The 144,179-nt window shown below is 47.3% G+C and overlaps 2 protein-coding genes across 4 annotated transcripts; both read right to left on the reverse strand.

Annotated features, from left to right (window-relative positions):
* Nucleotides 1–350: 350 nt before the first annotated feature.
* LOC144179554 (cytochrome P450 3A24-like) lies at nucleotides 351–72,761 on the reverse strand. 3 transcript variants are annotated; one of them, XM_077707944.1, is made up of 15 exons: nucleotides 72,485–72,761; nucleotides 70,230–70,316; nucleotides 54,638–54,734; nucleotides 53,600–53,652; nucleotides 42,582–42,678; nucleotides 36,700–36,816; nucleotides 33,253–33,341; nucleotides 30,620–30,765; nucleotides 24,674–24,786; nucleotides 16,086–16,227; nucleotides 15,578–15,738; nucleotides 13,863–13,954; nucleotides 13,198–13,341; nucleotides 5,575–5,737; nucleotides 351–513 (listed from the first exon to the last, which is right to left on the reverse strand). In XM_077707944.1, the coding sequence occupies exons 1-15, from the start codon at nucleotides 72,550–72,552 to the stop codon at nucleotides 424–426; spliced, it is 1,659 nt and encodes a 552-aa protein (XP_077564070.1). In that variant the 5' UTR covers nucleotides 72,553–72,761; the 3' UTR covers nucleotides 351–423. The 3 variants fall into 3 exon arrangements, with proteins under 3 accessions (XP_077564070.1, XP_077564071.1, XP_077564072.1); XM_077707945.1 differs by having other exon boundaries at nucleotides 70,230–70,277; nucleotides 72,485–72,760; XM_077707946.1 differs by lacking the exon at nucleotides 70,230–70,316 and having other exon boundaries at nucleotides 72,485–72,758.
* Nucleotides 72,762–104,365: 31,604 nt separating this feature from the next.
* LOC144180138 (testicular acid phosphatase homolog) lies at nucleotides 104,366–105,256 on the reverse strand. Its single transcript, XM_077708530.1, has one exon. It carries the CDS (start codon nucleotides 105,254–105,256, stop codon nucleotides 104,366–104,368), a length of 891 nt encoding a protein of 296 aa, XP_077564656.1.
* Nucleotides 105,257–144,179: the final 38,923 nt, after the last annotated feature.

Genomic DNA, 144,179 nt, shown 5'->3' on the forward strand with positions numbered 1-144,179 from the left:
AGAAATTTATAAGTATATTTAGTGCGAGAAATTATTTAGACGACTCGTACCAGGTTCAAAATACTCGCATAAGGCACTTTTTGCATCCCGCGGAGTAACACCAGGCTTCGGTGATCAGGCGCAGGGTCCCCGAGTATATACGGCGGGACCGTGACACGGCTGTAATACGGCGGCGGGGAGTCGGTCAGGATGATAGCGATGGACATTTTATGACGTGTGTAGGAATTCGCCACTTGAATACGCCGGGACTCGGTGCCTCCCTTTTCCGGATACCTACGCTGAAATTCAGTTATCAGCAGAGACATTCTAGAAATATTCAGTGCATTTATAACATACGACTAAGCCAAATGTTACAAGCCTTTCGCATTTTTATTTCCTTTAACGAAAACAATATTGTTACATTATTCCTGTTCTTGAGTCATTTCAGGACGAGTGGTCTTCCCGCTTGCGTATCCCGATGGTAATGTCTTCAACGCTCAACACACCAAACCCTTTGGCGATCTTCAACGGAACCTGTTGATGAATTAAGAGTAGACACATGTATTTCCAAAGGAGTACCGCTGTTCACGACTGGGAAGGGGAATGGAGGGGTCGTTAGACACAACACCGGAAGTTTCCCGCAACTTATTTTGCTCAAAGAAAAAAATATAGAGCAGTTCTCACTATCTACGGTGTTAATGGCAGGAGCGCTTGATAGTTTTAGAAAACATTATTGATATTTTGTCAAGTTGCGCAGGCGTAGCGTCGCAGAAATGTGCCTCGGGCTGAAGGTAAATTAGAGCACTTGGTGGCTGCAAACGACGGCACATTTTTGCATCAGTCCTGAATTAGAAATAGAAAAAACAATCTCCAGTGGCTGTCTGTGCATACCTCGTTTCTTTACATAACGTCACATTCTCACTGGTATTGCACATGGTATTGCACATTGTTGCTTGCACATGCATACGGTAGATGCGGCAGGCAGTTGAGACTAATAATTCGAGTAATGGCGCGTACTGTAAACATTTACTTTAATTGGAACTATATTAAAAAAGCGCCTTCACCCCCGAAGCAGTAACATAAATTGAGTTATACTTCCTAGTAGTTGCGTGAAACTTTCGTGAGCGGAAGGTACTCATAACTCAACAGCGATTCGTTTATACATAGAGCTGATGCGACACCGCCGGGGAGCGCCGGAACAGATGTAGGTCGCTGAGCTCGCGTTGCACAATAGTTCGCTCCGGATGGTGTGTGCGCCGGTTTCGATAACTTTATATGGAGCAACGGATGAGCAACAAAATCTGGGCTGGCATGTGGTTGGGACACATGTATTCTGTGCGGGAACGTTAGTTTCACTTCTGAAACAATCTCGAATTTCGTTAACAGGTGGCCAAGCTCGCTGTGAAAGGAAGGTTCTTACGCCATTCACTTTTTTCCTTGCCCACACTTGAATATGCCGACGCGTGCCTTGTCAACCAGTACGAACCACTTTTGGATAGGAATGGGACTTGTTAATACCGCACGTAATACCAGTCACGTCATTAACTTGCAGACAGCATTCGATTACACACCAGCCCAAAGTCACGCTGTAATCGCTTGTGTGTGCTCATTTTTCTCAGCATTAAATATATTTCCATCGAAAGCCTCTAAGTTTAATTTTCTTATACTCAAGTTCATTTACAGATATATCATTAAGCTTCTTTATCGTTAAAAGGAAATGAAGTTCTTCCAGGCGCAAAAGCTTTGCAAGGTAGAATAGAATATAACTGAACCTTTCCCGAGAAAATCGTCGAGCAGATGAACTGTCACATAAGTCTTCCCGTTTAGAAAGGCAGCAAGCAAATAAGCGGCTCGGCTAGCCACCTCATCAGGACGATCACGAACAGGTTTCGCACAAGGAACATACGGTGCGGCTGGGCTGGCTGCCGGGACACGCGGGTGACTTCCGCCAACGCGTGGGCGAGGGTCGGAAAAGTATCCGCTGCCACCTATGGCATCGACCCGGTTGACGCAGCGCCACTTCCAAGGAAGAAAGCAAGGCCGATTTTCGCGGCGCAACACCGCACTTGCCAATACCACTGCCAGGAGGACATCCCAGGGACGCCAAAACCCAGGCACGTAAGAGCCGCGGCTGCTCTACTGAGCACGTGCTCGAAAAGTGGCGGGAGCGTAAGCGCAAAGTGCTCGCAGAGTGCCTAATAATAATAAGAATACTTTATTAGCATACATATATTCTGGGAGACCCAAGCCTGCAAGGGCCGCAGGAGGCAGTGTCCCATACCAATAGCCCTGCGGGCCCAGCCTGGGTCCCAATGTCCATAGCTATTCACCACAGACTACACCAGTGCTGCACTACGCAGTCCGTTGGGCAGCCCTCATTATAGTCCTGGGGTCGTCGTCGTCGGGCGGGAATGTTCCAGTGTAGTCAGATGGGAGCTGGCGCCATAGAGCTGCTGCACGGGGCAGCCAAGATGAGCCATGGAGTTGCGTGCGCGTAAGGAGCGGCTGAAGACGGCCTTGAGCGGTGGTTGCCCACCGCTCGAGACCACTGGGCGAACCAGCCGAGAACCCCACATAGCCCACCATCGCGACGCGTTCCTCATGTCACTCACTGACGAGGTCCACAACGCACCACATCATGTGTGAGTGCTAGAGCCTCGCAACGGAGAGAAGAGCCCATCTCCCGCCGAACATCTAGGCCCTCCAGGAGTGGGCATCGCCTCGTCTGTGCCGGGCTCTCCAAAAAGATACTGCGATGTCCCTGTGCACTTTTGCAAGTGACACGGCGATGCCCAAAACAATGTAGACGCCCTCACTTCGTTTACCTGTTGCTCTAGAACTTACTGAACCTTTAGTCTACCTTTCTAACGGAAGAATAATAATACAAGTGTTTCTTTTGTACTTGTCCATCTCACATCCGCACAATCGACCCCATTCTGGTAGCTGAGTAGTCAGCTTATAGACATCCAGGAGGAATGGTAGGGGCCCTGAAGACGCAGCCCACTTGCTTTTCCCTTGCTTGCTGACTTCCGTGCTTGCTTGATTGCGTTGGTCTATCGGTAGGACGGTTCATTTTCGCCCTTCATGCTCTCTATTACCTTCTGGTGTTTTTATCGGCAGCTGGAGACGACATCACTTTATTTTGTGATTTTTTTCGAATTCTGTTGAAGGCACCTGTACTGCTTTATGTAAAAATCTATTAAGGCCAGCCTACGTATTAGCAAGCATTGTCCCTTCATTCTGCATTAAGTTATCAGAAGAATCCCGTGAGAAATGTTCATAGTGCAACTTGACTTACCCTCAATACAACTGGATGGCACAAGTGTGCCAGACAAGTCAATATGAACAAAAAACGCTCTCGACATACAGGCGTCAAAGCAGTAGTGAAGCACAGCTTGCGAAACATTTTCTTAGTGCTGTTGTCTTTGGTTGCATTCGCGTTATAAGGTGTTTTGGTATTAAGAACGCAAACTTACGCAGTATTCATGTCACGCACTATATAAAGAGCGAACGTTTACGCCTCAGGATAAAAGAAAGCCCCAAGCCGGCAGAAACAGTCTTCTTTCCGCGCTGTCACTTCAACGTTTTGTAGCGTGAGGTACACTGACCGAGGTTGAGCAGTTTCGCGAGGCTCCTGGAAAGCTGTGCTCCGCATTCGCGAGGAACAGTGACGTCACATGGCGCACAGAACATTGCTCTCTGCCCGGCGTCTCTCACACAACGTACGCGCCCAGCGTCTTCGCCGACCTCCGTTCCGCACGTGGCGGCCCGGTCCACTTGATAATCATGCAAAGGGTGGCCAGGTGCGGAACCCATGGCTCCGGCGTCGTAGCAACACCGGCGTACGCCTGTAGAACCAGCTTAGCCTTAGGTCGATTGGTGACACTTGATAAATATACATGTGTCACATAATGCGTATACCGTGTGTGTTTCATTGAAGCAGCAGTAAGCATGATAATCAAGCTAATCCTAGACAACAAGGAAAGCTAAGAATAACCAGATGAACCTTAGCTCACGCGACGTATATCGTGGCATAGCCGAGCTAAGTCACTGCTAATTTTTTTTCGAATCTGCTACTTGTGCTTCAAGACGTGTCTCGCCGTATTTTCTTACCATGACAGCGGTTTTAGCTTCAAAGAACTGAACAAAACGCATACATTGTATTGTTTGGCCTTAATCTAAAGTAAGGAGCGAATAATTCACTGTTATTCGTGCTTCCTGGCGGAATAAGCTCCAGCATCGGTGGATAACAGGGCTTCAGTCATCACCATCTCCTACGCCCACCTGGACAACACGTGCATACTGTTTACTATTGCGCCCAGTACTGCACAAAATGCCTCTGTTGGGCAGTAACGTTTGCGCAGCAGTCAAACTAAAAAAGCATGCGTTTTTTCAAGTACGTGCACAGTCTGTACAAAAACACAAGCGGCGACAAAAAAAGAAGCATGTTGAGTACTTTAATGGTACGAGCACGCTTTAACTTAAGTGGGTTCCCGGACCCATTTTGGCCTTGCAGTCATTTTTCTGCTATTTATAACGGTTTATTCGTGCCCATATTATAGTAGCAGAAATCGATGTCACTTTAGGGTAACTGATAATGCATATTTCATCTTTATCTTCCCGGGAAGAAGAAGCTGGGGCAGAAAAAATCGCGGGAGGACGCGCTGCCACTTTCCTTGCGCGCTGTATGCACCTTCCATGCTATGCCTCTAGTGCGTTGTACCACGTTCGTAATGCTGCCAGTTCCGGTATATAACGCTGCCGGATACCACGGGAGCCTGTACGAGATAGGTTCAGGCTCCCTGGGACACAAACAGCATTTCCTCACCAGACAATGATTTAGCTACCCTGGTTGAGTACATTTGCTAAAAATCTCCCAATGCTTGCACAAACACACTATCGGACTTCAGGCACTCGATAGGCGTGGCTGCAGATCTTTGGGAGAGGCTTTCGTCCTGCGATGGGCATAACCGAGCTTAAAGTAGAAATAAAGATAAAGTTACGATAGAGATAGAGATAAAGATAATGTATATTTAAACTGTAAACCCACAGATAGAACAACATACTAGATCTTCCTTGGCTTGAAAAAAGATCTATCCCATTCTCTGTTTCAATTTGCTCTGCACGAAAAGGAAACTCACTTAGTTTTGTGAGATCTAGTTTAAAGAAAAGACGATGTGTTTATCTTTTTCCCATTCGTCCGACCTCTTGGTACCGTCTACGTAGACGACGTTGGCACTCCGGCTGTGGCACGCCGGCGTCGCCAAGTTTTGCCTACGCATTCCTCGTGAGCTCGAAAATTCTGTAGTGCCACTCACTCGTGGTCTTTCTGCGTGAACCCCCGAGAATTCGCACTGACTGAATGTGGCGTCAGATCTCTGCGAAAAACATTCACCCCACCGCATTCGGTTTTCTTGTTTTGCATGTTTAAGCTTAGCATGAACTAGCTTAGTATGAATAGCCAGGTAGGCTTAGTATGAACTAGCCACGACAAATATGTCGTTATAAAACACCATTCTATTTGTCTTACCGCTGCTGTGGCGTGATTTAACTAAACTAAACAGGCATACGAAACCTCAAGTATAGTATGCATACCTGTGTTTTTTCTGTGCGTATAAAACGGACGCTCCGCACTGAGTGGAACAGGCACAGCTTGACTGCCTGCAAAGCAAGGCGCATTCCGATACAGTTCCTCGGCCCGGCTCCGAAAGGAAGGTAGGTGTACGGCCGTATGGAGCCCATGTTGCTCTCGCTGAACCTGCGCACAGTTCAATCAATCAATCAATCAATCAATCAATCAATCAATCAATCAATCAATCAATCAATCAATCAATCAATCAATCAATCAATCAATCAAGAGCTTTATTATCACCAGACAGGAAAAAGGTTTACAGACTATTTGGACCGATAGCCAGGAGGCTAGTTTGCGGTCCAATACAAAAATACACATACAAATGAGTCGCAGGTATCCACCAAGGATCGAAGATAAAGAAAATGAACAAAATAGGCAAAGAATAAATGAAACACAAACAGTATAAACATGCACTATAATCACAATCGCATCATTAAACTACATTCTGTTTATCCAAGTAAAACATCTTGCAAGACAATTTGAAGTTCCTCACAGTTTTCACTTGAATAGGTACATCGTTCCACACTTTGGCACCGTAGAATTCAATAGGCCTTTCGCCATAAACGTTATGACACATTGGCAAGTTGAAGTTGGAGTTGGATGCTTGCCTAGTGCTCCGAACAAGGATAGAAAAACGTGCTAAGGGTACAGGAAAGTTATGGTTTATAATTGTGTTTACTAAAAGAGATATTTTGTATTCCCGAATAGTTGAAAAAGAAAGTACACGAAATTCCTTAAAAATTGTATTGACAGGCGAATGCCTTAAGAATGAGTCACGCGAGAGACAAAATACGTCCACCCAATGACTTCGCCTTCTAGAATCTATGCTCGAAGGAGCTACCCCGTGCAGTCAACGATGCTACAATTTGCCACTAGGACGCGTAAGACAACGATGAAATCAGCCCCTTCTATACGACTGCGTATGTCGTTGTGCGGTGCCAGCAGTTTGATACCCACGCGGCGGAGGTGGTTGTGTCCACGGCGCAAGAGGCACCAGGGTGAGACGGGTGCAGTTACCATGTCGATGGCGCCGCGGTAGCCGTCCGTTCTCCGTTATCCTTGAAGGAACGTGACAGGTGGGCAGGGGCCAATAGCGGAGTGCGGGAGACCATTAGATATGCGCACGCTGATTCGGTAGTGATGAACCGCGGTGTTCCGATTGTAACCAGTCACATGTACGTCGGTGCGTTATCACATCTTTCACATGACGGAAGCATGCTTGTCCCGCCGTAATGAGTGAAGCATTCATAAGAAATACCATTCCTGATAATACCGTGAAAACACTAAATCATTCAATGCAGCATTTTCGCCAAATTGTTTTCAGTGGAAGCCTACTAACAACGGCCCGTCGTATTGTGCAACATGGCCATATTTAGATGGTAGTTACATTCGTAATATCAGGGACATGTTGTGTTAGAACATGTAACTGCCATCGCACAGTGAATAAACAGGTATAGGGTGCGATGAGCAGGGAGATGAGGAGGGAAGCGTAGCCCCACTTCAGCAGAAGCTAGCGATGCGGTACCTCGACAACGAATCAGCCGTTCGATCGTCGACGAGACGTCAGGACATGGCGACCGTGGGCCTCTTCGATTTACATCCTCGGAGTCACCGCGGATAGTCAGCGGGTGGTCCGAGAATACCCCACTCCATAGAAATGCATGTGAAAAAAAATGTCGGACTGCTCCTCGGGCAGTCCGTGGAGAGCCCAAGTGTGATGATACCAGGAAAAGTTGACGACGAACAAGTGGAAAACAAGGTCAATCACCCGCCCGTGGGTATGTGCTAAAAGGGCACAGCGTGCCAGAAGTGCGTGAAAGAAGAGGAATACGTTCGAGACGGAACGCAAGACCGGCTGGAGTTCGGGTGCCCTAAAGTAAGGTGACATTCACCCGAGCGCGACGACCATGCAGGAGTGCTGGGACGTCGCCAGCTCAGCCGACACCACGGGGCCCGCGCCGTAGGGCCGGACGCCCGTCCATCTCCAGGCGCTCGAGCTTTGCGCCGGGTAGCCTGGTCATCGTTCCCTCCTGCGGGGGCCGCCACGCCGTCGGGCGGACCACCTGCTGCTCCCACATACCGAGGTACCCGTGCCTTGCGCCGGAGAGCCTTGGCTCGCGCCAAGTCATCGGGGCCACTACAGTTCATGGTGGATCTACCGTTCCTGCCAGGCAAGGCAGCGGCGCCCAAAAGACCCGAACGCTACGCCACGGCCACTGGACACTCCAGAAGGTGAAACCGTCGGGCAAGTTTACGTTCTTACAATGGATGCGCCGTACGACGCACCTGAAGAACTGTGAGCTAGTTCTTTTTGTTCCTAATAGTGACATTTAGCGGACGCTAGAACTACTGTTCTTAGTATCAGGACCATTCCATTTAGCTTTCCTTTTTGTAGAGTGTGTTTAGTGTCGCTCCCTTTGCTGCGTTCTCCGCGTATTCAGTTTGTTGAGCCTTATCATAAACGTGTCTAGTTTCTTTCGGGACCCATGTTGCCTCTCGTCATTTGCTTGTCAAGTGTGTATCGTCTCGTTGTTCATTAACACCGAACCCTGACATCGTCACACCAAGACTGTAAATCGAAGAGCCCCACTGCTCTTGGCGATACCTCCGCGCCGCGGCCAACGCAGTCTGACATCAGCGCTGACATGCGGGCATGTTGCTTGAAAATATCAGCACGCGTAGAGTCACCATTAGTACACGTTGATGTTGGGAAAAGCGCGAATAATTCTTGGACAAGGAACAAGACAGCACGGAGCATTCCGTCCTGTCTTCTTCCTTGTATAAGTATTGTTTCACCGTGAAGTGAAGGTCTACCTTCGCTACGCGGAGAAACAATAAGGTATGGGGATAAAACTACGAAATCCAGACGCACATGGGTCCCCGACAAATTCACTTCTGCGGCGGTATAAGTATGGCAAATTTCCTGAAAGTAGGTGGCACTGGTGGTGGTGGTATTGTTGGATCAGGCAGTGCTAGCTTGACAAGAATTGCTAGCAATCGCTCCGGCCGAGCTCCACCTATTATTGGGGTCACTTCACCGGGAGTCCGCCTTTTTAGTCTCTTGAGGGAAGCTAAGAAGGAGCGACCGCTCCCCGCGCCCTATGTCTCCTTGTGGTCCAGAGTGGTGTTGGAGGATGCCAACTTTCGAATCACTGAGCATTGCAGTCCGTTCTTCAGCATGCTCTGGGCAGCACATTACGTAGAGGGGCACAGCCTCTAGCACTGTATATGACGAACAGAGAGCCGATCGCACGGAGCCGATCGCACGGAGCCGATCGCACGGTATTTGCCAGCTTCTCCATATCTTGCACCCCACACTTTCCATATGGCCTTCAGTGGAACTTTCTTATAGTATGGGGAAACGCGTTCATTTTTCACTACAATTTATTTTTAAAAATTTTCGTCCGGCGTGTATTGTAGAAAACCGGGAAAGAGCCCGCTTATAATCAGTGACGAAAAAGCTAATGGCCTTGCAATGAACTTCCTGCTCCCACGCTGTTGCAGCAGACACTTTCGTTTATTACGTTTGTACGAAATAGCGCATTTATTACGCGAAAGACATCGCATAACCACCAGAGTAGTTCTAAAGGACAAACAGCCTTGCTTCGGTTTCGCTTCCTAACCACATCGGCTACTTTTTGTTGCAGCTAGAGACAAATTCCCGCACTTCCACGTGTTAAATTTCTTTCGGGGGTGTAAATAAAGCCGCATTTTTCACTAAAGTACGCATCACAAGCCCGGTGTAGCCTCTCTGCGGGAAAACGCAGGACAAACTAGACGCAAGATTGTAGCCACAAATCGGTAATTAGATAAGAATTCAGCGAACTGCACAGTTCAGTTTCTAGTCCAAGGAATTTAGTATATAATTTTACAATAATATGAACTGGGGCATCGGAAGCACATATGCGGCACGTTGGCGACATTAAACGCATCGAAGCCAAACAATATACCTCGTACGACACTCTGCTGCATTATTCCTCATAAAAATATTTATTCCTTTAATGGAACAATTAGATGCACAGGTTGCCAAAAAATGAAACTATCGGCACGGCTCCTTCCAGCCCGGCGCCTGCTGTCGACATGGCTGACTGCGCATGTGGGTCCTTCACTATAGTAGAGAATGCGTACCACTTTTCTAGATTTCCACCGTAGCTTTTCGTTTCTATAGAAAGTAGCACCAGGCGGTGCCCTACGCGGCAGCTAGGACGAGCGCCGTGAGGATTCTGAGCAGCTTACGGCCTGCGCTGGAGCCTAGTAATTGTCCAGTTCAGCTCTGACATGGGCATGTTCATTCGATGCACCACCATTCTTAGCGAGTGCCTCACCACGCCCTGCATCTCCACAAAAATACAGGAACGTCGCAGGTTGATTGACTGTAGGGTTTAACGCACCGACGCAACGCAGGCGATGAGGCGCGCCGTAGTGGAGGGCTCCGGAATAATTTTGACCAACCGAGGATCTTTAACGTGTGCCGAAATCTCGTACACAAGGGCGTTTTGGCTTTTCGCTTCCATCAGAAAAGCGGCCGCCGCGGCCGGGAATCGAACCCGCGTCCTCGTGCTCAGCAGCACAACGCCATTGCCACTGAGCTAACGCGGCGGGTAGGAGCGGCGCAGGTAACGCATTTATTTCTTATATTAGTGTAAATACAGATAGTTGGAAGGGAAAACTAGAAGCTCGAAAAAGGGGAAAAAGTTGTAAAACGAAAAGAAATATTGCACCCCCCCCCCCCACACACACACACATTTTAAAGTTTGACCGCGGAGGTCAATGTACCGCAGCGCCACCCTCCTTCCCCTGGCGCACATCCGACGACGGGCCGCCGCCAATTAGGGCACCTGTACGCAAGGTGCGCCCGGGAGCAGGCTGGGCGGCGCATGGACAAACCCCTTTGGCGGGGTTCGAGTGCAGATTTCGCCGCACTGCGTGCACCCGTCGCGACACCGATTGGGGAAATCGTTATCCTCCTGGCAATTTGGCCGCCGCGGAAACGCTGTACGGGAACAAAAGGGCACGGCGTGCTTTCACCACCTTGCGTGGGTGACTCTCGATGCATGCCTTGCCGTTTATTGTTGTCTTTAACCTTTCCCCTTCCCTCACCGAGGGTATTTATGTGGAGCCCGGCGAGAGGAAGGGGGTATTTTGCTCTTTGAACTTGCATGCAGGCTGTGGGGATAGTCCCGCCTGCGCCGGCTAGACCGCGGAAAGCTTCTAAGTCCCACCGCGGGCTCCGCTTTGCTCCCATGTATATGTCCTGTAAATATTCTTGTCCATAAACTGTACATAGTTTGGATATCAGCGTCTGCCTCGTCCCTCACGGCGATACGAGACACAGCGTCGCATTCCTGGATACGGAGACCTGGAATTTACTCCCCCTTCCTCCACGCGTCCGAGCTAGCCCGCAAGCCACGCTAGCGCTTGCACGCCACGCTTCGCAACACCCAGCGCCTTGCGCGCGCGAGATAAATCCGACGGGGTGGAGCAAATCGAAAGGGTAAAAGTGAGTGTGAAACTGCCAAGGCCAAGCGAAAGGAACGATTGTAGAAGACGGAGATGAAAATAAGAGAAAACGGCATTCCCGCACATGGTGGAGACACCCTTTGCACTGTCCCGTGCCGTTGCCATTGGGTCAAAGTGCTCAACACATAGATAGCTGTTTCGTTTCCCTCAAGATCCAGCAACGCGAAATAGATAGCGGATTATAGCGGATTCAAACTTCGAGAGCAAAAAACTCCCGCCTCCCCTCGCGGGAACCCCTGTGTAGATGCGACGCATAGGGGGTTCACGTTGCAGCATTGGACAGCGGAGGAACGGCGCTGGAACGATGGAGCGGAGCGGCGCAGGCACCGCGTTTTATAGCGCGCATAACGGTGAGGGGACGCGCCGGCACCAATGCGTCTGCCGCGTCTATGACGCAACACAATCCAACACAATCCACTTTAATCCAATCCAAATCGAAATCCAAGACAACCCAATCGAATCCAATCCCATTCTAGTTCAGTCTACCCCTCGCGAGAGAGTGTCTGCTATCGGACAGGAGAGGGGGTGAGCGGTGGAGAGCGCAGCTGGCGCGGCGAGGACAACGCCGGATGCAGGGACAAGGCGGGTAAATGAGATGCGTTGCATCTAAAAACAGTATTGCGGCGAAAATAATAGCGTGGTCTTGCTGCGGCAGCCAGCGATTGACCTAAAATCGCGGTATCAACGTATACGTGTCTCCACCGTTGCGGCGGACGCTTGTGAATAAATTGACACACTGTACCAAAGACAGGAGCGGAGTGACAACGCGTCTTTGAAAGACAGTGATAAGCAAAGAGCAGAGATATAGGGAGAGAGAGAGAGTCTTGAAAGGAAGAAACTTGGATGGAGCGGCCGGGGAAGCGGGTCACCGCCGTGGGGTTCCGTCGTATGTGTTTTCACGTTCGTCGGTGGCTCGATGGGAGCTTTAGGTTCACGGACCGCCTGCCACCTGAACTTCGACTTGTCGCGCTTGGCGCGTTGGCGTACTGCTGCTGCGTGGGGGCGTCGAAGGTTAACTCCTGCTCAAGAGTAGCCGCATGCGTGCTTGCGTCTGCTCAGCAAGTGGTCTGGCCTCCCTACGGACTTTAACACATCAAGCAGCGTCAAACGGGGGTTCAGAGTAAAGAAAGGTCGGGACGAGGCGGCGGTGTAAAATATTGGAAAGACGCCGGTTTATCCGGTTGAGGGTCCGTCGTATGAAGCTGACCGCGTGCATTCGACCGTCATATCATCGGCATTGTTTGCATGGGGAGTTTGCCGGGAGCGCGGTGATTCGTCGTAAGAAGCGGGTCGTCTTAAGTCTGGGTGCCGTATCAGCAGGGTTCAGTTGTACTTGAATCATGTATACCCACCTGCAAACATTAAGTCCCCCATGAAACTTTATCGCCGACTTGCTCCAGCGCCAATCTGCTGCAGAGGCAACAAAATGGAAACATATGTATGTATTCTTACGCGAAATTATACCAGAGATGCGCACGTGCTTCCGCAAATGCTGCAGGCTCTCGACCACTCCAAAGAATCCCCCCGTCCCCTTACCGCGCCACCGTGTTCCTTGAATGTCCCACAGCAACGAGGGGCTGACGCCGAAATCGAGAAAATTGATTGCCTTGTGAAGGGCCCGCATGCCCACTCGGCTATCTCGACAGCAGGCTTGACGCCGGGAGGGGTCGCGCCGATAGTTTTCGCGTACCTGTCGCTTGGGTCGCTTTATTTTACGACCGTCTGTACTTCACGACAAATATGTGCTCTATATTTGCTACTCTTAAACATAGAGGGCACATTTTAGACGAATCAGTCTCTCGTGAAACGCGGCGCGGGCGAGGCACTTGGGTGATGAACCATTTCGTGAATCCTCATTTACCTGTATGCTGAAAGTGACTTGAGTAAGCAACAACCGTTTAAATTATCTATGGTACAGTTGCTTTCGTATATTTGCCTGCTCATCTGCTAAGAAGCTCTGACTAACCCGATTCTTGTGTCGAAGAAGCGATGAGATCAAATAACCCAGTTTCTTTCCTTTAGTCTGTTCACGGTGTTTAATCTCACCTTAACAAAATAAATGTTACCTTTCCGGTTTGAAGGTCTCTGGCTCAGGGAAAAATTCCGGGTCCCGGTGCATGGCGTACACAGGGACGATGACAACGCAGCCCTTGGGAACCTTGATTCCTCTTTGGTCAAGTACGTAATCTTCAACCGCCGATCGCTCAACCCTGTTGAACAACACAGCACGCAGCAAGCAGTCAGGCCAACAAGAACGTACCATTTTACAAAAAGCGGTGGACCCAAGAGGAAGCGATGTAGACAATTGTCACTTGAAAGTCGGCGCGTTAAACTCCAAATCATTCAATAAATCAATAAATGAATCACTAAGTATTGCTTATTTTAATCATTCACTAATTAATTGCTCATTAATAATTACCCGATAATTATTTGTTCCCTAATTATTGAATGATTGATTGACTGATTGACTGACTGATCAATCAGTCAATCAGTCAAACTGGGCTATGAGGCGCGTTGTAGTGCCAAGCCTCTGGATTAATTTCGACCACCTGGGGCTCTTCAGGATGCGCCGTAATCTCGACACACGGACGTTTTCTCTTTCTGCCTCCATCAGAAAAACGGCCGTGCACTGCGGTCGGGATCGAACCCACGTCCTTGGGCTTAGCAGCATGACGCCTTAGCCACTGAGTTACCGCGAAGGCTACATGCGCACTGCGAGCGCAAGACGTACCTCGTTCCCGGAGGGTAGAGCCGCAGAGTTTCCGAGACGACGCAGTGTAGGTACTTCAGCTTAGAGATGACGTCGAGGCTGGGCTCTGGGCCCTGCACATTGTAAAGTTCCATTGACGATGATAGTCATTTTTGGGGTGCGTGAGCACAACAATTTTGCTCTGTGAGTCTCTCTTCCACTCGAATCAGCCAGAAACTCAGGTCAGTCTGTTCACTAGTATGTTTCCTACCCACTGAGAAGACGTGTAAAGCACACACAAAAAAATTGTTTGTTTCTTTTCTACATGTCTATGATGGAATACCACCTTACCCAGAAGTTCGCCTTAATGACCCACTGAGAATTGTGGCCGAGTGAGCGAAAGAGAAGTGTAGTGGTGGAGAAAAGAAGGGGAAGTTGAATGCAGAGAGGGTGAGAGATAGAGGAGAGATGCAGAAAATGGAAAATCGAGGTCAGCAGGAAGGAGATGGGATGGGCGCACTTCCAAGATAATGGCGAAGAACATTGGAGTGGGGAATCATGAGAAAATTGGAGATAGGAAGGAGAGAGTACAGGAACTGTAGTAGAAGGGAAAAAAGAGTAGGATACAGGGAAAAGGCAACGGGAACGGTAACAGAAGATGAACGAGGTACCATGAAAGAAGGTGAGGTCGGGAGAGGGAATGAGGGTGGTAAAAACAGGTTAGTATGAAGTGGATGAGAAGGGAATCAAGTGGGGGGGAGAGAAAGGGAGGGGAAAATTATAGATGATGGAACTAAATATATTAGATGGGGATATGAAAATTGCGGAATAAGAAATTGAATGAGGATGAGAAAAGCTATAACGGAAGGGGTGAAGGCTAGGAGAGAATCGTGGTTTGGAAATGGGGAAGTGGCCATGGACAGTTTTGTATCATGTGGCGCGGGAGTAGATATGGGTGCGGGCAGAAGAGGAGAACGGGCGATGGTGAAGGCGATTGGAGGAGGGAGAAGGGGGTGGAAAAGGAGCAGAAGACAACGCAAGGTTGGTGGGGGGAAGAAAACCGAACAGGTTGAGGGCTACAGGAATAGTAGTTGAAAGAAATGAGGAGGAGGAAAGGTGGAAGATGTTGGGTGTCAGAAAGGTCAGATGAAAATTTGCGGAGAGAAAAAGTAGGTGCGAGGTAGAGTAGAAGAAAATAGGGTGGGTCAGAAAGGAAGAGGCCGAACGTGAGGGGAAAAGGGTTATTGGGCAGAAAAGGAATAGTAGTGTAGGACTAGAAGGACTGGAAAGAAGTGTAAAAAGGAGGGCGGGAAAGTTGAATTGCATCGCTGGCAGGAAATGCAGTAGAAGAGACGACAGAGGGAGGGCAAATGGACGTCGGGGAACAACGTGAATAGTAGGAAGGTAAACAAGAGGGCGTTACCTCGAAGACATGGCTTAAACGATGCTGTATTTCTGGGAAGGTATCCGCGTTAGGAAAGTGCGGTGTGAAAAGGAAATCAGCGCGGTTTCTGAGCAAAACAATTTTAGTATTTTTGCGGATTCATAGTGTTATAAAATTGATTTCGAAGAGCTCAATGATTTCATTGTTTTACTTCTAATAAACTGCATTACCCTATTTCCTCCACCTCATCTCTCTCCCTCTTCACTGCTATCACGCATAAATAAATCTCGAATGGTGTTGAAAGCTTTTGTTCATTCGATTTTAACTTCTTTCCCCGAGCGTCCGTAGTTGTAGGAATGGAGAATTTCCTTACATGAGCGGCGACGCATTCGTCAACCTCTTTCCGGAGCGTGTCCTGCACGTCGGGATTCACAGCGAGCTCGTAGGCTGCGAAGGACACCGTCGACGAAGTGGTGTCTTGACCGGCCAGAAAGAACAGCACGCACTGCGCCAGGGCCTCGTCTTCGGTCAGTCCTGCGCACGCCGGCAGTACGACACCGAGTACGTAATGAAAAGCACTGCAGCTATTCTTATACAGGAGTGTTTAGGCCCTGTGTACCTCGACTCAAGCCCGTTACTGGTTATTCTATTCTTTTGCGTTACTTACCCACTGGGAATCAGAGAGTAAGCCACGGTAGGTAGAAGAAAAGAGTGGAAAAGAAGTGCAAAAGTTCGGCGAAGCGAGTGGACACACTGACAATGGTGGAGGCCGCTAGCAACTCCCATTTTTTCCATTCTTTTCCTCCAAATGCACGTCACAGGCCCAGGTATTGTAGGATTAATAAAAGTTTCTTTTATTACTGCTCTACTTCACCTCTTACCTCTAGTACAGGGCGTCGCATCCGGCTTTTCCACAGAACCAATGTCAAAGAGCTCACTCTCCATTTCGTTGGAAACTTCTGTGCTTGGCACGATGCCACCCTTCTGCGCTTCCATCATCAGCTGAAGGAAGTCCTCTTGGCGCTGGAGGGGAAAAAGGCGATACAACCGAATTTACACAATCATCCGCACGCACTTCCTCCACCAAACCGTCTGCACAATTCCTAGTTCTTTTTTTTTTTGCCGCAAATGGCTGCACTTTTTGGCGCCTAGAAGAAGATTTCTAGCTAAAATAACAACACTTCGGTGTCCTCACCTAAGTGCGATGTCGTTCATCGTGCTCGCAAGGTGAACAATGTGATCCCAACAAGAAAAAGTAGTGACTATGCCGACAATTTATAAACGATAGTCATAAGGCTCATTCAGCTTCCTTGTCCGCAGGATCAAACGAAAGGTACGCTAAAGATCTGGAATTCACCACCGCTTCTACTTCAGAAAGGATGGTAGTGAGCTGTCCAAAGCCGCCAATATCCCACTTTGTTCCCGTCGGCTGCCGCGGGTGGTTGTGCTTCTCGACGGGAAAAGGAAAGGAAATTCACTTTTGATATTTTGAGCTCGGCAGGGAGCTCACCTGAATACAACCCAGTGCAGGGGAAGGAAAGTAGAGGGGGAGTGAGTGATACGATAAAGTAGAAAGAGAGAGAGAGAGAGAAAGGTATACTCATAGCTGGACCACTCATAGCTGGGTCTGAGGGTATTTTATACGGGTTCCTGTGTTCCATTTCCTATTGCTCATAATAGTACGTATGCACGTAAGCACGCACGCTTGTATGTATGTATGTATGTATGCATGTATGTGTGTAGGTATGTATGTATGTATGTATGTACGCACGCTTGTATGTATGTATGTATGTATGTATGTATGTATGTATGTATGTATGTGACGGGACCGTAAGAAGCGTCGTCGTAGCGGACGTCGGTGCCCTTCTAACTCACGCGTACGGCCTCAAAGGTTCGTGCGCACAGAGAGCGCTCCGTCAACGTCCCCCAAATAAAATTAAAGCCTTTCCACTCAATGTGAAAGCTGTCGGAAATGCAGAGCAGTGATTCGCCAGAATGGGCTGTACCGCCATTATCCGCTTACTGCTACCACCACATGCAATTCAAACTTCCCGCCTTCGCAGTGTTCTCGCGCCCCCTGCCTGAAACTGCGCCAGCGGGAGTTCTGTTCTTTTTGTGCTTTTCTGCCCGCACGTGCCGGTGTTGCACTGCCACATTTTGCGTTTATCGTGAAAAACAACCCAACGGGCGTCCTTAACTAAAGGAACGCGGGCGCTGCCGGTTAATTACGTATAGTTTTCCTCGGAGGTACCTATAGTTTTCTTTGCGCGAAACAATGGGAGGATGTATGACAAGCTCCAGCGTTTCGCCAGTTTAGAACGCTTATGACATAATAAACCTCTTGGCTTTCGAAGCCTCTGGGGTACGCCGCGAACAACAGCGTTACTTGGATTGCATTGGATTGGCTACACTAGCTGAGGTTGATCAGTTTCGCGTAGCTCCTGGAGGGCCGTGCTGCGCAAGCGCGAGGATTGGATTGGATTGCATTGCATTGCATTGGCTTGCATTGCATTGCATTGGCTGGCATTGCATTGCATTGGCTTGGCTTGGCTTGGATTGAATTTGGATTGGATTTGGATTGGATTGGATGATAAACAGCAGTGAGCATGGTAATCAGCTAATCCTGGACAACCAAGAAAGCTAAGGATAACCAGCTGAACCTTACTTAGCTCACGCTACGTATATCCTAGCATAGCCGCTTGGCTTTCGAAGCCTCTGGGGTACGCCTCGGCGAAGGGACCGTGACAGGCTACACCGTAACGCCGTGGCGATATGCTTGGTTCCAGTGAGCGAGCTAGGATGACAAGGACAGCGCCTAAAGTTCTCTGCACTTAAATGGGAGCGAACCCGTTTAGTTAACCTGGGTCGGGCTCCCACTGTAGGAGTGAATCGAGCTCCTCAGTTTAACACGTGTTTCAAGCTGCGCGTGAAAGACGCATACACTGTGTCATATACCACAAGATTCTCAAACGCGTAATGCTGCATTCAGGGGTATTTTCGGCACCTCTTGCTTCTTTTTACATCAGGTTAGCTTCAATCTTAGGTGAACATGAACGCTAATGACGCCTGACACAATGCCGGTGCACGACCGGCTTTATAGATAGCGACACGCCCATGTGCGTTGATTTCGCGTGCCGAATTTGTTATTGCTTTTTTTTGGTTCTTTCCGACGCCACCGCACCGGCTGGCGCTGCGTTTCATTCCCATTTTTCCGCTGTGTACGCGATTGCTCGGCCTGCCATCGTTATTTTGTCTTTCTGTTGGTCTGTTGTGGTCAGTCTTTGCCGATTCACACTGGGGGAAGAGCACACCTTCTGTGGGCTCCACTGTGTGCTCAAATAAGACTTTTTTAACGCGAAATTGTCACTTGTCTAGGCTGATGAAACCACGCAAGCGGCCGGCGTGACCTGAACGCGCACCCACCCGAATGTGGTCTGCAAAAAAGTGTCCACAGCTGCTAACTCTTTGGTAACGTGTTCTATGGCGGTCCACGCGCTTGATAGCGCACGTACACCCGAAAGAATTAAATGCACCAAAAATTACTCAGAACATTTTATTCTATAGCAGGGAACAGAAAAAATAAGCAGGAAGAAGCACCTTGCGCGTACTGTTTCATATAGTGCATCAATGGAAAAAGGAAAAACGAACACTCAGCGCGCGGCCAATTCCCATTGCCTTACAACGCATAGCACAGGTATAGCAAGAAAAAAATTACGCCCATCTTCCCGCGAGGAAACCCTGATGTGATGCGACGCATCGGAGGGGTTCAATTGGCGTTACCATTGGGTTGATTCTCTAAATCGCGTGAAACGTGTTGTGAACGCGTATGATGCATTTCCATCACATGCGGGTGTTCTTATACGAACACCCGCATGTGTTCGTATGAGCGTTTGGACTGACGCTGGTATTGAATTGCGTCAGTCCACTCGTTGAAGGAACTGTCGCTTCCATCACGTCTTAATCGGAAGATCTCCTTCTTCAAGTCAAGCACGGATGTATTGTCAAGCAAAGTCAAGTCAAGGGCGAGAGCGAGCGATTGACTGATCGGGCGCCGTGCGCTCCCCCGCTTATATTCCCGCTTTTGAAAGGAGAGGAGCCGGGGGGAGAGTCGCGCGCATGCGCACGCTTGCGCGCCAGAGCAGACGCGAACGTAGGCGAAGCGCGCGCACACCAGCTGTTATGATAATGAGACGGAGCGAGAGCGCTGCGCACAGCTGTCGGATAGAAGAACGGAGGAGAGTTGCACATGCGCAGCGAGCGTGCGGACGCTGCGACAACGGAGGGACATACTCGATAGCAAGAGATGCGTCGCATCTAAAAAACAGCGTACGCCAGAAATTTCTCCCGCAGTCTTGGTCGGCCTTCAGCGTACGTGGAGGCCGTATAGCAGCAGCAGTAAAAGTGATTCCTGAAAACGTAGCTGCAGGTTATAGTCGACTTAGGCAGCAGGCTCGGCAACAAACCTAGCCACAAAAAACGCGTTCGCGAAAGAATATGCGGAAAAATCTTGCAATATTTTCACCGTAATTTCAGATATCCTAGGCGATTGCATTTGTTGCGTGCAGCTGAGCAAGCCCGGCAGGCGCGCGGTAGAGGCAATTAGTTTCCACCAGGCACCGCCACTCGATCTCCCCGGAGGGAGGGGAGAAGGCGTGTTACCAAGCGGCCGCGCACCAGGTCCCATAGCTTCGGTGCGGAGACAGTGGCTCCAAAAGATATCCCGAAGATAACTGTGGTTTTCACAGCAAGCATCGACGGACGTGGTTGCCATACCCAAGTTTGCCATTTGTTGGGCTTGTAAGGGGCCCCGACGGAGCTCCTATAATCGGGAAGCCCCATCGAGTTACGGGGAAAACGCCGCAGTCGCTGAAAAAGTTGCCGTGGATTACTGCTCCCTTCGCTGGAGCAACGTTACGTTTTCCCGCAAGAATGACTGCGCTTCTACGCACAGAACGGCCCTGTTGGCATATTTATACAACTTCGAGTCTTCCCTGTAGATTTTTGAACGTGCTTAGACGTGTTCCCCATCGAAGCTCCTTTTCACCCGCACCGAACTTCTACGGACCCTATCCAGCCTCACTCGCAACACCGCCCCGGGCCACGACCGCATCACCTATAAACTCCTTCGCAATTTGGACGAACAACACATTGACGCCCTCCTTGAATATTACGATCACCAATGGGCCAATGGCACGCTACCCCCCCAATGGCGCCATGCTGACATCAGCTTACACCCCAAGCCAAACAAGCCCGTTAACCTGGACAACCTACACCCAATCTCTCTAACGTCATGCACCGGCAAACTACTAGAGCACCTTGTCACACGCCGCCTAACTGCCCACCTCAACGATACAGAACGACTCCCGCACACCATGTTTGGCTTTCGGGCGCATCTATCAGCACAAGATATTCACCTACAACTGAAAGAGGATATCATCGATAAGCTCAGCAAGACGCACCCAAGCACCATATTGACATTGGACATTAAAGGAGCGTTCGACAACGTGTCCCACAGCTCAATCCTCGATCAACTACAAACTACAGGCTGCGGCCAGTCCACCTATAACTACGTCCGCGCGTTCCTAACCGATCGTACGGCCACAATAAGCATCCGCCCCCATCGGTCCGATCGCTTTAGCACACCCGCCCAAGGAACACCACAAGGGTCAGTCATCTCGCTCCTGCTATTTAATATTGCTATGGCTGGACTCCCACCACTGCTCTCGAACATCCCAGATATCTCCCACGCACTCTATGCTGACGATATTACAATCTGGACCAACAGAGGCTCGCCAGCCCTCCAACAAGACAATCTGCAGCAAGCTACCGACACGGTCACTTCATATCTCCGCACATGTGGTCTTCACTGCGCACCAGCCAAGTCGGCCCTCCTAATACTCCGAAGTAGAACGTGGGGCCGCCTCCTACAACCAACACCAGACCCCGAAATATCAATCGATGGCGAACCAGTCCCTAAGGTACCCACACTACGCATCCTCGGACTGCAATATCACCATGATAGATCGGGGGGCAGCATTCCTCCCACGCCAGTAGAAAACGGTGGCTCAACTCACGCACCTTATGCAACGGGTATGCTCTCGCCGCCACGGCCTCAAAGAGGCAGACACGTGTCGCATACTTCAAGCCATGCTCACAAGTCGCATTACTTACGGAGCACCTTATCTGGCATTGAAACGAACGACAAGAATCAGCAAAGATTGACATCCTCATACGCAAAGCATACAAGTCAGCGCTGGGCCTACCGGCCTACACACCCACAGATCTCCTCCAGATTGGGCTCCACAATACCCTGTCGTTACTGATTGAAGCCCACACTACCAGCCAGCTTCAACGACTTCAAATCACTGCTACTGGACGACACCTCCTGAAACGCCTGGGCCACCCTACAGCTCCAACCCTCGAAACCTTCTGCAGCCTTTCTACACCAGCCCGAGATGCCATTCATGTTCTTCCACTACCCAAACATATGCACCCCGTCTACAACGTAGGTCGCCGCCAACATCGCGCACGCCTACTCCTCAAAAAGTGCGGCGCCGACCGTGATATCTACTTCACTGACGCAACCCCATACCGTACATACCCGGCCCATGCCACAGCAGTAATCCACTCAAGCAACACCATCACAGCTTCTGCCACAATACCGACCACATCCATCGATACCGCAGAGGAGGCTGCAATCGCTTTGGCCATCACCAATGCACCCTCATCGGTCATCACAGTGCTGACCGACTCCCAGTCCCCTTGCCGCCGCTACGCCACGGGACGCATCCCTCGCATCAGCTCCAACATTCTAGCACGCCGATAATCGCTCCCAACGACCCGTATAGTGTGGATCCCTGGCCACACATTTCTTCCTGGGAACGAGGTGGCACACGCCACCGCCCGCCAACTCACTTACCGGGCATTCCCAGAAGAGACCAACGACGTACCGGCCCACGAAGACCCAACCCTCTACCCCTTGTCCCCAAAGTTCTCCGACATCTTAGCCCACTAACGGAATTCCCGACGACTCTATCCCCCCCACACTCCTCCCTCACAACCGCCGACGCCCGCATATGGCGCCGCCTACAAACACAGACGTACCACAATCACACTCGCCTTCACTATGTCTCCCCCACCCTCTACCCACTCAACTGTCCATACTGCCACTCTCCCAACACCACCACCCACCTAGTTTGGACATGTCCGTCAATCCCCCCCTCCCCACTCCTCTCTCCCCCTCTCCTGAGCATTGGGAGCGCGCGCTGCGCCTCAGCCAGCTCGAAGAACAGGAAGCCCTGATTCTCCGGGCGAAGACTGTAGCCACAGCCCGCGGCCTACCGGATTAGGATGGCCACCCAGTGCTCCACTTTTTAACCCAACTCCCCTCTCCTCTTTTCTTAATAAACGTTTTCAACAACAACAACAACAACGTAAAGCGAAAGTCGACGAAGTTTCCGCATGTCTAAATAAACGAAAAAGCTCGAAAATAAAGAACGCCAGTCGAGCAGGCGCTTCTGGTAGCAGCGTGGTTTAGTCGTGTTTGTTGACGTTTGCATCGCTAACAAACGGTTCTAGACTTAACCGTGAATCCTCGCTGCTGGCCGGTATTATCGGTAGTGATCGGTACAATCGGCATTTATTGGTACGACCGCTACTCTTTATGCGAGAAGTCGCAGGGCCCACTGCGAGCGAAGCGAAGCTGGCGAGTGTGATGTGATGATGCTTAGCGGCTTCTTCCCCTTTGTAACGGGGTGGCGTTGCACAGCGGCCTTAGTCGCAACACCACTGTACAATCACCTCGCCAAAAAATACAAACAAAATAAATAAAAAATAGTGTCAAAATAAAAAGAAAATACTTTTACGAAATTTTTGTGCTAGTCTGACTTCTTTGTTCGCATGTCTTTCCAGATTGTTCTCTGCTCTTTTCCCACCAACATTCTAACCTTCTTTTACTAACCTCTACTGCTGTCCAGTTCACTTTTCCGCTAACCTTAAAGCCAAGGGCCTCCGGAAGCTGGATGGCTCCATCACTGAGGACTGGACGGATACTTTTGCACTCCGTTACAATATGTCGCATGGTTTCTGGCTCATTTCCGCAGCCTGCGCATAGTTCTTCCTGTAACGGCTCGCGGATAAGCGATTTTGTCCGCAAGCAACCCGCTCGGGCTTCAAAAAGCAATGCACTCCCTTTGGTATTATCGAATATTTTTTCCCTTGTAATCTCCTGCTTCCTGATTCTGTAGATATCTAAGGACTTCTTCGCATCCATCCTTTTTTTCCAGGTCGTTGTTTCTGTTTCTTTCACTTAATTTTTTATTGCCTTGGTCGTTTCCCCTGCACTTCCAGGTTTCATATACTTTGTCCTGAGCCTTCTGTTTTTTTTCCTCCATTGTGTGTCCACGCTTTTCATGTAAAGATACCGTAACACTTTGGCCGCCCATCTCTGATCATACAGATTTCTGAGTCGTTCTTCAAAACATATTTTGCTCTGTGCTTCTCTCACTTCGAAGGATGCCCATCCCATATCTCCCTGCACTGTCTCATTTGTTGTTTTGCTGTGTGCTCCTAATGCCAATCGACCTACGGCCCTCTGATTTACTTCTAGCCCTGATTGAATCTCTGATTTGACACACACTACTGCGTTTGAAAAGGTGAGTGCTGGTACCATTACTCCCTTCTAGATTCCTCTCACTACTTCATATCTATTATATCACCACAGTGCTCTGTGCTTCATGATAGAGGCGTTTCTTCTGCCTTTCATTCTTAAATGCTCCTCATGAGTTTTTAGATACGCCTGACCTTCGTTGAACCATATGCCCAGATATTTGTATGACGTTACCCACGGTATTGCTGCTTTTTGAACGAATACTGATTCGTTACGGGCGTTGTCATTAAAAACTAGAACTCCCGACTTTGCTGTGCTAAACTCTAACCCCAGTTTAGTGGCTTCTTCCCCGCAGATATCTGTGTGCTGTTGCAGACACTGTTTGCTATCTGCTAGTAGTACTAAGCCATCTGCATATATCAGTCCCGGGATATGTTGTTCCACTTCCTGCCCTTTGCGGCTATAACATAGATTGAAACCTATTTTACTGCCTTCAAGCTTTCTTTCTAGTCTAGCCATGTACAGCATGAACACCAATGGCGACAAAGGATAACCCTGCTTTAAACCTCTATTTGTGACTACCGGTTCCGTGCACTTTTGGTCCTCCCAGGTAATTTGCACCTCGCTCTCAGTGTGGGGATTGAACTTAGAGCCACCTGACGGAGCGCGCCGTCCCTACACGGCGATTTTTTTTTTTTTTTTGCACGCTGGCTCTCATTGTAGCCTGCTGCGATGGACAGATCGCTATCCATAACGCCGGTCGTGCGCCGGTGTGGCTTAAAAATGCCTCAGGGCACATTGTGCACATCGAAAAAAATAATTAAATATCGTAGCAGAAACACGCTTCATGAAAACACCGACCTGTTGTCCTTGTCTTTCTCCAATAATTTTCTGGCAGACCTTTTTGAAGTAGATGAAGGAGTCATCGTTCAATACTTTCAGCTGCAACGCTCTCACCACACCAGGAAACAACACTGCGAGCAAAAAATAAACAAGCTTTACCCGTTCACTTTGAAAACAACAGAACGTTCGTAAGATCTCAGCCACGTACAAATTCGTAATGCCAAGTATATTGCTGTGCTTTTTCCAAGTCCAAGAATACGGATACTTCTTGTTGCGTCAGAATAAAAGCACGTTTGAGAAAAAGCTCAAATTGAAGTAGTCGGTCGTGCATTTATAGAAACCTACCTGAAAGTAGTAAAGGGTGCTCGGAATGCTATTGTATTCAATGAGGTGAAATATTCTCATATTCGTGTTTGATTTTGCTTAAACTAGTCACAAAAAACTGATCATCCAGCAATCAGCCAATGACTTGCGGGAAATAACGGCAATTCGCGTACCGCCGCTGCAATTGCCTCTCTCTAGGCACTACGGAAGTGTTCCGCCAGCCATATCTTGTTAACTAAATTAACCTGTCTTGTAAGTAAACCTATCTTGCTAAGCAATCCCACATCTTGTTGACTAGTAATTCGACAGTGTCCCTATGAAGGTGTTGGACCATAATGCGAGCTCTGTTACTTTCGGGTGGCGCTGAAGACTAACACGCGCCACGGATCAACTACGAGCATATTGTATTTAGAGGTGTATTATTGGACAGGCTGTTTTATCTAGTATATGCCCTGTTTGCATGGATTACTGTTTCATCGTATCACCCATTGAGTCCGGGCAGTGGGCAGACAGACACACATGAGCGTAATGAGATAAAACGCGCTAACAAGACGAGGACGAAGAGAGAATACACAAGCACAAGCGCGAACTTTCAACAGAATGTATTTTGGAAAGAACCCCTTTTATACACTTGCTCTCACCACAAGGAAGTATCGCGCATGCGCACGTTTACACATCTCGTAAAAAAAACAATCTTTTTCGGACAATGATACAGAAGGCGTGCTTACGCAGTTTGCTTTTAAGCGATCTATCATATCTGCTTCTATGATTTCGCGAGTTATTTTTTCTCTGTTTTTCCTGATTACAACACATTTTTGAAAATCCGCTTCACACCCCCCTTCCCACTCGCACGTGCTGCAGTGGTGCGCCAGCCATCCGCTACTCCCATTCCTCACATTAGCGCAGTGTTTACGAAGCCTATCGTTCAAGCAGCGCCCCGTCTGCCCTATGTGCCGTTTTCCGCATGAAAGGGGTATTTCATAGACAACATTTCCCACGCATTTGACATATTTTGTATCGTGCTTTTTGGCACATTGGAGGGGGGGTTTTCTAAAAGGATTGCTGGCTTTACACAGTTTGGTCAATTTGTCCGGCGCAGAAAACACAACTTTGATATTGGCTCGCCCGCCAATTTTCTTTAGATTGTGGGAGACACCGTGCAAATACGGTATAACGGCGAATTTTGGGCGGCTGTTTGTTGGTGTGATTGGTTCCTCCCGCGTTGCGGCACGTATCTTTTTTAGGAGGGACTCAGCAACCGAAATCTGCACGTGGACTGGATAACCAGACTGCGACAGTCTTTGCGACTGTTGACTAAGGCTTTTAGTCATGGTATGGGCACATGATTTTTTATTGCGTTCGTGAAACACATGCTCGCAATACCTCTTTTCACCAATTTTGTATGCGCTGAATGGTAAGGTAGGAGGGGCTTATTGCTTCGCGGCTGATAAGTCCAACAAGTATGATCCGGGTTAAAAGTTAAATTGATGTCAAGGAACTGGATGGTCTGGTTAACAGGAAGTTCGTGGGTAAATCTAAGCGGTTTAAAATGTTCTTTGACTATGGTTAACACTTCAAGGGCACAAGATTCCAGGACATCAAATTTGCAATCGACAAGGAACAAAAAATCATCAACAAAGCGAAAGACACGAATCACATTCATTTTGTTAAAGAAGCCGGCAACACCATTGTCAAGTTTAGATAAAAACAAGTCGCTAATAATGGGGGCGATGCATGAACCAATGCAAATTCCTTCTCTCTGAAGCCACGGCTTACCATCGTACTCAATGTAAGTGGAACGCAGGTAAAACGATAAAAGCTCTAAAAAACCGCTAACCGAGACCCCAGCAGCATTTTGAAAGGCCACAGAACCGAACTCATCAATGTATTCTTCAATAAAATAAAGCAGTTTATCCTGTGGCAGAGAATAATATAGGTCCTTAATGTCCAGTGAAAAGGCACAAAGTCCTTTAGGGGGTTCTGACTGTAAAAAATCTAAAATCTCTTCAGAATTCCTCACGAGAAACGGATCATTAAATCTCAAAAGGCCCAATTTCTCTTGCAAGAACAGGGCAATCGAGTTCTGCCAGTGCTTCTTTCACGAAATGGTTTTTCTGGTTTGTGAGTTTTGGCACTGAAAAAAGATCGAGGAAATCCCTTTTGGACTTCGATATGCCATCAATTACTTTTACCAAATTGAGCTTTTTGCACAGTTTCTTTGCTTGACACTTCAATCTGGAAATGACAGCATCCTTATGAATACAAAAAACCCCAAATTGAGCTTTTTGCACAGTTTCTTTGCTTGACACTTCAATCTGGAAATGACAGCATCCTTATGAATACAAAAAACCGAAGTCACAGCTGTGTCCGCTTTTGATTTGAACAATTCCTTGGATAAAAAGCGAACCCTCCCTCTTTGTCAGAGGGAACGCTCGCGCAACACGTGAGCGTGTTGCGCGAGCGCATGTGGCTGGTCACAAGAGCTACTGTAGTACGTCGCATGCTATTGTACTTTCGTTAAATGGGACGTTTACTTAGACATTTTAAAATTAATTGGAAGTGATCGCTTTCTTAAGGTTAGTGCGGCCCTTTTAGCGGATGGAATAGTAATTACGCAGCCAGTTGCGTAGCCAATTTTTTTATACAGGCTTTGTGCTGTGCGGTAATGTACTGATTGCGTTGTGGTTCACAGACAAGCGCTGGACAAAAAAAAAAAGAAGTGTTCTATCAAGCGATGTCATATATCGTTGGGCACAGACATGTTTCTTTGCGCGTATTTAGGTTGCCCTATAATAAGGAGATCCAACTGTAGCTGAACAAGAATAGAAACCCGGAACAGAACCGGTGATTTTGCCGCACCTGAACCAGAACTTGAACGGTTACTTTTTTGAGCACGCTAAACCCAAACTGGAACTGAACGGACAGAAGAAGTTACGGTTATCGGTCCACGAGAAAACGGTCACAACATACGTTCTTGAAAATGCATGGCCAATTTTCTTCGAGCCGTCCCTCTTTTAAGTACAATTAACTTCGTAATGACTCACGGACTTGTTCCCTTTCAGATCAGTTACAACACGATTAACGCTCATTTCTTTCTAACAACAAGGAAAAAGGGATGTGCGCCAATATTTCACAGTACAGCAGACCCTCGATAAACGGAACTTCAAGGGACCGAAAAAATTGGTTCTGTTTAACAGGAGTTCCGTTTACTGAGATAGATGTGTGAAAGTGCAAATTTATGTGCGTACACACTGTTTAATACGATTTCATGAAACTGTAAGCACTAGAGGGCGAATGTAGCTGATGGTTTTTCAGAAAGCAAGAAAAGTACAAGAGGTTTAGGCACATCATTCACAAAGTTGATTGGCAATAATGAGTAGTCGTTTACTACTAAATGCATCCATTGTTTTTGTTTGGGTCCTTGCAACTGCATATTCACGGAAGCTAGAAGCCTCAACTTCGCGCGTGCTTACGAGGCACCAAATTCAGAAGGCGGCAACGTGGTAATGAAGCGCGAATAGCACGACGATGGCACGAACGAGGCTACAAGAGCTGAACCCTGTAACCTCGCCGTCTTGAATTTAGACCGAACGACTGGAACAAGAACTGCGATGTTGCATTCGTTGCGCTAACACGGCTGACCACTGCGAGTCCAACGAGGCAAAAAAAAACCACAGGAAGAAAAAAAAAACGAAACAGCCGGAACCGTAGAAAGCCGATTCTCATGCCAATGGGTTTCACAAAAAGTTCCATTTCTGGTTCCGTTTATGCAGTGTCGCGGAAATTGTAGTTCCGATTACCGAGTTTTTTTTTACTTATATGAACACAAAACCAACCAACTCACCGGCAACTGTTCCGTTTAAGCGGCAATTCCGTTTAAGCGATTTTTGTTTATCGAGATTCTACCGTAATAAGACGCGGGCTGTTCGCGCGGGATGAGCAGCTAGGAGAAAAACTCCCGCCAGCCGGCAGTCGGTGTGAACATCGCTTTGCCTTTCCCTCGCTGCGATAAGCTTGGTGCAATAAGGCTGCAATACTGCTGCACTTCTCAACTGCAAGGGCTCACACAGCCCAATCGCACCTACTTCTTGCATTTCATAACAGCCTAAAAGACCACACACTCCCGAAGTGTCGATAATTGGCAAGTGTGACCCACCCGGATGGCTCCGAGATTAGGCCGTTCGCTGCTTAGCAGAGGAACGTAGGTGGTTTGATCTTCTTTCCCGGTGGCCGTTTTTTTCTGATGAAGGCGTAAAACGAAAATGCCTGTTCGGTGAGACTGCGACACAGGAGGAAGATCCCCTTGTGGTATAAATTACTCATTAGCTCTCCAATACAAGGTGTGCCTCGTAGCGAACCGCTTAACGCGTAATGTACGGCATTAAAATACCGTACGGCCCATAGAAAAGAAGAGCGTGTACGCTTTAGGCTATAAACTCATGCTCAGCAAGGTTGTAGAGCCCTCTGTCTGATAGACCAGCAACCCGGACGAAAGCTCTGACGGCTACATTGCTGCTTTCGACGTTCCACCTTTTAAAACGACACCATGGTTGGACACAGCATATATGTATAGGGGCACATATCTGCGGTGCCGCCACTCACCGTCTCCAATATCGCCTAAAGCGCCCCCCTACGTCTATAACACCATTCCCAGTCATGATAATACTGTTAAAGTCAATTCCAGTAGTTGTACCACGCATACCGTTAAAGATTTCCCTAAGCTGTTCTCGTAACTGAGCTTGCAGCCTTCTTGCGGGGCCTTTGATGTGGCAGCTCTTTGTCTGCGATCCTCCAATGCGACGCATTACTACGGGCAGTTTATATAGCCTCCCCCGAACGCACGGACGGGGCATTTAGGTTCGACGAACGTTGGTCCCATAACATTCGTTTTCGCTAGAACGGTCGCACTCACTACAAAGTCCCTCTGCATTCTCAGATCGCTCTGCACTCTAATACCGGTCTGTACTCTGCAGGCGGGCTGCACATTAATCTCGCCCTTCTTTCTAAATGCAGCCATTACTCAACAACACTATACTTTTTGTAGGATTGTGCAGAGTGCTGTGATTTTGTTTTCATAGAACCTAAGTGTTGCGTTTCTGCGGCAACGCCACAGTCGCGCGTTCAATATTCCGCTTAGCTATCACAGAACAGTGGAGGCATAAGAAAACGCGATTTTCGAATTCACTTTCAGCAAAAGTGCTGCAGTAGATCAACTTTTTACATAGGGTTCACTGCACAGAATTTATACGGCCGCTGCTCCCACCTCGATATGTTTCTGGCTTAGTAAACGCCTGGGTGCATTTGAACATTTTTCGCAGCAGCAAAGAAAAAACTCAGGGGTGAACCAGGGTGAACACAAAACAAGTGAGCCTAATCAGAGAAATCATTGCCCGTGTTAGCAAGATGTAGATGTTCGCACTGCTGCGTGTTTTTATTAATAAAATTATGTTGCGATGATAGTGGCTTGGGAATGTACACTCTGACTAATTCATTATGCTAAGTCCTGCGTGCATTCACATTCATATTCCCCGTACGTAATTGTTTTTTTCTGGCCTTTATGTTCAGTGGCCCGGCTTTAAGAACAAGATCCGTGCAGTAAATAAGTGGCTTCTGAGCAAAATGGTATTAAAAGACACGTACCTGCGAAAAGAAGCTTTGGTGTGATAGAAATCGAGAATGCCTTTCGAGCCTCAGTCACAAATTCGTTGGTGGCGTCCGTGTGTGAATCGAGTGTTGTGCCAAAAGCGCATCTCGCGATCACGTCCAGGGAGTAGTGACCGTAAAACCTGAAAATATTCGGCCTCTTCGAACGGCTCATCGTTTATACAAACAAGATGGAGGGAAATCAGGTTGTGTTGTCATGCCCTATCTTGGATATTTTATTTAGTTTTTTTTAATTTATTTCAACATACCGCCAACATTCCTTTTTAGAATTACGACTCGCAGTGTGGGCTGACATACTGGTTTTGGAAGCATAGTTATAAACCATTCGTTGTTTACGGTTCTACAGGAAAAGAGAAGTTGAACATGGTAATTGACAATCACAGCTATCGCTGAGCGGCAAGGTGAAAAAAAAGGAGAAGGCATAAGCCAATTAAGAAGACGAAAGAAGAACGTGAACTAAAATTTCCCTTCAAGTGACAAATGTTACCGTTTAATAAACAATAGCAACACAGCTGGGGGACACTTTCCACGCAACACTACACATGAACAAGTGCGTTTAAAGAGACCACCAAGATAGGAAACAACCTTCTATACTTTAAAAGAAGTGGCCTTTAGTAACTCAAGCATTTTTATTGCCATCCTGAAATGCGTTATCGCCGAGCAAAGCGATAAAGGATATCAAAAACTTGCTCACGCTACAAACGTAAGCACTGGCGTAAGATGAGAAATACCAAAAAACATTGTTATCAGTGGCGTCTATATAAGGGTTCAAGTTGTCCGATCAACCAGAGCAAGACGCAACACTGCAGTCGCACACTGATGCTTCATTTTATTTATTTATTTATTTATTTATTTAGAAATACTGCCAATCCCTAGTCGGGATTTTCGCAGGAAGGACATCGGAAGACACACAATAAAAGCACACAATAAAAACATCCGTAAGTTATACATCGTTTAGGATACGCGTTACATTGATGTTACCAAGTTCTCACGATTTTTAACAACTAAATTCAAACAAGTTCTGACCAAGTTCTAACAACAACGTTTTAACAATAATTGTACTACATCCAAATGATTACAGTGCGAAAGAGTCAAAATAACAAAGCCTAAAAACAATCGATTTTGCAAAGATGACTACAACAGCGCAACGTTAGGGTTCCGAACGAAAATGTGCTTCAACAAGAGCTCAAAAAATATTTAAAGAATTACTGCTGGTAATCATGGCTGCTAAGCCGTTCCATTCCCTTATGGTGGCTGGGAAGAATGAGTGTTTGAAACATTCCGTGCGGAATGCGTATTCTTGCAGTATTTCGGGGTGCTGCTTACGCGTGGGTCGTGATTGTTTAAGTGTAATGTATCTGGACGCATCGATGTTGGTTAGCTTATGGCGTAGCTGGTACATGAATCGTAGGCGTGCTAGCCTTGCTCGTTTTTGCAGCGTTAGCATGCCCGCTTCTTCAAGTATTTCAGTAGGTGAGTCCGTTTGCCTAAACTTGTTATAAATGAATCGGACAGCTTTTCTTTGCACGCCTTCTAGTTTCGAAATATGTTTTTTTGTGTACGGGAACCAAACAACGTTCGCGTATTCAAGAACAGATCTTACGTACGTGTTGTAGGCTAACAGTTTAATTTTAATGGCGGCGGCTTTGCTCAGCGGCCGCCAATCGCACGAGTGATTCTCAATGACGTCATGAGGCTGGCGAGACAGCTGTAGTTCCGCGTGAGTCCCACTGCTTCAGTTGTTTTCCGTAATATGTATATCAGCTGTTGGAAGTTTTTATTGATAATGTTATTGTTATTTAATCAAAGAAGTCATGTGGATGAACCAGACTTCTATTTTATATTGATGGTGCTCTCATGTGGAGAGTTAGAATAGTATATATCAATAGCAAGTTTATTCGGCACGTTTTTGAAACTCCAGCTTTACTTCTGCCTTATTATATACGGCTTACACTAGTTAAATATGGATTGTTAGTTGTTTCAAGGAGCGCTTTTCAACCACTGCCAGCACTTCTGGTAAATTGAAGTTTGCAGCCAAATACTTAACTCTGTTCTATTCTGTTACCGTTTGGGAAGAAGGCATTTGGACAGCGATAAGAGCGATAAATGTGAGTTTTCACTACTTGGGCATGGTTATACCGATTTAGACTTGTTTACACGGGTTAGGCACATTGCAGTGCCAGGTTTATATGACTATAGATTTTGTGATGCACGAATCGTGAACGCGCAATTGGTACTGCTTTCCGTAGGGAATGTTGATACCAACGCTTCTAAGTAGCTGCCCAGTCGGAACTATTTTCATCGAGTTTGCTGTTTTTGATGCTGGAACCGACAACAGGAACAACGTAAAGAACAGGTTTTCTTGTAGCACTTCCGAAAAGTCACTGCACGTGCGTAATAACGGCTTATGGCAATGACATGGGCCTAACAATACAATGAGACATTTATCGACATACGGTTTGAGGCCTATGGGGAGCCCTAAGCCGACGCAACAGGAGGGAAAGTGCGAGCAATAACCAACGAAGCCGATTTTTTTGCCCAATAATTTCCAGTGAAGCCGTAACTGTCACTGGTCTCTCCAAATCTCCAGACCGACGATTGATACTCACTGCTTGATATCAATGTCGGCTTCTTTTTCGGCGGCGAGTTTGAGGTGGTCGCACGTTACTTTCGCACAGTCTTGAATTAGGCCATTCATCTGCGAAAACCAACTTGAGGTTAACTATCTCAAAGACGCCAGAACTCTGTGCTGTTCCCTTGCCTTCGATATCATTGCAGGTAGTTGCTGACAGTGGTGTAGCGCATACTCGTACTACTGGCAACATAACTTTGGGGACAACAAAGTGTACGGCTGGGCTAGCTGGTAGTTTATTTTCAAAATAGCTACACGGCAAACACAAACAAGGACATATAAAGACCACGGGATGAACGCTGACTTCCAATTGAATGTAATAAGAGAAACCTTGCCCATTTTTATACGCACTCTTCATGTTAACACCAGTGAAAAGTTAAAGACAAAACAACAACGAAAAAACACAAAGAACCCCTGATAGCACACCAGCACATCAACATGCGTTCACGCACTCGGCACACTCTACACAGATACTTAATAAATTCCTATACTTATTAGAATCTTATGAAATTCAGTTCGAAGGCAGCGCTAATGCCGTCGTCTTTCTGTGTCCTTTTTCCGTCCACGCTGGAGCTGTTTTTAAAATTTGGGGACAAGGCAGTAAAATTTCCACGGGCATATGCTCCTGTCACACTCCATGATGTGACTGTGTAGATTATGTCACCGTACATATTTAATGAAACAGTGATGTCATATTAGCAGGACTAGTTCTGGAATTAGGATTCTTATCATTCACTCTTCACTTGTCAACGTTATGTGGAAACATAAACGGGAAATATCAGTCATTGTAAAGCTGTCTAGTTAAAATATTCTTTAAATTTTATAAGTAGCCAGCTCCTTTTTAGGTTGGTGCTAAACTCTCCAATCAATCTTTATTTCCTCTCTCTCTGTATGAGTCCCCCAATCTTTTGGCAGGGTGGATAAAATCCAGGGCCACACAGGCGGAGAGTCAGACAGACCAAAATGTTCTCGGTCTAATAGCCCAAAAAACACTATCTTTTAATAAGAACCTTTAACCTGCACAATGCGTGCCGCGTTGCAGGCGTATTTGGTCGGCTTCCAATGGTCGGACCACTCTCTGTGCCCTACGCTCATATAAGCTTACTAGCGGTAGTACCCGGCGGTGCCCGGGTGGGCCATTATATTAAGGACAGAAATGGGTATAACACAAGTTCGTTTATTGGTTAGTCGCCATATTAGGCTACTTCATTGAGAAGTGGTACACACTTGGGAGCGCCTGCCTGCTGTCAGAACATGGGTTCCAACTGGAGGCGCGTCATGGTAATGTGAAACGACTGGCACTCTTGTTTTAATCCAACTATCGCTAACAAATTGCACCAAATGGCGCGCTCGAGCGAGCCAGTCAGTGAGTGGAAAAAGTTTTATTGAGCCGGCGAAGTGGGAGTGGTTTCCAATTTCAGAAAGCCATGTAAAAGGTGGCAGCCTTCGCTCTGGAGGAAGTATTGTCTGGACATCGAAATCGCTGTTAGTCACCAGGTTCTTCCAGAGCTCAAGGTTGGGAAAAGTGGATAGAAGAAGGAGGAGCTTGGTTTGCTTGCACTCTTATATGATATGAGGAAGGGTGCCAGGTTGCAAACACAAATTGAATTCGGCAGGAGATTGCGCTGGGAACACATGATGGAGGCCGGCTGGGTGAGGGGTATTAATTCTTCCTCGTAGGAAGTGCTATCTCAGAAGATAGGAGTGATGCTCATCGGTACAGTTTTATCATAAGTAACATGGGCTGCCTAAGGGAGCGCTGGCTTGCAAGTAGTCCCAACAGATACCGAGGGCTAACCTTTGCGTTTTTTACGGGTACATCTTCTATTTTACATTTATGATGTATGACACCGGCTCATACGGGAGACGCGTAGTTGCCGGAGGTGTCAGCAGATGCCGACCGCTAAGCGAACGCGGGAAACTCAACTGAATTTTACGTCCAAAATGATGCAGATTAAAAAATCTCGCTGGCCTTCTTATCCGCATGTTAGGACAAAATCCTGAAAGTGGTTTTCGGGCAACTACGTGGGCAGCATTTTCAAGAAAAAAATGAATGGGAGATATCAACTGGCTATGTGGTTATTTTACGAATGTGTAAAAACACAGTGTTTTCCCGAAATTCTGCTTGCCTCTAGTGGGAGGTTGTCATTGAAAAATGTTGTAGAACAGTGTTTAGATACGTGAGTAAGTTTCCTACCTAAAAAAAACCAATTCGATATCTCAAATGGCGGGCGGTAAAAAAATAATTATCAGAAAAATTATTTTACCGCTTCTCACTCTCTCCATGGCGGATTTTTAAATTTTTTTAGAAATATGGACCTCCAACACCGTAATCAGTATGTGCCCTTGCAATCTGTAGCCGTTTGAAAGAGGAGTTTGGCTAGACGTGTACATAACCTGTTAGGTCCTTTTGACTCATCAGCCGTTTCATTTGTAAAAAACAATTTCGCCCTTTTAGCGGCGTCGCAGGGCGAAGTCCTTAAAAACGGCTCTGTGCATTTGTATGAGTAACATATGCTAGCAAAAATCAGTTGGATGACTGAATCGGTGAGATTTATTTGAGAACCTTTAGGAACACTATTTTATTTCCGGAATAAAGAAATCATCCCCTAGTGTAGGCTATTTTTAGATATTCTGAAGGGCTACATATATCAGCAAAAAGAGCTTCGATATGTGAATGGGTGACCGAAAAGATCACGAATTCGCGAAACCACAATTTCGCCCTTTTGCTCGGTAAGGAGTGCAATTTCTGAAAAACCCGCCTTAGTGAGCACCTACTCAATGACGCAAATAAACTCCCGAAATTTCAAGTCTCTAGATCTAACAGTTTTGGCTGGGCGTTGATGAGTCAGTCAGTCAGTCAGGCAATCAGTCAGTCAGTTAGTCAGTCAGTCAGTCGGGCACTTCTATATATAGGTATAGATTTCCTCTCGCATACACAAGAGTCAGAAAAGCGAAAGGGGGCTTGCGGTAGGGGCATATTTTCCAGATCGCGTGAGGTCCAAGCCTCGACGCAGCCGGAAGGGTCATTGCCACCCTCGAGAGAGGGTTCAATATCGAGTCGCCCGTCATGAGACGATGCTCCCGGACGATTGCAAGCCCTACGCATTGCCATTAGTGCGACGCTAGTCAGGGTGCGCATGCCTGGGAGAAGACGGCATATGAACCCCAGCTCTTTCGCACAACGCATAAACGTGTGACAGGGCAGCGCGTCGCCTCCGTTCAACGAATAGGCATTAGCGATCACTTACGCATGGTTTTGCGTGCACGTGTCTTGGAGCACGCAAATGTCTACCCATTCATTCTCCCTGAGCCGAACGCTAGTAAGGGGTTGCAGCGAAAAAGAAGGGCACTAGCTTACTTTCGGATGAAAAAGGGGTCACTGGCATTGCCCAGTTACCAAAGAAATTGACGCACAACTTACCTTTTTAAGCTTGCCAGTGGAGAAGGCCGGGCTGGCTGCTGGGCGAATTTTCCTCCAGCGATCGACGTACGCAAAAACCATCATATTGCTCAGAATGGAATCCTTCAATTGACGCAGCTGTAATTTATTAACAAAGTGAGTGACGATTTGGGAGCGCCCACCGCGCAGTAACATGCGAAAGTAGCGTACATAGCTGCTAATAAAGCTTTGTTTAATATGCCACTGCGGGTAAGTGCTGCTCTGTAGGTATGCGACACTGGTAATCTTCACTGTACGCACACACGATTTACAGTGCAAGCACGGATTTGTTGCAGTCGATAATCCCAGTGATTGGGTTTGATCGATCGATCGATCGATGGATCGATCGATCGATCAATGGATGGATCCGATTTATAGACTGATCGATCGGTTGATGGATCGATCACAGGGATGGTCGACTGCAACAAATCCGTTCCTGCACTGTAAATCGATCAACCAACCGATTGATTGATTGATTGATTGATTGATTGATTGATTGATTGATTGATTGATTGATTGATTGATTGATTGATTGATTGATTGATTGATTGATTGATTGATTGATGCCCCAGCATCACTATCACCGTCTGCATGCAATGTGTGCCCTAGCATCATTTATTCCTGCATCAACGCGTTTTCCTATAATGGGGTATAAATGTTTTCTGTATTCACTTACGCTGTGGGTATGCATTGCTTATTACAGAAAAGGCCCAATGCTTGCATGCTTTACTCGACTCAGCAATCATCGTAATGCTACAGCTGCGCACTGAATAGTATCGCTTCCGCTTTTCCTAAAAAGCTAAATCGCGCATTATTCGGCAAATAAACCGTTGGGCATTCTCATAGCGAGGCGACGTTCGTCGGTAACAAGCAGCCAGTTAGGCACGAACTACGAGTCTAAAAATTCTTGAGTTTATTTGAACGTTGAAAGAGTAGGGATAGTATGTACTCCTTCGCACGCCGCGTTTAGACGCTTTAAAGGGACACTAAAGGTTGAATGAAGTCGTATTTTAACGGAAAGGTCACACGTCATTTTGTAGCCCTCTTGGCTTTTGTTTGACGAGCAACGATGTGTTATTTGCTGAGAAGTAAATATAGCTGAAATTTCTCTTTGCCGTTTCCATTTTGTTTTTTCGTGGAATAGCCATAGTGTCACAAAGTAGGAGCGAAGAACCGGGGCGATCTATAGAGAGTAAACGTTTGGCGCTAGGCGCTCTCACGCAGGAACGGTAGCTTTTACGTTTCCAAGCCATGGTGCACCGCGACAACGTTTCACCGGACGAAAAGGCTGGCTTGGACTATGTATGATTTTTCACCAAATGAATGGTCAATGCTATGAAATGCTCGAGCGGTCGGTGTGCACAATTATAGCGGCCTCCCTTACCCCATCGAGCCGGCTGTGAGCGAAGCCTCACGGAAAGCTTTCATTTACATTTATTTCCCGTGCTCAACGAGTTTGCAACTGTTTGTTTTAGGAAAACATGTATAGATGCTTCTCCAATGAGCTCTCGCCGCTCACAACTTCTGTTGCTTCGCAAACCATAGTACCCAAAAGCATACGGGGTGTCGACGCCTGTTTTCATGTTTCTGTAATTTTCTGCCTCATCTTCTAGTTGCGAGAATGATGTATTTAGATTCTCGCCGCCGTAACCGGCGAATACAGGCCTAATCGTTCCCACCCTTTACAGTTCCTTAAGGAACTTCGTTTGAGGCTTAGGAGGAATGTTCGTCCTAAACAAATAGTTTTTGGTGTACCGTAACCACAGCAACATCAGCATTTGGCATTGCACTAACACAACCTTACACATGGACTTGTGCTATGTGGGCCCTAGCTGAACTTGAATTTGGATGGAAGGGCTCAGTACTTTTTTCCGCAAGAACAGAAGATTCCGAATTCCGTTTTTGACATACTGATGGCCGTAATAAAATCCGAAAAGGGACCTAAACGTATTCGCTATTATAACAGGGCAGATTTTGAAACAACCAGAAACTAAATTTTGCTCAACCTTTTTCTTCAGTATTTTGTCTGCCATACAACTGAACCTAACTGTCTATTTTTAATGAAAAAGTTAATGACTTAATAAGCGAATACAGTCGAGTCCACTTATAACGATACCGTTTATAACAATATATCGGATATAACGATGAACAGCTATGGCACTGTCAACTTTTGTATTTTTTCTATGGTAAAATAAACCGCTTATTACAATGCTCCAGTGCCACGATATCGGATATAACGATTGAATCCGGTTATATCGTGCACCAAAAGTGCAACAGTGACGACTCTAATGACGCGGTTGCGCACCCTACTCAGGTATAGTGTCTTCGTAGGAGGCGCAATGCGTGAAACATTCCCTCGGGGACATTTACCTCATCAGCTAGGTGAAGCACCTATAGATGCTATTGGAAAAGATTTTCGCTAGCTTCACTGGCAGAAAACAAAGGTGACCGACTGTGGCTTCTTTTCCACAAATTAGTAGTGGTACCGCCTTGCTGGCATGCGAATAAACTTTTTTGAGCTAAGTTCCGTCTTTTTATTTCGCAACCCGCTTATAACAATTATCGGTTATAACGATGGGATTTCCTTGGCACTTGGATATTGTTATAAGTGGACTAGACCGTACGCCCCTTTGAGAATCATCTCATCCCATTCCTGAGCCCCATGATACACTACGTACGTTAAGCGCCTATCTGACAAGAGGAAACGCCTGTACCGTGCCGCAAAACATTTTTCTTGTGGTGCCAAATGGAATACTTATAAGGCAGCTAGCCTTGTGGATGTGTCAAAGCTAAAAAAAAGCCGAAAAACATTTCTGACAAGACACTTTAAGAAGTTTTTTTAACGATCCAAAAGTTCTGTCGCGTCATTAATCCCAACACTATGATTCAATCAATCTACTCGATGAAGATGGCTCGGTTATTCCTCATAGATTATGTCCAGTGCTTTTAAACACTTTTTTGTGGTAATTTTGTTATTTCTGATCCGAATATTGCGATTCCAAGCACACCAACTTATGAATTCGTGCATATGGATCCAATAAATATCGAAACAAAAGAAATAAAAATAATTGAAGAACTAAACGTCTCCTCGTGCCCTGGTATTAATTTATTTAGCCCCAAATTTTCAAAAGGTACTAAATTGTACTGTTCTCTCATTTCTTCAGCAATTTTCCAGCAGTCGCCTGACAGCTGCACTCTTCCTTAGGGCTGCAAGGTGGTGGCCATTGATCAGTCAGGTAGTAAAAACTAACTTTGCAACTTCCGTCCAATCTCTAACTAGCATTCTTTGCAAAATACTGGAGCATATGTTTTACTCATGGCAAAATTTCTCGAATCTAGCTCCTTTTTTACCAGCGCCCAACATGGCTTCCGTAAACCTTCTCCTGTCAAACCCAACTGTTTTCATTTACTGACAAACTTAACATCACCCTTCTTCGTTGTTCGCTGCCAGCTTGTATTTTAATAGATGTTTCCAAAGCTTTCCGAAACGTATAACGCAAGCTATTACTTCTTAAATTAAGCAAATTAAATCCTTGTCGCGATCTTTTAATGTGCCTTGAGGTGAACGCAGGTGAACGGAGTTTGTCACTGCTAACAATTTCAACTCTTCTTTTAGTACTGTTCACTCCGGCATTCCTCGGGGTTCCATTTTAAATTCGCTTTTGTTCTTCAAGGAGTACTGACACGACATTTTCAGGTGAAGTTTCTCCCGCGGCTATGGGTGCGTACCAGCCCACTAATCATAGAATGGCACATTAGACGGTGGATATCTGCGTAAATAATGATCTACAGCCTCGTTTATTTGTGTCAGTTTCGGTTTCGACTAAAGGAACATCGATGCGGCCGCCATGACAGCAGGGCGCTTATGACGTCGCCTTTCTCGTCGCACCACTGGTAGGGCCCGCGCCCAGACCAACCGTGGGCTCCACCATCTCCACGCGCCGGGCTGCATGACGTCAGTCCAAAAACTGTGACGCGTACACACGGCGGAACAGCGCGCGCCAACCGCAGCCGGCGCGTTGGCCATGTCACGGAGGCCCTCGCGTCGGCCGTTTGGGGCCAGGAGGAGCAGATAGCGTCATGCTGATGCCAATTGCCAGAGGGTATCCGTTCTGAGCTTCCTCGTGCGAGTAAAGACTAAACTTGATTTACAATCTGTTATGCTGAACGGTTACTATTGAAACTTGCTGGATATATCTATATAGAAATTAAGCCTACCAGTACTCCTTTAAATATACATGAACGACCTTGCCGCATGTGTTTATTCTAAAGTTCACTTATTCGCGGACGACTGTGTAATATTTAGAGAGATTAATGATATAAACGACCTTCACATTCTGCAGACTGACATGAACGCAATTTCAAACTGGTTTGACACGTGGCTAATTGACCTTAACAGTACAAAATGTAAAGCAATGCGAATTTCTAGCTCCTTATCTCGTTCTGTTACGTACTATCTTAATGTTTCCCCTCACGAGTAAGTCACTTCTTACCGCTGTCTTGGTGGTCACATTATTTCCTGCTTACCTGGTCACTTCATATTACGCGATTATAAGCAGTGCTATCATAACGTTAGGGTATCTTCACCGTAACGTCTCTTCCGCCCCTATGTCATGAAAACTAGCGTTACATGAAACATTAGTCCGTAGTAAATTAGAATACGCCTCTTCCACATGAGATTCTGGAACTGATAACTTAATTATCTCCTTAGAATTAGTACAGAGTAACTCCGCTCGTTTCATACTGCATAACTACAACCATGCCGCTCGCATAACGTCCAGGAAAAACCCATTGCACGTTCCTTCTTTTGCATCCCGTCGACAATTTGATCGCTTATGCCAATTTCGTAAAATACATAAAAAATGGCAACATCTCCACTCCGTGGATGATGGCGAGGGTGCGGAGTAGGGGGACTCGAAGTGACATACAAGTTGCGCCTCGAGTGACACCCGATTTTCGCCCCGACCGTCATTCGACTTGAGCCGTGAGTTGCACCTTGATTATTCTCTAAATGAAACTGCAACTCACGGCTCAAATCAAATTTCGCTTGATTTGGCTTGATGGTTGTGTTCCCAAGCATGGATGTGGACGGACATTGGGAGGTCCTAAGGCACTCAGCATCGTTACAGGCGAGGGAGTAAGCCGTTTGGCTCTCAGGTACTAACTCACGGTCGTAGCCCAATGGGCTAAGACGACTGACACTAATTCTGTCTGGTCTACCAGATACAGGGCCGAATTCTGCCGGTGCCTGTGTGATTTTTTGCGATTCTAAACGCTATGCGCACGGACGCGGACGGGTATTGTACGGTCCTAAGGTAATCCGCACCTAGTATTCAATGACAGTTCTCATTTGAGCGCCGAATTCATACTTCCACCAATAAGCATTTCTCCACAAGTTCATCACTTTCATACTAAAGTTCGAATTCAGCACTGCCAAACAAGAGCTTGCCTTCAGCCCTTCATCCCAAGCACTTGAAAAGAATGGAACCACTTGCGCGGACACACATCCACCATTGTCGGCCACCAACGTTTTCGTACCGCACTAGCTAATACTGTACACCCAGGAACCTAACAAGCCTGCACTCATCTAATCAATTATTTTATTGTATCCTTGTATCCACTCCCCTCGTTAACGCCTTGGGGCCTGGAAGGTAAATCTGAATGAACTAATAAATAAATAAATAGCCACTATTTTCTCTATCCCCACTTAATGGAATACGTGACAACTTTTCAGCCCACGTATAAAAACCTCGTCTTTCGTTCAAGGCGTGTGTCATACATGTGTTATCCATACATGTGCCACCTCACCTCAAAACATGACGCTAATTCTGGGCCGAGGTATCAGGACGAATAATTTACCTTACCCTTCTGTTAGGAAACGCCGGAAAATCTCTAACCAAGATTTGCTTCACAAGTTCAGGATCTGCCACCACCAGTGTTGGCTTGCCTCCTTCGTATATTCTGCGTTTTCAAGAAAAAGAATCTTGTGTTTATTTTTATTCTACAACCGCGAGCACATGCGTTATTCAGGATAGAAAAAAAACAAGATCAGCATGAACAACTTTGCTAGGACCCAATCCAACCCCATATGCAGCAAAATGCAGAAAATGGTCCAGGCAATCACCCGTAAGTTTAACAATACATGTGTGTGCCAGCTTCACCTAATTTGTTTCCCGTCAATCAAGCGGTCGACGCTCGCAGGTGTATTTTAATGGGATTGCAAAAAGCAACTAAGTCGCGCCAACAAGTTCTCTGCAGATTCTTACCATATCTATGCGGAAATTGTAGATGTCCACTACATTCTAAAGTTCACTAACACAGCCCAATACTAAGCTGTGAGTTGGATGGAGTCGTAAACCAATAACGGTATTAGCGACATATTTCCGTCTTTTAGCGGTGCAACCTTCAGCCCGAAGCACTGGGTTTAAAGGGTCCCTGAAAGAGCTTTTGCCGACACGTGGGTGTTACTTATGAAAATAATTCAATGTTCTAGTAATCACCTCCTTCAAGAATCTTAGAGGGGGAGCCCCTTCAGGGCTGGGTCTGTTGGCGTCTCCTGTCGTCGTAGTAATCGTCGTCTCACGTAGTCATGGTGCTAAAATATGGAAAATGAGGGGGTGTACCTTACGACTTCCTAATGTTACTGACCCTACATGGTGTATGGAAGGCTCGCATCGCGGGTCGGTGCAAGGAGGTTGATGCGAGGCCAGGAAGGGGATATTTTTAGGAGAATGTCCGTTACATAGTTGAGGTGTTGCGAGCAGACACTGAGCCACGACACAATGGGCGGTTGCGCCAAAACAACCTGTAGGCTATATCGAGACCCACCCTTTGTGTCACATCACTGTTTCCTGCTCAATTTCAAGGATGTCTGGCTGGTTAACTGAACATTTCTTGAATAACAGTGGCGCAGTAAGGTTTCAAGACGCCCCCACCATAGCTGACCACCATCAAAAGCGTTGTTTCGGCTGCGACTGCGATTTCGCCCTGAGGAAGTAGTGCTCGCCGCCTTTTGTTTTATGCGTCACGCTAAAAAGTTGGCCGATATTGATTACTTATAAACTAATAAACCTCCCGTATTGTCTCGTTTGCTCTTAACTGAGCTGATATTCTCTACAAGCGTTGCTGGTCGTACACGAATATTGAGTTTGCAACCCCTTGAAATGAATTCTTTCCTACTGCGGACGGCCGAAACGTCGTAAGCCCAAATACGGACCGCACTAGCGCTAGTGTTGAGTTGTACGAATTTCATGGACCTTACAATATTTATTACACTCTAGGAACTAACAGAACAGAACCGCATTCATTGCGGCACGGATGTTGTCTGGGCGGAGTTTCTGCTTCTTTATAGATTCCCAACGACAGTTCGGACGAGCGGTATTGTCGGCGGCTTCAGTCAGTGAGCTAGTCACACCACGAGGACTTTCGATCGGGACGTGTGTTCGCGCCGCCGTCGGCGTGGTGTGATAATGAGGTCTGCCAACTCTGAAGTCGGCGTCGCTGTTCTGTCATCGTCGTCTCGGCCTAGCCAACACGGCTTAACGGGAAGCGTGGTAATCGAGTAAAAAAGATAAAAATGGACGAACACGATAGCACTAAGCGGTCTGCAGGAAGCGCTAACTAACCAAAGGCGCCACCGGACCCGTCCACGCCAGGCAGAGGACGCTCCTCTTCGCCGGCAGTGCGAGAAATAGCCGTCCAATCGCAAAATTTCTGCTTCGTGACGCACGTGGGAGAATCGATGACGTACATGCCGGAAGACGGTGAAGCCCAAAAACACGCAGGAGGGGGGGAGGGGAGCAGGGGGAACGCGGCAACAAACTTTTCCAACGAAAGTGGGACCTTTCCGCAGCACCTCAAATGTTAAACCTTGCACAGATGACGTTGGCCACCCGATCTAGCGATTCCGGTTAATTTATAGTGGGCTCAAAATCCCTTTCCAGGGCACAAAAATGAAGAGCTTTAACCCCCGTCTAAAAGAGTGGGAACAAGGAAAGGGCGTGGCACGCAATAATGCGCACACAGGATCCAGTGGGGTGCCTCAATTTTGATTATTTATTTGCAGACAGGCCCACAGAGTCAAAAACGCTTACACCGCGGTTAATATCGTCTTCTGCAACCCACACGTTTGGTTTTTAGGAAGGCTATTGCAGGCTTACAAAAACGAAAGATTAGCCTAGCCAAAGCCAGCGCATATGGAGACACGAATTGTCGGATCAGCTGTTCGTGGCTAGGATGAGGTAAATGCGCCGAATGTCTGGCGCTTTACGTTTGCATTTATTTATCTCGATCGTAGATGTGGCGACGACGTTTCTCGCTTCCGACGGCGCGTTTCGACGAGCGGCGTGCGGCACCACCGCTCACCACCCGTTTCAATTTGGCGCCGCGCGGCGTCCTGGAAGCAGACGACGCGCCTCCGTTGCTATAGCGACGGGGCGCATGCGCAGAAAGCAGTGGAAGTGCGATCAAGTGCGAAACATCCCCCTCGCGAGGGGCACGATCAAATGCAGAGCATTTCCGGGGGCGCACGACATTAAAGGAGCCATGAAGACAAAATACAAGTTGGGTTTATTAGAAAGACCGCTTAGTCCCGATGACAATGATACCAATATCATCGCCATCTTCGAACAAATAACGGAGATATGAAAGAAAATGTGTGAAGCAGTCGCGACCCCCTAGGCAATTTCCCGCAACTTTTCTATGACGTCACGGAACCTTGTTTGTGCAATTGGCGGCCGCCTAACTGACCTGTCGCGACCACACAAGACTGGACGTCTGTAAAGGGGCCTCTAGTTCCATTTCACCGCATCACTTGAATGCTAACGTGCAGTTAACGCACTGAAAATTATGATTTATTGTTGGCCCGTGTGACGTCATTCTTGCTTATAACACGTCACTGTGGCGCAAAATTTGAAAGTTTTTAAATACTTCTTGCTTTTTTTTCGTTAAAAAGCGTCTTTTGTGGCTCTAATGGAGCTGAGTGAGATACTGAATCCTAGTTCTTTCAAATTAAACGAAGTTGTATTTTCTCTTCATGGCTCCTTTAAGTAGTTCGCGTTACGTTAATGTTGTTGCACTTGTGGCAACTGCTGACGAGAGAGCGCTTGTCAGCAGTAATTTGAATGAGTCAAGGATATAAGGCGCGTTCGTAGCGTCCCATTCTGTGTCGGCTTTGTTGCGCAGTGGTAGAGCACCATGTACATTGCGTTCCGCCCGCAGGGTCGAGGGATCGAAACCTGGCGCCGGATAGTATTTTCTTTTATATAGTGTAGGGGGAGGGGTGCGGACTACGACTAAGGACGTCACCGCGGGTGACATCGTGAGTTACTGAAATGCTCTGCATTTAATATTCGAGACGGGCGTGTGTGAACACAGGCTTTGCATTTACACTGCTTCATGCCTTTTTATTGAACCCTGTGTCAAGTTTTCTCCAGTACAGCTTCGGGCGGGGAAATTTTCAAGTTGCGCTCGCTTGATCGCTTCCACCTGTACATGGTTGGTTAGCTGCTTCACGATGTCGAGCTGGTCTTGCCCGCTGAGTCACTTGCTTGCTTGGTACTAATAATAACTGCAATAATCAAAAGGGGGCACAAGCACCCTAGCTGTGGGGGGAGAGTAGGGGAAGGCAAGACACCTCAGAAACTCCCAAGGTCATACAAAAGGTCGGTGTTCATATTCAAGTTCCCCTAGTACTGGAGATCCACAGGTCTTCTGGTAGAAGATAGGTAACAATATGAGGCCATGTTGGTACCTCGCTAGGAAAAACATTCAATCTTGCTGGGAAAAACTAGAATAATGTGACGCCCATTGGGACAGCCGAGCTGTTTAAGCCGAGCGTTATCTGTCTATCGCACCAAAAACCCTCACAAAGCGATGATGTCACCTCACGTTGCCTAGCGACACCTGGCGGAGCTGTGCACAGCTTCGCGCTCGCTTCGCTAGCCTAAGCTTGGTTCCGTCGAGCCTCAGAGGTACCTGTCAAGCCGTGACGTCACGGCTCAACACATGGTATGAAGGCTCGTGTGCAGCGGCGGTCTGCCAGACGTACCGTTGGGGGGACTAAAGAAGACTCGCTCTCCTGAGGAGGAAGTCGCTTGCCGGGAATCGCGTCGCTCTTCAAAGCGATAAAACCATCGTCGACGCTGAGCGGACCCGGCGCAGCGAGCGAGAGGCCACAGCCAAGGGGCTGCGCCGAGCCGAAGATCCCAAGTACGGCGAGCGAGAGACCGGGAGAGGAAGCAGACCGTCCGCGAAGCGCCCATGGCTTCAAAGCCGATGAGAACGCGCAACGCCGAGCCCGTAGGTCCATGGGAGGCGCCAATGTGCGGTTTCCGAGAAAGCTTTAATCTCAGAGACAGTTTCTCTCTCTCTCTCTCTCTCGTGTTGGGCCACGCTTGTGTGACCGCCTCTTGTGCGACGCGAACCTCTTTACGCTGAGCTCGGTGCGCAACTTCGTGAAGCGGTCTCTCGGACTTCAAGCTAGAGACTCAGAGTTCGCGAAGCCGGGTGGCGCGAATTCTATCGCGTGCTAACGCGGTCCACTTTGGGAGAGATGTGAACGCCTCCGGACAAAACGATCAGGGCCAGCCAGTCATGGAGAACTTTCAGCGGAAAGTTCGGAAATTCATGTGAGGTGCAACAGCCGGGTCCCCGACGAAGGGAGGGGAACTATCACCTCTGTGGTTTCTCCAACGTTGTACCTCTAGTGGAAGCTGCGTCATTTTTTTACGCATTGCGACCCAGCTGTCGAGTCTGGATGCGGACCTGTAGAGTTCTCATCTTGTTTTTTATTGCGTAAGCAGTAGTTGGGGCATGTGGGGAGATTTTTCCACAATTAGTTCATTCTTGCGCCGCTGCTGCGTCACCAGAGCGAGCGGCAGCAGGGCGGAGAACTACAGAATGGAGATACCTGCCTTCGCAGCCCGCCGACTCGGTGCAACAAGCAACAAGCTGGAAGACTTCCTGTTCCCCATGGGATTGGACGCATTACGACGGGAGATCTTCCAACACCTCCTCAACTTCCTGGTTGTGACAGGACTGGTGCAGCGTTTGTAGCCGTCGAGCCTCGGACGAGACCAACGCGACAAAGACTGTGCCCCACTCTCTTCTTTTTTTCCTCTTTCTCTCTTCCTATCCTTTGAAGCCCCCCTTCCCTTCCCTGGACTGGGTTGTATGAGGGTGGACTCCGCGACTGAGTTCAACAATATCCACAGTTATTTTCTCTTCCTTGCTTTCTTAATAAATCACCACGACCACCGGCACACCTTGCCATGGAAACGGAAAGTGGAAGTGCTGTGCGCCAGCTGCAAATGCCTGGACAGAACGCGTGACACCCGTAACCTGGCGTACACGTTGCAAAATTGAGTCTGTAGCCAGTGTGGGCAAAAAAAGAGCAGGAAGAACTGGCAATGGCGGCGGCGAAATTTCAGTACTAGTGGGCTACGAAAGGAGCTACAAGCAGACAACGACGCTGCGCTGCGAGTGTGCAAAGCGTACCACTGAGATGGTAACAGATGCTTGTGTAGGGGCTAGTTGGTACGGTCCATTTCTCAACAATCAGACTGCTCGCCTAGCTGACGTGTTCACTGTTTTTCTGTCCTTTCAGTCCGTGCCGTCATCCTGCTTGAAGGTATTGTCCTTTCATAATTTGCTCACCGTGCAAACTACCACATTCCTTGCACGGTATTACACCCTGAACTTTTTTACACCGTTTTTGCCCGAAAAGGATGCAAAAATCTGATCCCATGGCGCACACTTCTAAAAAATGTTTTGGTGTAAGCGTGAAAACAGTGTGCTTCTGAACAGCCTAAAGTAAGTGTGTAAGGTTGCTTAACACTTTAAAATAAATCTTTGGGCAGCGCAGCTTCGCCTGACAGTGTGGATCAGCTGAGCGCGCAGCATGACATACAGACACATGCAACATGCATGACTCACACTCGGACCACAGTTGAACTGAGCGAGAAAAACAACGGTATGCATGGGGACAGCAAGTACACAGTCATCTTAGGAGCATATCTCCTCTTGTTGCTTTTATAACCACAGAGGAAAGTCCTCTGATAAAGTCGGTGGGCTTGTCGCAAAAATCAGATATTATCGAGCTCATTTTCGAATTATGCATTTTAATATGAGCACATATAAGTCAGCATTCCTATTTGCAAAAACGTTTTAAGCGCGTGGTGGTTAATATGTTCAAACATTAATGGATTTTTAATAAATACAAAACAAATATCCACTCCATTTAAGCACCCACCAAGAAGGCCGTTGAGTATTTCAACACCCTTTTCCCACATGGGTGAAAAGCTTCAAAATTAGGGTCTTGTAAACTAAGAAAAAGGGTGTGAAAGACCGCTGACAAAAAAAAACGGCGCAAAAGACCACCATGGTTGGGGGTAGTTTATACCCGTTTACACAGGTGGACTTGAACATTTTCTACAAGCGGGGGAGGTTTAGTACCTCACGATGTTAAAGACAATATGAATTGGCATAATTTATTACCAGCGGAGCTTTTTATGTTTAATGTAGGTTTGGTGGCGTTAGCAAAAAGAATACCAAGCAAAAAACTGCGCAGCCTGTAAACGATGCACCACCGCAGATATGGTGGGGGCAATAGCGAAACCGGCTTTCGCCCCTGTTACGAGTTTGAGTACAAGGGGCGCATGTGTATGCGCACGCATTACTGTACGATTTTAAAGGTAATAGTACTTTTGGGTTAATAAAACGCAAAAAAAAATGGCGTAGCTTGCACTAGTGGGGCAAAGCTCGAGAAACAGCGGAGCTGGGCGTCCACCTATCTTGTTTCCCCCTCTGATCTGCTGTCAGTGTGGGGGACACTGGAACAGCCATGTAAAATCCGGCTGAACTTGGCCTCACCACTGAGCACTTAGCCTAGCCTGGCAAGAACAGGCAGAACCTAACAAAACTGAGCAAAGCCTAGCAAAACTTAGCAGCACCGGAAGAAGCTAGGTCGGCCACAAGCTCCGCTGTTTTTTGTTTTTTTTGCAACTGAACACATATTTCAAACCCTTTCAACACCCTACAGAAAGCCAAGGGTGTTGCAGTCAGCCAACACCCTTTTTGCTACACAAAAAGGGTGTAAAGCTACAAATTAGGTTGTTGGAAACTTGTAAAAAAGGGCGTGATGACTTTCCACGCCCTTATTTTATTTATAATATACCTTTTTTAGGCAATAAGGGTGTAAAAAACTTCAATGTGCACGAGCTCCTACATTGTTCTCAATAAATTTAGGAGTGATGTGCTGCCTCTATTCGCGAACAAAAAGCCAGCCCTGGTACTATGATTGCACAGGTATAAAAGGGGTCGTGAAGAGATTTACAAAAAAATAATGGGTTGTGTGGGCACTTAAAAACGTGCAACCTTGATAAACAAACAATGCATACCCATTTCGGTTTCACGGAGGCTTTCCTTTCTCAGCTCGTTAAGTGACGTTTCAGTAAGTCAGTAAGAACCAATCACAGTGCTCCCTCGTCTGCACAACATGTCGGCATAGAGCGGGCTTGCAAAGGGTCAGATAAATGGTGAATTCCAATGGCAGATTCGGAGCGGTCACCGTGCTCCAGCGCGGAACACGCCGACTCTGCGAAGAGCAGGTGCTCGGAATCTGCCTTTGGAACGCAGCCGCTACCGCCGGAGTAAAGTTCCGAAACGTGCCGGGAACAGGAAATCCCCAGCATCCTTTGCGTCGCGCCTTCCCCGATATAGTCTGGTTCCCGCGAGCCCCGCGGGTGTATTCATCTTGCGCTGCGCGGCTGGAGGAGGCAGACAAGGCGACGTTGGTGATGTCACGCGGCAAAAGTAAGCGCCCTAGTGAGTTACGGCCGACTCCGCCAATTTCGGCGGAGCAACTTTTCTTGCTCCACGGAGCGATCTCGGCTGCGACGGCGCTCCCGAACTGCCATTGGAACAGGATTTGGTTGCTCCCGATCTGCCATTGGAACGCGTCGGCTCCAGACAGAGCAGAAAAGTTGCTCCGAAAGTGCTCCGGATCTGCCATTGGAATTCAACAAAAGCTACAACATCGGTGCCATGACGAAACTCGCCCTTCAACAGAACGAGAGAGAGAGAGAGAGAGAAAACTTTATTTTGTACATTCTGGGTTACTGAGGTGTGGTGACCGACAGCTGCATCTTGCCGGTGACCTCGGCCGCTCGTTCCGTTAGATTCTTCTGAACCTGCAGGTCTGAGCTGCCCAGCGCCTCCTCCCAGTGCTCGCCAGTGGGTATTAAGGGAAAAGGGTCTTTGGGGCAATTCCACATAAGATGTGTGATGGTCTCGTGTGCACCACATGCAGGGCAATTGGGTGAGGGGTACACAGTAGGGTAAATTAAATTCAGCCTGGCTCGACATGACAAAGTGTTAGTTTGCATGAGGCGCCAGAGTCGCTCCTCGGCGTTAGTCAGTTCCGGGTGAGCAGGCGGGTATCGACGGCGGGTGAGGCGGTAATGCGCAGTGACATCGTGGAAGCTCAATAGGCTGTCGCGAGCCGACTGGGCTCCATGAAGGGGGACAAGAGTAGGTCCTGCTCGGATGGTAAGCTCTCGAGCTGCTGTGTGGACCGCTTCATTGCCCCCCAGCCCTGTGTGGGCAGGAGTCCAGATCAGCTCCACCTGGGAGGTTGGAGGATTTTGAAGGAGAATTTTGAGCGCCAGGGGAGAAATATTCCCCTTGGCAAAATTTTTGATGGCCGTTTTCGAATCAGAAATTATAATTGCCGGGGTCGGCCGATGTGATATAGCCAGCGCAATAGCCGCCTCTTCCGCCGATGACGCGTACGTATGGTGAGAGAATTGAGGGGGGGTGCCATGGGGTCATATATAGCCGTCACTGCATATGCTTCGTGATGTCTGTAACTAGCAGCGTCTACATATACTGTATTTGGCCTGATGGGGTACTTTTTAGCCAATGCCCATGCACGCTGTTCTCTCCGCTTCTGATTGTGCACTGGGTGCATATTGCGCGGGAGTGGGCGCACACGTAGAAATCCATGAATTTCTTGGGGAATGGGGACACGCGCGTCACTTATTATTGGGGCTTTGATGCCTATCCTGTTCATAATGTGTCGGCCGGTAGGTGTTTCCGACAGGCGAGAGTACTGGCTAAGCAGGTGAGCTTCGATTAGCTCTTCCGCGGTATTATAGACGCCGAGCTGTTCCAGTCGGGCAGTGGAAGTACTTTGAGGTATCTGGAGAGCAGTTTTATAAATTTTCCGAATCAGACGATTGATTTTAGATAATTCACATGGAGAGGGATTAAGATATGGCAAGGAGTAAGTAATGCGGCTAATTACAAAAGCTTGAATTAGCTGTATTCGCTCGGCCTCTTTTAGCCCCTTGTTGCGGACAGTAATGCGGCGTATGAGGCCTATCGTTTGGTTGACCTGAGAAGTTAGTTGTGCTATGTAACGAGTGTTGGCTCGGTTACTCTGTATAGTGAGCCGTAGTATTTTTATGCTCGGTACTGACGGTACGTTTGTGTGGCTCATATGGATTTTTATTGAGGTGTTTGACGGAGATGTTCGTTTCGCTGGAACTGAACGAGAGATGTCTGATCTCTGTTACGACTGATCAACATGGTCGAACTTTCAGTCAAGAACGCGGAGGAGTGGCGCAGGCAGACGTAACCGCGTTTAAAGTAAACTGGGTATTTGTGAACTGTTTACGCTGTTTCGCGCGAGTCTAAACTGTCGTTCTGCAAGCCGATATTCTTGCACACGTTTGCTGACGTCAGTCTCACGTTGCCTGTAATGTGAGTTGCGCTAATATGAAACACTTGACCTGACGAGATAAATGACCGAAAGCTTAAAATGAGAATTTACTACATAAACACGTTTATGAAAGGAACCTCAAGTAGTCGGAACTTAAAACCAACCCGTCATTTACTCATCAAGCGCAAAAAAAAAAAAAAACTAGCGAGAAGCAGCGATACAGCGCTGAGCCGCCGAGTCCCACCATCACGCAGTTCGATTGATTTCCTGCTTCCTCCAATAAACAATGCTGTTGCGCTGTTTCGTAGATTGTATACGCTCCCCTTTGGCTTTCTGCAGAAGCGTCCAACAGTAAGTTGGCGGTTAAAGCTCTGGATTGATTATAATTTATTAAAACACATCAGAGTGCTGGGTTACAAATGCGAAGCGTCTTTTATACAGCAGTTTTTCACCGCTCGGGCTTCTCACGTCGAGAGTGTAGCGGATGAAGTGGCTGACTTCAATGCAGCAGGCCGTAACGTTTGGGTGGCCCAAAACCGGAAGTTCGAATCGCACACGGGCACTTGTTTTTTGCCGGAGCTGTTTTGTGCCATTTCATACAAAAAGGTAATATTCCGAAGCGAATTCAGCAAAACAACGTAAAACTCAGCAGGAAAACTGGCTACAAACTGTAGAAACAGCCAGTAGGTGTGAGTTCTGCTTCAATGGTTGCCAGACAACTGAAGCGGTAGCTACACCGCTCACGTCGATAGAAAACAGTTTTTAGCAACAAATAAAGGAGGCATTATTTTTAAAACATCGGTTTTGCAGCTGTGCAGAACAATATACTTAAAGAACCTTGAACGCATCGAACTATCGAATGTCCATGACGTGACGTCACTGTTAGTGGACCTGCTGACCAATAATGCGGTCATGGTCACTTGCAATCCGCCTCAAAACGAGAATTCAAAGGCGCCTCCTAACTTCCAAAAGCAATTATTTGTCAAAATATTTGGGATTTGAAAATATTTGGGATATTTGGGATTTGCTATTGGAAGCAGACAAAATTCAGAAAAGACAAATTCATTCTCTCTTCACGACCCCTTTAAGCAATTAATGGGTATTTGGGAACTACTATGTTTTACGATAGCCTTAGAGGGACAAAAATATACGCAGACTCACCCAAAGACCCGCCCAAACTTTTGATATCTTTCTTGGTCAGATTGGCATGACGGCTGCAACATCAGGGTACCAAAAAAACAAACGGTCATCTTTTAGTGGGCACAGGACAAAATGATGTATTTTTCTACACGATAAGGGAACGCTACAGCGATGACGGCGCCTAACGAAGATAATAAGCAGCATGTGTGGTTTAATGGAGCATGTTTGCTTTAAACCAGAGATTCGGTCTCTATAGTGAGGTCTAGCAGTGTTAGGTTCCCGACCCTCTGTGTTCTTATTCTGGGTTGTAGCCTTTTCGTATTTTTTTTCTGAAGCACGAATGGCATGAGTAGGACGCATTTAAGTGTCAATAATGTAAACGCGTTCGGTCTAAATCGTGGAGATGGTTATAATATAATTTAATGGCATAAAAAGGCGCCAGGAACGTGCTTGTTCCCTCGGAAAAGTAACTGAGGATCCCGGTGGGCGCTAAGGCAAGCTAAAAGCCACCCTCGTCGGTGTTTGAAGCATTAACGGTAGGGGTGATGTGCAAAATTTGGCTGTTGTATCTGGCCAATATCGTAACGACTTGTTACCGTTAAAGAAACAGCTTTCGATAGCGTTGTTGATCTCTTCACTGGCACGACTGCAGCTGTGCTCCCTAGTCTGAATCGTGCGAAGAGCGAGACAGAAAGCGCAATGTGAGAAATATAATTGGGGCCGATATGATTTTAATACCAGGGTCGTATTGCGTGGTTGTGCCATCGCTAAGTATGCCCGATACTAAGTCCTGATATCTTCGTGTGGCTTCAACACGTCACCGTTCGCAGTGAGAGCGTGATAATGGTGTTATCATGCACATGTAAGTCGCTTTACAATAAAACCAGTCAGAAGTGAGCTCGGTGAGGTGTCCGCCCTCTTCTACGTCCTTGCCTGTACGCGCTAATACTTTTCAATTTTCTAACACACATTCACACAGGATTACGAACTCGTGAAATTTTTCGTGCAGTTTTGTCTTCCAGCAACTGCAAAGAGAAAATTAGTATAAGCGATACTTACCTTTGACAGCAATCGTTTTGCTGGGCCGAATATTAGTGAAAACTTCTCGTGTACAACCTTCTGGTCCCTCCAGTAGTTCCGATTTCTTGCTGCATACCTGGAGAGCAAAATGAGAGCGAATACTTTACATAATGAACATAAAGAAACAATTGCTAACCCCACTGATCTCAATGGCGCCTACTCGCACTCGTTTCACACCGCTTTTAACATGCCTGCCAAGAATGTTAGGCCACATGTTTTATGAAGCACACACTCTGCCGAACGAATATGCCGAACTTGCAAAGACTTCGATACCACTGAATTCAACACAGAGAGGAGCGGAGCCTAGTTTCGCTAACACAAATATCCAGCAAATTATGGAGTAGTTGGCAACCAACCCGAGAGTAAATAAGACGCTGGGGTATAACTACATGTTCGAAAGCTACTATCCACAAATTACGGGAAGGGCATGGGTAAGGGTTATAATTGTGTGGATGCATGCAGTCAGGCTTGCACACCGCGCAACACGATGTAAATCTTGAATCGTGGCCGTTTGGTCAGTAAAAATTTCCAGCTTCACCCCACTACTCGTTGTAGACCATGCCAAATGGCAGTAGGTTCGGCCCCCAGGCTAGGTATAGCATGGAAAGTCTCGTACGTGCACCTTTGGTTTAAAGGGGCCCTGAAAGGCGTTTTGAGCACAATAAATTGACTAGCGCAATCGTTAGATTGGGTCGTCAACATCATCTGTGCCAAGTATTACTCTTTTACGCGCAGCGGAAAGCTCACACTTTTGTTACAAAGTTTGTCGTTTTTTTCTCACCCTTTCCTTCGTGTTTTTGGACGCCGCCATCTTCACATGTCTACATCATCGATTCGCAGATGTTCGTCATGAGCTAGACACCCTGCTATTGGGCGGCTTTTTCACGCACTTCCGGCAACGAGATGAGTCGTCTGCTCAGCGACGGCTCGCCGGCTGCTCTGCCGGCGGAGTGCCGGAGTGCTTGGACATTTTACGACAAACGAAACAAGTGTAAACAAACGCTTAACCGTTTGTATTGAATGCAACACGGCCATAACACGACATGGATATTCTCTTACTTGAGTACGTTCCATAAAGAAAGCGTTGAAACCCCGTGGCACTTCTTTCTTGCAATCGCAGAGAACGCCCTGAGCCGAATGCCCGGGTTTGACGCATACATTTTATTCAACTTCCAAACAATCCAGAGATGTGTTTCGAACGAACACAACGTCACAACATGCGTTGCAAGTCCGAACCGCGACTGACAGACGATGGGTTGCCTCCTCCTGCCCCTCGTAAATTCGGCACTCACCTCGCGCGTGGTTTGCGGGGACGAACAGCAAGTCACTTAACTCTGGCGCACAAGCCGAGATGGCTTTTAGCCACGCACAATGCACATACCCCATGCGAGGTTGAGTCGTACGCCGCTCGAGAAAGGTAATCCAGACCATGGGAAGCACTATCCACCCGCAGAAGCACAACGTCGCATTTCATCGCGAAACAAAGGCGTCCACAACACACACACCATCGCCTCCTGTAATGCCAAACGCATCTCGCACTTCCAAATGGGAGTGAGTAGTATGCCTGCAGTGCCCATATGCCGCGAGGTGGTGCCCCAAGCTGAACCGGGATCACGCAACCGTAACTGACTTCTAGAGCGGTTTGTGCCTTGTTGCCAGGGCAACCGATGTTTGATATTGTCAAAGAAATGGCGCTCGCTCTAGCGCTAGAAAGCTCAGAGGCCGGAGCATGTTTTGCCAACGTTGCCGCTCTCCACCACGCGTCGCCCCAAGCTGAACTGGCGTTTTGTGCACGGGTTCTGTATCAGTTTAAAATGTCTTTTTCACATGCCGCCGGCAGGAATTACCACCGCCACAAAATAAGACCCGGCACCAGCGGGGCCACATCTGATACGGCGCTTTTTGGATAAACAGTGCGCTGTGCATCCAAGGGAGCGAGCGCAGGATCCTCCCCGTGCGGCTGCGAGTTCGCCGCCGATAGCAAAGTTCTGCAGCAACGTACACCGCGAAAGGGCAAGGCCAGGCCGCCGCACACATGGGGCCAGATTTTTCGTTCGCTTGAGCTGAGTGCGGGATTCACGGTGTCAACAAATCTTGCCCGTAGCAGACGGCTGTGTGAGCAGCGCAATAGCGGAAGTACGTCACCGCGGAGGAGCGCAGCATCATGGGAGGGAAGGCTCACGCGCCTTTAACAGCGGAGAGTAAGTTGAAAGGAGGAGGAAACGCGGCGCGACGATAATGCGCGGTTTTTTATTTACGATTTCTCAGCTAATACTCATCGCTTCAACAAAATTCTTGCGGGAGGAGATTGCTAATACATTGCTTTATTTGGTTACATGTACATCAACGCATCGGCGGAAGGTATTTCAGGACCCCTTTAAGGTAGGGTGAGGACACGTGAAGGCCGGGGTTACGAAGAAGTCGTGTGCTTCAGCGACCACGAAGTAGCAGACAACCTGGGGTTGTGTCGCAGGTGCCCAGTAAGTGACGTAAAGGACTTCGTCCGGTGCCTGATGAACGCCAAGTGTTCGAGCATGTAGCCTAGCAACAGACTTGTTGTCCGTCAGCGGGCGGTATAGCCAGGGCGGCCCAACAGCAGAAAAGGCTGCCAGCCTGTCAGGCGGCTGGTCCAAATACGCGGCGAGAGATGCTTCGTCCGGAACTATCCGAAGTTTCATCAGGCGTGCGGAATGAGACTGCTTTGAGACGTGCGGAATGAGACGTGCGTTGAGACTGCCGGAAACGCTATTGCGCGGAACATTGTAGTGCAATTCGCAAGCAGGAAAAAGCGTGAACTTTTCCTCGAGAAAGCCAAAAGTACGCCCATCTTCCCGCGAGCGAACCCTGATGTTATGCGACGCATCGGGGGGTTCAATTGGTCGTTTGCGCTGACGCTGGTATTTGATTGTGTCAGCCCACTCGCTGAAGGGACCGTCGCTTCCATCACGTCTTCATCGGAAGAATCAAGTCAAGCACGGAGTCGTCAAGCAAAGTGACGCGGAGTCGAACGAGAGTGAGCGCTGACTGAACCGCCGCAGCGCGCTACCCGGTTTATATTCACAGCGCCTGAAGGAAAGGAGACAGCGGAGGAGAGTCGCGCGTGCGCGCACTTGCGCACCGGAGCAGACGCGAGCGGAGCGAAGCGCGCGCGCAGCTGTTGTTGTTATGCTAATGCGACGGAGTGAGAGTGTTGCACACAGCTGTCGGAGAGAAGAACGGGGGAGAGTGCAGGTGGTGTGCGTCGCGCATGCGCGCACTTGCGCGCGCCGGAGCAGTTGTTAATGCAGCGTTACGCAGCGAAGCGCGCCCAAACAATCGCGCCAGCTGTGGTATGCTAATGAGCCGGAGTGAGAGTGTTGCACACAGCTGTGGGAGAGAAGAACGTAGGAGGGATGCGGACGGACGGCACGACGACGACGCAGTAAGGACATTCAGAGCAAGAGATGTGTCGCATCTAAAAAGAAAAAGCTAACGTCACAACAACTTGGGAATGAACCGGATCTCCCAATCTTTATAAACGAGCATCTTTGTCCGGCTATGAAGCGATTATTCGGTGCTGCAAATGCAAAGCGAAAGGAAGTGAATTGGAAATAAGGCTGCATCAAAAACGGAAACGTTCTTGTTAGCAAGGATAAATCGCCCACTTCTTCCATCATTCACATGAATGACCTGGATGTTACCGTGTAGGAATGTCCTGTGGATGTTTCGTGCGTTCCTAGCTCTAGTCAGATTATGGGGATTCAATTATCGGAAATACAAGTGTTAGTAAGCACCAGAACACCGATTACGTCACTTTCTTCATTTGAATGTGCGTTGTTTGCCGAATAAAGCAGTAGACATGACAGCCCTACTTGAAACATTTGGCACAACTTTTACCGGGATACTGTTACCAGAGATGTGGTATACTTCAGCATCAGAAGTGTGTTGTTCTCCGAGTGGCTATCAATATTTCTTCCGTAAGAGGCGTGGTAAGAGTGGTGGTGGCGTTATGCTTCTTCTTCAGGATTGCGTCGCCTGTCACATATTCCAAGAACACAGTTTAGTCACACCTCATTATGAATTAGTGACCCGTGCGTTCTAACATGGGCCTAATCTCCGCTATTCGCCGCGAGATCGACATGTAGGTGGCGACAGCGTCGCGCTGCTAGTGTCGATGCTCCGCTGAGCGGCCCGTAAGAATGCACACTGTGGGCGCGCTTTGTGCCTTCTTCCCGCCGTATGTGCGCACGAAAGGAGCAAACAAGAGTGGTATGGTGTAGTTCGGTTACTCAACGTTCAATGTATAGCATGGAAGTGGCAGTCAGTTTTCATTAGTATGCCAAAAAAGCGACGACCCATCGGGAATCGCAGAATGGCCGTAATAGTGACGATGAACTTGTACGCCGCGGTTCGTAGCAAGCTCGATCTTTCCAGTCTATGGTTTTGAGCCTTCAATAAAAGCATAAGCAGAAACAAATCATGAAGCCTCGAGCTCTGAAATTCAGTTTACAACGGCAATCTCAATCGCTTTCACTGGTAGCATGACGCATTCTTGCATTTGTGGGATGTCCTGAAATGGTAACACCACCTACCTGCCCCGACATTCTAAGAGCTTACGATATTTTTGTGCGTTCGAAAGGCAACATAAAATTACTGAATTTTGATCAGCGCAGAGATAAATATAACCGCTCTAACGGGTCTTTTAAATGAAATTTTAGCGACTCTGAAGGAAGTTTAATGAATAACGGTGTCGGATCACTTATTTACGGCTTTCGTAGCAAGTGAACTTGCGAATTGAATTGTCAACGCCCGCATACAAGCAACATCTCATGTTTAGCTAGGTTTTCGCAAAGTGACAAGCAGGTTTACGGTGTGCAAACCAAGCTTCTGAGACCTCACAGTGAGCACAAATTTTCTGTTAGGGCTGCTCTGTTGACCATTTGCGTTCCTTTCAAAATCTAACAGGTGCCTGCAACAGCGAGATGTGTTTGCATTCTTGCGCATAAGGTCGCTTACGAACCCTAAAGATGGCAAATAAACTTGCGCTGTTGCAGGCCCGTGTAGTAAAACATTTCCTTTTTATTTCTCGTTGTGAATCAGCGCAACGGGTTCCCGGTAACTACTTTGTTTTGTAAACTGAACATCGCCTTTGTCTTGGAATTTAATTCTTGAGGATTGGTTAACAAAATTCAAGGATAAAAGTTTTCTGCGCATTTCGTTTCTTCTTTTTTTTCGGGGGGAAGGGGGGGGGGGGGTCTGCCAACGTTGCAAGAGCAGCGAGAAGAGAACGCATGTAACGCGAAAAGCCAAACGTTGGTTATCAGTATTACTTACAATCGAAAGTACGCTAGGCGTCGTGTTCTGTAGCGCTGAAAAAGCAGTACTTCAACACGTATTTTCAAAACTGATTAACCGCCCTTTGGTGCGAGATTGTCCAGGAATTGTGGCTCGCCTTTTTCAAAATTGTATTGAAAACAAGCATTGCGGGAAGAAAAAAAAAACAGCGAGCCATGGCACACACCCCCTCAGCCAAGTGGGCAACAACGTGCATTATATTACGCGATTTTTCCCCTTTCTTCATATTTAGGTCCACCTTAAGAGGTTAGGACGTGAGCATATTAGGCATTTGGTTATGCTGAGTGAGACACATTTCTGGACAAGGTGATTCATGTCGGGATTTGAAAATGTTATATATGAAAATGACACGCGAAATGCCACATGAGAGACGCAACCTCACAACTACTTAATTTTACCGCGAAATCCCCCCGAAATACTCTTTCGCATCCATAGAAACGTATTTTAAATAATACGCACAATTAGCAACTCAGTATAAACAACGACTGTCCAAAAATGGTATTTATTTTAGAAAGGGTAGGGGAAGAACACGATCACTCAGGCGCTTGCGGGTGTAAAATACGTTCCCGGTAATGTATGGGCGATAGCGCGCGGGTCGTGGGCAGTGTAATTGTTTTTGTTTGTTTCTTCTTTCTATAAGGAAACAGCGTAATTTTAGAAGGGTGGTTCAAATGCACGGGTAGGCACAGTATTGTCGCTTCTTACCGGTTTCGCGTACTAAACTTTTATCCTTTAAATAATCACCACGCCACCTTGAAAAAGCACCCTTCGATGTTCCCGAAACGGCAGACGGCTGCACTCAACAATACGAAAAGTGCAATGTGGGGAAGCAATGTTTATAGCACGTTTCACACTCAAGCGGTGACCACTCAAGCGGTAACTGTCATTGCTTATTGTCAAACGGGTACACATATTGGTTGTTTTGTCGTGTGCAGCACGCGTCTTGCGCCGCACACAACGGGAAAAAGCAGACGACCCGAGAGCGCCATCCACACTAGGAGTGGTTCGTCCCGCCGCCGCCAGGGGCCGACTGTGTTTGCGCTCGGGGCGAATTTACGGACCGCCTTCAGGGTAATATGCCAATTCTTCTCTTTTATTGACAATTTTTTTTTGTTATGCGTTGGAGCAAAATGTTGACCTTTACTTAAGTTGTGATACAAACATTAATATGCTTGCAAAAACAAACGCACACAGAGAGTTTCAGTCTACCATAAATGAGCATGTTTTAGGTAATGTAAGAAAAAGCTCTACACGAGTTACAGTAGATAGCGCTTCCTTGCCTGATGTGTTTATTACGAATATCCCGAACGACTTACTTATGGCCGTTGTTGTGTATACTGATATTAGTGATCACCTTGGGATAATAATGCTTACTGAGAAAAAATAATACCCTGAAAAAAATGTCATGGCCACAAATTATGTACACAATATTGCCCGCCAAAAATCTAGAAATTTTCCGTCGTTTGTTTGCTAAACAAAATTGGAATGCGGCTTACGGGTCAACCAGCAGTTACAAGGCATATTCCGATTTTATTGAATTGTTTCACCTGGTATACAATGAGGGTTTTCCCATAAAAATAATTAGTAAACCATGCAAGGCGTGAAAACCGCGCCTCACGTACAAACTACTCGAAAAGATTAAACGTAAAGATGAATTACACGCGAAGTTTGTAAAGTCAAGAGATCCAAGCGTGCTTAAACAATTTAGGTTATATCGTAATAAGCTCACCTCAAGCCTGAGAGCTGCTAGGAATTCGTACTTCACAAATATTTTCTGGAATGTTGATCAACGACGATCTGGAATTGCCTATTGCCTATTGCCAACATTGCCTATTGCCTATTTATCGGCAGCGGATAGCGATCTGAAAGATAAGTCCAGTGGCCAACTAGTTTACAAAATAAACAAGATGAACAAAGGTTCGCGATTCATATCGCTGGCATTTCGTTGTCCGTAGCGCGGCACCCCGTGGTGATGCTTCGTACACACTTCATTCGGTGACGCCGTTCGCAAGCCGCTAGTTTCATGGTCTATAAACGATAAAGCACAAACCAAACAAGCAAAACATTCCGCGCAAGGGTTTGTCAAGACGCGAGGAGCACTTGCGCCATAGCCGGCGCAATCGCCAAATTAGGCCCCAAATATGCCATCGGGACTAAAGGAATGCTACAAAGGCGTCGCTCTGTGGTGCTTTAGTGATCATCTCAGCACCGCTGCAGGGAGCGAGAAAATCAGCGGGCCTGCAAGTAAAACAGGACGTGCATGCGCGCCGCGCTGGTCTCGACAACAGCCGCCGGGACTCCAGAGTGCGCATCGGTGGCGTTTGCCACGCGCTCACGTGGTCTGCAATATTAAGTCCCCGCCTGTACATGCTATCAGCAACTTTTATTTCAGAAGCTTTAGCACGCGACAGACACATTTTCCTCCGGGAAATCAGCTTGCACATGATGCAACTTCTTATCCGGCCTTCGAGTGTAAAGCGAAGGGCCCCAGAACAGGCGTTGTTGCGCTCAGGTTCTTTGTCCCGGATAAGGTAACTGGGAAACAAAAACAACGATAAGGGACACGTCTGATTTTGTTTTGGGCATCCGTACCTTTCAGCCTATCAGCCAAAGGCTCCAGACGGCACACACAGTTTCTTACAATATACACTCTAGAGGAATCTGGCGCCAGCGTCTATGCGGCTCACATGAAGGCCGTCTGTGTCGTTATGGGTGCCATTACATCATGCGCTCGCCTTATTTTCATCACTGGCCTCAATTGAAACGTTTTAGTGACCGAAAATTTAAACTAACTGCTACAAAAACGCTAATAATAGTGTGCAATTATGTAAGTTGAAAATAGAACAGGCTGTTTTCAAACTAAGTAAAAAGGAAGTAAAGCGTGTTTTTGCCGGAACGCTTGTGCCTGCTGTTCTGCAGCCAAGGTTGTAGTTACGAACAATGTTAATATTTTGGGGGGAAACTCAATAGAGACTTTTATTTTATTAATTTTACCATTATTTCAAATATTAGGTTTGAAGAATATGGGAAGTTTTGTGAGCGTGCCTGTGAAAACGTCGCCTTCGTGGTCAACCGGTGCGCTGACCGTCAGCTATAGTTTAACAAGAAAAAGAAAACGTGGCGTTAAACAATCGCGGTGGATGATCAGATAGGACGGATACAGGCGCCCCTATCTGTGGTATCTTGTCTTTGTCGAAGTACGTTTGGTTTCTTTTTTTCCTCAGCTACAAATTTCCCGGCGGCACCTTACCCGCACAGTCATACGTCCTTAAACTGAGGCATGGCCAACGTCAGATACGATCACGCACTGCCTGCTGTTTCACTGAACACAGCTACACAGAACAGGAAGGATTTCGGCTTTCTCGTGGCTCGTGGACGTGTTATAGCATAGTGAACCCGCCGCGGTGGCTCAGTGGCTAAGGCGTTGCGCTGCTGAGCACGAGGCCGCGGGTTCGATTCCCGGCCGCAGCGGCTGCTTTTCTGATGGAGGCGAAAAGCAGAAACGCCCATGTGTACGAGATTTCGGCGCACGTTAAAAACCCCAGGTGGTCAAAATTAATCCGGAGCCCTCCACTACGGCGCGCCTCGTCGCCTGCGTTGCGTGGGCGCGTTAGACCCTACAATCAATAAATCAATGCATAATGAAGAAAGCAAATACCAAAAACCGCTTAGGAATCCCATTGTCATGACAAGCCCAAGCTAAATGATGATGATGGTTGGTGCCAAATGGCGCAACGCTAACAAGGGCAAAGAGCGCCAGAGAAGCTACTGAATTTCTGATGAGACCATAAATACTCAAACATGTGAGTGGAAGTAAAAGTAACGCAAAACGATGATTACACGTCATCTGACTGCACAAATTTCACCTCAGCTAAAAACTTAAAACACGTTGACTAGAAAACATTGGTTCGTCGGGTAAAAAGTATGATGGGTGCAGTAGAATGTGTCGTCTGTATAATTCAGGGAAATGTTTGTGTCGTGTTGTGTCAAGTGCCTTGCATGTGATTAGTATGTGGACTACGAATAGGCCCTTTCCACGCCTGCTACACATGGGTCGTGGAGATCCACCGAGCAGGTGGGAGGGCGTTACATGTGTGTGCCCTATCCGATGTCTAGCCAGGGCGACTTCAGTGTATCTGTTGTGGGAGTCAGTTTTGTAGCGTTCCAATTCTGGTTTTAATTCATGGAGTTTATTGTCCGTTTGTTGACTCCAGTGTAGTTGCCATGTGTTACGAAGGTGTCGTCTGATGAGTCGTTTAGGTCAGTGTAAGGTACTCTTGTTATGTCAACTGTGGTCATGAGAGCAGCAGCACCAGCCATTTGATCAGCGGTCTCATTGCCAGGAATCCCACAGTGACCTGGTACCCAGCATATAGTTAATTCTAAATTTAAAGCATATGCACTCATTATTATAAACTTTAAACAACATTGATTACATATTTTTGAGACGACCTTCCTGATAACAGTGCCTGCACTAGGCTTAGAGAATCTGTGTACACGATGGACTTCGGAATTTTACGTTTGATGATGTGATTTGAAACGAGTAAGACGCCATACGCTTGTGCTGTGTAAATGCTGCTATGAAAATTCGTTGTTTTAGTAACGCTAAAATTTGGTCTGTTCACTGTTAAAGAGACAGTAGAATCAGTTTTCGAGGCGTCACTGAAGAATTCTGCACACCTGTACTTGTCCTGCAGGAGCAGGAAGTGCTGCAGAATTGCACTCCTGGGTACCTTTTTTTTTCTAGTTGCGTGAATGACAGGTCGCATGATATAGGACGAGGATGCCATGGGGGGATGAAATTATGGATGGGCGTCTTGTGCGTGTCTGAAAGGGGGACATTGAGTGCAGAAGCCTCCTCCCTCACTCAGAGAAAAAGGTAAGGAAATAGATGTCCTGTTTAAAAAAAGTTGCAAATTTGATGTATTGTTCATGATGGGACTAAAATGATGGTTGGTGAGAGACACGATCTTAGATGCATACAGCAGGTCAACATGCTCTCGCTGATGCCCTAGGCACCATTTGTCGCACTCGACATAAAGACTTTCGACAGGGCTAGTGCGGAAAGCGCCGCATGAGAGGCGAAGGTCAAGATGCAGCACTGGGTCGAGCATTTTCAGTGCTGCCTTTGTCGCCGACCCATACACGACACTGCCATAGTCGAGCCGAGACCCCGCCAAGGCTGTGTATAGGCGCAGCAGGAGTTGTTTGTCGGCCCCGTAAGACTTATGTGAGAGGTCCTTAAGAACGTTCATTGTTTTAAGCATTTGCATTTAAGCTGTTTGATATGAGGGAGGAATGTAAGCTTTTCATCGAATACAATACCTAAAAACTTGTGCTCCTTGTTCACAGGAATCGGAACGTTCTCAAGAGGGATATCTGGGTCCGGGTGGACCCCACGCTTCCTGTAGAACACAATACACGAGCTATTTCCGGGATTAATTTTAAAACCATTCTTTACAGCCCAACTGGAAAGTTTGTTGACACCAAGCTGGACTTGACGTTCGCAGATGGACGTGTTACCCGATTTAAAGGATATCTGCACGTCGTCTACATACATGGCATAAGAGATTGTAGGTTGCAATGCCTTTCCAAGAGAGTTCATCTTTACTGTGAAGAGAGTGCAGCTCAGCACGCCACCTTGCGGCTCGCCATTTTCTTGCACATGAACCTTTGAGAGTACACAACCAACTTTCACTCGAAACATTCGCTCCGACAAGTAACTAACAAGAGTGTGTAGCATGTTACCAGAAACACCGAATGACTTGAGGTCACTAAGGATCCCATAATGCCAAGCGGTGTCGTAGGCCTTCTCGAGGTCAAAAAATGCAGTTAAACACTACTGTTTATGCACGAAGGCATCCTTTATATATGTTTCAAGAGATACAAGTTGATCGTTCGTGGATCGCCCCGCCCTGAAGCCTGCCTGGCAGCCCTCGAGAATACCTTTGTACTCAAGGAAGTACACGAACCTGGGATTTATCATCTTCTCGAGAAGCTTGCTGCAGGCAGCTCGCCACGGCTATAGGACGGTACCTTGAGGGGGATGACGGGTTCTTCGCCTCTTTCAGGAAAGCTACAACTATAGCCTCCTTCCAAGAGTTTGGAATGTGACCCGAAAGGCATATATTGTTGTATAGGTGGAGGAGTGTTAGAAGAGTGTCTGAGTGTAGGTGCTGTATCATTGTATATGTGCTGTTGACTGGGCCTAGAGCTGACGGTTTAGAAGTGCTCAGAGCGGCCCTCAGCTCATGAAGTGAAAACTCGGAGTTATAAGAGGATGCTGACTTGTCGTTATGAAGTAAACACTTCTTTTTGGGTCGATTTTTTGTGTTTCATGAAAGTGTTAGTGTAGTGTGGTGAACTGGACACGTGTTGGAAGTGTTGTGCGAGTGTGTCAGCCTGGTCTTCGAGTGTGTCCTCTGCTGTGCTGGCCATAGGCAGGCTGTGTGTTTGTAGTCCCTTGAGTTTGCGTATTCGTGTTTATACTTTTCGTGTGTCTGTGAAGGAGTTAATTGATGTTATGAATGTACGCCAATGCGCTCGTTTTGCCTCACGGCGCACATGTTTTCACATCGCCTTTGCCCTTTTTAACAGCAAGAAGTTTCGCGATGTGGGGCACCGACGAAGGGTACCCCACGCCTTGTTCTGGGCCTCCCGTGCCCGCCTACCGTCCTCATTCCACCACGCCTCCGCTGGTTGCGCCGGGCACCAGAGGCGTGGGGAATGGACTTTTCGGCGACGTCGAGGATGTGCTCCATGAGGAGTTGGGTAGCTTCTTCAGTGTGTAGGTGTCCTATGGATGTATGATGTTGTTTGGATATCTCTGTAAATGTATTCCCGTCAGCTCTTGCTTCATTGAACCTCTTTTGGGAAGATGGACTGCATGGGCCTTTACCTATATATGTTAGTGAGGTGGGGAAGTGGTCACTACTATATGGGGGCCCACGCCCCACTCAAGACAAGGAAAGAGAACTGCGGAGCCAATAGCGAAGTCAAGATATGAGTATGTGTTGTGTCCTATGTTATGGTATATAGGCTGTTTCTTGTTGAAAAGGCATGCTGCAGAGGACGTTAAAAACATCTCTATCAGGCGACATCGGGCACCCGTGCGACAAGAGCCCCAAAGAGGACTGTGTGCATTAAGGTCGCCTATTAATATATATGGTGCGGGCAGCTGGTCGACCAGCGCCTCAAAGTCAGAGCTCGAAAGTGTAAGATCAGGTGGAATGTAAATAGAGCATACCTTTATCAACCTAATAAATATTATTGTTCGAAGTGCTACAGCCCCAAGGACAATCTTCAGAGTGAAAGGGTGGCAGGCTAAGGATTTCCTGGTGTATATTGCCACACCACCCGAAGGATGTGTGCAGCCATCCCTTTTCTTCCTGTACACCAGGTAACTATTGAAGAAATTTGTGTGTTTGGAATTCAAATGTGTTTCCTGTACACACATTACACTTGGCTGATTAGCATTCAGAATCTCGTACACGTCGTCAAGATTATTCAGAAGGCCTCTGCAGTTACATTGAACAATATTTTCTCTCCCCGTTATAAGTGTTCAGAGCTACTGGGGTGTGACTGTTTATGTAAGTTCTTTCGGGGTTAGACTCTTGGAAGGGTTTTTTGACCTTCTTTACTGACCTCGACGTCGCCAGCCATTTCTTCCGCTGTGATGAAAGCCGGAAGGGCTCGACGTCCATGTCGTCATCTAAAGGCAAGGGGGTGCCGAGTGGGCTGGGTCCCCTTGACATGGTACCCTTTCGGGTGTTCTTTGCCTGTGCTGCCAGTGCCGAGGGCGTGGGGAGCACCACAGATGGCTCAGGCAGTGAGGCGGGCGAGGTGGGTCGCTGCGGCTGCCTCCGTCTCCATCCCTTCCGTGCCCTTGCGTGCGCTTTGGGCCAGTGAAGACGAATCAGTGGGTGCAGCGGCATCCCCAACAGACGTGGTTGCCACCACAGCCGCTGCAGTGCTGGCTGAGCGAGCGGTGCAGAGGCGGGTTGGGCTGCCCGGGGCAACCATGGGGGGGGGGGACCAAGTCCGACTCGCGGTACTGGATCCCCGCTGAAACCATACGCCGCTCCGCCCACCCGCGAGCTCCGTCGGCGAACCTGCCCAGGGGGAAAGAGGCGAACCTCTTCCGCGCCTCTAGGAAGGTGATGTTCTCGTTGACGTTTAAGGCAATGGTTTGTTTTTCTTGCTTGAATTTTTCACAGCTCCTAGAATAGGCAGCGTGTGGTCCCTGGCAGTTCGCACAGGTGAAGTACTCGGATTCGCAGTTTTCAGTTAAATGATCATGTGATGCACGTTTTGCGAACGTTAGTTTACCACGACAAGAGGTTGTACCGTGCCCAAACCGCTGACATTTAAAGCAGCAGCGTGGGTTTGGCACGAAGGGTCGGACCGGATATCTCATGAATCCTGCGTTGACATATTGAGGAAGTGTAGCGGGGTCAAATGTCAAGAATATGTACTTTGTTGGTATTTGATCATTTCGGCGTATGGTGATTCACCTTACTGCTGTCACGCCCTGATCTCGAAGGTCCTTGAGAAGATCAGCTTAAAGGAGTACTGACACGAAATTTCAAAGCTAAAATAACTATGTAAAACGCTTCCTTTTTATCAGGAGATATCTCCCAGCAAGTTTCAACAGCAACCGTTCAGCGAAACATATTTAAAATCCATTTTAATCTTCGCCCGCACGAGAAAGCCCAGAGTGGGCCGACGTGACATCATCTGCTACGTGCCCCAAACTGCCGACGTCGGGGCTCCCGTGACGAAGCCGACGCGCTGGCTGTGATTGGCGCGCGCTGCTCGGGCGTGTGTACACGTCATGGTTTTGGGACTGACGCCATGCTGCCCGGGTCTGTGGGGACGGCGAAGACCTCGGCCGGCCTGGGCGCGCGCGTGCGCTCGCTCGCGCGCGCTTCAAGAGAGGCAGCGATACGGCAAGAATGGTGACGCCATGTGATACATGCTGTCATGGCGGCCGCTCGGCGTTTTTTTGTCGAAACCGAAACTGGCACGAATAAACGACGCCGTAAATGAATGTTTACGCTGCGCTCGACCGTCTAATCTGTCATTCTATGATTAGTGGGCTGGTAGGCACGCATAGCAGCGAAAAAAACGTAACATATAAATTTCGTGTCAGTACTCCTTTAAGTCTCATTTATTAGATCCCTATCATAGATCACGCCCTGGCAGCTATTGAGGCTGCGATGGGGCGTGATCTTGATGTCTACATCGACCATGCGCGTTTGCTTGAGGAGGATAGAGGATTGTTGTTTGTTGTCGACTTCAATTAGGACTTCTCCCGTTGTGAGCTTCTTAGCCTTGTACGATTTGCCTATAAGGCTTTCAACAAACTTGGAAATGAGAAAGACAGACTGGGAAGCGATGGGTCTTGACTTATCCAGGGATTCCATTGCCAAAAAGCGCGAGAAATTATCGGGCTTTGGAAGAGAGATCGAAGACAAAGGAGGAAAGAATACTTCGGTGCGGCCCCTTTACAGGGACCGATCACGTTTGGAGGGGGGTTTAGAAAACGACATATGATATAGTTGAAAGCAGGGGACGGGGGTACTTTCTTTGTCAGCCTTACTCTGATAGCTGAAGAGGTCGCGGAGCTCCCTGCCTGGTAAACAGACAGTGAGGCTATCCGCCGGAGCTTGACCTTGGCTCCGACGGCCACCGTTTGTGGTTTCTACCATTCACCATACAACACATCGCCACGGTTGGTTCCAGCTTATGTTTGGGGGCTCGGGGTCCGCGGTATTGCCAATACCGTCACCAAGATTGCTTAAGGTTCCCCGTACGGGGAAACACAAACTAAAAGTGTGGGTCTTCCCATAACACCCCCCCGACGGCGTGGCTTACCAGACGCAGTTTCCTCTCTAGTATAGTTACTAAGAACCTCAATGTGCACACAACAGCTGATGGATGACGAAACAAAGGATCGGCCCACCGCGTCACGCCGGATCGAATGAATGGTGGTGCCGACGGCTTGCAGAGGCGATATAACCGGCACGCATGCATGGTGTTGGCAAAGTATGTGATGAGCCGCAAAGGCAGTGTCGTGTTCCATCGTAGTACATCGACAACCGTATATATTACCATGTCGGATGACCCAGAGAGATTACGCACAACGGCTTCAAAAGTGCGTAGTTATACGGCTACTGATACTTACGGCGGATACGGCAGGCTGTGGTTAAGGAATGACTGGATCATTGACACTTACTCTGGTATTCTTAGTCCTTCCTCCAGTCCATGCTCCGTCCAGGAGATCCTTGAAATCGATTTCCCCATGCATAAGCATTGCGGAATCCTTCCCTCATCAGAGTGGAGGGAGCAAATGGAGTTGAGGAGGGACTCAAAATCAGGTTGTCCAACCGAAACTGAACCAAACCGAAAACCTGAAATGAACCTGTATTTTTGCTGGGGCTTAAACTGAACCAGAACCGTTATTTTTTGAGCACGCTGAACCCGAACCGGAACTGAACCGGAAAAACATAATGGTTACCGGTTCATGCCGAAACGGTTGGGCCCTCCGTTGTTGATATTGCACAGTGAATGCAATTCAGGCGTTTTTTTTTCTTTCACGTACCATCAACTTTGTACCCTATCGCGCAGTTTCCCCTCCAGACAATTGAACAGTATCACGCTCTATGTAACAGCAGAGGAAATGAATGAGCACCAATGTAGCAATGGTCTGTTGCTGCTGGAATCGCGAGCGTAGTGCAAGCTTAGCTGACCAAACGATATGTCAATCTCGGCAGCTTGCAGGGGATATAAAATGACTTTGCCCTTCCCTAGCTGCGACTTTACTGGAGCAATCAGGCTGCAGGAGTGCTCCACTGCGCAACAGCGAAAGTCCACACCCGGTGTGTGCAAACCTTTTGCATTTTGTAATTTGTTTAAAAGGTCCGACACCTGCAAATTGTTGATACTTGACAAGTGTGACCGCAGGAGCTGCTCAGTGGCTAAGCCGTTTGCTGGGGATGCAGTTTTGTCTCTTTCAGATCTGCTTTTTTCCGAAGGTGCACTTGTACTGACTGCCCAACTCGCTACATTACTTCTACTGCTACTCGTTCCGGAGAGTAGTACTGCTGTGGACGAATTAAAGAGCTTCTACCCAAAAAAGTCCCATCTCATGCTCCGCGCGTCACATTTCCATTTCATTTTGTAACAGCATAATCTGTTATAAGATTCCGTAGTGTAGCACATGGAACCATGGCCGAGGGTCAGGCGGTACGATGACATACTCATTGTAATGCGCACATGCGGTATTACTAATGCAAAAAGAATCGCAGTGGTCATAGCAATAATGCAGTGACTAATCTTTAACTAAAGGTTACTTTTAACAAAAGTGTGGCAAACGCAATCGATGAGGTGACAGCTAACAAATTATTCAGGGTGACCAAATAATCTAATTCATTGGTAGTATTTATGTGCCTGTTGTAGGATTTTTGTATTTTGTTACGAATATAAAAATGTGCACCATTGGTGTTAAGCGCTGGTATTTGAACGCTCCAGTACGCAGGGCAAAATTTAATGCTTCAAGGTTAGCGTGATGCGCGATTCCATAGCGACGATTGCGATTTAACAAGAAGGAAATGGCAAAAAATATATCCCACCGTCATATCTCGTGGCGATGGCTTTATGAATAGTCGTTAGTACAGCATAAAGTCTTGGCGAGAAAGTAGGTGGTAAATCGTCGCCACTTTATCAGTTTTTCAAATATCTCGTAATTCTTTAAAGTTTGCTTTGCAATTGCGCCACTGACCTTGAAGAACAGCAGCATTTTGAATTTTTGTTCGTATGTTGATGTTGCTGTCGTTTTAAACTACTAAATATTTTTTTCTAATTTCACTGATAATTCAACTCATCGAATCGGTTCGCGAACCGGTTCAAGCTAACAAACCGGTTCGCGAACCGATTCGGAACGTGATTTTGTCGAACCGGAACTGACCCAGACCGAAATAATTTCGCCTGAACCTGAACCAGAACCGTAACAGAAATTGTGTTTTTTTCGGTTCGACACACTGCTCAAAATACGGCCCTTAGACGTCGTGATTATGTCGCCTGGTAAATAGAGCTATTCGCGTTCACAGGTGACCCGCGCGAACAGAAATGCTCAAGAAAACGTTGCCCTCCAGTTTATACTATGCTGTAATAGTCAAGGAACATTGCGTGGTATCGCCTCAGTATTGAACTGCCCTGCGGATCACATCCCGGTCCAGAAACTCCAGATCACCACCTTGGAGTTTCACCAGGCACACTTCACTTGGTAAACACCAGGCACACAGTCCACTGGTGTGAACACACGCGCTGCTGATTTGTACCGGGATACGAGCACAAGCCTCAATTCACAAGTACGTAAGACACTAACTACACGTGGCGCCGCACGATGTGAGCAATTAATGGCCTACAGTCGGTAGGCTAAAGAATCCGCTTCCATAGGGTTAAACATGGGAACTGTTGAACTGTACTCACCTGTAAAACAGAAAGCACGTTGTGGCCACTAAGATTATGACGTCTACAAGTCCCAGCAGGAACGCCATGCCCAGACGTGTTCTCACACCCTGAGAAGTTTTCGGCTGCTCGAACTGCTGCGGATAAATCCCAAACGGCCGCAGAAAAACCGATACGCAACTTAAAAACACAGAATTGTTCCCTTGCAGGATCTGTTGACGTGCTCCGCACGAACTCTGTGTTGGGAATGATCTTGGCTGCTGTCGGGGAGTGAAAGCCCTGAATGTGTCGAGGGTCCGATTAGAGCTATCGGTATCCTATCCGCTCGTTGCTGGACCTGCTATCGCTGCGGCGGCGAGAACGGCCGACCACTTGAGGGCAGCATAACAGCCTCTCCATTGTTGTGGGCATCTTTGTAGATGAGCCCTCGTCGTGCGCGCGCGTGCGGGATTGTGTGCTTAATGTGTCCCTAAGCCCTAAGTACGATGCTCTAGAACTGCAACGTGGTAAGCCCACATTGCAGATTTGTGATTAGATTTTTGGTCGGAGTTGTTGATGCCTTTTCAATGCTAGATACAATACCGGAGCAGTTGCAAGCTCATTCCCCGTTATAACGCGCATGCAACTTTTTCGCGAGGAGGGATTGATAGTGCCTTATGAACCTCATCGGACAAGCAGCGGAAAGCATAGCCTCGGGTGAAGTCCCGAAGCTATGCGCAGATTTACTATTTACACACGTCATTTAGCCGAATGACTAGCAATCTTGTTGGCGATCTTGTACTGCCAAATGTCGACAAATGCTTTCGTCGCAATTATGACAGCCTTTTTTTTGCGATATTCCCGACAACACGCATCTATAGGCGGTGTGATGTTGACTACTTTATCCGCGCGAAGTAAAATTGCTGAAAACGTCCACCGACACGTTACGCACTTTTTTAAGTTTCTGAATACGACAGCTTTAATGTTCAACTGAACGCCTCAGACGCTTTCCTTCTGAGCGGCGTTCTCAACGGGCTTCGTTTTCTTGCGGCTTTAGGCTATTTGCCTCACCGCCATCAAATTTTGTCTGATGCTTTTAAAAGCAGAGCACTTTAGGCGCTCGCCTGGTCGTCCTAGCTCGCTCGCTGGAACCAAGTGTATAGAGCACCAAAGCGGCGTCCCGCGGTAATGTTGTTGTTCGCGGCGTACCTCTGTTTTTCTTTATTGCCTGCTTGGCGACAACACAAAACACACTGCCCAGTACACAAATTATTAACTCCAGCGAGTAATCGGCTGAAGGGAGTGGTTTCGGTTGAAGAGAGTACTTTTTATTGTGAACATGCTGTCGTCCAAGGGTCATAAGGCACCCTCAAGCAGTACGCAACTGCTTTTCGCCTGATGCAATCCCACCTTGTGTTGAAACAAATAAACCTTTGATTTGATTTGATTAACAAATCTTAAATTGTGCTAGAACATCCAGAATGAGTAACCTCTCAGGTTCTTTCGGCATGACTCTATAAACTTCTCTTATATAAGCAACGCTTCAATAAAGTACTCTCGCACTGTGCGAGCATCCTCTTAGGCATTTTGAACCGCCACGCGAGTTTTCCACATAGGATGCAGACTAAGTGCCATGAACATATCATAGGGCACGTCTCCCTCATTGTTTACGGGAAAAAAGCGAATGCCATAAGGCGTTAATGGTACGTCTTTTTTCAGGGTTCGTTGGAGGATGTCACAGTGGAACACCGCATCCCAACAGTCCAGAAAGATGTGCTGGATTGCTTCCAGCGTTTTGCATAATCGACAGTTAAGTGTCCATGGGTGTACATATAGTCCTTTTTCCTGCAGTTAGGGTTTTACCGGTAGCATGCCGCTATGAAGTTTAAAGAAGAAAGATTTAACAGATGAACGTACTGGCATTCCTTTCACTCTTTTTAGAACATCTTTTCCTGAACCCACTGCATACAACTGACGATAAAGCGGAACAGGTAGACACACATCAATCATGTCTTTGTACAAACGTTTCCGCGGTACACTACTCCAATGCTCCGAGGGAAACCTAACCCTTAAAATCCTAAAAGCATCCACGACTTCGCGCAAGAACCCACGCAAACGTACACATCGCATTTCAGAAGTGGAAACTACATAGTCTGGAATAACATCACGTACTCGGGCTTGTACCACAGTACGTAGAAAGCAATCTCTGATCTCTCAGAAACATAAACCTAGAAACTTTTTGTAGGATAAACAAGTGTGTCAGTTCAAATCCACCACTTTTCACCGAGCAAAACAAATTAGTTCGATTCATGCGCTCGCAACTTGAGCCCCACAAAAACACCGCGAACACTCTGTGAAGCTTTTGTATGTTCCTTTTTGACACACACATCGCCTGTAGGACGTACCATACCTTGGCAACGGCAAACACATTACATGCTGATGCACGGGCAAACATGGACAGATCCCTTCCCCACCACTGTGTTAATTTCTCTTCAACTCTATCAGTTTCTCCGTCCTGGTACTCTCTAGCGTCCTGGTAGTTTTCAAGTGGGATGCCCAGATACCTGGCCGGAGTTGTCGTCCAAGGCATGTTCTCGAAAAACACGTATTCCAGAGGCTTCGAAAGCCAAGCGGTTTATATGGTCATAAGCGTTCGAAACTCGTAAAACGCTGGCGCTTTTCACACACCCTTCCTTTGTTTAGCGCTAAGAAAACTATGGGTACATTGGAGGAAAAATGTACGTAATTTACCGGCAGCGCCCGCGTTCCTTTAGTTAAGAAGTCCCGTTGGGCTGGTTTAGGAAAAGGTTTTAGTAAGGGGGAAGCTGGTTTTAGTAAGGGGGTTTTTAGTAGCTGGTTTTAGTAAGGGGGAAAAAAGTGGCAGTGCAATGCCGGCACGTGCGGGGAGAAAAGCAGAAAGAGAACAGAACTCCCTCTAGCGCAGTTTCAGGCAGGGGGCGCGCGAGCACTGCGAAGGCGGGAAATTTGAATTGCATGGGGTGGTAGCAGTAAGCGGATAACGGTGGTACAGCCCATTATGGCGAATAACTGCTCTACACTTCGGACAGCTTTCACATTGAGCGGAACGGCTTTAATGTTTTGTTTTGAATGGCCCTGTTGTGTCTCGCACGCGTTGTATTTCTGCTCATTATTTCCGCCATGTTTTGGAGGGTTGACGACAATGGCAGATTTCGATGTCTGTCTGCTCGCTCGTTCGGCTGCGCCCTTCCGCTCGCTTATATCCGTCTTCTGTAGTGCACTGGCGTAGAGAGAGAGAGAGAGACAAGCAAACGGAAAGGCCGAGTTGTAGACCGTTACGTTTCGCTACTGCCGGATTTGAACATGCGCTATAGAACACCTCGAGCAATGGAACTCTTCAAAGACGCGTGGTCTGGGACCCATTCTGGTGTTACTGACGCCGATGCCAACGGCGGCTTTTTCGCTCAATTTGCCATTCAACGCTCTCGCATTCACATATTGCACGCGTATGTGCGTCGTCTGTTGCAAGTGACTCATCAAGACAACAATGTGTCTACCGCTGCCGTTCTCAGGTCGTGTTCCTTAAATATTTTGCCAATTTCATGCTTCGCACAGTATGCAAACACTCCCATTCAGTTCTAACTTGTTGCCCTTGTCTGCTCCAACGCTCACCTCGCTCTGCGGCATCAGTGGCAAGGCAGTTACAAACAACACCAATACACGCATCTCTTTCCTGCTCGGTTGGTCACCAGCGCATCTGCGCAGTCAACGGTTCTCAGTATTACAGCCAGCAGACTCTCGAGCGAAGTTAGCGTCCACTGCATAGTGACGCTCAACAGTAGCCTCTGGAGTTTGTCTGAACGTCTTGCAGTCATCTGCAAGATGGCTGCAGCGGTGATACTACAATCGGTAGTACCACCACTTTCTACACGTAAGACGTGCTATCGCGCTAATAGGTGACCGGTGAAAATATCAAAGGCTAATATGTACATTGTGTGCGACCGGCCTTTCTGCTTCGGGAACTCTCCAAACAGCCCGACCATTGAGGACAGCTGACAGGTCGCATGGAGTTTTTAACCAAGTATGGGTCCTCAAATGGGTCCTCAAACACATAAACCGGATAAACCTTTTAGACTTATTGTGTCTGAACGTGGCACCTGGCAACGACAGCTTTCTCGGTTTCTGCAGAGTAAGCTTAGTCTTCTTAAATTTGAGGACCCATACTTGGTTAAAACCTCTAACGAGATGCTCGAGTTTGTACAATCTGGCAACAGTGATAACCTTCTGGCTTTCTCTGTAGATATAAAAGATCTTTATTATTCTTTGCCACATGACATTTTACTAAAATCTGTAGAAGATTGCATTGACTTGTTTGGTTGCGTGGCCTTTCAAAATTCTGTGGGTATGGCTGTTGATAGTTTTTTAGAACTTTTATCCTTTTATCTGAGGTCTACTTTTGTCTTGTACGACGATAAATCCCATCTTCAAAAGAGGGTATTTGTATCGGTTCGTGTATTGTCCCAATCCTAAGTGACATTTTTTTAGCCAAACTGGATACGTCCGTTAGGGATACCCTAGTTAAAATGGGGGTTGTGAGAGCATTCAGATACGTTGATGACTTTTTGTTTTTTATTGATTGTGACCAGGCTTCCTTTGAATCCCAGACTTTTAGCATACTCAGTGTGCTCAGACAAAGGTTCAACTCGCTCGTTCTAACTCATGAAATGCCTACTAACAATAAGCTTAGATTTCTGAATATGAGCCTCACCTTTCACCCTATGCATACTTGTTGGGTTTATGAACCACGCAGTAATAAATCGCTTCTTCCCTTCAGCTCCGCCCACTCTAAATTAGTCAAAAAAGCCATTGCCAACCTATGCTTTTTTAATGCCCTTCGTAAATCCTGTCCGCACTTGAAGTCTGATAGTCTTCTTCAACAGTGCAACAGGCTTTCGCTCGCAGGATATCCTGGCCATCTTCAAATTTCTGTTGCTGAAGCCTTGTTAAGGAAGCTAAAATCTGTAGACCATCCCTGTGTCGCTGATCCTGGTCAAAATAAGAAAAAAATGGTAGTTATGCCGTACCTACATACTGTGTCCCACAATTTGAAACGTATTGCGAAACGTTTTGAAGTGCCACTTGTATTTTCAGCCCCTGAGAAGTTGAATAGGCTTTGTAAGATAAATAAGGGTGATCATCATCATCATCACCAGCCTATCTACGCCCACTGCAGAGCAAAGGCCTCTCCCATTATTCTCCAATTACCTCGGTCCTGAGCCAACTGTGACCAATTTATCCCCGCAAACTTCTTGATCTCATCTGCCCATCTAACTTTTTGCCGCCCCCTGCAACGCTTGCCTTCTCTAGGGATCCACTCTGTTACCCTTAATGACCAGCGGTTATCTTGCCTTCGCATTACATGCCCTGCCCACGTCCATTTCTTCTTCTTAATTTCTACTAATATGTCTTTAACACCAGTTTGCTCCCTGACCCACTCCGCTCTCTTCTTGTCTCTTAATGTTACACCTATCATTTTCCGCTCCATTGCCCGCTGAGTCGTTCTCAATTTAAGTTGAACCCTCTTAGTGAGCCTCCAAGTTTCTGCCCCGTAGGTGAGTACCGGTAAGATGCAGCTGTCATACACTTTCTTCTTCAGCGAGAATGGTAGGCTGCTATTCATTATCTGAGAATGTCTGCCATATGCACCCCGCCCCATTCTGATCCTTCTAATTATCTCTGCCTCATGGTTGGGATTTGGGGTCACAACTTGGCCTAAGTAGATATATTCGCTTACCACTTCCACTGCCTCGCCACCTATCTCAAACTGCTGTGCTGTCCCGAGGTTAATGATAATTACTTTAGTTTTCTGCATATTAATTTTCAGGCCCACGGTTCTACTCTGTTCGCCCAGTGCGGAAAGCATGCTTTGCAATTCGTCCCCCGAGTTACTTAGCAAGGCAACGTCATCAGCAAATCTGAGGTTACTGAGGTATTCTCCATTAACCCTTACTCCCACCTGTTCCCAATCCAACGTTCTGAATACTTCTTGTAAGCATGCTGTGAATAACATTGGAGAGATTGTGTCTCCTTGTCTGACACCCTTCCTTATAGGTATTTTACTGCTCTCCCTATGGAGGATGGTGGTAGCTGTAGACCCATTATAGATATCCTCTAGTATTCTTACATAATGATCATTTACCCCCTGGTTCCGTAATGCCTGAATGACTGCTAGGGTTTCGACCGAGTCAAATGCTTTCTCATAATCTATGAAGGCTATATATAGGTGTTCAGTATACTCAGCGCATGTCTCTATCACCTGATTGATCGTGTGAATATGGTCCATTGTTGAATAACCTTTACGGAACCCTGCTTGTTCTTTAGGTTGACTGAAATCTACGGTTGCAGAGATTCGGTTAGCGATTACCTTGGTAAATACCTTGTAGACGACTGACAGTAAGCTGATCGGCCTGTAATTTTTCAAGTCCTTCATGTCGCCTTTCTTATGGATTAGGATGATGTTCGCGTTCTTCCAAGATTCCGGTACCATTGCGGTCATTAAACATTGCGTATACAGGTTTGCCAGTTTTTCAAGTACAATTTCTCCGCCATCCTTCAAGAGGTCTGCTGTTATCTGATCCTCACCAGGTGCTTTGCCCCCTTTCATTTCTTGCAAAGCCTTCCTTACTTCTTCGGTCGTTACTGGTGGGAGGTCTATCTCCTCTGAACTACTGTCTCGTTCGGCCTTATCCTGTATGTCCCGGCTACTGTACAGATCCCTATAGAACTCCTCGGCCACTGTGACTATTTTGTCCCTATTTGTGATGACATTGCCTTGCTTATCCTTAAGTGCATACATCTGATTTTTCCCCACGCCAAGACGTCTCTTCACTGCTTGCAGGCTACCTCCGTTCATGATAGGCAGGTTTCTAATAATTGTAAAAAGAAACACCAAACTTCGTTCGTTGAATGTATAGATAGTGTTGTCTACCAGACTCCCCCATTTTGTGGTAAACATTATGTTGGTCAAACCGGTCGTTGTCTAAATGATCGCCTTCGTGAGCACAATCGCAGTGTAAAAAGAAAAATGCACAGGATGGACTACTAGTTATGCACTGTAACGCATGTACAGATTGCAAACCATTCCTTGATAAATGTGTTGTTATTGGTAAGAGTAAGGACAAGTGTACACGCGAAATCATTGAGGCGGAAAAGATAACCAGGTTAGGAAGCTTTTGTGTAAGTTAGACTTCTATCAAATTATCAGAAAAAGAGATTGCCTACTTGCGTTCGCGCTGATGTACGCATGTGTGGGACATCACGGGATTCTTGCCTATATATGTGTGTTATCGTTTTCAATAAAGGTGTTGGTTGGAAGTTAGCGCCGTGTGTGTCTACTTGTCTGTGTCTCTCGTCTTCTGCGCTACATATTTGTAAACTATACGTGGTACTTGTTGAAAAGTTTAGCAGCCAATTTCTTCGTTTAACAACACTGGAAACGGCCACAGACATGGCCGATGCTCCACGCACATAGCTCGGCTTGGGTCATTGCGCCTGCGCGCCGAAGAAAAAACAAACGCCGGCGTGCGTAGTCTGCTCCATTTCAACCCGATTCACAACGGTGGTGTCAACATAGATGTTAATAATCGCACTCACATGAACTCTAGGCAATATTTTGCGTTCGGTGAGGTAGAGTTTGTTAACGTGCTACACAGTCATGTGCTTAGCACTAGAGTTCCTCTATACAGTCAAACCCGGTTATAGCGAACTGCAATATGCGCCACGATTAGTTCGATACATCCAATAGTTCGATATAGCGGAACCCGCCTATAACGAATTTATTGTTATGAGTTCGCAATACGCTGGAATCCCCTTGCGATCCCCGCATGCAGAAACGAACAAAATAAAGTACGTCATTACCATACAATAAACAATTTATTGCAAATAATAAAGCTACTATCCGCCTTAACGCCTTAACTGCCTACTTCCAAAAAAGCGGTAATTTTTGTTTTCCCTTTCGTACTTTCGTATTGGCAGCGTCAACTAGCACAGCATTCTTTACACGAGACATTGTTTGCTCCAGTTCGAGTCCGTGTTCTTCAGTGTCGAAGAAACATTGGCGGAGGACATCGATTGCCTAAATGACTTCATTAAGCGGCGGATGGCTTTCATTCGCTACATCCTCTGCTTCCTCGGTGCTTTTCATCAGCATTACGACGGCGCTGCTGACGGTGCCCGCGTCCGAGGGCCTTACAGTGACGGCAACGTCGTCGACGACACTCGGAAAATCTTCAAAAAACACTCCATTCGTCACAGCTTCGGGAAAGTTGGCGAGCTGCCGCCTTCGTCCGGACTCACTGACTTGGCGGATTTCTTCATGAGCGCCGCGCGTCGAAAACAGTTACGGAAAGTGTCGGGCGTCATGTCACTCCGTACGAGGCGCAATGTCTCAGTCGCGGCCTTTGCTCCGAAGTTGCGACCGTTCAAAAACTCAATCACCGCTCCGATACCCTGCATTTTGGCGGCCATTCTAGGCACGCTGAGTTCGATATATCAGATGTAATGTTCGTTATAAGGAATGTGTTTCGCGTGTATTTTCATAGCGGATTTATTTTTGTTCGATATACAGCATAATTCGCTCAATCCGGGTTCGTTATATTCGGGTTTGACTGTATAGCTATATAGAGGAACTCTACTTAGCACGGACAAGTACCACCATCCCACGGAGCCCGACGTAACCAGTGACGGCGAACTCACACGGTTACCTGCATGCGCGCCTGGCCAGTGAATACAAGCAATAATTTCAAAAAAAGCATGCACAGGTATGCTTCAAGGTCTGCCTTCGGGCCAGTTTACGCAAACTCTGAAAGAAAGCGTTGATTATTAACCTGCATACACTTCCGAGAAACCATGTGCACACCAGCAAAATGCAGCGAGAAAAAAAAATCGCGCCAATCCACTCCGTGAATGTGGTTGGAAAGCAAAGCTGTAAACGGCACCCATACGATTACCCATGCGACGTCACTTAAATTCACTCACTTCGCTCTACAAATAGCAAAACCAGAGAGAAGTGAAATGAACTTAACCACACCACTTATTACTTCAAATAGGTATTCTTGTTAAGGTTAGATCAATGCATGAAGCATTAACAGTGTTTGGTTGAGTTGTATTGGTGTAGCACAAGAGTGGAAACTTTTTTTATAATATTAAAGTAAGCTCCAACCCCGGTGTTAGACGATCTTTCTTCTCCGTCTCTGCGCCGCGGACGGAGGCGACGATATTTGCGGCACAGAAGGAGGAGGGCGAAGAAATACTTCTGTTCAGATTTCTGAACGGCCCAGAGTGCTGCCCTCGGGAGTGATTCCTTCTTCTGTGGGGCCCATATGCAGTCCGCGCGGCCGGTGTTCTGTCCACCCGCTGAAGCTGGGTAGGTAGAGAGGGCCTGGACAGGAGCATCTTTCATTGCTCTTGTTGGGTAGTTGACAGAAAGAGAGGAGGGTGCTCAGGGCTAAAGTAGCACAGCCCGATTACAGGGCGGAGTGTTCCTACTTCTGAGCAAAATTTACATTCAGCGTCGTAGCGATTTGGGTACAATAAGAGAAGACGTGTAGGCTGTGGGAAGGAGCCCGGATTGTATGAGCCGTACGGTAGTTTGTTGTTCTCTGGAAAGGTCAGGGTAAGGCGAAGGCACGACCTGTCTCAGAAGGCGATAATGCTGGGTTGTCTCCCTGAACGTGACAAGCGGGTGACTGTTCTCGTGCAGCTCCATAGCACGGGAGGTAATAGCGCAGGCTTGTTGGGTGGGTGTATTTGTTGCCCTCCATTGAAGCGTGAGGGGGTGTCCAGATGAGCTGAATGGAACCGTTTGGGGAGTGGTTTTTAGCACGTGCAGTGCAGGTCAGGACACCCAACCCTACAGGTAATTCCAGTAGGCTTGCTGGGAATCGATGACTACCCTCCGAACCCCTGGTTGAGCGACAGCAAAGGTGATGGCTGCCTCTTCTGCTGCTGTCATTTCTTGGGTCCTAAGCGAGGTACTCGCAAGGAGGTTGATTCTGGAGGTAGCCACGATGATGGCGTATTGCTGCCCTCGATGTTTGGAGGCGTCCGTGTAGATAACTGCATGATCCCCACCGAGGGTGGTGTTTAGCACTGGAGCCCGTGATTTTCGGTGAACCTCGTCATGTGAGGGGTTCATATTTCTAAGCAAAGGAAGCATTTTTAGTTTTGGTCGCCAAGAGTCTGGCAGTACGTCAAGCGGAGTGACATTCTGGGCTGCCCAGCCAATCTGGTGAAGCATGCGGTTACCCATCGCAGTTCTGAGTTGGACCTTCTGGTTAAAAAGATGGCCTTCTATCAGCTCTTACACCGTGTTGTGTAGCCCCGTGCTAAGCAGCCTCTGTGTGGACGCACTCATGAGAAGACCAATGGCCTGCTCAGAACAAGCCCTTCGGCAACAACAGTCGCGCTTCGACCAAGCCCTTCGTCAACACCAAAACAAAGTCGAACAAGCTGTCCAGCAGTTACGTACACAGCTCGATAGGATTTATCAGCGACTCTCCGTCCTAGAACAGAAAAGCGATCTAGCCCACAAGAAACAAAAAACATCTGAAGACAACGCGCATCTGGATGCCCTCCTCCCTCCGGATGACCAGACCGCGGAATAATACTGAAGTATACAACAAGCTCACAATTTGGCAGTGGAATAGCAGATCCCTAACTAATAAAAAATAAAATTTGCTTCACTACAGACAGTTACACGACCCAGATGTCATCGCGATTCAAGAGGCAGAAAGAGACCACATCTGTCTCCGTGGTTACAATACCTACTTTACTACAGGCAAGTGCCGCACTGTAATCCTCGTCAAGAAACACCACACAACGGTGCAGCATCATTTTTCTTCGTCATTGGAATACACGTTTATTGAGCTCCTGCCAAAGACAAAATCCCAAGCAAGCCTCTTCATATTAAACATATACAGTCCTCCACAGGCATCCCTCGCTCCTTTGAGTCACCTGATACAACAAGCAAAACGACAAGCTCGGGGGCAAAAACTCCTCCTCTTAGGTGACTTCAATGCTCCCCATGTAGCCTGGGGCTATCGCGCAACCACCAAAAAGGGAGCAGACGTGTACAACATGGCGCAGCAATATCAGTTAACTCTCTGGAATGACCTAACCACCCCAACCAGAATAGGAAATAGTGTATCCAGGGACACAACCCCTGGTCTCACCTTTTCTTATAACATCAAAAACCTGGAGTGGCTGCGACTGGAGGAGACGTTAGGGAGCGATCACTATATAATACAGTCTGTTGTTGCCCATCACAGAACCCCGCAACGCATCGGAAAAGCAAAAATCACTGACTGGAAAGCATTCCGTGAGGAGACCCAGCCGACCAACTTCGATTCTATCGAGCAATGGTCAGAAGGAATTATCCAATCGGTTTCCAAACACACCAAAACAATTCAGCTTACCACCGATAACCCTGACACTGATCCGCACCTCCTACACCTATGGGAGGCTCGCAGAAGCATGATCAAGCGGTGGAAAAAAAGGAAAACCAACCGTGCCCTCAAACTACGCATAGCTCAAATTACTGCAGAGGCCACGGAATATGCCCATCATCTCAGTAGACAGAACCAGTTTTGCGACCAACTACAAGGCACGCTGAGCAACCGCCGAACATGGCACATTCTGAAAAAGCTTATCGGCAATACAGAAACGAGGGCAGCCACAACACACCATATACGCCGTCTCATTCACCAATACCAAGGGGACGACCAACAATTACTCAGAGACCTGGCTGACCGTTACATAGGTCCCATCCCCGCCACCCATCGTCGGCTGCCCGCTTACGCCGGTAACCCCCACCCAGACCTTGACAGACCCTTTACGGAGGCGGAAATAACCGCAGCTCTTCAGACCCTGACAAGAAACACAACGCCAGGTCACGACAAATTCAACAACAAGACACTTAGGAATCTGGACTCTCATGCCATAGAATGGTTGCTGCACTACATCAACGAGCAATGGGAAAAGGGTCAAGTACCTGCTTTCTGGAAACATGCTGACATCAGCTTAAAGGAGTACTGACACGAAATTTCAAAGCTGAGATAACTATGTAAAACGCTTCCTTTTTATTAGGAGATATCTCCCAGCAAGTTTGAACAGCAACCGTTCAGCAAAACATATTTAAAATCCATTTTAATCTTCGCCCGCACGAGAAAGCCCAGAGCGGGCCGACGTGACATCATCTGCTACGTGCCCCAAACTGCCGACGTCGGGGCTCCCGTGACGAAGCCGACGCGCTGGCTGTGGTTGGCGCGCGCTGCTCGGGCGTGTGTACACGTCATGGTTTTGGGACTGACGTCATGCTGCCCGGGCCTGTGGGGACGGCGAAGACCTCGGCCGGTCTGGGCGCGCGCGTGCGCTCGCTCGCGCGCGCTTCCAGAGAGGCAGCGATACGGCAAGAATGGTGACGCCATGTCATACATGCTGTCATGGCGGCCGCTCGGCGTTTTTTTGTCGAAACCGAAACTGGCACGAATAAACGACGCCGTAAATGAATGTTTACGCTGCGCTCGACCGTCTAATCTGTCATTCTATGATTAGTGGGCTGGTAGGCACGCATAGCAGTGAAAAAAACGTAACATAAAAATTTCGTGTCAGTACTCCTTTAATTCCCAAACCTGGAAAACCCATAAACTTCGCAAACCTACGTCCAATTTCCCTGACATCGTGCGTAGGCAAGTTATATGAACATATGGTGCATAATAGGCTTGCCCCTTACCTCGAAGACAAGGATCACTGGCCTCACAGCATGTACGGCTTCCGCTCGCACCTTTCTACACAAGATATACTCCTGCAAATCAAAGAAGACATCCTGGACAATCTAAGCAGCCAACACAAAAGCGCCATCTTGGCCCTTGGCGTCAAATCGGCGTTCGACAATGTCACACACCATGCTATATTAGAAGGCCTACAGTCAACCCACTGCGGCGAGCGGGCATACAACTTTGTACAAAATTTCTTGACAGACCGCACAGCGACAATTGGCATCGGGAACCTTAGAACAGACAAACTACCGACACCACCGAAAGGGACACCCCAGAGCTCTGTCATATCCCCTCTACTTTTCAATTTGGCAATGAAAGACCTTCCAGCACAATTGGATAATATCCCAGGCATCAGTCACGGTATCTACGCCGATGATATTACAATATGGACATGCACGGGCTCTGCCGGCACACAGCAAGACGCCTTGCAAGAAGCAATTGAAACCACCGAACAGTACCTTCGCCGACGTGGCCTGTACTGCTCTCCAGATAAATCCGAATTACTGCTCCTTAAAAAGCGAACCAGAGGTCGACCCCCGGCGCCAATTCCTGATATCGAACTTCGAGTCAAGAACGCTCCAATCCCCCAGGTCAAAACTCTCCGCCTGCTAGGACAGCAAGACGGAGCCGGCATGGCAACGCTCTATAAACTGCAAACTACAATTCATCAAGTTCTACATCTCCTACGCCGTATCACAAATCGCCGACATGGCCTCAAAGAACAGGACACAATTAAAATTGTGCAAGCATTAATAACGAGCAGAAATACGTATGGAACGCCGTATCTAGCCCTGAAAAATAACGAAAAAGAAAAACTCAATATCTTGATCCGAAAAGCCTACAAATTTTCTCTCGGTTTACCTCTCACTGCTTCTACAGACAAAGTATTGCAATAAGGCCTGCACAACACATGGGAGGAATCGGCTGAAGCCCACAAAACTAGCCAATTGGAACGCCTCAAACTCACCAAGACGGGAAGACACACCCTACGAAAACTGGGTTACGAAGTCCCGAAAGAAAATAACGCTAAACAACGCATTCCTCTACATGTTAAAGAGAAAATCACTGTCGCCCCAATACCAAGAAATATGCATCCGATCCACAACAAAGCACGACGCAAGGCAAGAGTTCAAGCTCTTCGAACTGCATACGGGAAACGGCCTGACGTTAGGTACGCGGACGCATCACTATACCCCAGTAGATCAGCCCACGCCATCAGCATAGTCAATAACCAGGGACTGGAGCTAGCTTTAGCTTCTATACCTACCAAGGACATCGACACCGCCGAAGAAGCAGCCATTGCCCTTGCAGCTACCACTGGCAAAGAACATGTCATCATCCTATCAGACTCCCAGACGGCGCGTCGAAACTTTCAAATTGGACGCATTTCATCAACAGCAGCAAAAATTTATCGGCCCACCCTGATTTACCCGAAATTTTCATCATATGGACACCGGCTCATTCATCACTGGAAGGGAATGAGGCGGCTCATGCCGCAGCCCGAGCCCACACTCACCGGGCGCCTCCTTCTGGGATGTCAGCCAGTCCTTCCATTAGCCCAACGAGAGAAATAATCCCCAGAAGGTACAGTGACATCCTGGCCCACTACCGCTTGGGACGAAGAACCTTTCCGCCTCCACATCTCAACATGTCTCGCGAAGACACGGTCATCTACAGACAGCTACAGACTAACACATTTCCACATGGTACGTGTTCTTCATCCGACACTGCATCCGACACTGCACACATACACTTGTAAATTCTGCGTGGAGCCATGCACTGGCTACCACATGGTATGGGAGTGCCGCCACACACCATCCCTTGCCCCAAACCCAAATCCCTCACTTGAGCAGTGGGAGGGTCGGTTGACCAGCTCCAACCCGGATCACCAACAACATCTGGTAGACCGGACGGCGTATTCCCAAACCATATCCCGCAGGGGCCCAGGCCGACCACACCCCCTAAGCAGGGGCGCAGCCAATGAGGTTAAAAAAATTGCAATTTTTTAACCTCCTTGGACGCAGCACCGTGGCGTCTCTGCCTATATCTGGGCGACTTCATGCGATGTGGATTTCATTCGATGCGGACTTCATGCGATGTGGCATAGCATGGGAGACGAGCGACTGACGGCGCACAAGAGGGCGCGGAGAGCGAGCTTCATCTTCCCAGCGCGTACGCCAGGCTTGTGCTAGGAGCGAAACCATCGGCCGCCGCGAAGCAGCGCGATCACAAAAGATCAAAACAAATTTTTATCTTCATTTATATGAGAGTGTTTACTTTCCGGGACTTGTATAATTGCCACATGAGCGTGAAAGCGTCCATCCGCGCGCGCGCACTTCGAGCACCGAGTCGAGCGCTTATCTAGGAACACGATCGGAGGTCAGCGTCAACTTGCAAGTGCGCAAGAAGAGCGCGGAGAGATCAGGGGCTCAGGTACAAATGGTTGCCTCGTTTCGCCTGCCGAGCAGCCGAAACGAGGGGAGAGGGAAAAAAGAAAAAAATCCACCTCGCATGAAGTCGCCCACATATAGGTAGACGTCACGGTGCTGCGTCCAAGCAGGTTAAAAAAATGCAATTTTTTTAACCTCATTGGCTGCGCCCCTGCTTAGGGGGTGTGGTCGGCCTGGGCCCCTACGGGATATGGTTTGGGAATACGCGACCGGGCGAGACAGGCCGCCAAGACCCAGGGCTTCCTGGACTGAGGAGGTCCCCCACCTGGCGGTCAACCCAACAACATTGACTGCTCAATTAAATGTTTATTCCTCCTCCTCCTAATATTTTTAGGTGGGTCTGCTATCAGCGCCAATGCTGAGACCAGTATGTCGCGAACAACGCTCGAAGCCACGTTAAAAGAAGTTGGTTGAGATTCATAGAAGGGCTATCGGCGGCGGCAGGCACGCATGCGTGTTCTGCTCCTATAGTTTACCGCCAGTGCAGCTACACGACGCTCCTATGCGGCTCGGCCACAGCTCCCGTGCTCCAATTACTTTTGACGGCACCTGTACGTGCAAAACCACGTCGTAATTTTGCAGGTCACAAATCTAACACACCCGGCTTTTTTTTAATGGCGCGTGAACAGTCTGCTTACCGATAGGGGAGGGGGGGGGGCATAGAAGACGCCCAGAAACAAAGCATTCCTGTATTGTATGCCGCATCTACCGAGCTCCTTACTTGCAGATATTGGCTAGGTTGTCACAAGCTACCCTCTTTCTTGTGTCTGGGCAGCGCCCCTTCTCTAATCCTGTCCGATACGGCACCATGGTTCTCACTTTTAAACTATGGAACCGGAAACCCTATCGCGATAAGATGACAAGGCCGGGCGCGCAGGTTAGACTGAATTCACAGCAAAGCCGGCAATGCGACTTTGTCATCATCATCATCATTTATTTTACCCTTAAAGGCCTCTCTCGGGGCATTACATAAGGGGGGGGGGGGGGGACAATCAAAGTACAAATGTCAATGAAAATACAGTTCATGTATACAGTTCCTGAATTACCAATACATACAGGTAGGAACAAAAACCAAAAAGAACACAGAGCATGTAGAACGAATTATTAACAGTCAATTCGCAGTCGAACATATACAGATGGCAGGAAACAAACAACGAAAAAAGAAGAACAGCGATTAAGAGTCAAGGGTGGCTAGTAATAAATCTCTAAATTTAAAAGCAACTTGTTCGCTGACAATAGCATCAGTCAATCCATTCCACTCTTCAATAGCCGTAGGAAGAAATGATTTGTTAAAAGCGTTAGTAGAACCAAACAGCCGTTGAATACTCATGGAATTAAATAAGCGACGAGATGTTCGGACAGGCGGAAGTAAAAGTGAGCCATGTAGGTGAGGAAAACTGTAGTATAGTTTGTGAAAAAGACAGAGACGTGAAATTTTGCGTCGAGCTGACAAAACAGGGAGACCGAGGGATGATTTTATGAGACTGATGCTTGCTCGTTTGTCGTAATTTGTGGAGATGAATCTGGCGGCACGATTTTGGACGGATTCAAGAATGTTAATTAGGTATACCTGATGAGGGCTCCAAATCGCAGATGCGTATTCCATTTTAGTACGAAGGCTAGCAGTAGATAATGACAATGACCTCCTAAGGTAGCCAAGAGTTTTTGAGGCATCGGCAGCTAGTTTGGTAATATGCTCGGTCCAGGTTAGTCTGCTTGTAATTACAACGCCCTGGTATCGGTAAGCATCCACTTGCGATAACACTACTGAGTTTAATGAATACGGATGGATGATGTTAGTGTGTTTTCGTGAGACAGGCATGAACTTGCATTTGGAAATTTGGAAATTGGAAATATTTTTTTTTATTTTTTTTTATGAGCGACACGCTTGCAATGGCGGCTGCAGGCAACGCATGCATTTTGGGTTTGCGTTCCACTGCTCCCTGTGCAAATTGAATGGCATTGAATACTTTATTTTATTAATTAATTTATTTATTTAAACAATACTGCGGCCACGAATGGCCTAAGCAGGAGTGGTGGTGTTACATTGTGTTAGGACCAGTTACACAATTTCTAGCGGGTAAAAGAAAACGTGTGAACAAGGCAGTACAAACTTATTAGGCACATATGTGAAAATTATTATTTTTTTTTAGAAATCAAACATTTCATCAATACATTTCAACATGCCACTAGAAAAAAGAATTGTTCCAGTCGGCTATAGTCCTGGGAAAAAACGAATCCCTAAATGTGTTAGTGCGCACCGAGATAGGCGTGAACTTAGCGGAATGGTAGTGCCTCTTGTTGGATCGCGATGATAACGGAGTGAGTAAGGCCGATGCATCAAGTCGTGAACTTCCTTGTGCTAAATGAAAAACAAATTTTAGCCTGGCTATTTTTCTTCGAGAGTCCAGTGTTGGGATTTTGTTCATTTTCATTAGATTGGTTGGGGAGTCAAGACGGCGATAAAGATTGCATATAAAGCGGACAGCTAATTTTTGAAATTTTTCAAGATTAATAATGTCTTTATACCACGCAATACCTGACGCAATACCGCAAAAAAATCTGACGCAATACCGCGGTATTGCGTCAGATTTTTCGGAGCATTGAAGCAACGCTTGGCAGCAGTCTCGCCGTAAATATACGCTTTGGAGAAAGATTCCGCTGGAAAAAGTGGTTAGGGCGCAGCACCTCCACGCCACCAGTCACCGTGGTTGTAGGTACGCAGTGAACGACAATAAGCGCGTTTAGTTGAGCTTGCCTTCTTGGGAGCAGGTGCAGCATGATGACTTTGGAGTGGTTGGATTGGATTGGATTGGATTTGGATTAGATTGGATTTGGATGATAAGCTGCAGTAAGCATGATAATCAGCTAATCCTAGACAACCGGGAAAGCTAAAAATAACCAGCTGAACTTGTGCTCACGCTACGTATATCCTGGCATAGCCCCTTCGCTTTCGGAGACTCTGAGTTACGCCGCGGTGAAGGGACCGTGACAGGTTACACCGTAACGCCGTGGCGATATACTTGGTTCCAGCGAGCGCGCAAGGACGTCAAGGCGAGCGCCTAAAGTGGTCTGCACTTAAAAGAAGGGCCACACCGCAGCACCCTGCCGCTATGATCGGCCCAATTTCCGATACCGAAACTAGCCAAAGTCGCCGACCTGTGGCCTAGCGGTGCATGCATGCTCCCTGATTCCTTCCCCAGCCGGTGCACGCATAAACCGGCAACCAGGGATGGGCGCGTGCTTAGGCGTGAAATACACGCGCGAAAATATCCCGCCGAAAGGCTTGCATACTGCAAAAGAATTGGGGGCTCAAGTCGGTGTTCAATCCAGGCAAGTTGCATTGGTGACGCCTGATAAGGGCGCTACCGCCGTTATCAGCCGATTGCGCCACTTCTTAAAGACGCATGGCTAGTGGCGAGGGGAATAACAGTTGTGAAAGCGGGTCAGCGGTGGTGACGAAGAGCGCCGCAGCGGCACCGAGTAAAGCGGCTTCACCGGAAGGAAAACTAGGGGGGGAGGGGGATTAGACATATGCTGCTTCGCATGAAAACTGATGGTAACCAAAAACTGTCAAGCCCAATATGCTGCCAAACCAATAATGTGACGTATCATATAAAAAATTCACGCATCTCCAAGTATTGAATCATGATCGTGGGTGAAGCACTGGGGATCGTTCTTACCGTAAATCACCCGTTTCATTTAATCCAATCCAATTCATTTCAACCCAATCAAATACAATCCAATCCAAATACAATTCAATCCAATCCAATGCTCCTCGCGCATGCGCAGCACGGCTCTCCAGGAGCACTCTCTCTCTCTCTCTCTCTCTCTAACTTTTTGTGAACAGCTTTTATTTTGTTCTTGTTAAACCTTTGTGAACCTTTTATTCACGGATGTTTCAAAGTAAATGGGTCTGTGCGTCTCTCTCTCTCTCTCTCTCTCTCTCTCTCTCTCTCTCTCTCTCTCTCTCTCTCTCTCTCTCTCTCTCTCTCTCTCTGACTCTCTCTCTCTCTCACCTGTTGTGAACCTTTTATTTTGTTCTTGTTACCATTTTATGAACGTTTTGTTCACAGATGTTTCGATTTACACGTGCTAAAATGCCTCTCTCTCTATCTCTCTCTCTCTCTCTAACCTTTTGTGAACACCTTTTATTTTGTTCTTGTTAACCTTTTGCGAACCATTTGATCATAGATGTTTCTATTTACACGGTGCTGTGCGTCCCTCTCTCTCTCTCCCTCTATCTCTCGCTCTCTCTGTCTAACCTTTTGTGAATCTTTTGTTCACAGATGTTTCCATTTACATGGTGCTGTGCATTCCTCTCTCTCCCTCTCTCTCTCGCTCTCTCTCTAACCTTTTGTGAACCTTTTGTTCACAGATGTTTCGATTTACAGGGTGCTGTGCGTTCCTTTCTCTCTCTCTTGCTCTTTCTGTCTAACCTTTCGTGAACACCGTTTATTTCTTGTTAGCCTTTTGTGAACCTTTTGTTCAGATTTTTCTATTTACACGCTGCTGTGAGTCCCCCTCTCTCTTGCTCTCTGTCTCTAACCTTTTGTGAACCTTTTATTTTGTTCTTGTTAACCTGTTTTGAACCTTTTGTTCACAGATGTTGCGATTTACACGGTTATGTGCGTCCCTCTCTGTCTCTCTCCTTCTCTCTTTCTAGCTCTCTCTGTCTAACCTTTTGTGAACACCTTTTGTGAACGTTTTGTTCACAGATGTTTCTATTTATACGGTGCTGTGTGTCCCTGACTCGAAGAAAAAAGGGTGTGGTAGTTTCTCCCTTAAAGGTGAAACAGGAATGTATCATATATTCCTTCTAAAGAGGTATAAAGATTCTCCCTTTAACAGGGAGAAGCGCGGTTCTCCCCCTAGGAATGGAGGAAGATTTCCCCCTTCCGTGAGCTAATGGAGGAGCGTTCTTGCCCTGGCAGCGTCACCCGAAAGGCTTGTTATGCGAGAAAGGCCTAGCGAGCTGATCGGTTTAAGGATCGTGGAAGCACAAATAGGTAGGCTACTGTGCTTGCGTGCGCTTAAAATGCGCTAAAATAACCACGAACTTACCTACCGGGCACTAGAACTGCGGATAGCATGCCATGTCGCCAATAGTATACGCGAGACTTCTTGCATTCGTCTCGCTGCGCGCTCCGCCTTCGCGTTTAGCGCGAACGCGCCGCTGTAAACAGAGTAGAAGGCAGAACGATGGCTTTCAAAATGCCGCCTTTATTTCCGAAAGGCTTGTAAATCTGCCGTTCACCGCATACCAGATCACAATCATCTAACGCGGCCGTTTGAGACCAACCAGCTGTTGTTAGTCGCCTTACCTTGCAACAACCGATGCATCAAAATGCGGATCGTCTGCAATCTTAAATATCAGCGCAATGGCAAAGCAGGCGGAACGAAAAACGAACCAGTCGCCTCCGTCCGAGCGAGGAGATGACACTGCTCGTTCTCTAGCGTGCTAGAAGTAAAGAAAGCGTAAATGTTTTAAAATGACCGATAGATGACGCAAAAAAAAGGGGGGGGGGCAGCTACTAAGCATCACTATCAGTTGGCGCTTACATCTTACATCAAGGTGTTTCCTTGGTTTCCTTTATAGCTAACGTATAATATGGCCAACCTGACAAAGGCCGCACGGTGACGGGCACATATTGGGAAGAAACATAGCACAACACACCGACATACACTTCCTTAAATGCATTTCGAACGCACAATACACGCAGCAGACAACATCGCAAGCATATTACACGTATACGTATACACCACAACATACACTCTTAGGGGAAAAGGACTAAAACAGGGACTAAAATACAGCCGTTAGTCTTCGCGGGCGACCTTTCATCTTCAAGGGGAGTATCTGCGGCAGAGTATGTGCCGTGTGCACAAATGCGGACTAACTGTTCACCCCCACCGATCTATAAGGAGTAACGGGAAGACGAAACGCATGCAATTAGTATCTTTGCTGCGTCGTTAATCCCCTGTAATGGCGTCGTCGTTGCCCTTCGCGCATATGTCTGTGAACAGTTTTAGATTTCCAAAACACAAGTCATTGCAGTCAGTGGGTCCTTTAGGTGGTGCCACGGAAGAAAATATCGATGTTAATTGTAAGAAAACTGCCTAGCGTTAGTAGAGCGGCGGGTAATGGCAAGGAGCGGCGAAGCGCGATGGCCAGAAGCTTCTCGGTGAGGTTATGTGGATACGCTGTGTTGCATACGATTCGTGCGAGGTGATAACGTCCAATAAAAGATTTCAAGCGCGTAAACAGTAACACAAGAATTACGGACAATAGCAAACGTTGATTCCTAAGCGTAATGAATATGTATATGCTTAACACACGAGAAAAAACGCAGTAGGTGCTGATGACAACTGCAAAATAAAAATGCTAGATACAGTTAAGTGTCTCGAAGTTATTTTTTGCACTCGGTACATAATTACCTTGTGCACCAAAGCTATGGCAATGCTGAAACTGCTGTAAAACCCGGTTGCATTTCCCAGCCGCAATCGTCTAGCAACGCCAAGTTGAAGAATTCAGGCTGTGCAACAGCGAATTTGGTTTGGCCGATGCAGGAAAATATGGTCTGTTTCCCCATTCTGACACTCACACAGACGACTTCTTTCACATACGTTACAGAGAGTACTTAACATATGTATCGAACTCTAGGAATACGCTTAGTTTGCGCTAATTTGTGCGGAAACAAATGAGCCGTCCGATCACCCAGCTACCTATCTCAACTAGGCGACGACGAGTTGATTGTTATTTACGAGAAAAAACTATGGTTGTGAGGCTGTACTTAGAATCGAACTGAGCAATAGTCCCTAAAGTTAGCAAAGCGCCAAGCGCGAAGCGCAAATCGCGGTCACGTTCGCTTGCACGGATAGAAATTCGGACACCAGTTGCAATGGATCTGTCGCGTTATGCACAGAACTACACTTGAATATTATCTACCGCAGCTACCATCCATCAAAAAAAAAAAAAACAAAAGCGTGGCCCAGCCGTAGCGCATCGGGTTCCTCGGGTACATTTCCGGCGTCGTGGTTTCGATCCCTGCTGGTGCCGACGTTTTTTTCTTTTTTCTGCGACTCTCAGGAGTTCATCCTCGGGGAGTATCGGAACGGACCATCCGGGGTTGGGGACTAACCCGTTCGTCCCTTCGCAGTTAGTCCCCAAAGGGAGTAATGATTGTGGCAGAGGCAGTTTGTCCCTCAAAAGACGAACTGTTAGTCCTTTTTGCCTAAGATGTAATACACTTTTCACATGTCCGCATGATCACGAACGCAACTAAACATTAAACGGCGACAAAGCATTTATAACCCTGATCGCCGAGAATGCAGTTAGGAACAATGAGCTTGTTGCTTGTTTCGATAACGCACGACAGTGCGTGAGCCTTAGCTGGGTTTTGTTATTCCCCCAAATGTAGTGTGTGCAATTGCAACCTTTTATTAGTTTGAAGTTTTGTAAGAAGCAGTAAAATAGCTCAAAGAAGAAAGAAACGTGTCACGAAACAGTACGGCAGGTATGTTTGCGTAATGGCGCTCATTGCCTCGCCTTCGCTCTTTTAGCGAAGAGCGCACCGCTGGTCTGGCAACCAATCAGCCAAGATGTTACGAATGGAGCCTTTTGTTGTTGGTAACTGATGCGTCAATATGCTGCGGTCCGTGCTCGTTGGCGAAGAAAGGGGCAGTTTTCTATCACCGCTGACCTCTTTTACCCTTGGGGGCAGTAGAAAACGTCCACAAACGCAGTGGTAACGTTGAACATGGCTCAGGCGAGTCGCGCACAGCAAGCGTGTAGCGCCGCCCACAGAATGTGCTTCAGACATACTGCTGGCGAGCTATGCGTTAGCGTGGCGAGCACATGGTAATATTACTAAAAAAAGACAGTGAGATAACAAGCAAGCAGCACACCGCAGAGGCGGTGCTGCACACAGTCATCGTATACGCCCGATCGGCGAAAGCCACCGTGCAACGATGAACGGTTTCGTTTTCGGCGTCAGCGCCGACGACAGCTTGCAGACGACAGGGGAGAATATTTCCTCCCCCGTTTCAGTGTTTCGTAGAGGCCGTGCATAGGGCGCTTCGTGTAATGAGCCAAAGGGAGAAACTCACTGGTCCGGGGGAAAAAAACCCTCGACTTTCTCCTTTTTTCTACCTTTTTTCTTAGAGTGCTCTCTCTCTCCCTCTCTCCATCTCTCTCTCTCTAACCTTTCGTGAACCTTTAATTTTGTTCTTGTTAACCTTTTGTGAACGTTTTGTTCACAGATGTTTCGATTTACACGGTGCTGTGCCGTGAGTACGTACTCCGGACGGGCAAGCCTCTGCCTTAAGGTGCTTCGCAACTAAAATTGGAAATTGTGCTCACATCAATAGCCTTATGTACCACAAGGACGGTAGCTTGGGCTAGTTGAGACGGGTCATTTCGAAGAACAGTGCTAAGGACACAGGACACAAGCAGGAAAGACGACGACACAGTGCGTGTGTTCTGATTCGTTCGTGCTGTTTTTAGAAGTTATGGGTCAGCTTGGGGGAAAAAATTCATGTGCTAACAAAATATCACCACTCGATTCGAGCTTTCAGAAGCTTCACTGTACGCGCTAAGTATTATTTTGCGATTTGCGCGCCAGCGCGCCTTAGGGAAATAGCCACGAATATGCAATTTTTCCCGTCAACTGTATGCTCCATATGGCAGTTTCAACATGTATGTTTCCATTGCCGCCAGTTAGCACACACCGAACAGGAAGCAGCTGATAACGCGGTACAGGTATACAAGGCATACCGCGTCAGCTGCAAGTCAGCTGATGCTTATGACCCTGAGCGCTGCAGCTTTTTTATCGCATTTTGAAACGTTAAGAAGCGGTGAAGGAGAAACATACTTTCCTCACCCATTGAGGGTTATTTTGTTTTACGGCCCTTCATGTTCATAATTTAGTTCGTCGACAACTTTAGAAAGTTATTAATACATGCAAAATTGTGCGTGTTTGATTACACGACGTTACATCCCTTCCGCTCTTATTCTGTTACTCAAAGGGAGTATAGAAAAAAACTAAAACCGTTGGTCGGCTGGGTTCACGTTGGACGAAACACGTGAACAGAAAACGAGATCAAATCAGATCAGCGCTCCAACAACGTTTATGTGGAATTTCTCGCAAGTAATCTCTGAACTTTGACACACACTATTTGCTCGGACGCCAGGTCCTCACATTCACAGCAACTCTCGAAAAAATAGGCCGCATATCTGCTGCTCCTTTCGTCGCAAATGTAGACGGAACACGATAGTCGACGGGCGCCTCCAACGAGTCAATGCCTCCCTTCTCCTTCCTGATCACTTCTCATGCTGTCACTCTCCCGTCTTGTTCCTCCCAAAATAGCACGCCAGAGATCACCGCAAGTCAATTTAAATTTACCGTGTTCCACAGCTCCCATTCGGGCACCTCGATGCCAGCGCTGCCGTACGGCAGAGACGCGCGTGAACCGAAGCACCATACTAAACATTTATAGAACCACGTGGCCCCACTCCACGACCGTTCCAAGCGGAACGCGGAACCAATCTAGTGGAACCTTTCGTTCCTGTTGCCTTTTGATTTTTTTTAGGATTCCGCCAGGTAGCGCAGGCAACAGCAGGCACTGTTTTCTGTAGTTGATGTAGTATTTTATTGGCTATCTCAAAAAGCAAGCATTCGTAAATTTTAATAAAGAAACACTGCGAATATCACTCATGTATTGATTTTCGTGCTTATATTTGCGTAATGACTTGTTCTTGTTCAATAATGTTGACAAGTATGAAAATTAACCCCGGACTTAAACCTATAGATTTCGTTGTGAGCATACGAGACTATTGCGGCGATAATGTTTCAGAGTCACAAGTTAACAGCGCAGGAACAGGACGATAGGAGGATCACAGAAACACGGCGCTGTTTCGGTGCCGTGTTTGTGTGATTTTCCCATTCCTGCGCTGTTTGTAACTCAGTTATGTGCCAACTGGCCCGCCTACAATCTGTGTTGCAGATAATGTTTCACTTTGGCCGGCTGGCTGAATCGAGTGGCGAACGGACAGGCAGACAGATCGTCTTCAAAAATTGTCGAATTCCCCCATCAAGCCGTGCCAGTTCTCGCCTATACGCGCCCGCACCAGAGAGGTCACGGCGAGAAACGTATTCTAGAAGGCGAGCCATCGCGAATGACGTCCCGCCGGGCAACATCCCCGCGCCAAGGGCGCCGCGCTGTTGCGGAATGGGCATCACCATTCTATTCCAATTCCATTCCGAGGAATTAAAATTTGTCGTGATTCCATTCCTTTCAATTCCTCGGAATGACATATGTTAGCCCATTCCAACTCCTGGAATGGATGGGAAGCTCAATTCCATTCCTTTAATTCCGCATCGTAAAAATTGCCTCAGGTGCTTTTATGGAGTTGCCGAGAAACGCAACGTGTATCTTACGTTATCGTACGGGTTTAAAACTGCAAAAGTAAGCAAAATGTGCCACTTGTCACCCAAGTTGGCAGGTGTTACAGGTTGTTTACATATATCGTGCAGAACAACTACCCAACGCAAAAAATTACCGTCCCGTCCTATCGAAAGTAGAAAGAAGCGCGAAAGAAAAGTGCGTCCAGCTTTCGCTGAAAGTGCTTCTAAACGCTCGTCAAACCTTCAAGCACCCAAATCGCAAGAGAAGAACGAACCCATGAGACAATTTTTCGCAAGTAAACGCAACTACGAACGATCTAAATGTATGTACAAAGTTACGTGGTTTATGAGATAAAGGTAAAGGTTCATTATTGTAGTCCTTTTTCGTGATCGAAGCGTGTGTTGTCTCATTTAGACCCGTTCGTTTTTTGAGATTTTGAAGTAAGCGTTTTGACGCAATGGAAGTCCAGTTTCAGAGGTACAGAGAAAAAGAGAGACTACATTTGCGGTCCCCGGTTTTACGCACGCGCCGTGTGTAGAAACCTTATCAGAGCTTTTCGTTCGAGCAACCGGTATAAAGGGTAATGTAATAAATTTTTGAGAGAATCTGCTCGGTCCTACTAAGAAAGCATTCGCTTTAAAAAAGTTCAGTGTCGCACTATAAGTAACGGATCGAGTATATATTATAGTATTTGCATGTTAGTAGGTTTTAACGGTTTGTTATTGAGCGATGCGAGATGAAACAGGTATTACACTCTTACGTCGATGTAGGCTTTTTCCGTTTCATTGCGCAGTCCGTCGCATGCTATTTTGCTATCTGCTTTGCGTACCGTCGTATCAACGCCATTAGTATGCTGTGGATGACTAAGAGACATGTCGCGCGGAGCTTGCTCACATGTACACGTATTCTAAATGCTTACTTGAATGATTTCAAGTGAATATACAGCATCGAGCACTACACTAATACTACTGTACCAATGCGAGAGACGGGAGGGCAGCGGCACAGAACACCTTTAACAGTTTTAATGCGTAGCGTTCTTTGCCGAGTACTACTACACCAGAGCCGTGTAACCCCCTGTATTTCCACAAAAGTGCAGATATCGCGAAAGTAATCGCTGTAATCGCTGTAATGGCGTAAATGGATATAACTGGTCGCACAAATATTCGAAAAACAAAAAAAAAACGATAAATATTAAAAAATTACGGAAAATGGCGAAACGTGTAACACCCTCATTTCCACAAAAATGCGGATTTCGTAAAAGTTCCAAATGTAATCGTTGTAATAATGTAAATGAAGATAATTGGTGGGACAGCATTTAAAAAAATGTGCCTGAAAAAAAAAACCCACGCTCACGACAGGCGGCGTGAGAATGCTACGCATTAGTAGATAAGTCTGTGAATTATCTACACGTTGTTTCATGTTTCATGAGCGAACGATTTATATTGTTAGCTCCAATACTTCGCAGCACCATCTTGCGGTGAGGAACACCGCGGCTTCGGATGCGCGCCGTTCGTATCCCCTCTGCTTCTCCACGCTATTCCCCACTATCTGGCCTGGCTACACGGCGCTTGCCAGTGTGAGAGACGCCGGTCTACCATCGGCGCCACGGACACTTGTACAGAGAAGCTATGCCTCAATATTGCATATTTCATTATTTCCTCCCTCCCTCCGTACCCGCTGCCTGCCGAAGCTTGAAGAGCCGACCTAACAGCACCACCGCACAGACGTGCTTGCGCAGGTCGAAGTTCGCTTTGACACACGCTGCGGCAGGTTGCGCGGATTCAGTCACTCGAGATAGTGGGTATGCCTTCTCGTTTTCGTCACCTTTGAGATATACCGACGCAGTCGTTGCCACAGACTAATTAGCTGGAAGGCGCCAGCAATGTTGACACCGTCGTCTAAAAAATCCCCATTCCATTCCCATTCCATTCCGGGCGAAAGGCCCTCAATTCCATTCCCATTCCATTCCTCCAAGCGTTATCGTCATTCCAGTCCCGTTCCATTCGGGCATCTCCAAAAGGTGGAATGAATCCGGAATCATTTCAATTCCGGAGTGGCAACTCCGCAACACTGCTTCTTAGTGAGCACAGCCGAGTGACGCATGGCGCCCTCTAGGGGCGCTCTTGAACCTGTGTCCACGTGCTTTATACTGAGAGAGAGAGAGAGAAAAACATCTTTATTTGCCCTTCTATAAAGGCTTCTGCGTTGCTGGGGGAAGGAGCTGCTGTTACCAGTCGCCCCCAAGAACTGCCTCAATGTGTTGGAGGAGGGCCTCCCAGTGCCCTTCTTCTGTCAGTCGTAGTGAGGAGGTGGTCACTTGTCGGACTGAGAGTGCGTACCGGCCGGTGCTTTTCGTCCGCTTGCGGAGAGCGAGTTTGAGTTGTTTTTGGGGATCCTCCGGGGGGTCAAGCCACTCCGCCCAAGTGCCAGGAGAAGGGGAAAGGGAGTCTGTGTATATGTTTCTTGTCTGTATAATCTCTAAGCAGTCCCACATGTAGTGCTGGTTGTTAGCGTACCCGTGACCGCAGCGTGGGCAGCTAGGGTGGCCAGGTTTATTTTCTATGTAGTGCATGATATGTGGGGTGCGTAGGACACCTGCTTGAGCTCGGCGGATGCAACTTGTCTTCGATCGCGGCCAAGAGATGGGAGGAACGCAGTGTGTGTCTTGATCGGTGCGAAGGTCTACCAACTTTTGGTGCCTAACTTGTCTTTCTTCATCGTAAGTAGCGCTAGAGACGGGACACAGAAGAGGAGACACACACGACGGCGCCGTCGTGTGTGTCTCCTCTTCTGCGTCCCGTCTCTAGCGCTACTTACGATGAATCAAAACCAACTAGCCCAACTGTCAATTTTATTGTCTTTCTTCGACGCGGCTGGTGTGGCGGTCGTATTCCTCCGGCAGCGCAATGGGAGGCTCAGACTCACGGAAGAGAGTTTCGCGCGCGAGTTGGTGAGCCACCACATTTCCCGGTATCCTTTGATGACCTGGGATCCAGCGGAGTTCAACCGAAAGCTCTGTTTGGGAGGTTAGATGCACTTCGAGAATGTTGCGAATGTGCGTGGCTATTTTATTGCGGCAGAAGAGGCGGATCGCATCCTGGCTGTCAGTCAGTATAAGCAGTTTCCGTCGGCCGGTGAAGTTCGTGATGGCATCTGCTATGGCTAACGCTTCGGCATGACCGGGATCAGTAATTCCTAGGAAGCGACGAGTACTTTGTCCGTTCCCGTAGTACGCGGCGGTAGCAACTATACCGTCGTCTGATACGGCGGCGTCGGTGTAGACCGGAGTGTAACCCTGGTCTATCTTCTGCGCCACTAAATGGCGGGTGGCACGCGCTCTGTGGGCTCTGCGCTCGTGGTCGTTTTCCACACTCATGTGGCGGGGGATAGGATGTACAGTCAGCCTCGGCAGGTGTTCCCAAGGAGGGCGTTCTGTAATGTAGCCTTCTGGTTCCTCAATTTGTGCCCCTAGGGAACGGAGTATAGCTCGTCCCTGTCTAGAGGCGCGCAGCCGAGACTCTACCGCTTCTTTGTGGATGTCTATGCGGAGTGATATTGGAGTGTGAACTCCCATTCGTCGAATCTCATGGAGTGGGGTGTAATTTGGGAGTCCCAAGGCAACACGAATAGGTTTGCGCAGTTGCGTTTCTAATTTGTCTATCTGAGTGCGTGTTATGTAAGGGGCTGCGTATATTATGCGCGGAATGATGAACGCCTCGAAAATTCGTAGTAGTTCATGTTCTTTTACCCCATGTCACTTCCTTGAAATCCGTTTCATCATGTGCGCATTCATCCGAGCTGAACTATGTGGATTTTTGGTGTAGTCCTTTTGCTTCTGGACAGCAATCATGTCCAGGCTGGTTATTATAATGACGTGAACTCTGTTATTTCCTTATTTGGTTGTTATACTTGAAAGATCATACTTTTTGCCAAGCGTGATATTATTTTTATTACACCTTTGTGCATTACAAATATTATTCCAGGTTTTTGGTTCTTTTACTAGAGTTTCGCCTACTGTTTTGCTTTTCTATGGTTTTGTCACTTTTATGTCGATCGGTTTCTGCTACGTCAGTTGAATATTTTTTACGCCATGTTTCTTTCCGTGTTGGGTGAGTTTTGGATCCCGCTTTATTGAATTTGGGTGGTTTTGTCAGCTGTGGTTAGTTTCTACTTCAATATAGGTCAGCGAAGGGCTGGCTGAGCTGGCTGCAGTGAGCATATATTTACGTTAAAACAGTGTTTGCCGGTCCATCTGAAGTTCGTATTTGCGTTTTTTTTTATTTCAGTTAGGGTGATTTTCGTTCTTCAGTTAAGTTGCTGGTGGGATATAGCCCCTATAGGTAGCTCAGATGATGGCTGGTTCTGCTGACTAGGCAGCGCATATACGCGACCCGGTCTGGCTCTGTTCTCTCATTATTCTCATTGACCCGCCGCGGTGGCTCAGTGGCTAAGGCGTTGCGCTGCAGAGCACGAGGTCGCGGGTTCGATTCCCGGCCGCGGCGGCCGCTTTTCTGATGGAGGCGAAAAGCGAAAACGCCCGTGTGTACGAGATTTCGGCGCACGATAAAGATCCCTAGGTGGTCAAAATTAATCCGGAGCCCTCCACTACGGCGCGCCTCATCGCCTGCGTTGCGTCGGCGCGCTAAACTCTACAATAAACAAAAATCATCATTATTATCATTGATAAGTCTGTCTCAGTCGTATTAATACTACCGTGAACCACGCATTGGGTTGGCTTATTTATGTTTTGTTTTTGCCGACCGGCTGCGCTGGGCTGTGTTATCTGTGTTATCCGTGGGCCCAATGAAGTGCGTGTCGCATTCTTTATGCAGCACGTGTTATCTCCTTTGATGGGGAGAGTTTTTCGAACTAACGCCACCAGCCTAGAATAATCTTCTATGATCTGCAGTGTTCTGGATGCAGTTCGACGGTTCCAGAAACGCTCCCGCCGCGAGATAAATTCCCGCGGAACAGACGCCGTGGCATTCGACTCACCGACGCTCGCCTGCGCACGTCACTTTATTGACTGCTGCTTCACCACCTGTGTATTCTTTGAGATGTTAGGGAAGCGCAAGTTCGCTCCAATAAACTTGTTTTTCTTGAAGACAACTGCGTCGTCTTTGGCTTCGTGACAAGACGTAGGAACTATCACGAAACTCGTCTTTTTTTAGACGTAAAGCCCGAAGTTAGGAGCACTAGAAGACTGCATAAAGCAATTATGTTCGCGTAAAAGAAATATCTGAACCAGCAATATAGTTTATTGTTTGATAAATTATACTCGAACAAGCAACATAAAAGAATAATTACGGTCGCTTGCCAAGTGAAAAAAAAAACTCACAAAATTCGCGTGAAAAAAAAAGTGCCATTTAACTCTGCAACGAAGCCTGTTTTTTTTTTTTTTTTACTAATTTCGTTAAGGAGGACGCACTGTGGACCAGACATCACAATAAGGTTCTGCTTTACTCTGTGAACAATATCACAGGGTGATTCTCTGCCTTGAGCTACTACTGCTTTAGGGGCCCCCCGCTCGTCGGCTTCCGTAGAACAAGGGTAGTATCTCGGGGTTGATGCTAATGGCCTGGTTTCGGGACCCAGCAGTTCTGAGTTTTTTAAGCGTTTTTTTTTACTGCAAAACAATATCCTTACTAAAATTTCCGCATTATTCTTGTAAATAAGGGTTGTTTGGTATCTTTTAGGTCCATTTACAATAATATGACTCAACTATACCGTGGTACGGTCCACAAAATAAAATTGAACTCAAACCTGTTTTCTGGCTCCCAGAATGATGCTGCACATTATCTTGTGGTGTGGTCCATAGAATGAACACTGCCGAAAAGGGATGACGCACGGCCTCCTTGATAGAAATATGTCGAGCGATTATTTTGCATACTTGTAAATCAAAAATTTGGCTACCCCGTTTTAATAAGGTGCGCGTGACTCGCAGGCGTGCAGAAAAGCAGTCGTCGTATTCGTTTTCTGCTTCATTAGTGCCCGTTCCTCGCATTATTATAGCCACGAAAGAAGGAACATCCTATACTGTCTTCAGAAGACCGTAAGCGAATGAGAAAAATGTCAACAGATAGTAAAACACTCTCGCATAGCAAATTTCAAAAATCAGTCATTCCCACAACCATTTTGTTCCAAATAAATCGACCGATTCTCCCCAACCTTTTGCATATATTTTTGAAAGCGTATATCACGCAAAATAATATATAGCCGAGGTCTTTGAGTATATAAGCATAATTTCGGTCCCTCTAAATGAGGGGCTGATGCTCGCTCCACCCACACTGTTCTCTGGACACGGGTCTGAACCGCCATTGCACGAACTCGTCGAACTGTTCCACAGGGCACGGAACGTCACAGCCCTCAATCGGTATCTCCGACAGCTGCTCGCCCGCCTTGTAGAGAACCCTAACGTACAACCGGGTCGCCGTCTCTGTGGCGCCAGTAGTGAAGGCTTCAACGATAACCGCTGACCCGTACGGCGGCCTAGCGGTCATCGTGCCGTTCAAGCCCAACAGGGCACCGGCGACGTTCAAGTCGTGGTAGGAGAAGAGCGTCATCTTGGGCCCGGTACTCGTTTCGTGCTTGCCCTCGTACAGCGATGGACCGCGACCGTCACCGAACCTCATCCGGGCCACGACGTCCTTAATCAGGATGCCTGCCATGTTGTCCATCTGGGAGCGCGAGACCAGCTCTATGGACTTCCCGAGCACCCAGTCCAGTTCGTGCAGGTGCTCCAAGGCCCACTCCGGCAGGGGCAGGTCGTACTCGCGCGTCACGAACAGCGAGTCCAAGTTGCGCCATGCAGGAATATAGCTTGGTATGCCGGGATCGACGCTCACGTTGGTCATATTTGCCACGTAGTTGAGGACGTCGCCAGCTGTGCGCAAATATCTCGAAGCCGACTCGGACCGGCTTTCGGGGGCAGTGGCGTCTGAGCCGGGTATTTCGAGGATCGAGAGTTCCTGGACTGCTTCGTGTAGCCGTGGCAGGCACAGAGCGGCGTACTTGTCTATGTCGTCCAGTAGCCTGGTGATGCCCACCGGCTGCCAGTCCCGACCGGGTTCAAGCTGCGCCTCCTCGCCGCGGGCCGGGTACAGGCCGTACAGAACAAGGGCGGCACTGTCGAAGCAGCGAGGCATGGGGCTGCTGCGAGCGCTCACCTGCGCAGGAAGGCAACAACATTCCAAAAAGCTGTGGTTGATTCGTCTGTCATAGGAATTGGTAAAGCACGAAAGTGTAATGTGCAGCGAAATCTGCAGCTGATCATGATTTACGGGTCGGCTGTTGTCTTGCGGCTGTGCTTGGCGAGCGACGTCCTGCTGGCGGGTCGCTTCGGCAAAGGTGTACTGGCGTCATTTCCGTGACGGATATGACGTCAATGAAATCTTGGTGTATCCCGGCATAGAACACTTTTGTGTTAATATATAAAACCCGAAAACAAACAACCCTAAGTATAACGTACTCTTTAGTACTAAATAGTGAACAAATGTAGCGCAGCAGAAACACAAAGGACGAAAGATTACACACGGACGAGCGCTTTCGTCCCTTGTGTTTCTGCTGCATTACATTTGTTCACCATGAATTACCAACTAGCCCAGTCTACAGCTTTATTTAGTTAGTACTAAACATTGCTTCCCTGCAAGAAGACCCTTCGTGCAGGGTTGCCCCCTTTACAGGCCGCTTGCTTCGTTGCACTGGCGTCATTTCCGTGACGGATATCTTTGTGTACCCGGCAATAAAACACTTCCGCGTTAAAAACCCGTCAGAGATCATAAATGCCTTAGGACGGCGCCTACTGGGGCACTGTACATCAAAGCTTATCGTCGGGTCCCAACCAGAATCGTGTCCGCATGTGCCTTCTGTACGTGACGACCTACTTACTAGCAAAAGTGCACGCAAAAACAACGGTCACGACAAAAATTAAAACTAGCACCGACAACGAAAGGTTATAAAACAGCGACGTTTGTTGCCATGTGTTCTCCCGAGCGGGCGTGCTTCAGTCCAACTCTTGATTTCGAACGACGGTCATGATGGCCGTAATGTGCATATACGTACGTACAAGGGAAACAAAAAGTAACGGAGAACGGGTGATATTTCAAGGATATTTTTCCGCCATTTGCTTAGCCAGCAACCTCCAAGTGACTTTTCAAGAAAGTCATTCTAAAACTGAATCCGGCCGCGCCTACTCCATTTATGCTGGCAGCCACATAGAATAGAAATTATTCCCATTTCACGAAGCGGTACTCCGTTTACTTTTTGTTGCACTTCTAACTCGCGAAGCACCCTCATCACGATAATTCATGCTGTAAAAACTCGCCATCGTCCTCGCTGATGTCGCCGTTGCTTGTGGTGAACCGAGGGGAATCGTTGTGTGGAAAAGGGAGTAGGGCGGGTAACTAAATACCTGCTGTGCGTAGGTGCAGTGTGTTTGTATTTGTGTATGTGTGTACGTATATGTGTTAATTTCCAACCATTATCTATTCAAGAAGCTAAAAGACGATGATCCCTGTTTTCTCATTTGTGTATTCAGAGCGCTAGTCAGCGGAGGAACCAAAACACGGAACAACGGTGTGCGTAGCAGGAGCTCGTGTATGGTGATCTTAGGACGTTGCACCCCCCTTTACTGCTCGCAGTAAACCAGTCGTTCTATTACCCGCCGCGGTGGCTCAGTGGCTAAGGCGTTGCGCTGCTGGGCACGAGGTCGCGGGTTCGATTCCCCGCCGCGGCGGCCGCTTTTCTCATGGAGGCGAAAAGCAAAATGCCCGTGTGTACGAGATTTCGGCTTACGTTAAAGATCTCCAGGTGGTCAAACATAAACCGGAGCCCTCCACTACGGCGCGCCTCATCGCCTGCGTTGCGTCGGCGCGTTACCCTACAGCCCTACAAACGATCAATGAATCAGTCGTTCTCTCTTCTCTGAGGCTGGGCTGCTGCCGCTCTGTTGACAAGACTGCCATCGCTGAGCTATTTTTTTGTGTGCCAAAACCCGAGGCTTCAAGAAGTGGCTGCGTTCCTACGCATGTTCAAGTAAGTGTATATATTAGTGTCGGCCTTTTCAAACAACTTGTTGTGAGTCTGCATCTGTCCTGACGACTTTTTTCGCCATCCAGTTGTTTATGCGCGTTTCAGTCTAAGTGAGAACATGCCCACTCGACATTCCCCCAGCTAACTTCGAATTAAGACCTTCTGAAAGCGAACAATTATGAACTGGACGAAATAAATGAGGGGCGTGAAAGTCTCATCACAGACGCGGCCACGTTTCAGCCCATTGCAAAAATATGCTGAAATCTGAAGAAAACAAGACACGTGTTCCCTGATAACATATCACCAGTCTCAGCCAACTTTCCACGCCCCGGGACGTTTTGACGGGGTTATATGTGGTCCCCTGCCACGAATAATGAACCCACGTTTACGGAGGCCCCAGTGCAAACACCCAATGAAGCGAGGCGCGTACGATCAGCTGACCACTGATGTCGCTATCCTGTTTAAAGAGTTGAATGAAAAGGGCCACACGGTGGTGTTTCAGTGGATACCAAGTCACTGTGGCATCGCTGGAAATGAGTTGGCGGATGCAGAAGCACAGCAGGCACACCACAATGGAACTATCCTGTCTATACCGATCACAAGGCAGAATGCTAACGCGATACTATATGGAGCACGTAAACAAGCTGCAGCCTTGCATTCGTCGGACCCGCAGAACTGACCTGAACGCCTTCACAAGCTCGATCCAGAGCGGAAGTTCTGGGTCAGTCATGCTCCTCGTCTTCGCCGAAGTCAAGAGACATTGCTACACAGGCTGCGTCTTGGAGTAGCATTGACTCGGAAGTATCTTCACACAATCGGACGAGAGGACAGCCCAGACTGCCCTCTGTGCGGTTGTCCTGAGACTATCGAACATTTGCTTAGTGCTTGTCCAAAGTACTCTAATGAGCGAATGAACCTTGAGACAGCTTTACTACGCTTGGACACTCGCCCTCTGTCCGAACAAAAGATTTTGGGCACGTGGGCTGACAACAGGAAGCAAAGCCTAGCCGTTAAAGCCCTGCTTACATTTCTTCGTGACTCCTCTTTGGATTCTCGCCTCTAGGTTGCGACAAAATTGAACAGACTGCGAAATAATGTATGAGCAGTTTCCTTTTTTTTTCATGGATGATAGTCATGTGCTAAAAAGTGGACTGTAGTCATCTGATTCAGCGCCCCGTTGTACGTGAGACGTGTATTGGTTGTACTGTTTGTACATAGTTCATTTGTCTCTTTCACTGTCATTTCCCATACCTTTCATATTCATTCCTTTCTCTTTCTGTCCTCAGTACCCTCCCCCCAGAGGGAAGTAGCAGGCCCAAGATCAATTTCTCAGGCCGACCTCTTCTCCTTTTCAATTAACATTTACTCTCTCTCACCCAAGTTGACGCTCACACCCGTTGCGGGCTGTTTATACGAGTTTCGGCAGCAGCCTGAGCAAATTATAAGCACCTGTCTTATCACCAGGTACAAGTTTCACTAATGGCGACTTCTTTTGTTAGGCGAAGACGCATCGGCTGATGCGGGCTTTTCCAACGACTAAGGCTTACAGGGTGACGCTTGTGACAAGTTACGGTCGACTGTAAAAGATTTATAGCGTACGCTTTGATGCATCCACTCAGGATTGTGTGTATAGGTTTTAGAAAACTTTTGACAACGTGCCTTAAGGAAAAACTGATCTTCTAACTAGAATCTGTAGGACGTCCCTTCTTTATTTTACGATTGCTTTAAGCGCATCTTATGAGTAGAAAACAGCAAGTTCTTGTTATAATAATTGTTTTTAAATGTGTGTAGTCTTTCTTCTAGAGTTACACAGGCAATGGTACATGAACCACTGTAATTTTTAATTTACGTGAATTTTTTTGGCTTCTGTTTCTCTGGCTAAATTTTCATGGGGTTATTCAGGAGGATTGTGTTTTTTAAAAAAGAATATTTTTTCCCCGGATGATGTTTCTTCACAACAAAACGCTATTTCCGGTATTGACGGCTGGTGCGAAAATTCGGTGTGGAATTGAACAAGAAAAAACTTTAGTGATGCGCAAAGAAAGAAAGAAGGCACCGGGAACATATTTTTTTATAGAATTTAAGATGTATTATTTCTGAGCTCAAAGATTACAAATACCTTGGCGTATTATTTACAAGCAATATAAATGGTCTCTCCAATATTCATGCGTGTGCAGTGTGTAAGCGATGTTTCCCCAAAAGAAAACCCAGGAGCACGTCAACCAGTTCTAATATTTTAGCGTATAACACTTTTGTAAGGAGTAAGGTACATTATGCAGCAGTTATGTGGGACTCGCATAGAACGTGTCAACCCTACAACCGTAATATTTATATTTGGGAAGTAGAAAATGAAGGACTCGCTTTCTCAGTTAATGCATGTCAATTGCATTCAGGGCTTGAAAACCAGCAGAAAAATAAGTCGCATTGCCTTCTTACATAACTGCCTCCCAGGAAAAATTAAATTAAAGTTATGCGAATATTAAACCTCTCGCGATAACGAGTACTCGTCACAATCATCAGCATTTATTGGTTCCTATTTTCGCAAAAACAAACAGCTCGAAGTGCAGTTTCTACCCTCAACAAATTCAAGATGGAAATCTCTCCCTGCGTGATTATTGTATGCTGCCATTTTGTTACTGAAATAAAAAACACATTTTTGTTACTAAATTTTGGGGACAAACATTCCTTGACATTGCCACTGTGTGATCTTGTTTTTTATGTTTGCGAAATACGTCACCTATTTTACGTTTGCACCCACTCCTGCCCGGGCAAAATTATTACCCTGCAGTATTGCCGAATAAATAAATAAAATAAACAAGAGACGTTTCGGGAGAAGAAGCGCTTGGAACGGCAATGCATTATCGGACTACGCATGCTGAATCCTGGGTACTCATCTTGGGATACGAAACCTCTTGGGAAATTATACCACCAACTACTCTTCAGTGCCCAACCACTGGAACATTCAAGCCTCGAGCACGCCGCCGTTTTCTGCGGCGATGCCTCGCGACATCCTGGTGAGAGCTTCACCCCACGACTTCGCTGTTCAATATAATCGTTCGAGGAGCATCCAAGCGTGAATGCCCAAATGAAGCTGCCGCAGAGGTGCACCGTCTGCTCAATAACCTGCGCACAGACCTACAGAGCTTCCAGAAGAGCGACCCGACGCGGTGGCTTAGTGGTTAGGGCGTTGTGCTCCTGAGCACGAGGACGCGGGTTCTATTACCGGCCTCGGCAGTCACTTTTCTGACGGAGGCGAAAATCCAAAACGCCCGTGTGTACGAGATTTCGGCGCACAGTAAATATCCTCAGGTGGTCAAAATTAACCGGGAGTCCTTCACTACAGCGCGCCGCATCGCCTGCATTGCGTCGGCGCGTTGAACCCTACAATGAAATCAAATCAAATCAATCTACAAGAGCGACGTCAGAGCTCATATACAAAATGTGCGCTGCCTGAGAACGATTATGACGCGTTTTGTTCCGGGATCCGGTAATTGTCTGACCTCCACAACAACGTGGCTGCGATAAAAGCGCTCATTGCTGCGAGGTAGCACAGCGGCAAAGGGGCGTTTCCAATTCTTCTGGCGCAGTGACTTCGATGTGCCTCCCGAGCGAATCCTCTCGTTTACATAAAGTCGACGTACGCACGACGAATGCACGACGTATGCACGACGTTGTGTATCCGAAGCACGGGAGTGCCGTCGTGGGTAACTTGCACGACAAGCACTTGCCGACATGCGGCAAGTATGTGGGGTTTGAAGAACAACAATGGTCTTGCAGTTGCATATGAAAGCTGCCAAGAAGTACGCCCGACCATCTGCGTCTCCATTGAGCATTGAGACGCCTCGCTTGAGAGCGACGACTCATATCAACGTTCTCTTGCGAAAGTTTCGTGTCTGGACCACCAGCGACGACGCATGGCGTTATGGGGGAAGGGGGGGTGATTACAACACACCCGACATCACCTTACACGCTTTCTCTTAGGTGAAGCAACAAGCGACTTCATTTAGTCTGCCTAGCTGAGGTCGACTTTGTAAAATGAAATCGCATATCGCAATTAACCCTGGCAAGCCTGCTCCTGAGCCATAAGGGCGGTGTTTAGGGCTCGTTGAGGGCTGGTACGGGAGGTTCACCCTTGCACACACCAAAAGGGGGGGGGGGGGAAGCATCTCCTTGCTAGCATTCCACCTTCCGTAAGGCAGGACGAGGGTTACATCCTTCAACAGCATTCAGCGCCCCGTCTAGGTATCCGTGCTAAACCTAGGCAGTGCACTCTAAGAACTCGAGGAGTGCTGGGCACTCTGTCTAGAAGTAAAAACTTTTGTCCCATATTTCACTCCCTTTGGAAGCATTGGGCCTCTTCCGAGGAGTAGCGCGTGGCGGCCGAACGAGAGGCGAAACACTCCCCGTGGGATTTACTTGCTGCTTTCGAAGCGGAGTACTTGAACGCTGTGTGGGAATTGCAATGCCATCTCCAAGGCAGCGGTCCGTCACTCCCTTTAGGCGTAAATAAGCTCTATTGGCGGCGTTCCCGGATACTGCAGACGGGTACTACTACTCTCTCCTGGAAAGCATCTCGTTACGCCTCAAGAGCGTTCTGCTATTCCCCGCGAGGCAACGTGCTTTCGCTCCGCCTGCTACTAGACCCCCCCCCCCCTCCCCACGATGGTACTATAGGCAGTTACAAGCAAACAAAACAGGACAAGCTATTTTGAAACATGGAAAAGAAGGAAAAACAAGCTCAGACTTTATTTTTCAAAATACCACAACAATCGGTTCATTCTGAAATTTAACACAAAATATAATTTATTGGGAATTAAAATATCACGGCATAAAAACGGTTCCTACTCCACATGCGCATAGGAGAGACGTAGCGCCTATTTAGAATACATCCAAGAAAAATTCACAAATAAAAATGCAGCAAAGCAATTGAAAACACTGAAATACAAACATTAAATTATGACGATAAAAATGACATTAACATCCACAAATAAAAGGTACTGGCATTAGCACGAAAAACAGCAGTGGGAGAATAGTTAACAGTATTAACATAAAACAAAATGGCCTTAGTACATGGACTGGAAAAGCCAGCTCTTATTTAGCACACATAAAAAATATTTACAAATACATTTTGCGAAAGAAAAATCTGGGACTAAAACAATTCAGCGTGGATTACTATTAACGCGTTACAAGGTGCACTAAACACAAAGATACCAAGCCATTGACACGGCAACTTGCAACAGATATATTTTGGTGGTACAATAGGAAACCGCAGGAAGCATTCCCACTGGGTTTTTTAGGCGGGTGGTTCTCAAATGAGGATGCGCTAGTAAGATTTAAAAAGGCATACCTTGTTATTAAAAACAAACACGTTCGAGCTGACTGCTTCATAGTGTTGGTGGCGGCCTTCAGAACAGTACCGACCAGGGCACCGTGCTTGAGCCAAAGTAACGTCTACAGAAGCAAGAAGGTGCGCTTCGCCTTTGAAGCGTATTACACAATGAACGGCCAAAACACAGACAGCAGCAATGGGAACGCATCCACGATGTCCAAGGGTGTGAGGAGAAGTGTCTTGAATGCGACGGCCACTGCTGCTGACGCCTCGGGGATCTCTCCCTCTCTCAAAAAAAAAAAAATCTTCGGGCAAGTAGCGTCTTCCCGTGGTTCCTACATAGACAGAAAGAGGGGGACAGCAAATATAAGTTCTACAATGAAAGAAATATTAACGAGTTTGACAACGTTAATTGAGTCGCACTTAACCCGTATTGGAATGCCATACTGCTTGGCGCAGTAACCAGTCTAGATGCGGATGTGGTGACCTTGGATTCCACCACGCTCATTGTACCACTTGGCCAATGTCATGTCAGACAGCGCGCCCTACAGCTGTCTGCCTACGCACTGCGCCCCAAACCCATTAGTGCTTACGTGTCCGTAGCTTCAACTGTTTACCCCGCTATCGTTCCCGGTATAAAAACATTGCACAAAATTTAGGGAAACATAACTCTTTTTGTAAGGTTATAATCCCTGAATAATTTGCATTGGATTTTATCCTCAGCCAACTGAAACGTAGGGCCAACGTTCACAAGACTAGCGTGGAAAAGTTGCTAATGGGTCATATAGCCTTCATTCTCGAGTACGCTTCGTTGCATGCACGCTGCAGATCGCAACATTTGATGAGAACCAATAGGCTCGTTTTTGAACGATCAGAACGCTCGAACGCTCGAGCGACGGCGACAACCTACGCGAAATAAGTAATGTAATGGGTACAACAAACAGTGTGGGCGACAGCGACAAACGAAAAAAAGTAATGCATTGCTGCCAATGCCCTCAGTCGTCGTTGCTGCCGCTAGCTTGTGGGCTGCTGCTGTCCGGGAATAAACCCCCGACGGCGACGGCCCGTCGCCTGCCGCTGTCGCCGCCGTCAGCGGCCTGTGTCGCACACAATACCTGTTTTCCGTACACACTGAGTGAGGTTTCTCGCGTCGCTCATCGCCTTAGACGCATGTAATTACCCCTTAACAGTGCGGTGAGTACGCCCCGAAAAGTCCCATTTCCGTCCATCCTGCCCTCAAGCAAAACGTAAAAAAACTTGTCTGAACAGCGTTTCAGTCTGCTGCTGTACGCGCGGCGGTCACTAAAATTATTGTAATTTAGTGACTACCACGCGCTAGACGCGCTCCTATCACTCAGCCTATTGTACGCAATTCTTTGGAGCCGCGCAGGTAGCCACAGCTACTGCACGGCCGCCACTCTAACCCTAGCCGCCGAGCTAAGAGTACAGCGTAGCGCTGCGACTACTCGCGCGACCATGCTTCCTACCTGCGAAAACATTCCGCAAGCATACCAACACTTCACGAATCAAAGGGATTGAAAAGGTGCAAGAATCGACGCTGTTTGCACACGGATACAAAAGCCGCCCTTCAAAACTAAGCAACGGTCAAAATCAGTCAAGAAAACGTTAGGACTAACCGCTTCCGCGGACCGAAGTACCGAGAGTAACTCTGCTTCGTTAAATACACAAGACAAGAATACGAGGTTAACTAATGGCTTACCTCTACTTCCCGCCAGCGGTTCTTCGTCCGGTAGATAAATCCAAGGTCGTAATAGCTGCGAAAGATCCCAAGCTCAAGGCGCGAAGCCTGCGACGGCCGCGGATAGAGTCCGGCCATAGCTCGCGCATCGCTACACAGTGCGCATAGTTCCGAAATCGGCCTCAGCGCTGTCGCCGCTGTGATGTTCGTCCGTAAGAAAAACTAGTACCACGCACGCACGCACGCACGAATGAACGAATATACGACTTGCTCGCGTGTGCATGATGTCGCGCTGACGCACAAGCAGCCAGCAGTTAGCCAACACGCGTCGTATACTGTGTCGAAGCAAGTATGACGATAAAGGCAGGTCCAACTTCCCATGTTGCACGAAGCGTCTGCTTGAAAGCCCACTTCGTTCGTAGCACATTGACATCACGGTCTGGCGCGGCCTGTAAGTCGCCCGTCCGGCCTTGGCGGGTTCACCGCCTGTGTAGGTTTTTGCAGAACACGCGCACTTCGTGGCTCGCTGAAGGTGCCTTTCTCACGCTTGCTCGGGCGGTTCGCGTTACCTGATCCCCCGGATGTACGACGCGTTACGTATCATGATCCACGCCTGCGCCGCCGCTGCGGGGGGGGTCATCATTTAGGCGCTTGAGTTCCAGCAACCGATCGGTGTGTACGCTTGTATCGTCGCTCGTCAGCCGACGAGATAGTTTTCACCGTAGAGGGCGTATTTGAGATGCCCTGGCAGTGGTATCGCCTGTTCCTCACACTCCGATCTTGCAGATAGGCCCCATATTGCTGTTAATACCAGTTATGTATACGGATTTCCTTTATTTAACCTAATAAAAGCTATCCTACGTACATTCCTATCTCGGCGACACTAGCCACGGTTGTTGGGTTGGGTTCGTGTTGCGCTTGCAGCTTGAGCTACCAGAAGAGCGCGGACTTCACTTCTTGCAACACCATTTTTCTCAATCGATCTCAGATTTACAATCCGTTTTTTTTAGCTCGACTAGGCGCGCGACAAGCGTACGTCTATCAAACTCTTTCAAAGCGACCGTCTGCAGCGGTCCGTGGATTAGTTCCTTCGGTTTGCCGCCTGCCGCCACTGAACGCTGCGAGCAATCGTTACACGAATTCATATTCTTGCACGTTTAGAATGCGCGGCAGAAGTAATCAGGCGCTTTTTACACAACCGCTTTATATAATATATTCGTATGCAAATAAAACATCGCTGATGAGTTGGTGTGCGCAGATGGCAGGAGTGCATCTCCATGCTTACTCCCGCACTGGACAAGAATGAAATTGCAATTCTACTCTTCGTACTGGAGATGGGAGACGATGCGCAGGTTTACTCTTCACTGGTGCGGGAGCAGAACTGGGGCTGCACTCCGCCGCGCACGAGAAGAGTACGCGGTCAGTTTTGCTCTCCTCCTCATGGGGAGCGAGCATTGCATCCAACTCCCCGTAGCTTTCGAGGGGAGTTCACCAACGCTTGCAAGAGTACAATCACGGTTGGACTCTTCAACTGCTCCCCCGATTTCTTAGAGTGTGATTATAACTAGCAAGACTTTTTGGAATGTAAAAGACAAGGGATTGGGAAAGGGTTTTAAGTTGGAGGTTCAGGCGAATCGGTTATAATGATGATTTTGTGGTTCTAGAGACGTGCGTATTTTTTTCTAGCGTATGAAATGTGTAGTTTTTTTCAAACAGGTGGGCCCTGGCTTTGCCAACTATGCCTTTACCCAAACACCAATCATTTCAGGCTAACAACTATATCCACTTAAAACCTCCTACACGCTGTTTAAGGTTAATATTTGTTTGATTAGGGAAGAGCAATCTCACTCTCTGCGGGGCGTTCACATTGCATACGCAAGCGCCTTCACGCGTGATTCAATCGCCAAAGTGAATAAAATTATGGGATAGAAATGTTTCACGCGTTCTTAGAGGAACTGAAAAACTAGTGATAGCAATGTCTCAGTGTTGTGAATTAAGTAACGATTAACCTTGTAAGGTAGGTCGTGCGGGCTAACTAAATGACAGGGTTGTATCGAGGCTCGCGCTTTAGACTACTCCGAGTAGTTTTCGTTCTTATTTTTTTGAGGGGGGGGGGGTGAGAGGGGGGTACAGCCAAGATTTGTTTATCGTGCCAAGTCCAGGGAGGGGGTCCTGAGCCCTTCTTTTTTGACAACTGCTTGGGCAGGCCACCCTGACTCCACCTTTCGAAGCCCCTGGCAGCAGGGGACAGTTTTCCTTCAAGGCAAACATCCCCTGCGTGATCCAAACAGTCGAGCAAAATGCTAAGCCTGCATAGGTGACTGAGGCTCTACATGTGGCCGCACTCATGCCGCAATTATGTCCCACCGGCGCCCTGGAGACTGGAGCCTCTGACTATTGTTACCCACCCCGTCATAGCAATCAACGAGTATACTGAAGTAATCTCTCTCGATCTCTCTCTCTTTCCTCTGGCACTCACCTCCCGCGGATCCCAGCTTAGGAAGTGCCCGTAGCGGGCGCGCAGCCATTTTCCCAGGGCCCACATGGAATGGCGACCACGCCTAGTCAGCTGTCCGCGACCCATGGGCCACACGTGGTGCTGGTTTGGGTCCCCAGGGAATGTCGTGCAAGGCGCGCGGTCGCCATGGCGAAACAAGATGGCGACGTGGACGAGCTGCGGTTGGCAGCTGAAGGCCACCGGTCGGCAGGTTTCTGCATCTGCATCCGCTCCTGTCATCACACCTTGAAGGACCAGAACCAGGAGCACTGACCAGGTCCTCATGTCTTCTTGAAACGTCAGCGGCGCTTTCGGTACTCGAGCCGCAGCGAGACAAGGACGGCAATACGGAGAAATGAATTGTCGTGGCGATTTGCAAGCGACCCTGCGTGCCTGGGCAGTTACGTCACAGAAACGCGCATCATTTCGCATTAAATACTCGCTTCACATGACAAAAAAAGAAAAGGAACACACAGCCTTGGCCGCAATATGCAAACTAGGACGCTGTTATTTAACTTTTTAAACTTTTAATTTTTTTAAATCAAGACCTGCGGTTCCTCTTCCGATTATTTATCCCTATTAGTTATTCTGAATGAACGGCGGTAGTGACATTTTGCCAATATACAGGACGGGGTATGTGCTTTCAGCTTAAATATCATCATGGGTATCCCTTCTTGTACTAGAGGCTAGAGCCACCAAGTCAGCAGTACACGTACGGCAAACTGAATGGGCTTTTTCTTGCACCCAGCGAATCGTACCGGAGGCACAAGAACAGCGCTTTTAGACGTCGCGCAGCAGGGTGTCCGGGCATTAAATTGCAGAAAGAGAAGCTGACCTCCAATGCCAAAATGAGACAACTCGATCCGCTGCTTTGAAGCCCTGTGAGCTGCGCCTATCGATCACACTCCTCGATTGTTACGTATGTTAAGTGCTGGGAGGTCGACGGCCTCTAATAGTAGGACACTGGAAGCTCTCGTAAGATTTTGGCAGGGTCCTTGAAGTAGACGGAGGCTCATATCTATGAGTGTATCCCGGCTGAAGAGCTACGAGTCGCTACGGGAGGTTGCATCGGTTGGTGCCGTCAAGCTGCTTCTTTCTTAAAACGCACTGCTGATCAAGTTGTCGCGTACTCAGAGCGCGCAAAACATAACCACAAGAGAATAAGGAAGACAACGCTGCTCTCTGTTATTTATACGTTTTATACAGTCATTGTCATCATCGTAATACAAGGAGGCAAATGTACATCTCGTACTTAGGAGTCTATAAATTGGGCTACTTCAGACTCTGGGCTATGTCGGCGTCGTGTCTATCAACCCTCAGCCATCAGGTGCTTCCTCGGATCCTGAGCCCCGGGCACCAGAGTGAGGAAGTGAATGTGCGACACAGCATGGCCGGCGACCCAGCCTGGGGTTATGCAAAAACCTTGAACCTCTGTAAAAATGAATAATTAAGACTGTTGTAGTAGACTTGCATTTTCTTGTTTGTGAAAAACAGTTATGTGGCTCAGAGTTGATTAAAATATTTGTGGTATGGTCTTCTTTAGATACAAGATCAAGTATATCGTGTTTTTAAGAAGGGAAAATGTTGCATGGTGGTTGTATATATCCACTATCATCATCGTCCTACAACGAGGTATTTGTACATCTATGAATTGAGCGCCTTCATAATATTTCTTTTGTTTTGGTTCTAAGGTATACGTCCGCATCGTGTCTCAATCCTACGCCCCCCTGGTCTTACCCGAGGGGTATTACATCCTCGCTTCCAGCGACCTTCAAAAATGTCCCCGCTCTGCGAAACCAGTAGCAGCATTTCAACCATTTTGCCACTTTGAGGTTTTATACAGCTCTTCGAAAATAATTCGATATTGTTACGCTTTTCACGACGACCGTGCGAATTCGCGTAGTGAACTTCCTTTGATTCTTTCACGGAAACCCCATCCTACTACGATCCTGAAGCTTTACAGCAATTGGCAATTAGGCACTTATATTTTATCGGGAGTGCTCTGGCAAGAGTTGTGTCAGGCTTGGTCTGCCCCCTTCCGCGCAGCTCTTGTACACAGCGAGTTGCGTCATGTGTTCAGCTGACTCGAAATGACTGCACCAAAAAACTCTTCCTCCCCGAATTCAGCCCTCCCTCTTTTTCCTAATGGCCTAGAGCCTTTTCTTTCATAATGAAGGGCACTTTTTTTATTCGAAAGTTTGCCCTGTGGCATAACGGTGCACGATTCACAGGTACGCGAACACGTTTGCTCCTCATGTAAAGTCCAGAAGGTGCCGATGAAATGGTCCATGAACCCAGCGGTGCAGGTCTGGAGAGCGGCCAGGGTGGAGGCCAATTGCACGAAGGTGCCGTAATCGGATCTGATGCAGTCCCGGGCATGTCCACAGCAGATGCGGCACATTCACATTCTGTACAGCGCAGTAAGAGAATGGGCTGGTAGAGTCGTATGGGCCGCGCTACTGCGATGGCCAAGAGGCAGTCATAGACGGCGTAAGGGCCATCCCAACGCGTATTCTCCGCAGCACAACCTCCTCTCGGCGAGTTAAGTCACCAGGGAGGTTTGAACCACACGGGAGTATAAGGGCTCGCGTGGTGCGCCGGAGAATTTCCTTCTGTTGTGCCAGGTTTCCACTCGGATCTTCGGGGGAAAGTGGTAGTGGTCGCATCAAGGTATGCGGGCAACTCGCTATGTCTGCTTCCCTACTGCCGGGTACACATGAACATGAACGGGGTACCCATTCAATGCGGATCTGCAGTAGAGTGCTTCGTGCTAAGTGGTGAATGACATCTGCGAAGGATGTAGCTTGTGTTACGCGGCGGATGTCGTGGATGGCTTGCGTAGAGTCATAATAATAATGAAGGGTACTCACCATCGTCTGCTTGTGGAAGCAGGGGAATGTGAAGGAAGCATTCAAGTTAAAGCGACAAAGGTCCAAATTAAGATGCGACAGAAAAGCACGCATTAACGAAAACTTGTGCTGCAGAAACCGCAGCTGAAAAGCACCACTGATCCTGACGGTATCGTTGGCTGTCAGCAAGGCGCTCCAGCCATCGACTGGTCGAGTCCCGCTGCGGGTGAGCCCCTCAGCGACCCCAACACCCTTGCCTGCAGGGGGTTCATGGAGGCCGATGAAGTTCCTCCAGCGTTTTCCCCGGTGGGGGAACAGCAGAAAAGCGAGGTTGAAGAAGCAGAAGGGACACGCTTGGCGCGCGTAGAGGCAGCTACCTTTCGCGGGAAGTTAAAAACCAAGCGCTGAATCGTTAACCCTCGAGATCTGACTCGGCCTACATTCGTTAACCCTCGAAATCGTCCCACATTGGGAGACAACGCAAGCATGAGGCGCCGGTTCACCAGGTCGCTACAAAGGGTTCAAGCAGAGATGCGAGCGGGAAGTCGATCACGCTACTAGTAACGGCCGGACGCGCCTCGAGCCGATGACAAGACACGTAACATAGGCAAAGTTAGCACAAATTAGAGCCGAAGTGCCGTGGGAGATGACGAGCAGTAGGCCTGCTCATCTAAAGAGGCTCGGAACCCTTTAATAAAGCAAACCAGCCGATCTCAATGGTGGCAAGGCATGGGAAATTGGGCAGTTTTCTGCCACACACAGAACATAAATTAGCCTGAATGGAAGTTTTTAGATGCGAAGCAGCTTATGGCGGCACCTGTTCCCTCCACCGTTGTGTTGGCGCCGTTGAGCGGCGTCCAGACCCCCACTGCGCATGCCTGGCCTGGCACCGCTGATGATGATTGTGGCAGGATGCCTCTAGGGATTGGCCAGCCAAAGAATCCATCACGAGATAGCTTCGCGTTCAAAGCAGTCTAACAAGCAGGCGACTGGGTGGTGGTGGCGCAATTGCGGAATAGTACCCTTCTTTAGAGAAGGCAAGCGTGGCAGGGGGCGGCAGAAAGTTAGATGGCCAGATGAGATCAAGAAGTTTGCAGATAGATTGGTCGCAGTTAGCACAGAACCGGCATAATTGGAGATTAATGGGTGAGGCCTTTGCCCTGCAGTGGGCGTAGACAGGATGATGATGATGATGATGATGATGATGATGATGATGATGATGATGATGATTACCTCCTTTCTTATCGTGGTGAGTGACGCGGCCGGGGCCGCTCTCTTAGCCGCAGACAAGTTGGAAGAAACCGGAAGTACGGCGCGTCCGTCCGGAAACTACCATTTGTCGGGTTTAGAAGAGCGCGCTGTCCGGGAATGCAAATGTATGCGGCGGCCGCAACCGATTCCCTCCAGGAGTCGGAGTCGAGTCGCGAAGGCGAGTGGAGAGGCGCAGCCGAGTCTTTGCGCCGAAACTGGGGTCGCCATCGCGTGGAAGCCTGGATGGAGCCCGAGATGTTTTTCTTATGGCAATAGTTCGCAAATGGGGGTTCGCGGACGTCAAGTAGTCCGCGAAGCCATATCACGGGTCTGGGAAGCCCTTCCCACCATCATTTTCTCCTTTTTCACAAACCCTGTTAGGTATGCAAAAAGGCGGCTTCGCTGAATAACAATTTCGTGTAGCACATGTTTTAAGGTTGCTTTTTGCATAACACGCGAGCTGTGCAAAGAAGCCAGACAGACAAAAGGCTGCATGTATGTTTTAGCTGCAAGAACAAATTGCTTGATAATATAAAAAAAGCATAAAAGTCAAGCGCAAAAGGCGGACACTAAATAACTTAGCGGGCAAATTTATGTAAAAGTGCAAATTTTTTGACATTGTAAAACAAATCGAAATCGTTTATCATGAAATCGCTTTCTTGATCGTTTATCGTGAAATCGTTTATCATGAGCCCGAAAGTGGTACCTGGCACACTCATGTTTGAGAACCACAACCTTAGCGGAAATGCCCTGACGAATGTCATCTGCTGCACGAGGGGAGCGTGCGTGGAACGATTATAGTTGATTGCGTACGAGGGTTTTTTTTTCTTTCTTTTTTTCGGGAACAAGGAAACGAGCGATCAGTCTTGGCTGGGACGCGGCTCATCTCGGACCATCAAGCTCTGCACTTTGTTTTGCAAATATCCATCTACTGCGCACAAACTGTGTATTCACAAGTCATCGCCCCAACGCAACTGGACATCATAGACGTCATCACTATCTCGGAGCTGCAACCAAACGGAGCGCATGGCACGCAGACCTCAACGACCACCATCTGTTCAACAGGGAGAGTGCAATCTGATCAATACCGGAATGAGAAAGGTAGCATTAAAATTTTCGCTTTAGAATTACGTATTTCCACTATTGTAACACGCACCAAAAATGCAAAAATATCAGTAGCAAAGTAGGGTGCGGATTATACACATGTTTTTCCTTTAGTACAGCTTTACGGCAATGCGCCTATGCCGTGAAGCTCCATCACTGAAGCTCCGCAGTAACACTGACTAAAGCGCGTGACACATGGACGATTGGTGCATGCGATTCGCATGCGTCTGATCGTTACGACGGCCGCCACGACTAGTCATACGCGTGAATTTGAGACACATGCTCTAAAGTGCGCGTGCGATGCGTCTTCGGCGCGGCTCCGCTATAGTGCCTAGAAATTCTAGGCACTATAGCTCCGCCCACTGTTTTTGCTCCATCGTTGCCTCCCTGTTTAGGCGCATTCCGGCCTATTTAGGGATGCGCAAGAGAAATCCGAGAAGGAAAAAAAAACGTTTATCAACTTGAAGTTAAAATGAATAGTGCTTTTACGTTATACATTGCATTTTTATATGTTCAGTAGAGTGGTGTGGAAACAATTAGGACCCGTGATTCCACTCCTCCATGTTATAGGTACCGCCCGCTGGCAACATGCATCTACCAGGCGGAGAGCGCAGGGGTCGGAGGCGGCGGCGGCGGTGATCTGGTCCCCACAAAATACCCGGAATTGCCACTGGCGCCTCCTCGGGGCTTTGGAAGAAACTTTCTCAGCGACGACACCTTCAGGCTCTCATTGGCCGTGGCCCCATGACGATCGCAACGATGGCACGATTGCATCTGCCTTGCCAGGCACACGTCGTGAGCCTTCTCCTACCAGCGAACGACGCCAAAATCGGTCCTAACGATCAATCGTAACGATCAGCCGCATGCGAATCGCGTGCACCATTGGCCCATGTGTCTCGCGCTCAAGCCTCCAATGGCAGCGATTGAGCAAAACGTACATGGACAAGGACGAGAAAACCTTGCAGTCAGTGTCTTCTATTTGCTAAATATACACTTTTCTTGTCTACATAGTATGTGATGTGTTCCTTGAGAAGTGATGTGTTCCTTGAGCTTTATTTCAGCTTTTCCAGTATCAAATGTGCGGTCAATACGCAAGGAGTTTTTTTTTTCTGTTCCGGCCGGGCTAAAAGTAGGCGTGCAGATTATATGCAGGGGCGGGTTATACGCGCGAAAATACGGTAGGCAGTATCAAGAAAGCATTTTTCTGGTCGCTTCCTTCAGTTAGGCGAACGTGATCTTTCTCTCTCGCCAGAGCAGATGTACGGTAACACAAACTTTTGCACGCGTCGTATAGACTGAACTTGCAAAAAACAACATTTTTTGTCGACATTGTTGTCCTGCAGTTGATGCGCGCACGCGTTTTTGTCTGCACGGTTTTATCACCGGCCAATATTAGATCAAGAGGTTGTAAGTTCACTTCCTTTTTTTTGTTTCCCTGGCGGCCGCGTGATGAAGTGTTCCTTGTTTTGGCGCTTCTGTTTCCTTTATTCGTTGGTGCCTTTGTCGATTTGGAACGTGCTGCGGTACCTTTTTATTTTTTGGTGTCATTACACAGCTGCAGTGCTTGACTCATACTAGTTCACCAAGTGCACAATTGTACTCACGGGGCCAGTACTACCGCGGGACATTGCTTCCCATCTGCGCTCTCGTTACGGGTTCTATATTAGCTGCTTTGTCGACGTGATAAAGTTTTGTTTGGTAGTGGAGGCCCACAGTTGAGGAAACGTTTTCAAACCCCAATTGTCCCTACATTTTATTTCTAAGCGTGTCGTTTCTCTTCCTCTTAGAGTGTTCACCTGGGATGAGAATGCGGCGAATCAATCAATCAATCAATCAATCAATCAATCAATCAATCAATCAATCAATCAATCAATCAATCAATCAATCAATCAATCAATCAATCAATGAATCAATCAATCAATCAATCAATCAATCAATCAATCAATCAATCAATCAATCAATCAATCAGTTTCATTTTCGTCCCGAAAAGTACAGTGAAAAAGGGGCCCGGAGAAAAAGACACTCATTTGAGGCTTTACGGGGCACCGAACACCCGGCGGTATCGAAAGGCAATGCACAATTTTTAATGCGTAGAATTCGTTGCCGAGGTACCCCCAGAGCCAGGACCGTGTAACGCCCTGCATTTCTATAACAATACGGATATTGCATGCATAATATTACAGGTTTCCTGAAATTGACACTTATAATCGTTATAATAGCGTAAATGGAGAAAATTGATCGAACGAAATTTTGAAAAACAAAAAATAATAAAAATATTAAAAACTACGGAAAACGGCACAACGTATAACGCATGGCATTTCCACAGTACGGCAGATTTTGCGAAAGTTTCGCCTATAACCTTTAAAATAGCGTAAACGGAGATAATGGTAGAATCAAATTTTGAAAAACTCAAAAAATAAGAACAAATTGGGCCCATCTCCCCGCGAGGGGGACTCGAGTAAATGCGTCGCATAGGGGGTGGGTGTATTGCGTTAACGTTTAGTGTTTGGGGAGTTGGTGGTAGTGAATGCGTTGTATCAGCAGCTTCTTGACGTAGTTTGAATGAGTCAAGGATATAAGGCGCGTTCGTAGCCTTTCATTCTGTGTCGGTTTCGTGGCGCAGTGGGAAGAGCACCATGTACCTCGCGTTCCGCCCACAGGTAGTGAATGCGTTGTATCAGCAGCTTCTTGACGTAGTTTGAATGAGCCAAGGATATAAGGCGCGTTCGTAGCCTTTGGTTCTGTGTCGGCTTTGTGGCGCAGTGGGAAGAGCACCATGTACCTTGCGTTCCGCCCGCAGGGTCATGGGATCGAAACCAGGCGCCGGTAAGTATTATTTTTTTATATAGTGTAGGGGGAGGGGTGCGGACCTGTTGTTGAGAGCGAGGAGGGTAGCGTGATGCGGGAGAGAAGGAGTGGGGGAGAGGGCGCACCTGCGCGCTGAGCTGTTGCGGATGGACGGCGGACGCTACATGTGAGTTAAAGAAATGCTCTGCATTTAAAATATAAAATCATTACCCAAACTGGTGAATCGTGTAGCACCCTGCATTTCCACAATATTGCAGATTTAGGGGAAGTTTCAAATGTAATCGTTGTAATAACAAAAATGAAGATAATTGGTCGGACCAAATTATGAAAAAATTAAAAATAATAAAAATATTAGAAATTACGGGAAGATGCCAAAACGTTTACCGCATGGCATTTCGACAATAATGCGGATTTCGCGGAAGTTTGACCTATAAAAGTTATAATAGCATAAATGGAGACGATTGGTCGAACGAAATTTGAAAACCTAGAAAAATAAGAGAGAGAGAGAGAGAGAGAGAGAGAGAGAGAGAGAGAGAGAGAGATGGAGATGGAGAGAGAGAGAGAGAGAGAGAGAGAGAGAGAGATGGAGATGGAGAGAGAGAGAGAGAGAGAGAGAGAGAGAGAGAGAGAGAGAGAGAGAGAGAGAGAGAGAGAGAGAGAGAGAGAGAGAGAGAGAGAGAAAATAAGAAAATGTGAAAATAATTACCGAAACTCGCGAACCGAACACGCCCTGCATTCCCCCAATAATACACATTTAGGAAAAGTTTGGAATGTAAGCGTTATAATTACGTAAATGGAGATAATTGGTCGGACAAAATTTTGAAAACGAAAAAAATTATGACATTATTAAAAAAAATTCGGAAAATGGCAAAACTCATACCGGATGGTATTTCCACAGTAATACGGATTTCGTGAAGTTTCCACCTGCAATTGTTATAATACCGTAGCGGAGATAATTGGTCGTACCAAGTTTTGAAGAACTAAGAAAATAAGAATAATATAAAATAATTACGGGAAATGCGAACCCTCTAACGCCTTGAATTTCCACAATAATGCAGATTTCGCGAAAGTGTAAATGGAGATAATTTGTCGAACGAAGTTTTGAAAACTAAAAAATAAGAAAAATATTTAAAAAAATACGGAAAATGGCAAAAGGGCTAACGCATGGCATTTCCACAATAATGCATATTTCGGCTCAATTTTCACCTATATTTGTTATAATAGCGTAAATGGAGATGATTGGTCGAACAAAATTTTGAAAAACTAAAAATATATATAAAATAATTACGAAAACTGGCGAATCGTGTAGCGCCCTGCATTTCTACAATAATCAGATATCGGGAAAGTTTCAATGTTCGTCTTAATAACGTAAATGTAGACACTTCGGGCCACGGCACTGCCGCTGCGGATCAACGCTCACCCATCATGTATCTGCAGGTGCTGCTTTTTGCCGTCGTGGGCCGGCTGTCGTCTGCATCATCGGATGACCTACGGACTACAGTCATCGAAGATTCTGGCGTGTGCTCGGGTACACCTTTGAGCAGCTTTTACGCGCACCACAGCCCGTTTTTTTTTTTTTTGGGGGGGGGGGGGGGGGTGGGGGGGCTTCGGATGGTTTGCATCCAGATCTGGACTTTACCGTGATGGCCGTCCGGCAACGTGGTGCAACATCGGCTGACCCAACCCTTCAAAACCGCGCCGACTGCCCACTTCGGGCCACGGCACTGCCGCTGCGGATCAACACTCACCCATCATGTATCTGCAGGTTAGTTATTACGACTGTTTTTCCTACCGGGATGATGATGTTTGCCTTTTGGCGGTGTCGTGGCCTTCTGGGTTTTTGAAATTTGCTCGGAGTGCAGCGTTGTTCCTCAGCCGCCTTTTGTTACTTCACGGTGACGTGGAGGAAAACTCTGGGCCAATGAATAAGTCCCAGGAAGAAAAATTGAACTTTGTGCTCGATTCTGTTAAGCGCCAAGAAAACAACAGCGCTACCTTGCTAGAATCCGTAAATGAGGTTTTACTAACACATATTGCTATTCAAAACGATGTAGAACAGCTCAAAACTCGGGTTCAGGCTATCGAATCTAAAATGCAAACCAAAGATAACACCGTAACTCTACCGACCCACGACCAACATTTTTCCGCATTGCATGACAAAATCGACGACCTGGAAAATCGCTCTCGGCGTTCCAATGTTCTTTTCTTTGGCGTAGATGATAACGAACCATCTGAAACATGGGATGCAACTGAGGGTCTCGTTAGGGAATTTTGCGCGTCAAAGTTAGGCATAACAGTAGATTCCGTTGCCCGAGCTCATAGATTGGGTCGTTTTGTACGGGACAAAAAGAGGCCCATTATAGCCATGTTCTTTAACGACAGGGAAATTGAAGCAATTTTGAACAAAGGACCTAAACTAAAAAATACGCCCTTCAGCATCTCGCGCGATTACTCGCTGCCCGTTCGCGAAAAGCGCCGCAAACTTGCCCACTTCAAGAAATCAGTGGTGAAGGAGGGAGACCGCTGCCGCCTGGTATTTACTAAGCTGTTCGTGAATCACGACATCTACGTGTGGGACACTGAAAATGAATGCGCTGTCCGATTAAATTCTCGTGATAACGTACACGCGGCGCTAACCCCCGCGAGCGACTCGGGTGAATGACGTGGCTCTCCCCCGAGAATTAAGTGTTCTTCGCCACCCCGCCCCATAGTCAAGCATTTTCCATTCTTGTTTACAAATATCCGTAGTGTTCTTTCAAAAACTGTCCCTCTTTCTTCACTGGTAGACTTGTCGTCAGCATCAGTAGTAATATTAACCAAAACATGGCTTAAGGACACTGTTAGTGATAACCATATCTTTGTTTGTGCATCTGAATTCAACTTTTTTTTGTTGCGATCGAAAGCACCGAAGGGGCGGTGGTGTCCTCCTTGCCATCAAGAACGATCTTCTTGTTACCCCCATCTCAATATGTTCTTTTCTAGAATGTGCCTTTTCTTCCTTGAAGTGCGCTGGTAATCGTGTTATAATTGCTGTTTTTTATCGTCCCCCCAATATGGGTTGCACGTTTTCAGATGAATTTTCCCGTGTTCTGGGCGATATTCATACCCGTTTTCCGAACGCTGTTCTTATCATTTTCGGTGATTTTAATTTTCCTGCCATTAATTGGAGTGACCTTACCGTTCCACCAAGTGATGTTGAAGCGCACAAATTTTTGCAGAGTTGCCTTGACTTTTCTTTAACTCAACTAATAAGTTTTCCTACACGCTGCTCAGCAACAAGTTCGAATATCCTCGACCTAATTATAACAAATGAACCCGATGTTTGCTCGAACATTAATATTTTTGATGGTCTTTCCGACCATGCCATTGTTACCCGAAACCTGATTTGCCCACTTGTCGAAAGAATAACAACTAACAAATCAATTAGGTGCTATAACAGAGGTAACTCTGATGGCATAAATAATGACTTATCGGCCTTTTACGAAGAATTCATACATGGTCACCTCCAGCGCACCAGTCAATAAAACTGGTTGCTATTAATAAATAAACTTACTGGTCTCATCCACAAATTCATTCCTGTCATCACTGTGAGAACCCGAAGCACGGTTTCATGGTTTACTCAGCAGCTCCGACGGTAGAACAACAAAAAAAAAAAGTTTATATAAACAGGCTGTCCAAACGGATACCTCTAACTCTTGGGCGAAATACAACAAATGCGATAAGGAATATCAGTCGCTTTTAAAATCTACCCGCCGCCATTTCTTTAACCATTATTTATCATGTATACTTGCAAATAATCCACGCAGATTCTTGCGTGTTGTTAACCCCAAATGTTATCCTGATATAGTCCTAAGCAATAACGATGGCGTTTCAGTTCCCACATCGCAATGCGCAGAGGTTTTAAACAAGGCGTTTTCCTCAGTTTTTACCAGAGAAGACGTTTCAATCGCTCCCATATTGCATAGTGTCAACAGCACAGTCATGCCGGAGATTGTTATCAGTGTAGCGGGTATTCTGTCCCTTTTACAGAAACTAAAAATTTCTTCCACCTCAGATAATATAGGCTTTAATAATAAAATCCTCAAATCTACATCATTCAGCATCACCCCCTTTTGATGCGCTCTCTTTTCACAGTCTTTGTCTACCGGAACTCTACCTCAAGACTGGCTAACAGCTAAAGTCGCCCCCCTCTTCAAATCGGGTGACCGTTCCTCACCGCTAAATTACAGGCCCATTTCCTTAACTAGTACCATTTGCAAACTCATGGAGCATATCATACACACTCAAGTCATAAACTATCTGGAACGTCACAATATCATATTCAATTTTCAGCACGGATTTCGCAAGGTATTTTCATGCGACACCCACCTTGCCGGTTTTGTTCACGACCTTTATAAATCTATGGATGCTGATTGCCAGGTCGCCGCAATTTTCTTACACTTCGCTAAAGCTTTTGACCGCGTTCCTTACCACAGATTACAACTAGAGCTAGAACAACTTAACATTCATCCTAACGTTCTTGCATGGATAAAAGCTTTTCTTTCCTCCAGGTCTCAATTCACCTTTTCTATGAATGTTTATTCTTCCTATTTACCGGTAACATTTGGTGCACCACAAGGAAGTGTTCTTGGTCCTCTACTCTTCCTCGTTTATATTAATGATCCACCGAATTCTTTATCTTCACACGTTCGACATTTTGCGGACGACTGCGTAATTTACCGTAACATTTCTTCTGATTCGGACCGCTCAGCCTTGCAATCTGACCTTAACAAAATTAATCATTGGTGTTCAACTTGGCTTATCTCGTTAAATGTTTCTAAAACAAAGTGTATGTCCTTTACTAACGCTGCTACCAGTTTTCCTAGTCAATACTCGTTGAATAATATGACACTTGAGTTAACATCTACTTACAAGTACCGGCCTCCACTTTCAATCATATCTATCATGGCACCATCATATAGAACTCACTCTTGCAGCTGCTAACCGGTCTCTCGGGTTATTGAAACGAAATCTTAAACAAGCTCCATCGCAGTTAAAAAAGCTTGCTTCTACCACTTTAATTCGCCCTAAAATAGAATACGCCAGTGCCATTTGGGATCCTCATCAAGCCTACATCGTATCAAATATTGAATCCTTGCAAAACCGTGCTGCTCTATTCATTTACTCAGATTATTCTTCTTATTCCAGCGTCACTAACTTAAAAACCCGTGCTGAGCTAGAGAATTTTGCCCTTCGTCGGAAATATGCGCGCTTTTCCCACAAACTTTACAATCACCCGTCATTACATGACAATTTCTTTGAACACCCCTGTTCCATCTTTCCACGTCGTGATCATCCTAACAAAGTTAAGCGCCGGCTATCTCGCACACTTCGTTTCGCTCAGTCATTCATCCCGCGCACTATTATTGAGTGGAACAGTTTACCCGCACACATTGCCACCGAGAAAGACTCGGCTAAGTTTTTAGAGCTCATGCGCGCTACGGTGACCAACTAATTATTTTTTTTTTGCTTTTGTTGTTCTGTTTTTGTTTCTCTTTTTTTAACTATTGTATAACGCCATGAAATTGCTGCCCATATTCATGGTTTGCGTTTTGTTGCAGTTGTTACGTTGCATTGTATTTTGTTGTACTGCTTTTTTATGTTTTTTTCTTCTCTTTTTGTTGTTGTTGTTGTTTACACACCATGTTGTATTGCCCCCCCCCCCCTCCCTATGTAATACCGTCTTCTAGAGGGCCTTAAGGGGTAACCTGAATAAATAAATAAATAAATTGCCTGGACGAAATTTCGAAAAAATAAACAGAAAAAAAAACTCGTTACATATTATGGGAAATCGCAGAACTTACAAAACATTGGCATTTCCACAATAATGGAGATTTCGCGAATGTTCAGCTTCTAATCGTTCTAACAGCGTAAATGGAGATAATTGGTCCGGCACGATTTAAAAAAAACCAAAAACTTTGTCCATAAAAAAACTCACGCTCAAGACAAGCGGCATAACAATGCTACGCATTGGTAGATATTTCTCTGAATTTGCTTTTTGCGGCACTCGGAGTCACAGAGACAAAGCTAATAACATATTATTAAAACATACATAAGCATTTTGATGCCTCGCTTATAACTCGCAAAATAAAGTGGACGCACATGTACTCCTAAGACGAATATTTCGACATCATTCTTGCGCGGAAGTGTTAGGATGTCAAGTTGTTTTGAGTGGAAAGAATTTAATATTGAGGCAACGTGTTCTCATATCTTTCGTTCCAATAATTGGTGCAGGAACGAGACATTTCGAAGGCGACTGGTGCGCGAAGCAATATGTGGCTGTGGTTTGCTTTAGACGAACTATGTTTAGTACCATATCCAAACTGTTATTCACAGCACTTTGGTGATTTCATATCAGTTTTTGAACATAAATATCCTTCTCTTTTATTATTCTACATTTGTTAACGATGAGGCCTATGTGTTCGGTATAATCTACATTTTCAAGGATTGGCAGCACTCTTCTTTGTTATATAGTAATTTTGTGTATGTTTAAGTTCGTAGTTATCTCGCAGAGCAGCATGCATCAGCTCAAGTTGGAATTGAAGACAACGAGATATCAGGGTTTGCTAATATTGGCTAGCAAGAAATGAGTATTCCGGTTTATTATTCAAACCTTTTTGCTTAGTTTTGACTGCAGTTCTTTCACGTGGTCGTTACATGACATGTGCTAAGAAAAAAAATGGCACCGAGCTTTTTTACAGATTTTTCGAATGATGCAGGATATGGGCCAAGAACAACGGTTTCCTGAACAGTGAGGATTCTTCCTGGAACCCGAAACAGAAGGTTTTTTTTTTTATTCGTTCAATATTGTAGCGGTGTCTATTACAGTGGCGACGCGGTCAATCCCGCTAATGGTAGCGCGAGACTGGACTGAACGAAGAGAACGACGAAGGTCTCTTGCCGGTGCTCTTGCTCCAGCTGGGTCGCCATTTACGTGGGCATAAGGCACACGTGGGCACACGGGCGGCGCGACACTCGCAGCAGCACACGCGCTGGGTTGTTGCAGAGCTTGAGCGTATGTAGTGGAGTAGAGCGGAGGCGGCTGCAGATTCAGTTCCACGGGTTCTCGTACAGGTTGCCTTACTTCATCTCTAACAACTTGAGCGAGAGAGGCACACGCTGGCGAAGCCGTAGGCACTTGGGACATACGGAGTTCTTCCCGCACTACAGAACGAATTAGCTCCCGTAGGGCATCCTGGCTAGTGGCCAAGGCAGCAGACAGCACATCGGCTGGTGTGCAGCTGAAATTACGGTCATACTGTCTGGCGCGCTGCTCCAGTGTCCTCTCCATTGCCGTGGCTTCTGCCATAAATTCTGCGACGGTGTGCGGAGGGTGGCGTACAAGCCCGGCAAAGAGCTCCTGTTTCACACCCCGCCTGAGGTGTCGCAGCTTCTTATCTTCAGCCATAGTAGGGTCGGCGCGTGTGAAAAGGCGGTACATGTCCTCGCAGTACATTGCCACGCTCTCATTGGGACGCTGATTTCTGGTGTGTAGCGCAGCTTCGGCCTTTTCCCTGCGGTCGCCTCTTGCATAGGCAGCCAGAAACCTACTGCGAAATTCGTCCCAGGTTGGGAACTCCCTTTCGTGGTCCTCAAACCACGTCCTCGCGTGGTGGTCGAGCGAGAAATACACTTGTCGCCGTTTCATCAGTGCATCCCATCCATTAAAGCTCGCGACGCGCTCATAGAGGTCAAGCCAGTCCTCAGCGTCCTCAAAGACATCGCCGTTAAATATTGGTGGCGTTCGCGGCTGATGGATCACGAACTGACCTGGGGCGGCATAGTCGGTCTGCGTCGTAGTTGAGGTCATGATGCGTGTTCTCGCTGCCCTGGATGTCACTGGCAGCAGTCCGAACTTGGGTGAAGCACCTTGGAGACGACGACTGGTGCGGTGGTGAACAGGAGTCAGCTCCGTGCGAGGCGCTTCGTCTCCAGCAACGCTATCTTCCTGACGCATACGGGGTCACAACCCGCACCCTCCACCAAAAATGTAGCGTGTGGATAAAACAAGGGGGCACTTTTAATTACTGGGTACACGGAAAGTGAAAATGGCGACCCAGCTGGAGCAAGAGCACCGGCAAGAGACCTTCGTCGTTCTCTTCGTTCAGTCCAGTCTCGCGCTACCACTAGCGGGATTGACCGCGTCGCCACTGTAATAGACACCGCTACAATATACGTCTATTCTGTTCACTTTAAGCTTGCAGTTTAAAGCAGAACTCGCTTGCGTTCGCCAGGATTTCTGTATTTCCCACAAAAAGATACAGTGAGGTTATGCCTATGAAACGCAAATTAACAGCGTCTTTCTATTGCAATTATATTATTGATATCAAAAATGAAAAACAATGGGATCAAGAATGCTTCCTTGGGGAAATCCGCGCGCGTGATATATGCTGTTCTAACTCTATATTGATATCTGCCCTGAAAATAAAATCAGATGAGCTAGTTTGATAGTAAAACCATACTTTTTAACTTCTTAATTTAAATTAAGTAATTCACACGGTTCAATTCCTTACTTTAAAATAAATACATTCCTACTGTCAGAAATATTTTTTGAAAGTTAATTAAGATTATTTTTCTCGGTGTGCCTTTTCTGAATCGAAACTGAAATTTACATATGAAGCCACTTTTTGCGAAAGCTTTCGAATGTGAATGCTAGACCATTGTAAGATATAGGCAATATCGACACTGCGCGATATTGGGCAGCAAGGTAATATTGAAACTGGACTCGGGGTTCTCTGCGCTTCTCGTTGTATAGCGGGTGCACGTTGAAAGGGGAAGTAACGCAAATGCCTTTCTGCAGTTTTTTTAGGGTGTTGTGCACGCCTAACGTGTCCAACTTCTCATTTCGGGCTGATATGGGCATTTCCTGGAGGTTAAAAAATTGTTACCGTCAAAACGCTGGTACTGGAAGACTGCCAGAAGGCAACCGTTTCTACGCGGCTGGTTACCTTCGGCCTTTCCAGATGGCGCAGCAATACTGCTCGACATTCCGAAATGGCTCAGTGCGTGTTGCGTTCATAATGAATTGTGTTACTAAAAACATGTGTGCGCCCCTACTATAGTGAACTAGAATACCCCTGCTCTCTTGTAGTTCATAGCGTGAAGACAAAAATTCTTTACTCCATGGTTCATAGTAATAGTTTCGTGAAACATTGGGTATGACTCGACATAGAGGTAACATTGTCGCGTATGCTAGTTGGCCGCTGTCTTGTCAGAATCGTCTGCTCGGCTAACGGCGGGTTTGGCAGCACCCGCCGACGGTAGTTTCATCAGGTTTAGCAGCGCACGCATTTACATGTTTGATCGAAACATCTGCTGTTTATCGAACCATTCGCACAGATATTTAAAAATGCACTACCTTCCAAGCGCAAATAGAGCGTAATGCATGCTTACAACCCTTGTTTATTTGCATTTCGTTTTGTCGGCCTCAACCAGTTCCAAAAGCAGACCGCAATGCGTCAGAACTATAGTTAGGGACAGTAGCTACAGTAAAGCCTGCTTATATCGAACAGCGCGAGGATTATAAAATAGTTCGACATAGCAAAAATTCGACATAGAAAGTAAAGCAAAAAAAAACTTTTATGAGAGCAATTTTGCCGACCGAGTCACGAGCTAACGCTGAGCTCTTACCACCCTGCAGTTCACTATTGATACGACACTTGCTCTGAAAGAAAATAATCTATTGGGGTGGTAAGTAGGCCACACATTCTAATAAGATATGTTCGACGGTTTCTAAAGATCCCGTTTGTTTGAAGATATTGAACGCCTAGATCAAGGGCCGGTAACTTTGAAGACCATCTTAGGACCATGGACTAGCCCATCGAAGCAGCGTCAGGCCCTAAAAAGTTTGTTTTCATATTTGGAGGACATTGGCCACATTTCAAAATTGTAAATTCTGTAACACAATCTAAAAAATAGTCCGCCACGCCCGCCAAACCACGCCAGTTTTTTTTTTTTTTTTGCTTCTTCGTTTTTTTTTTCCTCTCTCTTTTTTTTTTCTTTTCTGCCCACCTCTCTCTAGGGCCTGTTCTCCCTACATCCCCGACCCCTAGCAGAGAAGCATGTAGGTGATCACAAACACCGGCAAAACTCTCTGCTTTTTCAATAAAGAGCCTTCTCTCTCTCTCTCTACTGGGGTGGTAGAACTGCGTGAGCGTAGCCTGCTTCTTGGAGCGCAACGCGTTGCTGGTGACTGCTTGCTCTACGGTATCTAAACAGTCGACAAGCACAAGACCGCTGCCCTCAATGGCACTGCAGTATCGCCGTAGCACGGCCACAGCAGCGACGGCTTCGCTCGGGCTCGGAAGCGGTACGGAGTCCTCGGCGTCTTCGACAGAGCGGAGACACGCATGGGTACGAGCGAATAACGGCGAACCCAGCGAACCGAGCAAGTGCGCGCAGCGAGTGGCGCGGAATTGAAGTTCGGTGACAACGCAGCCCGCAGCGCCCAATGTGGCGCATTCGGCTCCAACGGCATGCATGCGTGGAGCTGGTCCACTCCGTCACGGCCGTTTTGGACGCGCCCGAGCTCGCGCGGGAGTCGCAAGTGACACACGCGCCACGGCTGCGCGTCGATATATTGCGGGAAAGCCTGCCGCATTCTTAATAAGGAGAGCGAAAAATTCCGCGCGGAGAGTTCGGTATATCCATTGTGAGCAAAATCGCGTTCGATATACAAAGTTTTAAATGCATGTAATTTTTACCAGAGATATACAAGAGTTCGATATAGGCCATAATTCGATATATCCGTGTTCGATGTAAGCGGGTTTTACTGTATATCTCTTCCCAGGTATTGTGCGATCCAAGTTGAAGTAATTTATCTGTCGAAGTTTTGGAGGGCAATCCTAGAGTAGCCTTATAATAAGCTTCGGCAGACTAACAAATTCAACCTTTCTTTCTAGTTCTTTTGAAGAGCCAAGAACGGTGTACCGTAGGGAATCAGGCTGACGAGCATTGTCTGTATACATGGACAAGGTGTCTGACTTGCAATCAAAGCGTCGATGCGATTCGCGCCGTATTAGGTGCATCAATTGACTAAACGTCTTTTACAGTGGGGCTGTCGGGTGGAGGTCTGATCCAGTCTTGGGGAAATGGAAGTCCCAAAATCCGCACGAGACACCTTCGCAATCGGTTTCCAGCAATGTTCTGTTCTGGATTGCAGGCAGAGTGTTCTCGGAGATCGAGCTGGCAGACGCCGAGCGCTGCTCACGAGACGCACGCTCACGTATTTAAATTTGTATATTTTTAGTAATTAAGGTCATTAATTTTTGGTCATTAAGGGTAACAGAGTGGATCCCTTAGTGGAGGGGGCGGCAGAAAGTTAGATGAGCAGATGAGATCAAGAAGTTTGCGGGGATAACTTGGTCGCAGTTGACAGAGGACCGAGGTAATTGGAGAATAATGGGAGATGACTTTGCCCTACAGTGGGCGTAGATAGACTGGTGATGATGATGATGATGATGATGACAATTTTTAGTAACCCTGTACGGCGGAACTAAAATCTTGACAGCTCTGCTGTTAAAAAAAATGCGTTTGGAGACTGTAACAAACTATACAAGGAGAAATACAACAGTCGTAAAGCTTGAAACCACATATCGTCTGCTCAATTCTTCTCAAGCTCTTTTCTTTGTGCAGTTTGAGAGCGTAGCTCTTCTTCTTCCAGCTGTCACTGTCGAGGCTCCACCGCCGGTGCCACTGAGTCACCAGCGATGTTGCAATTGACGGATGAGCGCGCACAGCCGTTGGTAGCGCGATATGGTCAGATCAACGCTACTGTTTTAACGTGCTATGGTCCAGATGAGAAATCGCCGCATGTGCGTGCCCGGCCAAGTTCGCCACAGTGGTTCACCCTGCCACTTTAGAATCACCCCAGCACCAATAATGCACCCGCCCCTTTAGCTCTTATTCACGACCGGCGCACAGCAAATGAAGACGAGTCGCATCAAACAGACGACGCCCCGTCGCTTCATATTATAGAGGGAAAACTGTCAAAGGCACATACTGTGTCTCAACCTCAACATGACAACAACTGATTGAACAAATACAGTAACATTCAAACAAGCACTTATGTGTCTCATTTCCAGTGTGGAAAAGCGTTGTTAACACTTCTATTTTGTAAGCATCGACTATCGCCATGTTGAACAGCTATCGTCCCTCGCTTTCAGAGCTACCTCCTCGTCCCCGACGCTGAAAGTACGTTCGGGGGCCTGGACGGAGACACGTCGAGCGGTATGACCGGGCAAGTGCACCGCAAGGCAAACTCACTTTTTCTCAACACCTATACGGGTACACAGAGGTCAGGGCATCTTCGCTTAGGCCAATGACCTAGAACGGAAAGGTAACGTTTTCGTGCCGCTTCTGTGACTGTGTGTTATCTGGCAGCCATTGACGCATTACGTCCCACCTGAAACGTTCCGTATATACGGAACTATGGGAGTGCGGAGCGCTTTCCTAGAATGACAAAAATCCGTCAGAGGACAAAGAAGATTTTTTAGAAGCACATGAAAATAAAATAGTGCATGCCTATCGAAAAATGTGACACCGGTTTTATGTCTGTACGATCACAGAACCGCGAATACCCTGTCCGTATGAATACCGTATTTACGGAGTATAGGCAATCATACAGAGCGCGATTTCGCTATTATTTAAGATAAAAACACGAACATTGTGCCAAACGTTCATGTTGTGTAAACTAATATGATGCCCTTGTTTGGAGAACTAATATCTCATTTAGTTACGATGGGGGCGTCACACTCCGTATGAACTCCGTATTCCCATAATTCCGGATATAAGGAAGGTTTCAGCAGGGGTGACATTAAAAACAACGGCATATCGCAAACCGTTCCCCAAGCGAACGAGTTCTGTGTATCCAATGATATATTCACAGACCCCCTCACTTTCGAACGCGTTCGAAGTGGACTAGCCACCCACTTGTACTGTGTACAACGGCACACATGAGCCGATAGGAACGAGAAGCAGCGGGACACAGGGTCGGCACTAGGTACAACTTCAGTTTATTATTTGAAATCACTGGATTACCTATACATGCCCAACCAGAGCCATATTATCAAAACAAACTCAGTGCAACAATAGTTGTGCTAGAATGTGCGCCAAGCTTCATGCTATTCCCGCGCGTGCGCCAAACTGCCAAGAAGAGTTAAATTTATCGTTCTTACAGGGGCGAGAATAGAACAGTGACATGTGTTAGGCCGCCACTGAATCACGTAGCTTTCGCCATCTCCCTAATGGGCTATCCTGCACTGGAAAGGTTAATCGATTTCAGGTCGTATACAAATACAGATACCACTGTACCTGTGAAATCTGTATCTTAACAAGGACGCTACACCAGACGAATGTTAAGTCGATAATGCGCAGCTCCAACTGCACAAAAAGCAGACGTCTCCTGCTTTTGTCTCCTTCTGGGGATGATATATAGCCCCACTGAAACAAAGCAACGTGGTGGTAAATAATTCATAACCCTCAACTCACAGTGAAGTGGCATTTATACAAATAAGTTACCGGTGGCAACGCCATTCTACTGGGAAAATAAACCTGAAAATATCTCCAAAGAACATGAGAATTGTTACGGAGCTCACAGGCTTATTCGATAATTTTTCAGGGTAAGCGCCGAAGAAGTGCAAAAATAGCCTCAAAGAAAATAAATTTCAACCGGACCCGCTAGATCCGGTCAGACGCAGCTATTAATGCACCCAATGAAAGTGAACGGCCCTAGACGGCTACTTGGGTTTCAGTTGCACGTGCGACATAAGCGAATGAAAAACGGCGATCTCAGCACCCCCGCTGAGCCTGGTCAGACCTCTGCTTCTCGCTAACGGGAGATGTTTCAATAAAACAATCCTGTGGGACGTGTCAATGCCACGCTCACGGTAGCTCGATGCCCACGCAACTGGAATATTTCAATAAAATTTATTGTTTCAGGCACGTGCTTGGCGCTTTCTTCGTGCGATTAACCCTCTCCATGAGCCTCGCCCACATTGTGGTACGTCTGTTCCAATCTAGATTCTTGCGCCGAGTAAAGCAGTTTAAAGCATTTGTCTTTTTCGTAAAATTTGTCATTATAATCCATCTTAAAAAAAAAAACGGCTTGTCTCTTCCCCCTCCTACATTGGACCTCGTTTCGGTAATCGTATTAGAGTAGGTGCGCCGTTTTGCCGAAAACAAACCACTACAGTGATTCCTTCATTCCCAGAAAGAGCAAAGACTGGAACTGCCTTTATGCTGCCACTGCATCCATCACCGACCCTGAAAAGTTTCCGTTTTGCAACAATTGTAACTGTTCGATTACTTCTTGTTATATAATCCCACCCCTTTCTGTAAAGCCTTCAGTCTTTGGAAGTATTCAAATAAATAAATAAATAAGTAAATAAAAATAAATAAATAAATAAATAAATAAACAGTGCTCAAAAAGTACGTCAGCATGGCACATCTGACGGGAATCGAAGCTACGTCTTATGAGTTCGAAACGGGACAACTATACCTATCCAATGACACCCGCAAATGGTAAACAGGACGTTCAGAAGAGTGTGTGTGTGCGTGTGTTGGGGGGGGGGGGGTGCTTGTGTTGAACGTCATAGGCCTATCGGACCCTGGCGGAACACAACACGATGCTGGATGTTGTGCCGGATATCATTCAACACGCAGGGGCAATGGTGACCCGGGAGCGTTGGTTATGTATGTACAGATCCCTGTTAATGCGAACAGCATCCTTGGCCTACATTTTGGTATATGTGTCCCTGTCTCCAGCGTGTTGCGCTTGACTTATCTATATGCCAAGAAAGATTACAGGAGAGAATGATGACGGATGGGAATGGAAGGGTGCGTTCAGGTAGGCGACGGGGAGGAGGGAAGAGCGGAGGGTAGAGTAGGATGAATGAAGGGGAGGAGAGATGGAAGGGAGGGAAATGGCTTGTTAAAAGAAGGATAGATTTGAAAGTGAACCTACTTGGCCAACGCAAATCTGTCACACAAGCTGCTACTTCAACAGATTCTACCGAATCGATCGACACCATTCCCGACGAGAGCACCATACTAAGAATTTGCGCGGTGGTTTAAGTGGGGACACAATAACACCCTCATTCAGACAGTTCTATGTTTCCCCTCATTAACCGCTGGAGGCAAACCGGCGGGTATACGTCCAGCTGTTCATTTGGGGTAACCTGACCGTCTACATTCTACCAACAGTTGTCACTATGATGGTAATCGTCCCCGCACGCGCCACCTCGTGTAGTCAGGGTGGCGGCACTGGTGACACCGCGGACCCCGAGTCCGCAAACATAAGCTGTAACCAACTGTGGCGATACGTTGAGAGATGGAGGGTAGAAGCCTCGAAAGGTGGCCGTCGGAGCCCTGGTCAAGCTCCGGCCGATGGCCCCCCTGTCTGTCTACGAGGCCTCGGGGCCTCACTGGCCATCACAGTAAAGTCATTGAAGAAAGTACCCCAGTGCTCTGCTTTAAACTATGGCGCGTAGTATTTTATAACCTCCCACCCTCAAACGAGATTGGCCCCTGCAAAGGGTCCGCGCCGATGTATCGTTCTCCCCATTGCCAACCAACGCCACGCTTTCCTAGACCGGACAATGATCCTCCGTTTCTCTTCATTGAATCCCCTCACACAACCAACCCAGTTGCCTCGAAATCAGTATTCTTCATCTGTTTGTACCGGAAGGGCCCGGCACTGAAACATCCGATTGCCTAACCGTCCGCATACCGATATTCCTAAGCACCGAAAGGTGCCTGTAAAGATGAACCGATGAAACTGCCCTGTCTTTTGTTTGTGATGTTTCGGAGATTTAGCAATACGTTGTTAGTTACCTTTTCATGTTTCTTTCTCAACAGTTTATCACCAATTTTTACTTGACAAAAATCTGCAGAAATTCAGAGAATTTCTACTATTGCATAGCAATCCAATGCCGCTTTTTTACAGGGGAGTTCCTTAAAGCCAAATGTGGTTATGAGTCGGGAAATACGTTGCATTATTTCATCATTTTTGAGTTTCCTTTTGTTTCCTCTCGCCAATTATGTAAATTTATACCATTACAGCGATGAAGTGACTTTACTTCGCTAATTATGCTTTTTTTTTCGAAGTTGCAATGCGTACTTCAGAGTTGGTCCGTTTACGCTATTCTTTTATTCGTCCTTTGAACGTACTTTGCGAACTATTTTACTGCGAAACAGGATACGTCTAACCAGCCCAGGAAAGTTTCGTGTCGGCCTCAGCAGAAAGCTCCCAGGCTACTACTAGCTACACAAAGAAACACCCCACGCTACCACTGGCTACTGGCTACACTCAGGCTACGCGAACAAACTACTGGCACCTCCAGGTATCGAACCTGGGCCCGACAAGAAGCGGAGCGAAAGCCCGCCGTCTTGCCGACTGAGCTACGAGCATTTTTTTTAATATTTATTGCCTGTATTTGACAATTTACAACACATTACATTTCAATATTGTAAATATGAACACATACAAGAGGCGAAGTTTCAAGCCCCTAGAGGCCTGTCTTTGTCGAATAAAATGCCCTCATATCGATCACTTGCTCTATTTGTGGCAATCTTTTCGCGTAGTTCCTGGTAGATTACAAGGACTTAAACGAATCGGTCAATGATCTCTTTGAAATACTCTCTTGCACAGCGCGCATCAACATCACTGTACAGCCTCGCTGTACGTGAGCGCCATACACTATGGAGGCCCAGTGCCATGATGAAATCGTACGGCACCTCATCCTCATTGTCCATTGAAAGGAAGCGTATACTCTGAGGGTCCGGTGGAAAATCTTTGTGTAACCTCCTCTGTCGCATATCCAGAAAATATACTCCCTCCCAACAATGCGAAAATACCGGCTCTATCATCTGTGGTGCTATACAACTAAAGCAACCTGCCCCCACGGTACAAATAGCGTTCTTTCTTCCATAAACGTTCGTACTAATAATATTCGTGTATGTAACCTAAACAAAAAGGACTTGACCCCTGGTTGAATCTGCATTCTTTTAACCACTAAAGCACATCCCTACCAGGGTTTCCACAGTACATGGCTCTGTACATGGACACAGGGAACACAATATCGACAATATCAGGATACAATTTTTTTACGTAACCGTACATAAATACTCTCTCAAAGACATGGCGGTTAAAAATTTCACACGGGACACAACCTCCTTGAAATTTGCAAAGATGCCCCCGACATGTACCCAGTCGTAATAACAAAATCGGGGAGAACCGTGCCTACCTTAATTGACACACAGTACGAAGGAAAGCGTTACTTGCTTCATTCAAAAAAGAAATCTATTTACTAGTTGTCGCACAATTGGATTGGATTGGAGTAAACTTTATTTGTGCATGCAGATCGGTGTTTTTGTGCGCCGTGACGCGGGACCGGCGTCGTCCTAGGGTCCGAGCCATCCGCTCGCCGTTGACGGCTCGCGAGTCTCGTGCCTTTCGAGCGCCGTCAGGACCTGCTGGACGGCCCAGAGTTGATGTTCGCGGTCGTAGCTCTTCGCGGCTTCTTCCAGCCGCGGCGGGATGGTTCTCGATGCCGCTTCCTCCGGTTGTTTTGAGCAGTCCCACAGGATATGGTACTGGTGGGCTGTCTCCCTACGGCACACCTTGCACCTATCGGTCGGGTACGCTTCTGGGTACATTCGATGCATCAAGGCCGGGGTGGGTAGCGACCCGGTCTGTAGCTGTCTTAGAAATACGGCCTCCGCCTGGCTCACAAATAAATGCGCTAGCCCCACTCCTCCATTTTTTACACGCCCAAAATATTTGGTATGACTTCCCCACTCCCAGCTTTCGACCCGCACGAGAACAGCGAACAGTCGATGGAGCATTTGCCTGTTCGTGCGTGAGCAGTCCAACACCTGCATCACATACCAGAGATTGCCTTCCAGGAACAAAGTACACACGGTAGCCCTTGCAAACGTAGACAAATAAGCCCCCTTCCACTTGTCCGGTTTTTCCCGAGTTTCGTGTCTGTTTTTATTTATTTATTTATTTAAAATTAAGTAATTAACTGACACTTCGGCGTCCGGGACGAGACTCCGACACCTGCAAGCACTTCATCAACCTTTGGTCGACCTGCGAGACCCTCCACCTTCAATATCTCAGCAGTGGAAAACAATTCAGACTTACTGAAAGTTCGCAACAAAACAGTGCAAGCTAGGCGGTACGCCAAACACCTTAGAAGAACTCGCTGGCTTGACCACTGCGCAAGCTTCAATGTACGAAACGGTTCCTATAAGCTGTGGCTCTCTTTGGTACAACTCAATCCCTTAACACCACGCAAAACATCCTGCTTGCTCAGTCTATAGACGAGAACGAATTGAACGAGTTGCAGCCCAAACGTTTATCCCCCAAGATAACTCTAACGACTCGACTATGTACGCCCCAATGTACGGTCATCAGCTGAAGCCTTAAGACACATTCTTCACCATTCAAGCACGGCACATGGCGCTTGAGGCTGTTAATGGCAAGAGCGCTCCCGGGAAAGACAAAATTACTTGGCAAATGCTCCGCAACCTTGATAAGAAATCCAAAGAAGAGTTGTTAGCGGAAATTAACCCAATATGGGAATCTGGCATACTCCCTATTGAATGGAAGCACTCAGTTGGGCCCCCAATACCTAAGCCTAAAAAGCCTCCTTCTACTATTTCCAATCTTCGTCCTATTTCACTCACTTTAACTCTTTGCAAGCTGATGGAGCGCGTGATCCTTATTCGTCTCACCTACCTACTCGAGATAGCGAACGACGCCATTTATGACCCTACACAAACAGGTATCCGGCCCGATCTCACCACTCATGACAGCCTGCTCTTATTACGACCAATGATAGGGAGAAAGTGGAGAAAGAATATTAAGTCAGCTCCAGGAGTCCTCGTTACTATTGACCTCACGAAAGCGTTCGACACAGTTTCCCACGCCTTCATCATTGCGCATATGAGAGAACTTAACGTCGGTCATAGACTCACTAATTTTGTAAAGAACTTTCTGTGTAACCGAACGTTTGAAATCCATACGGGTAAACACCCCCCCCCCCCCCCCAGTTTTTACAACCACGGAGGTGTACCGCACGGCGCTATTTCATCTCCAACATTATTCAATCTTGTCATGACAAAAATTCCCAAGCAACTCCGACAAATACCGCACATTCAAATCACTACATATAGGGGGTCCCATGCACTGGCAAGAAACCCCCGGGTGTTTTTTTTTACATTTCAATAACCGTTAAAAAAAGGAACTACATATGCCGACAATATTACCATTTTGATTGACCCCCGTAAGACACACCTAACCCAACAGCAAGTGCAGGTATACATGCAAACTGCACTCGATACTCTCGCCGGTAGCCTCCAACATACTGGGATGCAGCCTTCGCCTGACAAGAGCACATACGTGGTGTTTGGCGGCACACAGCAACAGAAGAACGCCTGACTTTTCAGTTTGCCCGAT

This window comes from Haemaphysalis longicornis, unplaced genomic scaffold (assembly GCF_048455015.1).
Source record: "Haemaphysalis longicornis isolate Haplotype H1 unplaced genomic scaffold, Haemaphysalis longicornis Haplotype H1 scaffold_4, whole genome shotgun sequence".
NCBI lineage: Eukaryota > Metazoa > Arthropoda > Arachnida > Ixodida > Ixodidae > Haemaphysalis > Haemaphysalis longicornis.

What these genes read in the sequence shown, in the direction of transcription:
- LOC144179554 (XM_077707944.1), bottom strand. Translation starts at nt 72,552, where the DNA reads ATGGCGTTCCTGCTGGGACTTGTAGACGTCATAATCTTAGTGGCCACA. An exon ending in CGGCGTTTCCTAACAGAAGG is followed by an intron (nt 36,817 to 42,581) that starts GTAAGGTAAATT and finishes AATAAATTACAG; the next exon opens with CTGCGTCAATTGAAGGATTC. An exon ending in TACGCACAGAAAAAACACAG is followed by an intron (nt 514 to 5,574) that starts GTATGCATACTA and finishes ATTCATCAACAG; the next exon opens with GTTCCGTTGAAGATCGCCAA.
- LOC144180138 (XM_077708530.1), bottom strand. Translation starts at nt 105,256, where the DNA reads ATGCCTCGCTGCTTCGACAGTGCCGCCCTTGTTCTGTACGGCCTGTAC.